General features: G+C 37.6%; 1 protein-coding gene across 5 annotated transcripts; it reads left to right on the top strand.

Annotated features, from left to right (window-relative positions):
* Positions 1-45,111: 45,111 nt before the first annotated feature.
* On the top strand, positions 45,112-114,864 carry UBE2E3 (ubiquitin conjugating enzyme E2 E3). 5 transcript variants are annotated; one of them, XM_081142456.1, is made up of 7 exons: positions 45,216-45,563; positions 46,004-46,073; positions 46,615-46,833; positions 48,630-48,680; positions 109,070-109,202; positions 112,312-112,459; positions 114,230-114,864. In XM_081142456.1, the coding sequence occupies exons 3-7, from the start codon at positions 46,640-46,642 to the stop codon at positions 114,325-114,327; spliced, it is 624 nt and encodes a 207-aa protein (XP_080998582.1). In that variant the 5' UTR covers positions 45,216-45,563; positions 46,004-46,073; positions 46,615-46,639; the 3' UTR covers positions 114,328-114,864. The 5 variants fall into 5 exon arrangements, with proteins under 5 accessions (XP_080998580.1, XP_080998583.1, XP_080998582.1 ...); XM_081142454.1 differs by lacking the exon at positions 46,004-46,073 and having other exon boundaries at positions 45,112-45,563; XM_081142455.1 differs by lacking the exons at positions 45,216-45,563; positions 46,004-46,073 and adding an exon at positions 45,686-45,976.
* The last annotated feature ends 29,315 nt before the right edge of the window (positions 114,865-144,179 follow it).

Below are 144,179 nucleotides of genomic sequence, written 5' to 3'. Positions count from 1 at the left end.
CTAAGGACCTATTTTGGAGAAATTGGAATTTCCTTCTAACTTCTGCAATAGTCAGGGTTTCAACCAGACATTGCTTTCTCTCTCATTACACTGTTCCTCCTTTCCTTTCTAAGTTTCCTTTTCATAAGCTGCTTCTTCTAAATCATCAGTCAGCCTTTATTCCACATGAATTTCACTGATTGGCAATTTAGAAATGATTATTATTGTGCTATTATAATTATTTTTCCCAATCTGATAATATATAGCTTCCTAGATATTTTTATTATTCTTCTGATGGTTATTATTATTGTTGTGATTATTAGTAATCTGTTACTAATTAATATTTAAAAGCAGGCATATTTACATACAGTATACTAATTACAGACAAAAAAGGACATATTAATGAGTGTGATATAGAGAGTGACCTAGGTAATTATATCAGGAAAAATGTTTTTATTTTTTAATAATCTAGGTGGGAGTATAGCATTTCAATAGGCAGTCTAATGTAATATTGAATAATTTTGGAAAATTCAGGATAGTACACTAGGAAGAGCATTGGTTTATTAATCTGTAGATCTGCGTTTTAAACCTTCTTCTTCTCTTAGTGTCTATAGTCTTCTATAGTGGTCATTTATTATTTTGTACCTAAACTACATTCATCATACTACAGTTTAAGCCTGTGCCATGATATTCTTTAACCAGTGGAAATAATCTCTACTTTTATCTATAGTTTTTAAGCTATATTAGGTTAAAATTATCCCTCGTGTGTCTTATCACTAACTTTTAATTTATCTTAGCAAAAAGCTTTTACATTTTATAATACAGGGCTCTTTTACAGACAGAAAGCCAAACTAAATATTATCTCCACCCTCAGGGAAATTTCAATCTAGCTGGGGAAATTAAACAAATAATAATAACCCAAAGTTGGTTACTAACTGAACTTAATCCAAGTTCTTTAGGGTTGGTTGTACAGTGTATACTTCAAAGTTTAGTGTAAACTTCATGTTCATTTAAATACATGAATATAAAGATGATCTGCCTTCAATGCTCCAGACCCTGTTAACCACCTGTCTTGATTCAGTTGATTTGGCTGAAGCCCAACATAGAGTGAGTGTTGTGAATCTAAGTGCTTTCCTCTGAACAACAGTGATGATAGATATTATTATGTATATTTTACAAATAAAGAAATTAGGACTCAGAGGAGTTAAGTGCTTTACCCAAGTGCCACAGCTATGATTCCTCTTGAGTCTAAGTCTTAATGATCATCTTCCCAAGGTATCACTAATGTCAGAATCATTGGTCTTTTAGTAAATCCTGCAACCAACCTCCCAGATACATCCATAGGAACAGTAGGAACTGATCTGTGCAAAATTTATGGAGACTATTGCCTTTTCTACATTCATAATCAAGGCATGTCTAGATGAAATGAGAATTGATATCAACTAATAGTCACTGTCTATAATATTGTGTTGTGAAGGATTTGGAACACTTGTTTGAGATCAATAGAAAAAAGGCCATAATTAGTTGTTGATGTTACTATGAGCATAGAAAGGAGTAGTTATATCCAGTTCATGTATTTCTTCATCCCTAATCATCTGTAGAGTAGCACAGTTTATACATTTTATCTACAATATAATTTTGCTGATTTATGGTTACCTTATTTTTTCCTATAGCCCATGCTATAAACTACCATGACTCTGTTTTGCCCTCCCTTATCACACAACATACTAATTTTACTATCCTTGCTTGTAACTACTTCAAACAGTTCCTTTATAATCATTAGAAGAAGGACCTTAACCTATTTATTATCTTTATGGAGAGACCATACTTTGTCACTTTGAATAATTAGATATCATATGGACATAAAGAATCAAAGTTAACATATAGGTATGAAAAGTAATTTATAGTCACAAAGAATTGAATTATGGTTACCATAGTAACCTTAACTGTAAATGTTAAGGCTTTCTAAGGTAGAAAACTCAACCATAACAATGCAGAAACAGGGATTTTTTATGCTTAATAAGCTAGAGATATTATATATCATAATTGTGTGCAATAAATTACTTCTGCAGAGTAAAGAAACCTCTAAGATGGTAAATCAGCAATTTTTAAGGGTTGACTAAATTCTTTAAAATGTCCTGAGGGCAGAAAATAATATTCCTTCTACTGCAAAGTGTCTGTTGAAATCTGTGTAACAAGAGAAGTAAAAATAAACATTTGGACATATAATAGTCTTGAAAATAAAGACAAATTTCTAATAAAATCATAGAACCCGAGAATTGGTAAAGACCTTAGAGATCAGCCCAAAGCACAAATATGTTGTATAGATTCCCTAATAGATTGCAGCAGCCTTGGCTAAAACCTCCAATAGAGATTTTATTTTCTCACCAAAGAAAAAAAATCTGTTGTTGTACAGACTGAGGTGTTATTATAAAGTTGTTTCTGTGAGCCAACAATCTGCCTTCTTTCTGCTTTCACCCACTGATTCCTGCTCTGCTCTCTGGAATGATACAGAGTGAAAATAGTCCTTATAACAACATTTGAAAGACCTTTAGATATTAGAAGACAGCTATTAAGGTTTTTCACTAGTCTGATTCCTAAGGTTAACCTATTTCATTCAGTTCTTTCAACTCTTCCTATAGATAATTTCCCGACACTTCCAGCATCTTCTGGTCACAGATTGTAGGTGCCTTTCTTGACTTAAGGGGGAATGGGTGCTGAATTGAGCAAAATAACCTTTTCATGTATCAGTTACATTCCAGGCATTGGACTAATGTGGTCTGATTATCTGAGACTGAAGAGATCTATTCTTGCCATAATATCCTTATTAGCCATGTGGTCAACTAAACAATGTAGATTGTTTCACATGAACTGCTGCCCAACTGCTTTTCCCTACTATTTTGAACTTACATATTTGCATTTCCAAGTCTAGGTAGCAGCCCTTTAGTCCTGCTAAATGTCATCTTGTTGTTTTAGTCTGATATTTTTGCCTGGAAATATATATTTTGGCAGGATTGGGAAATAAAGCTTTGGATCTCAAAGCTATTTTTTCCAAGCTTTCTAAATCTAATAATTATGTCTCCTAGTTCCATTGATGAAAGTGTTGATCAGGATAGATTCCAGAAGGGATCCCTCTGGTCTTCCATGTTTGACCTCATTCCAGATTGAAACAGACATACTGATGATACCATTATCTTGTATTTTTATGTCTAGGGATGCTTTATAAAGCCTTTTAAAACTATGATCTTTTAAAAACTAACAGCCACCTTTAAGATTGACAACATGAGTTATATCTTTGTTTTACAGATAGGGATATTTGCAAGGCCACACAGCTACCAAATGGCAAAGCTGGGACTAGAAACAGCCTAATTCTTTCCCTTCAGTACTATTACAGCTTCCAGTGGGATCCATGCTTACCCTGAGAAGAAAACAGACTCTGTCACTACCAACACGGCTGTCATTGAGATCCAGACAGCATCAGGAAGACAGGAAGATCCTCAATATCTCTTAACCTAACATGCATTCTATCCATGATAAATAAAGCTAAACACTTAAAAGTAATACAGCCATTACTGTTAAATAAGCTTTGAATATATATGGACTATTATTCTGCCTACTTTACCAGTTTAGCTATTAGGATATTATTAGAGGTAGTTCTTTCTTCTATAATCATTATATGCCAGTCTTAACATTTCAAACCTACCAATCTAGTAACTCTGTTAAAATATGACCAATATTTAGAAATGTTTTATCCTAAAAAAAGTCATGGGAAATCTTGTATTTTTTTCTAAATATCATTTATATAATAATTTGTTCTACCATTTCACAATGGATACATTTTTACTTTTTTGAAATGTGGATATTATCTTTCAAGTTCCAGGAACCTTGGCAAGACTCTGTGATTTTCTGGGAACATTGCTAATAGGAGATCTTAGATAACTGATGAAAGCTTCTATGTCATCCTGAAATGACACTTCATCTGCTTCTGGAGACTCAAACTCAGTTGTAGTTATCAGAAGTTTCATATTACCATCTTACATATCTTGGTCTATAATTGATTTTGTAATGTATTGAGTTTCAATTTTTATTTGGAAACCATGCCGTTTTGCAGCAAATATGGAAGCAAACAGGTTTTGGATATTGTCTGTGACATCTAGAAGCCTGAAATAATTTGCCTCTGATAATGTATCCAATTCTTTCTGCTTATTATTGTTCCTGCTCTAAACATGGCTTAAAATTCATATGGGGTGTTTTTGGTAACTTTTTTCAAATGTTCTATTTATTCTGATTATTAATGTTTTTAATGTTATTTCTAGATGTTTGTGCTACTCTTTTGAATGAGTCCTATTTTTTAGTCTCCTCAATTTTAACAATTTTAACATCTCTTTAAAGAAGAGATGTTAATTAGAAAGTTTCTGCAGATGAGATGATACTGTATATAGAAAACCCTAAAGATCCCACCAAAAATCTACTAGAACTGATAAGCGAATTCAGTAAAGTAGCAGGATACAAAATACATACCCAGAAATCAGTTGCATTTTTATACACCAAAAATGAACTATCAGAAAGGGAAACTAAGAAAACAATTTTATTTACAATTGCATTAAAAAATAAAATACCTAAGAATAAATTTAATGAAGAATGTAAAAGACCTGTACTCAGAAAACTACAAGACACTGAAGAAAGAAATTGAAGAAGATACAGATAAGTGGAAGCATATACCATTTTCATGGATAGGAAGAATTAACATCATTAAAATGTCCATACTTCCCAAAGCAATCTATAGATTCAATGCAATTCCTATCAAGGTACCAATGGCATATTTCACAGAACTAGAATAAATATTCCAAAACTTTATGTGGAACCACAAAAGACCCCAATAGCCACAGCAACCTTGAGAAAGAAAGAACAAAGTTGGAGGAATCAAACTACTTTATATCAAGCTACACTACTGGCATAAAAATAAGACCTGGTTGGGGGAAGGGAGTCAAATGCGGGGAGGAGGGGGTTCAGCAGGGGGAAAATAGGGGACATCTGTGATACCTTAAACAATAAAGATTTTTTTAAAAGTCAGAGAAAGACAGATACCATATGACCTCACTTATATGTGGAATGTAATGAACAAAATAAACTGCACTCGAGCTTTTTACAGCAAATATATATAAAAAAAAATAGGCATATAGATCAATGGGAAAAATAGAGAGCCCAGAAATAAACCCATACCTTCATTGTCAATTAATATTTGGTAAAAGAAAGAAGAAGGAGAAGGAGAAGGAGAAGAAGGAGAAGGAGAAGAAAGAAGAAGAAGAAGAAGAAGAAGAAGAAGAAGAAGAAGAAGAAGAAGAAGAAGAAGAAGAAGAAGAAAAGAAAGAAGGAAAGAAGGAAAGAAAGAAGGAAAGAAGGAAAGAAAGAAGGAAAGAAAGAAAGGAAGAAAGAAAGAAAGAAAGAAAGAAAGAAAGAAAGAAAGAAAGAAAGAAAGAAAGAAAGAAAGAAAGAAAGAAAGAAAGAAAGAAAGAAAGAAAGAAAGAAAGAAAGAAAGAAAGAAAGAAAGAAAGAAAGAAAGAAAGAAAGAAAGAAAGAAAGAAAGGAAAGAAAGAAAGGAAGGAAAGGAAGGAAAGGAAGGAAAGGAAGGAAGGAAGAAAGGAAGAAAGGAAGAAAGGAAGAAAGGAAGAAAGGAAGGAAGAAAGGAAGAAAGGAAGAAAGGAAGAAAGGAAGAAAGGAAGAAAGGAAGAAAGAAAGAAAGAAAGAAAGAAAGAAAGAAAGAAAGAAAGAAAGAAAGAAAGAAAGAAAGAAAGAAAGAAGAAAGAAGAGAGAGAGAGAAAGAAAGAAGAGAGAGAGAGAGAGAGAGAGAGAGAGAGAGAGAGAGAGAGAGAGAGAGAGAGAGAAAGAAAGAAAGAAAGAAAGAAAGAAAGAAAGAAAGAAAGAAAGAAAGAAAGAAAGAAAGAAAGAACATACAATGGGACAAAGATATTCCATTCAATAAATGGCATTGGGAAAATTAGACAAATATGTGCAAAAAAATGAAACTAGACCACCTTATAATACCATATACAAGAAGAAATTCAAAATGAGATAAAGACTTAAATGTAAGTAGTGAAACCATAAAAATCCTAGAAGAAACACAGGCAGTAAAACCTTGGACATTTCTCTTAGCAATATTTTTTCTAATATATCACCTTGGGCAAGGCAAACAAAAAAAGTAAACAAATGGGACTACATCAAACTATAAAGGATTTGCACAGCAAAGGAAACCATCAACAAAATGAAAAGACAACCCACTGAAGAGGAGAACATATTCACCAAGGATACACCTGATAAAGGCTTAATAATCAAAATTTATAAGAAACTTATAAAACTCAACACCAAAACCACAATCCAATTAGGAAATGGACAAAGGACTTGAATAGACATTTCTCCAAAGAGGACATACAGATGGCCAATAGACATGAAAAGATTCTCAACATCACTAATCATTACAGAAATGCAAATTAAAACCACAATAAGCTATCACCTCACACCTGTCAGAATGGCTGCCACCAATACATCAACAAGTGTTGGTGAGGGTGTGGAGCAAAGGGAACCCTTGTGCACTGTTGGTGGGAATTCAGACTGGTGCAGCCACTGTGGAAAACAGTACGGAGTTACCTCAAAAAATTCAAAATGGAGCTGCCTTATGACCCAGTGATTCCACTTCTGGGAATATCTCTGAAGAAACCCAGAACACTAATTTGAAAGAATATATTCACCTCTATATTCACTGCAGTTTTATTTACAATAGCCAAGATTTGGAAGCAGTCCAAGTGCCCATCAGTAGAGGAGTGGATAAAAACAACAACTGTGGTACAATTACACAGTGGGATACTGCTTGGCCTTAAAAAAGAAAAAATCTTACCTTTTGTGACAGCATGGGTGGACCTGGAGATTATTATGCTAAGTGAAACAAGCCAGTCAGAGAAAGACAAGTACCATATAATTTCACTTATATGTCGAATCTAGTGAACAAAATAAACTAACAAACAAAATAGAAACAGCTGTCAGAGGGGAAGGAGTGGAGGCTGGGTGAAAAAGGTGAAGAGATTAAGAAAAAAACTACAACTGGTAGACACAAACAACAGTATGGTGATTACCAGAGAGAAAGGGCGGTGAGTGGAGGTAGAAGAGGGTAAAAGGGGGATAAATGGTGATGGAAGGAGACTTGACAGGCTGGTGAACCCACAATATTATATATAGATTTATACACCTGAAGCCTAAATCATTTTATTAATCAATGTCACCCCAATAAATTCAATAAATTTTTTTTAAAAAAGAAAGCTCCTTATACAAGAATACTGATTTCTTACTAATGTCTCCTTGTTTTCTTTGTGTTTAAGATATTTCATTTTCAACGCCATTTACAAACCTCCAACCATCAAAAAATGTTTTCAAAATAAGAAAAAGAAAGCCATGACATCTCTTACCTACTATATATATATACCATATATTATTGTAAAGTCCTTATGTAAGAAGAGTACCTGTCTTTTTGCTTAAATTTTTGAAATCTGTTTTCCTATTTTGTTACTTTTATGGTCTCTGAGTTACTGGCAAGTACAAATTAGCAGTACTATTGCCAAGGAAACCTTCGTACTACAGGTAAACTGTTGTGACAAATGAGTTTGACCACATGCTTTCCTCTTTGGTTTAAGCAGAAAAATTCTGGGGAAATATTCCTCCCGATCCACACAGATGTCCTATTGATAAATCTTTGGCAGCACCAAACAAGATGGGAAAGGTCTTTGTAAAAGGAAACCGTCATTCGGTAGTTTGATTACTACTTTTTCTGGCATGCCAATACCTTAGAATTGTTATTCCACAATGTGATAGAAAATGTAAGATGTGTATGAAAATTATTAAATTCCCTAAAATTGCACACTTGATATCTTCAGGAATTGGTATTTTATATTTATTAAGGCCTAGCAGATTTGTCTTACCAGAAACCCTGACCTGCAGAAATGAGTCCGATCCTTGTGGATTAGCTACCACGGGAGCTAATCAGTAACAAGGATGCCAACTGGAGACAAGGTTGCCAACATAAAGGGCTGCTTCCATCAAAGTCGCTTGGGAACCTTGACAGTTGGTAGACAAAAAGAAACCGCAACCTTGATGAGCAAAAATATTCATTTTGTTATAGTCATACCTTTTGTGCACACAGTATAGCAATGCCAGACCTGTAGGTTAGAATATTCTCTTTCCATTTATTTCATCATCCAGGCTCTTTCCAAAAGGTGTTTTAGAATATGAAGGAAAACAACTAGAAAATGTGAAGAGAAGCAACATGGTAGGGCTTCATAAAATCTCTTTGTTATTTCCCTTATTCCAGAATTAATAACATGCCAGAATTGTATATTCCCAACTCACCTGGAGTGATAGAAAAAACTAGAACATTAGCCAAGATTTTTCCTCCAGTTGAGCCCATAAAATACCTTTACACATGCTCTCTGATTGATCCTTACAACAGCCCTGTAAGGTAGATGTGCCTGTTCCAATTGTACAGATAAGAAAGCTGAGGTTCTTAGAATGTCAATGACTTGCCTCAAGAGAAAAAGCTGGGCAGTGACAATACCAGGATATCACAGATCTCCTCCATTTCAAGTGGAGTGTTCTTTTCACTACATTACAACTGTGAGGAAATTTATGGGTTCTTTAAAAATTCTATTAGAATTCAAAGGAGAGCCAGAGGCACAGGCTAATTGCAGTATAGGCCTGGAATAGTGATGTTAGCTGAGGACAGAGCTAAACAGCAAGGCCTCAAATAGGAAGAAATGGAAAAACTGTTTGTTATACAGGGCTAGGTGATACCTATCCAACGATAAGAAGGGCAGTGGCCCCAGCCGAATGCAGAAGCATGCTGCATGGGGTCTAGGCGGTCCGCCAGTGCCCGTGAGTCTGAGCTGAAATCCAGAGAGGCCAAGAGAAAGGCAAGCCTACCCCGCAGGCGCCCACTGGGCTTCTTTGGAGAAATGTTAGCAAGTGTGTGCCCTGATAAAGGGAAATCTATTTATAGATGAAAACATGTAACTAATGAGGATACTAAATGAGACTTGAAGAAAATTGACTTACTGATTGAGGCAATTATTACAAACTAATTGACTGGTGTGTACTAATATAGCAATTTTACTAATATACAATGAGGTCGAGTTTCCCTCGCTACCCCATCAATTACCTTTATTCTTTTGTAAACCATTAACCCCCAAGCAGTTTTTGTTTTATTTTATGTTTATTGGTTTCAGATTTATATGTTTAAATAAAAATTAATACTTGATGCATAAAAAGTTGTAAGAACCTATGAAGAAATTAAGTTTTTACCTTATTTCTTATCCCACTACCAGAAATTTTAAAAAATTTTGTGATTTGGTATGTAATCTTTCATATTTTTTAAAAATTTCCTATTTGAATATACATCTACTTATGTATAATGTTTAAAATAAACCATACCAACTTTTCACTAACTTGCCTTTCTAAATATAATGTATATTAGACCCTCTTCCATAGCAGTGCAATAAAGATGCCTTATTTTTAATAGCTGTTTGTATAGTATTCCATTCCACAGATACACTTTTTTAAAAATATATATATCTTTATTGATTTCAGAGAGAGGAAGGGACAGGGAGAGAGAGAGAGAAATATCAATGATGAGAGAGTCATTGATCGAGCCTGTAACCGGGGCATGTGCCCTGACTGGGAATCAAGCCCCAATCGCCTGGATCCTAGGTCGATGCTCAACCGCTGAGCCACGCCCGGCCAGGCCACAGATACACGTTAACTGACTCCCCTGGTAAATGCTAAATTATTTTTAATTTTTTTATTATTTAAAATGTTGCTCAAAAAGCAAAGAAAACCATGCTCTACAATTCTAACGTGCAGATGTGTGTCTCTAAATACCGTTCTCCACTAAATGGAGCTGGGGCTCCTTAGGAAAATGGTTGATTCTGGGGCTGGGACAGGGACAGTGAGCCTCAGCCATTTTTTGGACCAGAAAGTAGAAAAGTGTTCTAAAATGTTTGGAATATGTCAGAAGGACACAGAAATGCTTAAAGTGGTCCCATTTGCCAAATCTGATCCAATTTGAGCACAAAAATAATAAAGATTAAATTTTAATGATTAAGATAATGTTAATATTACATGTTAATAAATATTAATAAAAATTATTTTATTGACTAAAATTATCCATTTGTCCAAACCTATATGTATGTATATATCTATGTATGTATGTATATTTTACATGCATATGTATGTATATTTTAAACTAAATACATAGGGAAAAAGAGATAGCCATTCCTTACAATAGAAAGCAAACAATATAAAGGAAATGATTGAATTAGGAAAGTACCACTTGGTAACCATCATATTAATAATTGATTCAGGTATGAATCAACATTGGATACTAAGATTAGTGGCTGGAAGTTTGAGGAGTAACTGAATATTTCTTTAATCTCAAAGTAAATCCTCACAGATCCTATTAATTATAAAGAGAAATATGGTATCTTTACACTAGAAAAACCTGGCAAACACCTTAACCAAGTGATCAAAGTTAACTCCACCAATGAGAAGACAAAATTGCAGCATGTGCCTCCTCGTATGTGGTGCTAAGGAAAACACACATCACTTCTATGGTATTCCTGCCAAAAGTGCATGACATGGAACTAATCATGAGAAAACATACTAATTCAAAGTGAGAAAAATTCTACAAACCACCTGACCAGTTCTCCTTCAACAGTGTCAGTGTCATGACACACAAAGAAAGACACAGCCTGCTCCAGATTAAATGAAACTAAAGAGACAAAACAATGAATACAACCCATGGATTTTCTTGCTTTAAAGACCATTGCTGGGATATTGGAAGAAATCTGAGTAAGTTCTCTAGATAAGGAAAGAGTATTAATGAATATTAATTTCTTAACTTTGATACATGAACTGAGATTATATAAAAATGTCATGAGTTTTTAGGAAATTTACAATGCAGTAGTTAGGGGTAAAGGGGAATTCTGCAACTTAGTGCAGAAAAAATGGTTGTGTGGCCCTGGCCATTTTTGCTCAGTGGTTAGAGCGTCATCCCACAGACCAAAGGGTCTTGGGTTCAATTCCCGGTCAAGGGCATGTAGCTCAGTTGCAGGCTGTATCCCCCACCCTAGTCAGGGTGCATGAGGGAGGCAACTAGTTGATGTATCTCTCTCACACTGATGTTTCTCTCTCTCTCTCTCTCCTCCCTCCCTTCGACTCTCTCTAAAAAAATCAATGGAAAAAGTATCCTCTGGTGAGGATAAATAAGAAGGGTGTGTGTGTTTGTTTAGAGAGAGAGAGAGGGAGAGAAAAAAAGGAGAAAGAAGAAAAGAAATATAATAAAATGTTAATATTTGGAAATTCCGAGTAAAAGTTATATTCTTTGGTTATTCTTGGCATTTTTCTATAAGTCTCAGATTATGCCTACAGTAAGTATTTTAAACAGTACTCTAGTGAACGTCAGTGTATATAACTATTTGTATCATTCTAGAGGTGTAACTAGGATAAATTCCAAGTGGAATTGATAAATCAAAGAATATACATATTTTAGATTTTCAAAGAAATTGACAAAATTCTTCTATTTTACTCCTGTATACCATGTGATAATCCAGAAATGGCAGGGAAGAGAGCACCTTATTTGACACCTTGGCATTAATGAACACTTGCTCTTTCCAACGCAAGTCTGATCAGTAAGCTTGCTCTTCAGGTTCGCATCCTGTGATGAGTAGGGAGGTTGAACATCTCTCCATATGTTTAATAACCATTTGGATTTCATTCTCCTTAAAGTAGCTGTTCATACACTTTGCTATTTCAGGTGCCATATTTTTCTTAATCATTTATAGGAGTTATTAATATGTTAAGAATAATAACCAATGTAATATTAATTGTGAATGTCGATTCCACTAGTTTATTTTGTCTTCGACTTTTTTCTTTTTCTTTTTTAAAATATTTTTAAAAGTATGTTTTTGTTGATTTCAGAGAGAGGAAGGGAGAGGGAGAGATAGAAACATCAATGATGAGAGAGAAACATTGATCGGCTGCCTCCTGTGCATCCCCTACTGGGGATCAAACCTGAAACCCAGGCATGTGCCCTGACCAGGAATTGAACTGTGGTCTCCTGGTTCACAGGTCAGTGCTCAACCACTGAGCCACGCTGGCCGGGTGTCTTCAACTTTTTAATAGTTTCATAATTTTATGTAGTCAAATCAATCTTATTCATAGGGATTCAAGATTTCACATCATGTTTATAAAATCTTTTGTATTCCCAAGAATATAAAAATGTTGTTGTTTTTTCTGGAACTTTTAATGTTTTATTATTTAATATATAAGTCCCTCAAAGCTTTTTTTCTTTCTAGATAATTATTTAAATCCACTTTGGTGGATAATAAACTGCGTCTATATAAAACTTTTTAAAAAGTTTTTTATTGATAGAAGGGAAATGAATAATAATCTATAAACCAAATGCTCCACATGTTCTTTGTTTAAAACAAATGTGTCACAGAATAGTTCAATTTCCCTAGCTTGCTAAAGTTTGTGACTGGTTTGGATCCTAAGGATATCCAAGTCCTATTCTAACATATGACAAGCTGTAGGAAAAGTGCTGTCATCCTTCCCAAATAAGCGATCTTTTCCCAGAAATGATATCTTAGAGTAAATATCTGCCTGAAGAGACTCTTGTTGTTTTCTGCTTAGACGGGGCTGGCAGGCAGTGTCAGTCCCTTTGATCCCTTGAAAGAACATGGGCCTGTGGGCTGCCATCCTCTTGAAGGATCCTGTCATTGCCTGTCAATCCATATTAAACAAGGATGGTATTTTGTAACAATTTATCTCCTTCAAGGTGATTTAGTTATTTTCTGCCGAGATTATGCTAGAGGATGTCATTACTTTTGTCCTGTCTGTCTCGTTATTTTTATTGCCAGAGAATGTTGTCGTTTACCTTCCCCGATAATCCATCTGTCTGGGAAAAGATTGTATTAATACTTTTATGCTGGATAATAGCTTCATTTTTACACTGAAGAACATAGAAATAAGATCGCTGTCCCTGTTCTTTGAAGATGCTGTCAGAAATAAAAAATAAACAACCCTAAGGAAAAAGGACTTTTAAAGTAGCAAACTGTTACGAGTAGAATATTTTAAAAAGAAAATAGCTATATAAGCATTCAATTACATGCAGATTGACATCTTTGATTCATAGCATGCTGGTAAAGAGGAAAGCTTTGACTTAGCCATTGCTAGCTAAGTAACACTGAATGCATGTTATGCACTCTTGTAGCTCACTTGCATTATATGTAAAATAGAAATAATAACAGTACTATGTCCTAGTGTTGTTGTGAAGATTTATTTAGGTAAGTCCATGGAAAATATCTGAATACTACTTGGTACATATTGGGAACTCATGAAGCATTAGCTGTATCATCATCATCACCACCATTATTATAAACAATCCTTATATATTCCAGTAATAACTTTCTAAAGTAATTAGATTTTAGAATTACGTGACATATTTAATCCTTAATAGTATTATCTATAATACACAAATGCCCTTGAACTAGATATTGACAGATATTGATGGAATCAAAAGCTTCTCATTAATTTATGAACTATTAAAACAAAGAAGTCTGTACCCCAGTTACAGAGTGAATACTTTTAATAATATAGTTTTAGTTGATTCAGACCTCTACAAAAAAATGTTTCATTTTTGTATAACAATATTTTACCATAATTGCCTTTGTAACTGAAGAAGTTTGTAATACATGCTGTATAGAAATGAAGACTTGTTTCTCATTCTTTCTGCCATTTTTTGGACCGTTCTGAAAAATGTGGCTACATGACATCTCTTTGATTCAGACCTCGGACAGCTCCAAGCACAACTAAATTTCTCCTCCAATGGCTCCTTAACTCCTCTCATATTCCCTCCTGTTCAATATCCTGTTTCAGTGCCCCCCCAACCATTCAATTTAGAAGGATTTTATGTTTACTCCTATCCTGTTAGTCTTTTTTAACATAATGTATATTTCACATTTTGGAACAAAATCCAAGTTGCCAGGAAAAAGACACCATATGATTTATTAAAAGAGTTAAATACCATAATAAGTTAAATAGAGCACAAGATATAAGATACGAAAGAAAATAAATATAAAAATGAACACTTAATGAATTATGAAACCTAAAATTGACTTCTGAGGCTAATCTCACCAATAGTTAGAATTACTGGACCTATTAATTTATTGGGGAGTGTCACAAACGTAGCATAGCCTTATTTAACATGAACCAGTAACTCCGATACCCTTGGCAACAATGGACACGTTTTGGCTGCATAAAGAGTCAGATGACTGATTCATTGGCAATTGAATTACCCTGCCCAATGTGTGCTAATTAATGGATTGCTGAGAGGAGGCTCTAATGGAGAGCAACAATTAAAATGTTGTGTGCTATTTTAAAAGTTACTGATAGATGATGGAGGCACCATGAAATACACAGATTTTAAAGGCACCTTTCAGTTTTAACAAATGCAGGCACCTCTCCCAAGATCTAGTTAGTACATTTCTCTCATCAGGAAGTTCTCTGTGTCCCTTTTCCTGGTCAGTCCGTCCCACCTAGAAAGCAACACTGTTCTGATTCCTATCACAAAAGGTTAACTTTGCTTGGACTAGAAATTCATATAGGTGGAATCATGCACTATGTACTTTTTGGACTCTGGCTTGTTTCACTTAGCATAACAATTTTTGAGACGCACCTATATTGCAGTGCACCAGTAATTTAATCCCCTTTTGCTGAATAAGAATCCTTTGTATGAATAAACCAGTTTGTTTATCCACCCTCCTACTGATGAACACACATCTGGGCAGTTTCCAGTTTTTACTACTACAAATAGAGTTGCTAGAAGCATTCTTCTACTAGGCTTCTGTTGATACACATTTTCATTTCTCTTAGATAAACATCAGGAAATATAATGCTGGGTAAATGTATCGTTTATTAGAAACTGACACCCTATTTTCCAAAGTGGCTTGCCATTTTTATTCCCACTAGCATTATGAGAATTTTCTGAAAGTTCTATATCCTTGACTGCATTTGATGATGCTGAGCAGTAAGTTCTTTGTCAGATATATATGATGAAAATATTTTCTCCCACTCTGTGATTTGACTGTTCACTTCTTAGTGGTATATGGAAGAACAGATTTTTTACTTTGATGCACTTCAATTAACAACAATTTTTTTCTTATGATTTGTGCTTTCTGTGTAATTGCAAAGAAATTTTCATTTTACCCAAGGTTGCAAAGCTATTTTATAATGAATTTTTCTAGAAGCTTTATAAATTTAGTCTTTATGTTTAAGTCCATGCACCCTCTTGAATAATTTTGTTGTATAACATGGAGTAGGTGTGTTCATTTCTCCCCCATATGGATATCCAAATGTTCCTAAACCATTGGTTGAAAAAACTTTCTTTCACCATAGAACTGTAATACTTTGATACTTTTGTATCAAATCTATTGACCACATATACATAGGTCTATTTGGGGGGCTCATTATTCTGTACCATTGATCTATTTGTCTATATTTTGACCAACACCACATTGTTTTGATTACTATACTTATATAAAGTCTTAAAATCAAGTAATGTAAGCTCTAACAACTTAAAAAAAAATTCAGTTACTGTTGATATACAATATTACATTAGTTTCAGGTATACAACCCAGTGATTAGACATTTATATAACTTAAGAAGTGATCACCCCAATAAATCTAGTAGCCACCTAACGCCATACATTGTTATTACAATATTATTGTCTATATTCCCTGTGCTGTACTTCACATGCCCATGACTATTCTGTAACTACCAAATTGTGCTTCTTAATCCCTTCACCTTTTCACCCATCCCCCCGACCTCCTCCCATCTGGCACCTGTCAAAATGAGTCTGTTTCTGTTCTGCTTGTTGGATTATTTTTGTTTTGTGGATTCCACATGTAAGTGAAATTATATGGCATTTTTCTTTCTCTGTCTGATGTATTTTAGTCAGCAGAATACCCTCTAGGTCCATCCATGTTGTTGCAGATTAAGCCCCCCAACTTTTAAGATTATTTTGGCAATTCTAGGTTCTTTAAGTCTCTCCTATAAGTTTTCAAATCAACTTGTCAATTTCTCAAAAAATCTTGCAGTTATTTTTATTAAAATTTCCTTGAATATACAGAACAAATTGGGAAGAATTTGCATCTTTAAAATATCGAGTCTTCCTATCCAAGAACATTGAAATCTCTTTATTCTGTAAGTCTGCTTTAGTTGCTCTCAGCAGTGTTTTGCAGTTTTCAGTGTAGAGGTTATGTTTATTTTTTGTTATGTTTATTTCTAAGTATTTTGTTTTTGGATGCTACTGCAAATTTCCTTCTTCAATTATAGAGAAAAATAATTGTTCTGTATATTGATTTTGGATTCTCAACATGTTAAGTACATTTACATTTAATAAGTAATAAGTATTTTTAAGATGTTCTGTATGCAATCATATTATCTGAATATAGTTTTATATTTCCTTCAAATCTTAAATCTTTTTTCCCCTCACTGCATTGTTTTGAATGTCTATCTAATAAAATGTTGAATAGTAGTGGGGATAAGTTTTAATGTTTCAAAATTGAGCAGTAGGCTTTTCATACGTGCATCCAATCAGATAGTTAAAGTTTCCAGCTATCTCTAGTTTGTTGTGAATTTTTATTATAAGTAAGTGCTAAATTTTGCCAAATATAGCATTTCTTGCCATAACTGTGTTTTGTTTTGTTTTTTTCTACTTTAACCTGTTGCAATGTAATCTGAATGACAGTCACTTTTGAACATTAAAAGATCTTGCTTTGCCCGCTGGAGTGGTTCAGTGGTTGTGTCAACCTAGGAACCAGGAGGTCATGGGTTCAATTCCCTGTCAGGGCACATCTCTGGGTTATGGGCTCAATCCCCAGTAGGGGCCATGCAGGAGGGAGCTGATCAATGACTCTCTCTCATCATTGATGTTTTTATCTCTCTCTGCCTCTCCTTTCCTCTCTCTGAAATCAATAAAAACTTATTTTTTAAAAATAGATCTTGCCTTTATGTCTAAACCCCACACGGTCATGATGTATTAGAGTTTTAATATATATTATTTAATTTGATGTGTTAATATTTTATTAATGTTTCCTGTATCTACGATTATGAGAAATATTAGTTTGTATTTTTGTAGTATTTTTATCTTTTTTTGATAATAGCATCATGCTGTTCTTATAAAATGAATTGGAAATTGTCTTTTTCTACTCTATTTTCTGAAAAAGTTTGTGTAAGTTTAATATTGTACAAACTCTTTAACAGTATAGGGTCTCCTGGCTTTTTATTTCTGTGTAACAAATTGTCCCTAAAACTTGTCAGCTTAAAAGATCTGTCTACATAAGACAACGAAATCTGTGAAGAATTTTATGAGATTTTATTTGAGCCAAACTAATGACAATGCCCAGAAGGAAGGTCTCAAGTGCTCCAGAGAATGACAGTTTTGCAGGGTCTTTTATACCTTTGGAATTAAGGAGAGAACATAAGGAAGATTACCTGAAGGTGGGAGAAAGCAGGTGGGGATTAGATTACAAGGTAGTTAACAAGATTTTGTGCTCTCTTGAGGGTGGTTTCCATTCTTAGGGGTCTGAAAGGGGGACATTTCAAAGATGTGTTAACCTAGATGCACAAAAACAATGGACAAGGCTCGCTTAAAGCAAAGATAACCTTTTATTAGGAAAGTTATAGGCCTGGGGCGTGACTACCTACATGGACTACCTGCTTGTATGACCTGCCCACTTAGGAATTTATATCAGATCACCCTGTGATGTCACTTTTGGTAAGATCTATTACAGTGCCCCTTTCTTGTCCACAGAACAAACATTTATTATCTCACCATTTCTGTGGGTCAGGAATCAGGGAACAGTTTTACTCTTTCTATCTCAGACTCTCCATCAAGATTTCAGTCAAGCTGTCAGCCTAGGCTACAGTTATCTCAAGACTCAGCTGGAGGAGAATCCGCCCCAAGGTCATTTATTCAGTGTTGGGCAGGCCTCAGTATCTTGCTGGTAATTGACTGAAAACCCCAGTTCCTCCCCTTGTGGGTTTTTCCATAGGCTGCCTAACTATCCTCACAGCACAGCAGCTGATGATTGTTAGAAAGATGATAGGTAGATAGATAGATGATAGAGATAGATAGATAGATAGATGATAGATAGATATAGATATAGATAGATAGATAGATAGATAGATGATAGATAGATAGATAGATAGATAGATAGATAGATAGATAGATAGAGATAGATAGATAGATAGATAGATGATAGATAGATAGATAGATAGATGATAGATAGATAGATAGATGATAGATAGATAGATGATAGATAGATAGATAGATAGATAGATAGATAGATAGATAGATAGATAGATAGATAGATAGATAGATAGATAGATAGATGATAGATAGATGATAGATAGATGATAGATGATAGATAGATAGATAGATAGATAGATAGATAGATAGATAGATAGATAGATATAGATAGATGATGATAGATAGATAGATAGATGATAGATGATAGATAGATTAGATAGATAGATAGATAGATAGATATAGATAGATGATGATAGATAGATAGATAGATGATAGATGATAGATAGATATAGATAGATAGATAGATAGATAGATAGATAGATAGATAGATAGATAGATAGATATAGATAGATGATGATAGATAGATAGATAGATGATAGATGATAGATAGATATAGATGATAGATAGATAGATAGATAGATAGATAGATAGATAGATAGATAGATAGATAGATAGATAGATGATAGATAATAGATAGATAGATAGATAGATGATAGATAGATAGATAGATAGATAGATAGATAGATAGATAGATAGATAGATAGATAGATAGATAGATAGATGATAGATAGATAGATAGAGATAGATGATAGATAGATAGATATAGATGATAGATAGATGATTGATAGATAATAGATAGATGATAGAGAGATAAATAGATATAGATAGATGATAGATAAATGATAGATAGATTAGATAAATAAGTAGATAGATAGCCTATGTTGCTTTTATAACTGAATCTCAGAAGCAAAATGCCATTAATGACTGTTGTATTCTAGTGGCCACATAGGCCAACTCTAATAAAACATGAGAGGTGACCACACAAAGGTACAAATACCAGTCTGCTTAATATACAATCATTAACAGTGGAAAAAGAAAGTATTCATCCCACTAATATCTAGTAGGAGTTTTATGTTCCTTTCTGGCACTAACCAAGATGCATTGACAAGCTGGAGTAGGTAGGCAAGATAATAGTCAACAAACATTACTGAGTATTTCTCAAATGCCAAATGGAGAATGACAGTCACAAATGGCTGAAAATCTTGACAATTAGCATACTGTTTGACCTGATGATCCTACCTTTAAGGATTTATCTGAGAAAATACCTGGAGGAGTATGCAAAGGGTTATGTGCAGAATCTTCACATGGTTGTTTAGCAAAGAAAAATATGCACAGAACTTACTTATAAGTAAAGTAAGTTCTATTAAATAAAATTGGTATTGTGCGGCTATCAAAATTAGTTTCAAAAAGAATATTCATTGACATGGAAAAGATTTTATCATTAGCTTTAAGTAAAAACAAGTGATAAAATAGAGTTTCTATGGAATGATCCCACTGTATGAAATATATGTGTGTTAGAAAAATCAAGATATCAAGATATTGTTGTGCAAAATATTAATACGTAGAGTAGACATGTTGTTTTAGCTTACCTGGGATCTATTTTTCCTTCTCCTAATAATAAGACCCAGATTTTCCAATTATCCCTTTCTTATCCTCTGTGCAATGGTTGGGTAGAATTACATAAACCCAAGCTCACTGAAGGAGTTGGCTGTGACCTAATCTCTACCAATCACAGTATTCCCAGCCAGACACAATTACTGATTTAGGGATGGGATTAAGAATCTTATGCCCTGGACTTGTGTTTGAATAAGTCTGGAGCTACAGTAGCCACATTACTACTACTTAGAAGCCAAGAGATGGAAGGAGACCCAATGAGATCACTTGAGCCTGTATCTCCAGCCCAGCCTGTGTCTTCACCTCATTCTGGCTCTAACACTGTGTATTACGTCATCGCTCCTCTCTCCATCACATGTGCCCCTTAGCTCCACTTTGCTTAGCTCCATTTCACAGCTTTGGACTGAATTAGGAAAAAAGAAATGAAGAAATGATGGAAGGAAAGGAGGGATGAATAGAAGGAGGGAAGCTTGGTTTTCATTTATTTTTTAAAAGATGGCCGTGTAAGATACAATGAAATATTAGCCATAAAAAGAACAAAATATTCCCACTTGCAATAGCATGGATGGACCTAGAGGGTATTATGCTAAGTCAAATAAGTCATTCAGAGACAGGCTAATACCATGTGATTTCACTTATATGTGGAATCTAAAGAATAATATAAACAAACAAACAAAATGGAAACTCACAGATACAGAGAACAGAGAGAATGGGGGTTGGAGGACTGGGTGGAAAAGGTAGAGACTGGGAAGTACAGAATGGTAGTTACCAAACAGTCACAGGGATGTGAAGTACAGCATAGGAAATATGGTCTCTAATATTGTAATACCTGTGCACGGTACTAGGCGGATACTGGAAATACCAGGGGGAACACTTTGTAAAGTATACGATTGTCTCACCATTATGCTGTGCACCTGAAACCAACACAAAATAATATTGAATGTAAACGGTAATTGAAAAAAAATTCCTTCAACCAACATCCAGATTCATCACCAACTCCTGTCTATTCTGCTCTCATAATAATCTTGAACTTACCCATTGTTTCTCATCTCCACCAAGTTGTCCTTTGGGCCACCGATTCCCAGCTTGCCTGGACTACTCTAATAGCCTCCGCTTGGTCAGCCAATTTTAACTCTTGCCACCTGATGGTCCATTATCTACACATCAGCCAGAGTGACCTCGTTAGAACTGAAATCAAGCGATATCACCTTCCGGATCAAAACTTTTTATTGGTTTCCCATCACTTAAGTAAAATCCAAATTTCTTACCATGGTCCACAGAGCATTTTCAGTTCGGGTTCTTGTGTCTCTTCTACCTCCTACTATATAACTGTCTCTGTCCCTCTCCTTAGTATCTAACAGACTGGTCTCCCTTTTGTTCCTCAAACAAGTCAAGCCCTTTCCCATAACTGGCCTTTGCATTATTGGTCTATTTGTCTGTAATGCCACATGGCCAAGAGTGTTTTTTCTGGCTATGCTGTTGAAAACTACATTCTCCATTTACTTGTTAACTCACCACCCTAATTTTCCTTCATAGAACTTACAATAATTATTATTATTTTTACATTTTGTTACGTATTCTATATCATTATATAATAGAATATGTCTTATATATTATATTTTTATTATAAATTTTATTATTTTTTTACCCCCATGAGAATGAAGACCTTGCCTATTACATTTATTCTGGTTCCTACAACATGTCACATAGTAAGAGTTTAATAAATATTTGTCAAATAAATGAATATGCGAGGTCTCTAAATATCGACATTTTTAAAATGGCTGTGTGAGATGTTAGGGAAATTTATGTTAGACAAATGAGAACAGGTAGAAGGGGGAAACTATGACCATTGTCTTCAAATAAGTTAAGGACCCACATATAGAAACACAAAAAGAACTATTTTGAATTAAATGGTATACGTTACAGGGAGGCATATCTGCTTCCATATAAGTAACTTAGTGTTTTAGTGTTTTAAGAGTGTGAACTGTCTAAAGGTAAAATAGGATGCCTTGTAAAGTCATGAACCTCTTGTAACTGGGAGCATTCAAGCAGAGACTAGATGGCAATCATCGGAGCACAGGAGCTCCATTCCTCCTCGAAAAGAAGGCAATACCAAATGAAACTATATAGTTAACTTGAGTAGGTAACTAACGTGGAAACTCTGGAGTTTTATTTCATCTTTTTATTTCCTAATATGAAAAATTAGTCCTTGCACAGCACACTTTTTAACATAATTTAAAAAAATGTCTGAAAAGGATATTTGGGGAAAGCTCTACTTACAATTACTTTTCTAGTAGCGAAAATAATTAGGTTCTGATTTTTTTGTAACTCAGAAAAATCAGTAGTCAATGCATCAAGTATAAACAAGCTAACAGTACACATAGTTCCCTGCTGAAAAATAGAAATATTCTGAATTACACAAGAAGAGAAATTTGCCTTGGATAGAATTTAAAACATTACCTACCATACCAAGGAAAGAAAAACATAATACTTTTATCAGCATGGAACTCAAGACTGATTTTTATGAAAATATGAGCACTACAAAGTGAAAAAACAAAAAAACTGATAAATTTCTAAACTGTCAGATTTTAGCTAATGGAGTAAAACCTCAGGTCCTTGTGGAATAAATTTTACACATGAGTGTTTATTCCTTTAAACCATAAAAGTCTCATTTTGATAGAAATCTTTTCACAAATGTATAGGCACATTTGCCACTTTCCTGCCTATTAAACAGAGACTATAAAAAATATATTTTAAAATGCCTTAATGATCTATACAATTATCGCTGTATATTCCACTTACACTGGCGTCCTCAGAGTCTACTGAAGCGTGTGTATGTGTGTGTGTGTCCCTATGTTAGCATCTCATTGATGTGTGTTTTGACTAGTAGTGTCTCCTTGTTAAAGTTTTTCAGTTTTCTTCCTTATGATCACACTCCTGTCTGTCATTCTTCAATGCTGTTAAAGCCTAACTCCAGGAGCCTTTTTCCTGATGTTAAATTTGCTGCTTTTTATCTGCTGCTGTTTTGAAAATAAATAACTTAAGCAGAATAAGAACACATAAGAAAAATTAGATCAAAACGGTGGACTGAGCACATGTGTGTACTTCATCTTTCTTTCCCAAATCCTTAGAAATAAAGGAAATAATATGCTGTATGTGTGTAATACAAGATTGTAGGGTATTTTTATAATGAATTTATCTGAAGTGTAAAATTCTTGGGAGAGAAAAAACTGGAGCATCTTGGTTCATATGTACTCTGTGCAATACTAAAGCTGGGATTGAGAATTTGTGATGCAGAGACACTCAGAATCATGTGGTTATGTGAAGGTAAGTTCCCAAAAGAAAGGGAGGCCTGGCAGACAAAAACAAAGCATGTTCAACATGCTGACACTTGCTACAAGGAGGCCTTCTGCACCATCGTCCTGGCCACCTGTCAGATTTTAACAAACTTGGATTTCAAAATGAGAAACTGTCCTTTTTCAGGTTAACTTGAACAGAATCCACATTTTCTTCAAGTCAATATGAAAACAACTTATAAGGATGGCGAACTTTTATATTTATATGTAAATTATATTAACCCCCCAAAATATACCTTAATAGTTTTGGAGCTAGAGACTCATGGCTTTCTTCAGTTCTGGAAAATTCCAATTTATCATTGCTTCAAATGTTACCTCTCCATCAGCCCCTCTATTCTCTCCCTCCAGAACTCTTGTTAGAAGGACATTAGGATCTTCACATCTATCCTCTGTATCTCCTAATTGCCTTTTCAGATTTTAGTCTCTTTTGTCTCTCTGTGCTGTGTTTTTAGGTGAATTCCTCAAACTATCTTCTCATTCCCCAATTCTTTTTTTACTGAGCCAGTGTGTGAATTATCTATTGCTGCCGAACAAATCACTTCAAAATTTAGAGGTTTGAAATAAGACCAATTTATTATCTCTCATAATTTCGTGGGTTGGCTAAGTGGTTTTCCTGCTAGTCTTGCCTGGACTCTCTCGTGTGATTCCATTCACCAGGCAGGTCAGCTACAAGGTCTAGGTTTCACTGGAGCTTTCTGAACGGACAGGTTCCAGCTGATCTCTCACTACCCAGGAGGTCACCCAGGCTTCTCTCGTGGCGACTTCAGTGTTCCCAGCAGCAAGACTGTGTAAGACTCAACACTCAAGTGTTTTCAAAGCCTCTACTTGTATCACTTTTTCTAGAGACCCATTGGCTAAAACAAGTCACATTGCCGAGGCCAGATTCAAGGGGTAGAGAAATAGACTCTACCTTTTGATGACAGGAGCTACAAACAATGTATATTTGCATGAGAGTTATGAGTTTATTCTTTTAAAACATATCTTTGAATGCATATATTATACTTATGATGTTTTAAAAATTTTGAAATATGTTATCTCACAGAGCATCTCACTGAATTTAGTCATCTCTTCCTAACCCTTTCCAATCATGAAATTCCCTTCGGTATGTATTTTCTTTTAATTTTTTATTTTATTTTCAATGACTGAGAGAATTTCAGTTCTCACATAAGATAATGGTGAGCCCCTTACATTGTATCTAACTAGGAAAAGTAAAACTTCAGAGAGGAAAATAAAAACTGAAAGTAGAAGAAAGGTGAAGAAGTAAAAAGAGGTTTTTTTTTTTAGACACCCCCCCCCGCCGTTCCCCCCCCACTTAAAGGGATGTAAAGTTTAGAAGAAAAGGGGGAAAGTCAGTGCAGACCTTAGGACTGCCTTCTTGAGACATCTGTAAGGAAAGAAGCCAAATACATGTTCTTTGTCTTGAAGTGATTATAGAAAGAGCTGAGACCATATAAAACTGAGTACTTGGGAAGAGAGTAAGAAATACCCGCTTAATGATGAGGAGTGCATTAAATACAGACGACTGTGGTTTATTCCAGTTCAAATATTCAGCTTCTTCTCTGTGCCTTACTTTGGGCAGGAAGGAGGTAAGAGGAGATGAAGAGGCCTGCCCCAGATGCAGGTTCCTGGAGCATAAGTTTAAACAACCTTGGCCACAGAAGGTCAGAGAAGCATCGATCCTTACAGGACTGAATAAAAGACTCCTGTTATCCAGATTAAAGGAAAATAAATTAATGGATATCTTTTTAAAACTGGAATCCTGTAAGTTTTCTATAAGAGTAAGAAGTAAATGTGCAATAAATATATAGTGTATATTATTACCACTTAAAGTATATAAAATATCATTGATGCTGTCCTTATGAATAAATGATGCTTTATATGAGATGACATTCAACGTATGTAACAACCTTCATACATGAAAAAGGCCTGTCTGGAAGAATGCAGGGCCCAGTGGCAGCAAGTTTCTGGAGGTGCCTCGCTGCACCTGACATTGGCCTGGGATCCATGCTGGATCGTGGAAGTTCAATAGGCCTCAGGGTGGTAACCAAGACCACTGGGTCAAGAGACTGGGACTCCGAGGGCTTGTGGCAGTGGCTATTTACAAACCATAGAGAAGTATTTCACAATTTAAAATAAAGCGCTTTCTCCCCACCCCCTCCAGCTAACCTTAACAGAAAAGAGCCAAGATCCTGTAAGAGAGTTGGTCACTGTATGAGTTAGCATCGTGCATAGCTACAAATGATAGAAAACTGTATCATAGTGGCTTAAACAGAGAGATTTTTCATGTTATGAGAAAACAAACTAGCTATGAGCAGTGTAGGGCTTGGACGTAGTGAGGCACAGCGACATCGTTAGGGACCCAGGCTCCTTCCATCTTTGTCTTCCATCATCCTAGCTGTCCTCACCACACTGCGGCCTCATGGCCGCAAGTAGTCTTTGCACTCCCACACTCCACCTCTAGGTTTCAGGAAAGAATAAGGCGGAAGAGTGAAAGAGCAGCACCTGTCTTAGGAGAGCAGAACTTCTGACACATGCCCGATAGACGGCTGCTTGCCTTTGGCCAGAAGTGAATCACATAACCTCCCCTGGATGCCAGGCCCCAACAGGAGGTCAGTATTTTTAGTGACGTTCTTTGTTGCCTTGAATAAAGTGAGGATTTGTTAGGATTGGTTGGGTAAAAGGCAGTGTATACCATGCTCATCTAAAAACTACATCAAAAATTGAACAGAATTGACTCTTCCAATGAATTCTTAACATTCATGAAAAAGTCTTAAAATAGCAAAGTACAGTTCATGTTGCTATGGGTTTTTCAATAATGTATTGTGTCACTCAGTAACTGTTGTTATATTTAAATTTCACATCTGCAAGGATGTATATAATCACAACCTCATGTTTAAGTGGAAACCGTCATATTACGTATAAGCTATTTCCAAACATGTATAACTAATCCAATTTCTAAGCCAAATTTCTTCAGCCATGCAGAAAAAATGACTCCTCACTGATGTTCACATAAAAGCTCTTAGTGAATGCAAGATTAATTGTTGTAGCATTTGAGGAGAGAAAGGGCATAATTTAAAATTATAAAAGTATTTTGGTTGAGGCAATCAAATACAAGGGAATTTTCAACTTAGAAAAACATTTTAATTTCAGATTTCCCTGCTACTTTGAGGTAGTTACATTTTGTTCTTCCTGGTTCTGCTTCTATTCTAAGGTGACCTTCAGTTTCCTTTCTGTCTTTCTCTACTTTTGTTTGACTTTTAATTTTTATTCCCCATTTCAGAACAGAATTTTTACAAGAGCAGTAAAAAGGTTTTCTCCAAATTGCCCAACATTATATATTTTTGTTCGAGAAAATGAGATCCTCATCTGTCTCTGCAGAGAGGCTTTTCATAGTTTCTAGTGTAGCAAATGCAATGGAATAAGTCATGCTCCCAGTTTAAAAACATCTCTGATGAAATAATATGTAAGTTCATTGGGGAATAACCCTGCATGTAACATATGAGCAACTGGCTTCTTTAACCTGAATCCCAGATTTGGAAGAAAAATGTTCTCAGAATAGGTTCCTTTGGTAACTGTTAATATTGCTGAATCCTCTCCTCTCAGTTTAGCAGAGAGTAGAGGGGAATCAGGCAGAGAACAGCATATTAAGATGCTTATCTCTCACATATAGCAAATATAGTGTTATAACGCCTTAATTAAAAACTGAATGGGCCCTGGCTGGGTAACTCATTTGGCTAGAGCATCATCTTGATACAACAAGGCTGTGGGTTGGGTCTTTGGTCAGGGCACATATAAAAATCACCCAGTGAATGAACAAATAAGTGGACCAAAAAATCCATGTTTCTCTCTCTCTTCATTCCTCTCTCTCTCTAAAATCAATTTAAAAAACACACAAATGGAATGGTTCTCTGAAAAATAAAAGTGAAGGGTAACAAGTCATATCTAGGATAGCTGTTAGGTCTATAGTTAAACTATGCTTACATGTAATTCAAATTAACTCAGTGTAAATAGAACAAAATACTTAATACATTGGTTTAAGTCAATTTATCCTAAAATTTATGTCACTAGTGACCAATGTGCATTGGTGACCTTCCTTTCTCAAAGCCCAGACAAATGCCTGTTTGACATTGAATAGACCCAGTGAGTCACCTACAGCTAATCAGAGATCGATTTAAACTTCGCCAATGTGTTGTCAGTTTAAAATGTCCTATCCTGCTAGTGAAGATGTAAGTTGGTTCAACTTTTTGGAAGATCATTTGGCAACAAATCAAGAGTATTAGAATTGCATAGTAATTTTACTTTGTGCTTACATCTGATCACCTCCTTTGGATAAAGTGGACTTATGTAAATAGATGTTTATCATAGCATATTTATAAAAGGAAAAATGGAAATAACCTAATTTTAGGTTATTAGGACATAACCTTATCTGTGGTTATGATTGAAGATAGAGCACAAAAAAGTAGAGCTTGAAATAGTACAACCTGAATTTAAAAAATTACTATTCATACAATAAGACCCAACACAGAAAAATTACTGAAAGTAAATTCAATCATTCAATGGTCATATCCAGGTAAACAGATTTTATCCTTCTATGAAAACCTTATATACATATCTGATCAATTACTTTGAATAAATTCCTAAGCACAGAAATGATACAGTATGAGATTTACTGTGATTTTTAAGCATTTATGTCACATTTTCCAATGACCATCCGAGAGTATTATACCAATTTATGTATATTTATTGTAAGCAAGCCAATTTCTACTTATGTGTACTGAACTTACCAGGTCTTTATATTTTTCTTTATTGTCCCAATTATCTACATTAAATATGAATATTTTAATAATAATAAAAATACACATGAAAATGGCTTTGAAGCGATAGCATTAGAAATGCAGATCAAATAAGACAGAACTTCCCGTCCCTCGGCAATGACTGTTGGGAGCCCCATACAGCAACCTCAAACAGCAACCTCAAATATCTGCCTACCTTCCTTTCTTTAACTAAGTGATAGATGTTTCTACTTAAGTGTCTCATGATCAATCTTACGTTAAAAGTGCCAAGAGGGGGACACCAAACCTGGTTGCTGCTGTCCCCGTTCTAGCAGCGGTACCCTCCTTCTCCCACTCTCGAAAACTCTGAGCTATCTTTAACTCTCCTCTGCTTATCACATCCAGTTTCCAAGTCATAAACATTGCTGAATCTCTTCTCTGTCCTTTATTTTCCGTTCCCAAAGCTCCTACCCCAGCACAGTTTTCCATTCCTCATTCATGGAACAAATGCCCACTGAGCACCTGCTCTGCACCGGCATTCACACTATAGCAATGATGTTGGGGCAGACGCTGTTCCTCCCCTTGCGGAACGCATGGCCTGGCAGGGCAGACAGACAGTAAATGAAAATGCTGCCATGAATCCTACAACCGCAACTGTGGGGATGCTTCACAGAAGGACTACGATTGCAAGCGCGTGTAACCAGAGAGGGAGATCTAGCTGGAGAGCCCAAGTGAAGATTTCTTGAGGAAGTGCCACTGGCCTTGGCCTCTGAAGTGGTGGCATTAGCAGGGTGCAATCTAGGCATGAAGAACAGTGTGTCAAAGACACTGGGGAGGAAAGGACCCGGGGCATTCAGAATACAGGAGCCTGCCCAGCCCCCAGCAAAGCCTGTTTGGACGGAGAACAAAGAGGGGAGGAGAGCGATTTGCCCTGAGGCCCGCAAGGCAGGGCGTACAGATCATGCAGCCCTGCAGGCAACGCAGCCCTGAAACAGCCTAAAATTACTCTCTGCCTCCAGGTTATAGCCCCTTTCATTATGATCGCCCAGGACAACTAGGTACATCTTTCCTAAAGATCTGCTGGAACACATCAGGTTCCTGACAGAAGAAAGCAGAGGGGGAAAAAGTCACTTAGCTCACCACTGCCTACAGGCTCAAGTAGACTCACTGGGCTTTGGTAGGGGTTGAATTGGGTCTCCCCCAAAGTTCGTATATTGAAGTCTCCACCTCTAGTATCTCAGAATGTAACCTTATTTGGAAACAGGGGCATTGCAGATGCAATAGTTCAGATGAGGTCATTCTGGAGTTGGATGGGCTACTAATCCCATAGGACAAGTGTCCTTAGAAGAAAAGGGGAAATTTGGGCACAGACATATGCCCGGGGAGAATGCTGTTTGAAGACTGGAGTTATGCTGACCCAAGCCACGGAACTAGCAGAAGCTGGAGAGAGCCTAGAGCAGAGCCTTTGCTAGCACCTTGACCTCAGATCTCTGGACTCCATGTGAGGTAGTTAATTTCTGTTGTTCAAGCCACTCGATTTGTGATGCTTTGTTACAGCAGCCCAGCAAATGAATAAGGCCTTGTAACCTTAATTTTTCATTTGATATAAACTAAACTGTCGCCCCTAGTCACATAAGAGAACTACCACCCTTCCTGTTTTTCTTATCTCCTGACTCAAATGTTCTCCACTTCTCTCTGCTTATCTACATCACTTTTCCTTTTAAAACCCTGTCTAGTTTGGCTCATTTGGTTGGAGCGTCATCCTGTGCACCAAAGGTCAAGGGTTTGTATTCCTGATCAGGGGACATACCCAGGTTGTGGGTTCGATCCCTGGTTGGCAACTGATTAATGTTTCTCCCTCTCTTCCTCTCTCTCTCAAATCAATTAAAAAAAAAAAAAATACCATGCATGGGAACCCCCTGCTCTTTTGAAGCCTTATATGCTTGTTGTTAATGTCTCCCCTAAATAATTTTGGAACATGGTGAAGCAAAATAAATGGAAGAAAGACTGTGGCGCCTAGTTGAGCTATTCTTAAAAACAAAACCACCCAGAAGCCCCAATGAGAAAAACAAATAAAAGTGAGATTGCTCTGCATAAACCTTGGGTGAACGGCCTGGAGCTGGATCTGTTCTGTCTACGCCATCCACCAGGCAGCCCCCTTTGAAGCACCTGTGAAATCCTGTGGTGCCCAGAACTAAATCTGAAACCACTGATTTGGAGCCTCTGTCCGTTTCCAGGCACATAAGAAGATATTTGTTTTATTGATGAGGAACTGACACAGAGACAGATCCTCCTATACCCATGTTCTTCCTTGGTGGTTAGTTAGGCATTAGGTGGGTCCGAGTCACTCAGATACTGTTTACTGAACCTCAGCAGCCATGGCTGGGACAGGATTGGGGTTGCCAGCTTGTTCCTCACGTTATTTTTCCCGACAGTACAACTGATCCTCCAATTGTCTGATAACGATTCAGTAGAAGGGGAGAAGAGGCCCTCAGAGCTCTCTTAAATTACACTTTTATATGCTTGAGCACCAGCGATGCCAGGAACGCACTGCCGAAACGTGGGGTGCCCGGGCATCTGTTGAGAGCTGCTCGGCACGCTGTTCTGCACTAGCAGTCTGTGTCATTTTTGCACCGGGAGTTTCAGAGAATGTTACAAAATGAATGTGTAATATTCACAAGTAATTTATACTTTTCTACCTCAGAGAGGGGCTTTCTGCAAAGGATATTGTACACAAGGAATGGGTTATTAATCAAAACTGCTAAGTTGTGTTATGACCCTCTTTTCTTTCGTGGTCATGGCCTTCTAGGATTTAGACATCCTAGACTATGTCACAGCTTTAACGAGTAATTTAATAGGTTCTTTAAAAAAATAAATTTTCTACTTAAATTAAAACAAATATAATGGCTATGCAATATGTGTATAAACTAAGCATATGTGGTAGGCTGAATAATGGTCCCCAAATGTATCCTATTTCTAATCCTTGAAACCTGTGAATGTTACTAATATGGCAAAAGAGACTTTGGAGATTTGTTTAAAGTAAGGATCTTGCAGTGGGAGGATTATCCTGGATATCTGGGTGGGCACTCAAATACAATCACAAATATCCTTATGAGAGGTGGGCAGGGGGAAATTTGACATGAAAGAAAGGCCGGATGACCGCTTGAGCAGAGATTTGGAGATGCAGTACTGTTGCCTTAGAAGGAGAAAGGGGTCAGGGGGTGCAGCTCTAGAAACTGGAAAAGCCAAGGAGACAGATTCTCCCCCTGTCCTAGAGCCTCTGGAGGGGGAATGGCCCTGCCAACACCTTGTATTCAGCCCAGTGAAACTGACTTCAGACTTCTGACCTCCAGAAATATAAAAGAATAAATGTTTGTGGTTTTAAGATACCAAATTTGTAGTAATTTGTCACAGCAGCCATAAGAAAGTAATACAAGTTCTGGCTCCATGGCAAGAAAAGGTGGGAACGTCATCAAAAAAGAATCACAGCAAAAGTAATCATATAAGATGTCTAACTCCGCACCTGTGACAATTCTGAATTAAGAATTTATGATCTAAGGATTTGTTGTTGTTGTTGTTTTTATCCCAATGCTCTCTTTTTAGGGCCTTCTAAATCCACACACTAAAATTAACAAAATGCTCCTAATACAGAGGTTCCAAATGTTTGTTCATAAAATAGTGCTGTACAGAATATTTTTATTGGTCCTTAGATGAGTGAGGAAAATACAGTGTAATGAGTTTTTTCTAAATTAGATTTATTTAAACATTTTCTCTTATATACTATGTTCCCTTTGTAAAGCTATATAATAATATGCTGATGTTATAATTTTAAGCAGCAACTTTAAAATAAAGTGGCAAAATTAAAAACTGGCAATTGGCCCTAACATTTTTAAAACTTTTACTGGTCTATTAAATTCAACAGTCTAGTGATGATTTACCTAATGCACACAATCAATCATAAAAATTTTTCTACCTTATCAACTATATTAGTTACTTATTGCTGATATAGCAAATTCCCACAAACTTAGTGACTTACAACAACAAAAATGTGTTATCTTGCTGTTCTGTAGGTTAGAAATCTGACCTAGCTCTCACTCTCATCTAGGTGTTAGGGGTCTATGTGCCCTTCTGGAGAGCCTAGGGGAGACAATGCCTCCTTGCCTTTTCCTTTGCCTTGCTTCTAGAGGCCTCCTGCATTCCTAGGCTTCTAGCTCTTTCCTCCATCACCAACAGCTTCTCACACCACATCGCATTACTGCAACCTCTTATTTCATTTCAGCTCCTTTTCTGACTCTTTTCTTCAGTCTTTCACTTTTAATGATCCTTGTCACCCACCTGGGTAATTCAGGATAATCATTTTAAGATCATTTTATAAACTGCCTTAATTCATCTGCAATTTTAATTTCCCTTTGCCATGCAACCTTACATATTCATAGGTTCCAGGGATTGGGACATGGCATGGACATCTATATTTGGCGGAGGGCATTCTGCCTACCACATTAATAAACTTAGGCTAAACAGCAACTGAGACAGAAGAATTAAGGTGGTTTAATTTTCATTATTTCCTTAGGATGAATTAGGAGCATTGAAATGGCTGGATAGATTCACACTGTAGAAGTTTTTGAAGGATATTGTCAAGCGGCTTTGCAAAAACCATTGCAAATTATTATGTTAAATTAAAGATTAAATTCTAAGATGCATTAGAATTTTATGTGCCATTAAGAAAGAAAAATCACTGCCAATTAAACTATGACACTATTTTTCATCACTTAGAATTTTTATTTTACAGTTATTTAAATAATTTTCTTAATCTTAGTTGGCCTTACATTTTTATCATGCATCACAACAGTGTGAAGAACTATGGCCAAGTTTATGGAGTCACAGGCAATGCCAACTACCTCAGAAGTACTGCTTGGCTGAGAGTGATTTAAGATATTATCGATCGGATGGTACATTTTGATCTCAGAGACACTAAAATGTGCATGTTAGAATCAATGAAATGCAATATATAGAATGGGGGACCCTCAGAATAAGATGATTTAACATTCCTGATTCCCATTTTTCAGCAGTAACTGAGATGGTCTGTGGTGGGAGGTGACTTCAGCTTTGCTGAGGCAAACATTGCACGTTTCCCATCTGTTCATAAAACGGGTACCTCAGTTAGTGAATGAGCATGTGGGTTATGCGCTGAACTCACACGGCCATGAGTACACCTGTGCAGCAGCTAACATTCTCCTTGCTGCTCTTTGCCTGAATTTAAGAATATACAGATTTCCTGCAACCCTCTTGAATGCCAAGTCTGTGGTGGGCAATTATTAAAAAAAACCACAGCATATATAACCCAGTGTGGAAAATAGGCTTTCGAAAAACCATCTTGAATAATTTAAAAATAACTACCATTTATTCAGGAGTTACTATGTGCCAGGAACTATGCTAAAGGCTCTGTCAACATTTCCACATTTAGTCTCCCACAACTAACAACATTGCACAGAAGATATAAATATGTTCCTTTTAAAGAGGAAAAAAGTAAGTCCTGGGCTAGGTAAATATGTTCTAGGAGACATGGCTAGGAGGGGCATAGCTAAGTTTTGAACCCTGGTTTGTTTGAATCGAATCACTGTATATACCATAATGCCTTCTATATCAATTATATTAATTTTATCTATGCAAATAAATCACTGCCTCCAGCTTACTGAAATTACATTAAAGTTAGGGGTAATTTTTCTGCCTCTTCTATAATTCATCTTTCCTTCTTTTTTTTTTTTTAATATACCTTTATTGATTTCAGAGAGAGGAAAAGAGAGGGAGAGAGAGAGTTAGAAACATCAATGATGAGAGAGTCATTGATCGAGCCCGCAACCCGGGCATGTGCCCTGACCAAGAATTGAACCCCGGTCGCCTGGATCCCAGGTTGACGCTCAACGGCTGAGTCATGCCCGGCTGGGCAATAATTCACCTTTCTTACTAGATAATGCTTATAAGATATCTGAGGAAAACATACTTTATGAAAACGAACAAAGTTCAGGGAGTAAAAGTGCAAAATACAGATTTATAATTTTTCCCTACATTGAGAACGGCTAAAATCCACTTCTCAAGGGCATCCCTGCTACCTCCAAATACCACTTAAAACTTATTCATTGTGCATCATGACTATGCAATAATATGTATATTATATAGTTTTAGAATATTTTTACTAAGTATTGAATCAAAACCACTTCTCTAAAAAAATAACTCTACTAATTAAAAAATAATGATTATATATTGAAACATAGGGGCAACTTATGTCCCTGGTATATTTCAATGATGAGTAGATAAACACTTCTATAATCTGGAAATTTACCCTCTCATATAATAGATGGAACTGAAGTTATGATTTTCAACGAAATCAAGGGGAAAAATAGCCAGAATATTTCTTTCTGCACATCATTGGTCTATGGCAATTTGAACAATCATGGACATTTACAATTTTTGTTGTTGTTTTGTTTTGTTAACCCTCACCTGAGGATATTTCTTCCATTGATTTCTAGAGAAAGTACAAGGGAGGGAGGGATGGAGGGAGGGGAGAGAGAGAGAGAAACATCGACGTGAGAGAGACACATCAATTGGTTGCCTCTTGAATCGATGGGGGCCAGGGATGAACCTGCAACCCAGGTACGTGCCCTTGATTGGAAATCGAACTCTCAACCCTTTGGTGGCAAGGCTGGTGCTCTAACTGATGAGACACACTGGCCAGGGTGATATTTACTCTTTAATTTAGTAATCAGACACTTTTTTCCTATTGTTTCTCCTCATCACTGATATTCAGGATCCTTACCACTAAGTAGCTCTCAACCTTGACTGTGTGTTGGACTCACCAGGGGGAGATTTAAAAACCACTACTGTCTGGGGCTCACCCTCACAGCTTATGATTTAGTTAATCGGGAGTGTGACCTGTGTATCTGGATTTTTAACAGTTCCCCACTCATCAGATGATTCAAATGTGCAGCTCAAGTTGAGAACCACTAATATAAAGGGTTAGGTAATAGAAAACACACCTGTGAGTTTGAGAAAGAAGGCTAATTCTAATAGCTTAACAGTGATACTTTTGAATTAGCTGCAGATTTCAATGTATATGTTATATGTGTTCCTAACACCATAGATAATGGAGACTTAGCTATGTTACTAAATACTCTAGGCACTTCATGAACCAAGAAGTATAACCAGATCATTATCTATTGTAACTCTGATCCTAAAATTATCTTATTTGTTTCTGGAATTCTGTAACAAATTTGTGTTTGGATCATAGCACCAGAAAATTCAATAGTACTACTGTCTTGGAGGAGGGGAGTTGGAGTGTCTAATAATAAAGTTTAAAGTTTATAACTTACCATCTTGGGCAGTAATCCTGGCCAAGTTTCTTAAAAGACAATTTGACACACTAATAAAACTTCTGCCAAAATAATCTTTTACAGAGCCAAAGTAACCTTAGGTATGATAAACTGGCCCCACTGCATGAATTCACGAAACAAACAGTTGTAACAGGTTATCTGTACTTCTGATATTGCTGTTTTCTCTAAAAACACAGAGAGAAGAAAGCAAGATTTTGTAGAGCAAGTGGTAGCGATGCAGCTAGGCTCCAAATAATAATAGTTTCTATTCATACAAAACTTTATAACTTTTTTAAAGCTTCACAATAAAGTTCTTTATTTGGTTTCTATGGCCATTTAAAGTCACCTCACTTTTTGCTAATGTTCTTTCTTAAATAAATGTTTTTACAACTCAAGCAGTGTAGTAATAAGGTAATTTAAAAGAAAATTCATGATTGGTTTGTTTGAGAAGCTATCATGATGCTTTCAAGAAGGATAAGGTTAGTCACTATGATGTTTATATCTGGCCCTACTGCTGTTTCTAATTAGCATATTACCTCTGGTTCAGACTCTACATCATGATACATCAATACTCCACTTTACACAGCTCCTTAGCGTTATGTCTTGTAAATAGACAATTGGCAACTGCAATAGCAAACACTCCTTAAGAGGAAAATATGACCTCTTAAGAGGAAAGTGTCATCTACTGGGACTTGATGTCAGCCAATGAATATTCATTCAAATAAACATCTGTTACTTCCACAAGCCACTGCAGTAAATCAGTTTTAAAAAGCTATACAGAGATGAATATCACATCACCTTCCCTCACCCCAAATCAATTTCTTTACAATGTGATCCCTTTTGTTTGAGCTGTCCATCACACATGCATACTAAAACACATTGTAGCAACTGGGCTTTGGCAATACGATGTGCTCCCGATGTCAGGCCCTGATACGGGTTTTACTTATTGCATATTTACAGCACCTAAATTATGTGTTTTATCAACTTTTGTGGTTGTAAATGCTGCAGTGTTGTTCCTTATTTTCAGTCTTTAACAAACAAATGCTTGTTTTTGTAGCAAACAGACTGTGCACACACACACACATATATCTATTTGCGTTGTTTTACTAATTAGACTAAGCATACTCAGATTAACTCATTAATCCATACACTGCACCAGACTAAGCACAAATTGCCTGTTGGTGCTGAGAATTTACTCTAGACAACTCCTGTAAATGACTCCCTATTATTTTTATATACCAACATAGTTAAATGCATAAATGTAATGTATCAGTGTTCTAAGGTTCTTTTTAGGAACCCAGAAATTTCGGCATTCTATAAACTATTCGGCAAAAATGAACTCTTGCTCTTTTATAAAGAGCCTAATCAATGTTAAAATGCTCTTAAATGTACATTTAGAAACATTTTTAAAATGTAAAAGAAAATGTTGAATTTCAACATGAAATGCTTTGTGTTTAAGGTCTGACCGTTTCTTTTTAATATTGAAGTGATGGAGTACCAAGATTTATTTTCATAATCCCTTAGTTTTTAAGGGTTAGTCCACTTTTGGAGATTTTTCTTCTATTAAGAGTCACTGACCTGCATGTACCACACTAATAAGGAAGAAGTTTGAAATAACTTCAGCTATTTTCTTTCCATGGAAGTGCAGAGAGAGATGATGTATACATTTGATTTAATAAACACAATAATTTAAAATGTAGGTCAACATGATAACAGGCTAAAAGGGATAGCAGAGAACAGGGACAAAGGAAGAGAATGGCATAAAGAAGGGGAGAGATTGGCAGGAGAAAAATCGCCCCAAAGGACCAGAAATCTTTTCTGATTTTTTACAGGCATTTTCTTACATATCTTTTTCTCGTTGGACAGTCTCCGTCAAGTTCACCATCCAAAAATTGTCCAAAAGCAACCCCTTTGGGATGCCTAAAACCTCAGCACCCCCTTTTTCTTCACTGGCTATCAACATCCCCAGCCTGCCTCAGCGGTCCCAGTTCTTTCCCTTCTGACTGTGGGCCCCCAAATGTCATTCGTTCCTTCTCCCTTCCATCTCCCCACTTGGGATGCTGCTTGTTTATTTAGAAGGGGCCTAGCATAGCGGTCCAGAGCTCGGGTTTCCCACCAGAGCCATCATTTACTAGTCGTGTGACCTTGGGCAGCTTGCTCTAGCTTTCTGTGCCTCAGTTTTCTCATCTGTAACATTAATATATAATAACAGGACCTGCCTCATTGCGGCTATTTTACTACCATATAAATATATGGTAGTATATATAAAACTTGCTACAATGCAAAAAATAATTCAAACACTGCTTTTTTAAGCATAGCATTATCTCAAGATAGAACTTGTTTTTCCACCTGCTCGACCAGTGCCTCCTTCTTTAGAGCCTGTTCTGTGTGTGTGTGTGTGTGCGTGTGTATGTATGTGTGTGCGCCTTTTGAAGAATATGCGATCTACGTTCAAAAATACAGTTTTCCCATTTGTTGAATAGGTACTCAATGTTTGTTGAGCAAGCATGTAAATACCTCTTTTAATCCTCTGGCTTCTCCTGTAATGTATCTGAAGGCAGTAAAATCTAGGTCTAAGGGGCTGCTTATTCCATGAAGAATAGGTGAATGAAAATCGGCCATTGTTTTTCAGGCAGGAAAATCCTATTCTTGGACCTGAAGTCCACCCTCTTAATCCATCCTTCTAGATGATAACCGCTTTAGAGCAGAGATGGTTTCATATCTCATTTGGCACACATACACCGCCCCCACACACACACAATTAAACTTAGGAAATGCAACAATTTGCATATCTGAGATTTTATTTAATCATGTAACAAATACATTTTATTTGGCACACATCTTCTAGCACTGTGCTTTGTCATTTAAAATGTATTTGTGCCCAGCCAGGCGTGGCTCAGCGGTTGAGTGTCGACCTGGGATCCAGGCGATCAGGGTTCGATGCCCGGTCAGGGCACATGCCCGGTTGTGGGCTTGATCAATGACTCTCTCATCATTGATGTTTCTGTCTCTCTCTCTCTCCCTCTCCTTCTCTCCCTCTCCTTTCCTCTCTCTGAAATCAATAGAGATATATCTAAAAAATAAAAATAAAATGTATTTGTTACATGATTAAATAAAATCTCAGATATGCAAATAGTTGCATTTCCTAAGTTCAATTGTGTGTGTGTGGCGGGGGCGGTGTATGTGGCAAAAATGGCCATAGGTAAGTTGTAGACTTAACATTTTTTTTCTAGGGATAAAGAAAAAAATTAAGTTTAGAATTAATTAGGAAGTAGATCGACATTCAAAATTTTCAAGGCCAAATGGAATTTTAACAGTTAATCAACTTTTGTGGATACATATGGCCTTAAGTCATGCTTAAAAAATGGCATAAGTCCTGCCATTGAGCAATGTTAGTGTTTAAAAAGCACTACTAGCCACTTTAGCTAATTCATTTTGTTCAACAGCACTTATTAATACAATAGCATAAATCACAGAGATTCCAGAATTGGAAAGAACCTCCAAATTGTTTCAGTTAGCTGATGAGGAAACTGAAGAATGAAGCAATATCATTAGAACTAGAACCCAGGATGCCAGGTTTCTGGGTCAATGACCATGATGTTCTGAGAAAGAGCTAGAGAGAGTGGGACCAAATATGTTAAGTGTTATTTTTCCATCAGCCGATCTCATAGGAAAAGATTTCAACCATGAGGTGCAACTGATGGTAAAAATGATAGTTATAATACTCACCATTTTATATTCATATATATTCCATTGAGTGAATGGACCATAATTTATTAAAGCCTTTATGTTAGACAGTTTGAGTGGCTTCCATTTCTATGTAGTATAAATTACATTGGGATAAACATTGTCAGGCATATGGCATTTTTTAATATTTTGTATTATTTCCTTAGGAAAGATTCCCAGAAGTAGAATTACTAGGTTAAAGGGTATGAACATTTTTATGACTCTTGAAACACATTGCCAAATTGCTTTCCAGAAAAAGCTTATAGCAATCTTAACAATTTACATTGCCACCAGCAATATTACATAAGTGCCCTTCTCATAATATTCTCACAGGTATTTGGCATTATACAAGTTTTATTTTTTTTCATACAGTTTTTCTTTCTCAGTCCGCACCTGAGGATATTTTTCCCCATTGTTTTTCAGAGAGAGTGGAAGGAAAGACAGAGAGAGAGAGAAAGAGAGAGGGAGAGAGAAACATTGACATGAGAGAGACATATTAGTTGGTTGCCTCCCACATGTGCCCCAAAGGGGGCCAGGGATCGAACTTGCAACCAAGGTATGTACCTTTGGCTGGAACCAAACCTGGGACCCTTCCGTCCTCAGGCCAATGCTCTAACCACTGAGCAAAACTGGCTAGAGTTTCATATAGTTTTTAGACTTACAATTTATGTACAAGAATGTAGAAACTTATTTTAATATACATTTCTTAGATTTAAAAGCTGTATATAGTTTACTAACCCCAAATTTCTAACATCTCCTTTAACTGTCTAGGATGATTTGATATTTTTATAAGTCTATACAGAATTATGTGATATATATATTAACCCTTTTTAGAGTACAAACTGTTTTGTCTATTTTGTTGTATTAACTTGGTGCGTGTAGAGGTATGTGTATCAGGAAGCATAGTGAGGATTCAATTTTTTGTACCTGGTCAAATACATGTTTTCTTCTGTGATTTTTTTTTTCTGTTGGTTTTTAGAGTATCATATCACAACTCATCTCTGTCTACATTAAGTACTCAAATTAGTCTAATTTTTCTAAGGAGTGACTTTTTAAAAACTTAGCTTTTGAATTCATCTGAAATTTATATTGATGTATGATGTAAGGCATGGTTTTAAGCAAATTTTTTCTGTGTTGGTAACTAGTTACCTCAATATCATTAATTGAATAGTCCTTCGTTTTTCTGTGTTTTAGGTAAAGTCTCATGTGTTATATATAAAGTCATCTAATTCTTGGTTATTTCTTTTGCAGTGATCTACCTGTCCTTGAGCCTGAGCTTATTGTTTTAGTTGACGTAGTGTCCTCTCACATGGTTTTTAAAGGATTTTAAAAATGGTCTTGTCTATTTTTCCTTACTTCAACCTTAAAATTTTTCACAAATCCTAAAACAGTTTGCTTGAATTTTCATTATGTCTTTTAATTTATTAAATAATTTAAAAACATTAAACAGTATTTATCTTCACCAAATGTACACATTTGCATTTATTCACATCTTTTTTCTTTATTATAAAAGTAGCATTTGCTTATTAAAAAAATCAGAAAAGAACTGAATATAGAAAGAATTAAAATGCTTATTTACAGTTGCTCTAAAACGTAGGTATAGTTGATATTTTAGAGTATGTTCCTTTCAGATATTTTTGTTTTGTTAAGATATGGTGCATATTCACTTGACAAACATTTGTTGAACACTTACTTTGTGCCAGATACCTTGCTAGGCAATGAATCAGGCTCTGACTTTCTTGATAGAAAAATCCTGCCCTTGTTAACATTTTATCATAATTCATTTGTATATTTTTGCATAGTCCTCATTTGTATTAATAACAGCAAATTTCATTCTATGGGTGAATCAATTTATGTAATAATTTTCTTATAGTTGGAGATTTCCAATTTTTAATTTTTTTTCCACATTTAGGATGTTTCTGTAAGATACACTTTTTGAAATGGACAAATTTGGTTAAAGGGTATGAATACATTTAAGGCTCCTGATACAAGCTTCCAAACTGCTTTTCAAAAGGCTTGTATCAATTTTCACTGCCGTTGGAAATAGACAAAGGGATTTTTTTTTTTTTTACCTACTTTCCAGCAATGCTTAAAATCACTAGAACTTGTTTTTATTGTTTTGATAGGTATCTCACTTTAATTTTCCTTTTGATAACTAGTAAGATTGAGTTTTCTTTAACAAAGGTTAAATAAATGTACTTCTTTTAATATTTTTGTGTATGCCTTTTGCCTTATTAAGGTGCTTATGTTTTCATTTAATGCGTATGAGCTCTTCATGGAATAAAGATGTGAACCCTGTTTGATATTTACCCTCCCTTAGACTTATCTCTAAGGAGAGAAGCAGGAAATGATCAGAGTTTTGTGCCCTGGAGTCCTTGAAGTCAAACGGAGGCTTACACACCTCTCCATTTCCAGGGCCCAGCCCAGGGGCTGGCAGGTAGCAGGTGTCCCATACGTGATGGAGGAGCGCAGTGATGTCAAGCAGTGCATTGGACTCTGGGGGTCCTGAGACACTGACACTAACAATGGCTAGTGTGGCTTCTTGAATTAAACCTTGAATTGGGCCAAGAAATGACTTCCTAGTAAACCTATCCCGTTTTCATGGGTAGAAAGAGAAAATTTTATAGCCAGAGCACAGAAGGATTCAAGCAACTGAGTAGTATCTGAAACAGCCTGAAAAAGAAAGGGGTAAAATGAAGAGATATTGAGAAAAGTTACTGAGTGAAGGAAACAAGCAAAAACACTCTGAAATCAACACAACAAATTAATAAGCATTTATTCTACATCCATTATGTGTGAGTTATGTTGCTGGCCACGGTGGGTGATTAAAAAGATCTGTAGCCTCACTGTACCTTATATAATCACTCAATTTGGAAGCTTTTTAGGTAACTCAAATGATATATTCCTGCAGAATTCTTGGTTATACACATACATACTTATGTACATAAAGACCACTGAGACCCATTGAAGGCTCAGGAAAAGCATCTCCCAAACTAGGGAGGTCTAGAGGATTCTGGAACCTTCCTTGTCTACCCTTATGACAGGTGCCTTTTGGTCACATTTGGGGGAAAACGGGAGAGGAGGTAATTGTGGCAGTATCTATTGCAATTAGATTTAGCATCTTTCCCTTTACCTCTGAGACTCTCAGAGCTGTGAGTGAGAAGCTGGCAGGACCCATACCAATAAGAAAAATAGGAGACTGAGAGGGAACAATCTTCTTGTGGTAGCTTGTGTGGTACTGCTTTGTGGTATTATTTGAAGGAGTCATATGGGAAATTTTTTATTACATACTTTATGGAATAATTTGCATTAGGTCAAATTTGTATACTCTCAGGAGTGCTTATAAAACATGATCCTGCCCAGCCGGAGTTGCTCAGTTGGTTGACAGTCGTTCTGTGCACCTAAAGGTTGTGGGTTCGATTCCCGATTAGGGCACATGTGGAAGGCAGCTGATGGCTGTTTCTCTCTCTGTCCCTTTCTGTCTCTAAGCATGTCCCTGGGAGGGGATTAAAAAACAACAACAAAAAAACCCAACATGATCCCTAATTTCAAGGGTAGACATGGCAAAAACAAGGAAGAGAAAATTATTACAAAACAGGGTGTCCTGTAAGGAAGAACTTCATGTTAGAAACAATTCATAACTTACAAGTTGCTTCTGGTCAAGATGGTGATATCCTGTTACCTTAGAGCAAGCTGTGAGCTGGAAAGAATCACTTGGATGACCCCTTTAGTCAGGTGAATAAAGGTAGCTGAGCACCTAATCTTGTGGGGGTAGGCCACTACTCCCCCTAACCTTATGGAGTCATTTATTCTCTTTATGGTGACTTTAACAATATGGTAAGTGCTGCTGAATACCTATTATGTCCCAGGTACTTTGCCAAGAGCATTATCTATATTATCACCTATTGATCCCTCTGGCCCAGTTCATTGTTAGTTCTTTTGACCCACACCCCATGACCCCAAGCTGAATTAATAATTCCATTACTAATTATTAATTGGTAATTAATAATGCTCCACTCATTCTGTTCACTGCTTTAATACAGCACTTCTCATTCTGTAGCCTACATTTCTGGCTGTCCCACTACCCAGTGAGCTTGGAGGGAGCAGCACTCACATCCCACTCCAATTTCCCAGCATTTGGTCGTTCCTAAGTATTCTGTTGAGTGAATGTTGAGTAGTTCCATGATTCTTCAAACTCATTGAAGAATCATGGAACTTTTGAGCAAGAGAGGAATTAGAACCTCTGCTACAATCTTCTTTTACATATGTGAAAAATTAAGTTGGAACAAGTAACTTCCATGAGGTCACATTAACTTGGTAGAATGAGATTAGTGTCCAGTTTCACAGCTTTTCAGCTCAATACAGTTTCTTCGGAAGAAGAGGCTATCAAAACACAGCTAATTTCTATTTCCCAATCTCCTGGCCCCGCCCAAATCCTATCAGCAATTGGCTTTTGGGCCTTCAGGCTATTTCTGTGATATTAAATTTCCTGAAAGAGCCCGCTTTTATATATAGCTTTTCTCTCACAGTTCTCCATTCCAAAGTCCAAACTCAAAATTGGTTGGTTTTGGCTGTAGCATCAGTGTAAAAGCTGTGTGTGTGTGGGGGGGGGGGGGGGAGAGGGGCATTCTGTCTATATTCTCACCAACAAGCTCCTTCCACGAGCTCACTGAGCTCAGCCAAATCAAATGCTTGTGAACACACACCACGCTCTTCCTTCACCGTTCGTTCTGACGGCAGTAGCCTTCCTCCTTATCAACCTGGTGAGCTTGAAGAAACTGCTGCTTTTTTGGACTGGGAGCTTCTAGCAGAGTGGAGACCTGGCTTTAGCGACACGCTGATTGAATGAGTGAATTTTGCGTGTCTAGCACCTGGCAGCACAGCCCTTAAGAAAGTTCACTGAATGACTTTGTCTTTGGAAAATTACAGAAATGTAACTTACTCTTCAAAATTGTAAGCAACCCTCTACCAAAAATGTTGTTTGGAGGAAAAATAAGTAAATATGTTGGCTCGCTGTCCTTTTTTTCTTTAACTCCGGCTCATCTGCTAGGACTGCCATTGTCACTCCCTCTGTGAACTCCACATTCTCCCAGCACCTCTGCCCCTGGACACTTGTGGGAGAGGAATCCACAAATTCCTTTGGGGCTCCATCCCTGGAGCAAGTTCTCAGGAGCTGGAGAAGTCTGGGCTGCAAACAGGAAGTTTTTGTACTTCTGACCAGTACGCGCCTGGGGCAAACGGCGGCCAACCTGTGCGGACAGTCTGACCAAGTGTCAGTGGGCTTCTCATTCCCGAGCTGGCAAATAGCGCGCACGTCTGCACGGCCCCGCAGCAAGCGGTCGGGTCGGAAGCCCCCACCTCCTCTCCCTCACGCTAAACAATCTTGAACGGGACATGTGCAAAATTGTTTTGGCATTTTAAGTTTTCAAAGCACCCGAAGGGATGTCCCCTTTTGACAGGCTGAGCGCCAAAGAGGAGCAGAGGTAGGTCCCATCATGCAGAATCCCTTTTCTCCTCCCTCGGTGCCCAGGACGTCCTCTTGCCCCTTCGGCGCACATGCGGGGCAGGAGGCCGCTTTCCTCCACCTGCGCCGGCCTCTGCAAGGACACCTATCCGTCTCCAGCCTCCCAGGGCAACTGGAGGCTCCCGGGCGCGCTCAGGGCCCCTGCCCACGGGTGCGGGCCTGGGTCCGCGCCGGCCCTCCGCAGGCAGAGGGCACGGGGCAATCCTGGGGATGACCTCGGCTCGCCGCCCGGGAGGCGCCCGGCCCCAGCCTGCGGGGCGGGTAGTCCAATGGGCAGCCTCGCTCTGGAGGCGGGCTCAGGCCGGAAGCCACCCCGCGGCACGGCGGCCCCGCGAGACGGCGCCCGCGTCCCCGCCCTCTCAGGCACTGGCTCCGCGGCCAAGGGCGGCAGGGGCCAGCCCGCAGGGTCCCCGCCGCGCTCTTTGTCCTGGCCGCGCGGGCGGACGCGTGCACCCCCCCGCCCCGAGTGAAGGCAGGCGCGGAGAGCGCGCGCGGGAGCGCGCGGGACCAGCTCGCGCCCGCCGAGCGCCGGCGGCGCGCGCCCCTCCGCCAGGCGAGCAGCGAGCACGCGCGCCGCCGCCGCGCCCGCCCCTCCCCCGCGCTCGCCGCGGAACTTGCTGACTGCGCGGCCGGGAGGAGCCGAGCCGGGCGGCGGCGGCGGGAGGCCACAGCGCGCGGGGGTCTCCCGCGTCCTCTCCGCCTCGCCGGGAGCTCGCGCCCTCGCCCAGCCGAGCTCCCCCCCTCCCTTTCCGAAGGCGCTGGGCGGCGCCACCCTCCGGCCGGAGCCCGGCACTGCACAACCCCCTCCGACTTTCAATGTTCCACACTCCCCGGCCAGAGCCTCCTCGGCTTCTTTTTTTCCCTCCCCCCCCTTTCCCCCCCCCCAGCTGCCTCCATTTCCTTAAGGAAGGGTTTTTTTCTCTCTCCCTCCCCCACACCGTAGCGGCGCGCGAGCGGGCCGGGCGGACGGCGGAGGTAAGGCGGCGGGGCCGGGGGGCCGCGTGGGGGGCGGCCGGGGCGGCGGCGGCGGCGGCGGTGGGGGAGGGGGCGGGGGCGGGCAGCTTTGTTCGCGCCGGGCGCCCGCACCGCCGGTGCCCGCGAGCCGCGGCGGGGCCGCGGGGCCGCTCGCATCACTTGGCGCCCGGCGCGGCGAGCGCTGCCCGCGGCCCCCGCGCGGCCCTCCCCACAAAGGGCCGCGGAGCTGCGTGGCCGCCGCCGCCGGCCGCTGCTCGCCTCCGCGGGCGCGGAAATTTGTTGCACTTCTTGGGGCTTTGTTTGTTTGTTTGTTTTTCCTCTGATTTTTTTTTTTCGTTATTTCGTACAAAATGTCGGTCCGTGATGTAAAAATTGAGCGAGGAACCTGGATGGCACTGGGAGCTTTGCAGAAGGTGCAGTTTGGATTCTGCTTTTCCCAGGGTGGCAGCTCGGCTCGGTCTTGGCCGGATGAATCTTCGCTGCTGGCCGTGGAAACGGCTGGAGCAGCTTGTTAGTTGATTTTTAAATTCCTAAGTGTTGTATTTAAAGGCTTACATGCACAGGGGAGGAATCGCCACCTTAAATAAGCATATGGGCGATTAGCAGGGTATGTTTTCCTCTCGGAAAGGGAATTTGGTAGCTTTGACCAGTGTCAGTGTGTAAATATTTAGACGTTATTAGTGACTTTTTAACATTTTTCAGCGAGATCTGTTATTTACAGTGTGTCATATGTTATTAATGCTCGTTGCCTAAGTTCCCTGGCAAATCTGTTTCATGCCTTCTGAGAAAGTAGACAATTGATAGATTGTCCAAGGGATGGAAAAAAATGTGAGTGGGTTTTCTAACTTGAGTCGGGTAAATCCCTGAACGCTGGCGTTGTGAGAGACACTTCACCTCCCCTGGAACCCTGCTGGACGTGTGATAAGTGGGAACACTTTTAAAGCGTTCTCATTACAATACGACTTGAGGTGACTATTAAGAGAAGAAAATGCTCTTGGCTTATTTCTTAAGACTTAACATTTCCTTTCTTTCCCCCCTTTCTTTTTAAAAGTTTTCCAAGTCCTAACTTCATCAAGATGTCCAGTGATAGGCAAAGGTCCGATGATGAGAGCCCCAGCACCAGCAGTGGTAGTTCAGATGCAGACCAGCGAGACCCAGCCGCTCCAGAGCCTGAAGAACAAGAAGAAAGAAAACCTTCTGCCACCCAGCAGAAGAAAAACACCAAACTCTCTAGCAAAACCACTGCTAAGTTATCCACTAGTGCTAAAAGGTAATGTGTAAGAGGAAGATGAAGCGCCTTGTCAGATTGTCTTCCAAATGGTTGGACACTTTTGTTGGTTTTCCATCAGTTGCAGTAGTTCAAAAATATTTACTCGGTGGTCAGTTTTATTTGTACTTGAATGAGTTGTCATTCTTTAGGTGGTATATAAGCCACCTCTCTAGAATTATACTTTTAAGCAAACTTGTTCTGTACTTTGCTAACTTCAGTCAGTGTCCTTGAGTAGAGATTGGACTGACATTCTGACAGATTGTTTAAGAAGTTGGCAAGGAAAATTTGGTGAACCCAAATTAGCTGGTACATTGAGGATGTTCCTTTTTATGACTCATAGTCTTCCTTCTTCATGGAAATGGACACTTCTACAGATCAGCAGTGCCTCTCTTCATGAAACTTAATGATGAGAAACAATCATGTTTGCCAGAAATTTGTAAATTCAAGGCCTCAGCTATATTTGAAAGCAGATTTAAAAGCTGTGCTTCAAATCTGCTTTCCTTTTTCCAAACATAACTTTAAGTTATGCATCCCAGATATTACTTTTTGTAGTTAAATTATGGTTATGCCTCCGAATTCGTGTGAGGGCATATAAAACTGGTAAGTGCCATTTACAGTGTTAGGCGGCACTTGGTGATTGAAAACTTTCATTGTCCATGTGCCTTTTCGCTCTAAAACTTGTGGATATGCTTGACACTTTAATACTCAACAGCAGGACAAACATATTTTGTTGGGTATAAGTGAAAGATCATTTGTTTCCTGTTGATTTTTATTAGCTGTGATGGTGAAAATAATGTTCTGTCGAGTGGGACTCCATCAGTGGTAGTAGTGGAATATCCATGAATTGTAGTAATTATACATCAGATGTAGTATTAGTGTTGACATTTTGTTGATTTTTATTGATCACAATCAGAGGAAAAAGGAAATATAAAAACGGATCAAATATTGGCTTTTTGTAGTGATTCAGAAGTACTCTTATTTTTCTATGGTTTTTCATGTCTTGTATCAATAATTGGTAATAACTTGAGTATATTTTATTATATAACAGCAGTCTTCGGAATAATTTACAGTTTTTGCCAATTTGTTGTAATCTTAATGAGGACATTTTAAACATCTTAAGTTTTGAAAGCATTTTAAATCTGAATAAAATCAGTAACTGCTTTTCCCCCACCCCTTTACTCAAAGCTATATATCTTCTTATCTCCTTTCTCCCCAAATTTATTAAATTTAAGTGCTGTACTTAAGATCAGGGAAAGCAGATAAGGTTAAATAATGCCAGAGTCCTTTGGAAGTTTTTCCCTGGTAGATACATTCGTAAATTTTAAACTTCTTTTTTTACAGATAAAATGTTGTCAAAACTATTAATGTGTCAGAGCAGTAGCTTGTTAATTCTTAACATTGGGAAAAGTGACCCGAAGTCATTGTCAAATATTCTAATGCTTTCCCTCCTCCCTGTTTGTCTCATTTGCATATAAGCTTGAAAAGAGAATTTCTTTGGTAAAAAGTGTTTTAAAATAGATTTTATATCCTTTACTGAGTGCTCGTGGAGGGCTATTTCTCAAAACAGGTGTAAATGTCTTACTTGTTTACAGTAGCAAGTGAGAAAAAAAGCTGCAAAGTTTCTGTTAAGGGATTTGGGTTATGCCTCTGAGAACAAAGAGGAAGCAGCCATGTTAGCATTACTGAAGGCAGAGCCAGCCTTGCACTTAGCTGCGTGGTGGTAGAGGGCAGTGTGACTCCCGGCGGCTCTGGAGACCATCTCCAACCCTTTTTGTCTGTTCTCGCTTCACTAACAGAATTCAGAAGGAGCTAGCTGAAATAACCCTCGACCCTCCTCCTAACTGCAGGTAAGAAACAGATTTTATTGATTTCATTTCAAATTGGGGGGGGGGGAATCTCAGGAGACTGATGTATCGTCTTTGGATGTGTGTGCTGCTGAAGAGGCTACATTTGCTTCTTTTCAGCTTTTGTCAGTCAGTGGATTAAACAAACCTTTTTTTAGGGTGAATTAAATAAATTTGGGAGGAAAAAAATACTTTTTTGGCATGTGTTACACCTTTTGGGCTTTTGAATGTACTGATTTTATGCTTTCTACTGAGATTGGTGCGAACGGTGCTGATTTTTTTCTGTGGTAATGTTGCTGTAGAGTGTGTTTATTCAGAAGTGTATTGCAGAAACTTCTAAAATTTTGCTAAGCTTTGAAGTTACTGCTTGTGCGGAATCTGACCTTCCAAATGTAGAAATCCCTGAATGTGTTAGAAAATGTAAATGCAGTATATAGGAGTATGGTTGTTTCTGTTTGATTTATTAACTTGCCTTAAGGACAAATTTTATGTGCTAAGCTCATGGTTTTAGTTTTTTTCTAGACAATGTATTGTTGGAATTATTTACATTGTAATCAAATGTCCTAATTACTTGGAAAAATTCTTAGTAATTTAGGTACTTTAAATACGTTTATGAGAACCAGTAGATGAATTGGAAGTTGTGGGAAGAATTTACTTCAGTGACACTCATGTAGAATAATTTAAGATTCTTGGTACATTAAAATAACTGGTTGATAATTTTTTCCCTGAAACAGTTTTTTTAATTCTGCTTAGTGCTCTGTTTTTCAACAGTGACTTTATGGTTTCCAAAATTCATCAAACTTAAAAAAGTCTTGTAGATAGCTTGCATAGAGATATGGGCTCAAAAATTAGAGTGGCTGCTAGAAATAAGGCAGCGTTCGGTTTGATGTGAAAATTTTCTTGTCTTACCTACATTTTTGCTGCAAGTTGTGTTCACTTGTGATGAAGAGACCTGTCTCTGAAGTCTGTTTGATATAATAGTGTAAAATCCAATTGCTTCCTACCATATGTGTTGAACAGATCCTCAGATAAGGCAGTCTCATCCTGATTTGTCCAGTGAATTAATTTTGCTCATATTTGTAATCAGCCATTTCAGTTCCAAAGAGAAACGTGAATGCAAACTAATTTTAAACATAGTGGTTTGTCAAATCTGAAAGTTATGACCTGCGCTGTCCATGATGTAGCCATTAGCCACTTGCGGCTGTTGACTACTTCAGTTTAGACCAAAGTGAGATATGCTGTAAATGTGAAATACACATTGGACTTTGAAAACTTAGTACAAAGAAAAGAATGTAGACTAATCTTACTTATTTTAAAAAAATTGTTACTACATATTAAAATGATAATATTTTGGATATATTGGGTTATAAAAAATATGCTTTAAATTTAATTTTACTTTTTTTTACCATTTTAATGTGGTTATTAGAAAATTTAAAATTACATATGTGGCTTGTGTTATATTTCTATTGGACAGCATTGCTTTAGAGAATAAATAAATCTGAGTATTTTCAGGCTTCTAAATGGTGTCAAATCTGTAGCCATTTAGGAGGGGGTCAAGTTAAATTTGCTCTTTGAAGAATCACTTAACTTGCAGAGTATATTTTGGTATTTCCTATTATAAAAGGTGTAAAGAGCTATCAGTTCAAAACTTTTGAATGTTTTAAATTTGCATGTAAGGTCAAACATTTTTAAAGGTTTCTGTTTATTTTCTGCAAATGACCCAAACTAGTGTACATGAATAAACCTAGAGAGCCCAGTAGACCTGTGTTGAATGCCTTTAGAGCAGTAACATAGCATTGCAGTTGCTGAAGAAATACGCTATACAGTTTAACCCAGGAATGGTTCCACAAGGTCACTGAGAATTATTTTAGAGGAAGTAGAATCTTTCTAGGAGATAGAAAGTTAGCTTGTTTTTATTTTTCTCTTTGTATACCAGATTTCATGTTAGTCCATGAACGCTTCGCATTTAATGATTAGACTAGTGAAGTAGCAGACAGTGTGAACAGTAGCATGGAATACACCTTTGCTTTCCCTTGTCACAGCTTACATTTACCATCAACTATTGCAATTGACATCTTTCAGTTCTTTAGTTCTGTATGCATTTCTTTGTGATGGCATGAGTGATTAAAGAAGAAACAGACAGAAAATAAGAGTCTTAAGTAAGGGACTGGGAGAATTTGTTTCTTACTAATTTGGGGACAGTTCTTCTCTCATATGCCTGACGTGTAAATATCCCGATACTTTTGTGTGTTTTATTATGTCTTCAGATTCTTTTGGGTGGAATATCTAGTTCTTGTCCTTGGAATATTGAGTGTTTAGTGGAGGCACTTTAGGATTTTTGACAGCTGAGTCCGAATTTGTATTGTATTTTTGCTCATGTCAGGTATGTGACAGATGCTGCTGTTCTTGTAATTCACAGGTGAATCAGTGAGAATTTTAGCTTTATGGTGATTATACAGTTTAAATTTCTTAACTTATGTTATTAAACATGGGTTTCTATATTAATAAATTCTAGAATATGTGAATTCATATTGATTGAAATCAATGAAACCTAATTCTTTTGGCTTGTGTAGTTAATTAGTCATAATTCCATTATGGTTTTGAATATGATTTTTACCAGCTTGTCAAAGTATGTGACAGATTTTATTGTTCCTCAGGGAAGAAATGAAAGTATATCTGTGTACATTTAGGAAAATGTTGAATGAAATACAGGAAAACTCAGCAAAATCAGTTATTCAGACTAGATTAAGATTTCTCTTAAATTGCTTTCTCTGTTTAATTAATAAAATATTCTTTAGTTATTATGTGGCTATGTCTAACAGTGTATGCACTCAGGGTGATCTTAGGATAGACTTAATTGTTGAATTATGTGTGTGGCTTTAAACTTGTTTGAACATATTTTGATAGTATTGATATTTATTTTCCTGATAGTATAAAAGTTTGATAAAATGTTATTTCCAGTGATTTGATGACATTTCAGTTTTTAGGTATTGGAGTGCCTTAGGCCAGAGCATCCCCAACATAATATTTTGTGGCCTCAGTTTATGCTCTTTACGTACTATAATCTAGATTAGGGTATAAAATAGTTAATGAGAATGAAGGGAAATTGTGTTATGGGTATTTCTTTATGTTTTTAGAGAAAGTTAATGACTAGAATTGTTGAGTGAGGTGCTTTTCAGACATTTATTTTCCACCCGTTTCCCAAAGTGTATTCTTGTCTTCTCAGTTACTGCTTGTACAAATGACAAAAGTATAGAAAGATGCTGGATTTTTAGCTCAACCTCTAATTTTTCCCATATATGAGAAAGTACAAATATACTTTCTTAAAATATTCTTTAATATGTTCAGATTGAATTTATGTTAAAGTAGGTATTCAGGAACATTTGTAAATAGTTTTTGGATGTGGGAAAGGTTTATTGGAAGGAGGTGTTACAGTATCAGGTCATAGTATTAATATGTTTACAGTGCAGAACCTGAAAGCAGGTACTATAATAACTTGCAAATTTTGCCAACTTCCTTCTTTTTAAAAATGATTAATAAAAGGAGCAATTAAGTTCTAAACCAGAAGTTGGCAACCCTAGATTTAGTCCTAAGCCTCTACCTGTGGATGGACTCCACCTCTTTTTGAGGATTATTACCGCTTTTCAGCATTTTCTAGGGTATACTAGATCTTAAAGAGTGATCTTCAGACAAGCAACATCTGCATCGTAAGTGAGATTGTTAGAATCTTGCCTCCCCATTGCAGAAGTACTGAATCAGAATTTGAATTTGAGCAGGATTCCCAGGTGAATTGTATGTATTATTAAGGTTTGAAAAGCACTGGACTGTCTGGGTTCATATCCCTGCTCTGGCACTTATTAGCTGTGTTTCCTTAGATAACTTATCGAATAGTTCTGTCTTTCAGTTTCCTTGGTTGTAAAATGGAGATTAAAATGATATTCCCTTTATAGGTTTGTTGTGAGGATCAGGTGAGTTAATATGTTTTAGTTTTGTAACAGTTATAAATTGGGTCAATAAAGTGGTCGCAGCAAGATTAAAGTAGGAGAGACAGTTCTGCGGCTTGCCCTCACTCTTGCTTGCATTTTCTCCAAGTACATCAGCATCCTACTTTAGAAATAATTTCAGTTTACCAGTTCAGCACCTATTTATTAAGAACATATCAAGCAGTTATTTGATGTTAGTAAAAGCAGTTGCTTGGAACTTCAGTAAAAAAGAGAATGTAAAAATATTGGGTAAAGATAAACAAATAGTATATCATACTCTTTAAAGGAATATGGATAAGGTTAATGATTCTTAGTTCAGTAGAGAATGCTTTTACTGTCAAGGAAATTATAATGGAAAATTTTAAAATAAGGGTGATGGTTGTTTTTCCTTTTAAATATTTCATTATAAGAATTAGTAGTTTTACTGAGAATGAGATTATATCAGTATTTGTAAAATTTAGATTCTGAATTGATGTAGTTTACTAGTTGCCTAAACATAGTATTCTTTCCTTGTCTTTGACCTAAGGAGGGATTTGGGAGCTTTTTCTAATTGGGGGATGAAGGCACATCATGATCAAAATAGCATGAAGTATTTATATAGCTTTGTTTCTTGCTTATATAGTACTATAGAGATTATAAACCCTCCCACAGATATAGATTCTTTTTCTCTTTTACTTATATACATTTAACTGTTGGTATTGTTTATATTAGTGTGAGCTATATTAATGCACTCTATTTTATAAAGCAAAATTGTATCTCATGAATCATCCATTCCTTTTATTTTCAACTCTTCAGAAAAAAATCCTGGACTTGCCTTTTTATAAAAATTAAATTGTACCTGTAATTGGAAGCTTGATTTGTAAAATAGATAAATATAGAACTACTCTCAGTGAAGGTATTTTCCATCGTACTCTACTGTGGTCATCTACCAATGGATAGTTCTTATTATTTTAATACTAATCAACTAAATTTTGGCATTAGCATAGACCTCAGAAATCAAGTGGATTTTTCTTGGCACTTGGACACTACTGATAATTTTAAATATTTTATTTTTCAGTAAGCTAATAGTTTGCTTCAACACAGTTGTAAATACATAATATGCTATATTAATGCTGCATACTATAATTATGTACTTGTTTGTCTGCCTTCTGCAAGAGTTAGCGTTCCTTTGAAAGCGGGAATTCTTATATATTTTTGTATCTCTTGCTTCACAGTGCTTTTTGCATGTAAAGATTTGTTAATAAGTAAATTGAAGTCTGTCAAATTGACAGGAATAAAAATTTCAGGCAAAATAATGACTTCAGGGTGGAGAAAATCTATTAAATATCCCATATATTTTTTACTTTTTTCATAATTGTAATTTTTAATGTTATTCAAAAGTATTTAGCTACCTTTTTTAATAAAAGAAAATTGAAAATCACAGTAAGCCTAATTATTTCCCTCATATATGCCAGTGACAGAAGGATTCAGTACTGTTGTGACTAAAAACTTTTTCCAGAAGAATGATATGATTGAAAACTGTTCTTCTCCCTCAAAAGCCCATATTTTTATTAGGGATCTACTGAGTTTAATGAAGATAATGTAATTAGAAAGTAGATGGAAACCGTGTGTGCATTTTCAAAAGTTAATATGGGTACTTTGCAGCTACATGCAAGATTCCCAAATTGTGTTCCTTTCTATAGGAAACCAATTGGTACCTCATTCCCTCCTTGAATGAGTGCTATAACAACAGATGGATATGTTTACTCATAAGAAACCCAACAAATCGTTCTTGCTTACATAGTGCAAGAATGCGAATGGAGAACTTGATCTGCCATTCTCATCTTCCCTACAAAATTGAGATTAAAAACAGGCAATAAACCTATTTGTAGACCTAGAGAAGTAGAAAATGTTTCTTATCTCTTCCCATACTGCTTTTGACAGGAAAGTATATTTGACATTTTGTTACAATTTAGAAGAAACATCTTTAAACTTCTAATGTTTCTTTTGCCTCTAGGTGAGTGGTTCTCTACTGGGGGCCATTTTTGCCTCCCTACTTGTGCCACGCCCAACCCATCCACAGTTGGCAATGCCTTAGAGACTTTTTTTGCTTTTCATAACTGGAGAAAGAAGGGGGGCTGTTACTGACCTTTAGTGTGTAGAGGTTAGGGATGCTAAGTACCCTGTAGTGCCTAGGACAATCTCTGACAACAAAGAATTATCTGGACTAAAATATTGGTAGCGCTGAGGTTGAGAAATCCTGCTATAGGTATTTATTCAGTTACCTTGCCTTTTGAATTTTGGCCTAGTTTGCTTTTTGCCATTTTCCTATTTTCTTAGTGATTCCTGCTTAATATATTTTCCTACACCTTCCTCAGAACTGGTGTCCTGACCTCCCACTACTCTTGTGCTATAGTTTATATTATATTATCTAATATATGTGTATGGTATTTTGTTGTGTGAACTCACAGAAGTGGCTATTTTGAGTAACTGCTAAATTATGGTCTATTGGGGCCAGAAATGCTTGCAGCAATATTTTTACTTTTTTTATGTTTTCTGCTAGTTAATTATACCCCGACATGACCTAACTTTAGGCTGGTTGTGTCTGTGTTCTACTAGGAATATTGAAGTACCATCAAGGAGAATTACCATTAGAAAATCCTCAAAATTCAGTTTTACATTTCACATGGTTTTCAAATTTTTATCATTAAGACAATACAGAGATTATTTGTTTCTGTTACTGTTATAAGTTCACAGTTCTTTATTTCAAACCCTTGGGGTCAGATGTGTTTCAGAATGCAGAAGTTTTCAGGTTTTAGAAAGGGAATATGCTGTGCTTTTTGTTTTTTATGTAACACCCCCAGTGGGATCTGGGGCAGCACTCCATGATCAAACATACTCATATTTCCACACCAAAAATGTATGAGCATCCATAGTAAGTGGAATAAATAGAGACTGCAAGTAGTTTCAGGTTAGTTCATGTTTGGCGTTACTGCCAGATTATTTTGCTCCAAACTGATTTTTAAAAAGCCTTTGATTTTTTTCAGAGCTTTTTGGGATTCCAGAATTGTGCATTAGCAGTTATGGTCCTGTACTACTTTTATTACAATGATAAATGACTACAGCTATTTTACTCATGGTGAAAGGGAGTTTTAAAGTCTTGCTGTGCTTTCTTTTCTTTTACCTGTTCCTGATAGCTGTTTTCAGTTTCTCAGTTCTTACTTTTGGATCATTGCTTCTTCTTGTTGTTGTACAATTTGTATGCTTAACTAGAAAAATATGTAGACTCTTTGATTTTAGAATTTTTTCCCCCTTTGAGGTAATATAAGTATCAGTTTCTTTTTAAGTTATTCTGTGTATATTGGATTACTTTTCCACTTCGCTATCAAATATTGTCTTTTAATCATTCCATTTTTTCTAGATATGCAGAAAGGAAGGTATCCTTTAATACTTAAACACAGGACTTGCCACTTTTATGTGTGCATTTTGTCTTGACAGCATTTGAGGCAATGTGGCTGTAAAAGGGTACACTAAATTTTGTTAGCTTTATTGCATTAACAAACTTAGAAGGCTTATAACATAAACATAAAACTTTATTTTTTTTTGCTCATATGAAGTCCACTGTAAGTCCAGGAACTCTTCTGGGTAGCTTGCATGTGTTGACCTGGATCTTTGCTGCTTGCATCTTACAGCTCTGCCATTTGGAACATGTGTCCAGGCAAGCGAGCTGGAGGGTCATGTGCCAGCTTTTAAAGTGCTTTGGTCTGGAAGTAAGACAAGAATTAATCACATGGCCTCAACTGCAAGGTGGCTGGAAAATGTGGGGGAGCATATGGGGATTCATGAGAAATCAATTTCTCTGCCACAAAGGATATATACTTCCATGAATAGATGACTTTCACTGTCACTGCAGAAGTGGAAAGAGGAAATAATTGAGCACCAGCCGGACACTGTACTGGATTCCATAGTATAGTACCTGTTAATAAACTATCTTAATTTCCAAAACAACCCTGTGAAATAAGTATCATTCTTGTTTAGATTTCAAAACTGAATCTGAGAGTTGTTGAGAAAATTGCCAAATGTCACATATATATACAGCAGATCATGAAAGTAAGCACGTTTGCTTTTGTGCAGTGCTGCTTGAGAGATGTGGTAAAAGGATTCAGAGTTCATAATGGGTCTGGAGGTGCATGCTTAGTGTAAACAAGTGTATCTCATTTGTTTGCTTATAGTCTCTTGAAGGATCCAAAATACTGTTTTTGTGGGGGTTTTAGAACTTGGCAAGTATGGTGAGTTGGAGAAAAGGGAGCTTCCTTCTTTGTCTGCAAAGGGGGGTGCGAGGCTCTTTCTCTTCTTTTTTAAAAACTATTTAGAAGCATTTTCTTTTCAGGGAGCATGCGCCAACTTGCTATCTTTCCTGCCCTATTCTTTTCCTGTAGAAGAAGGTAAGGGATTGCATATGGTCATCATGGAAAAGGCAAATCTTTCTTCTTTGCCTTGTGGTTCTTTGTGTATGGCTTTCCTCTGGACTAAAGAATAACTTTAAATTTACGTCTACTTTTTTCTCTTGGGTATTGTGAAACAGTCCATGTTTATGAATTGCTTTGAAGTTGGGAAAAAATCTTCAGGTAAGAATTTTTAGCTTTATGGAGAAAAGCCCCAAATCACATAGGATTTTGCGAGAATTTTAGTACTGATTTCTTAGCAACATGTACACTTACTATTTTTTAATACTGGTACTACATCTGATTTTTCACAGAAATTTGGCATTATATTACATCCCTCTTAATTTTGTCTTGTTTTACAGAGTTTCTTTAAGTAGTGTTTTTCCTGTACATAAGTTATTCCTAGATATTAATATGGGGATTTGCTTTTTTTTTTTTAAGAGTCTTTTTGAAAGAGGAGCTAGTTCACTTAGCATAATGTTTTTCTGGGTGACCTGCTATGCTTATATGGTTCATTTTAGATTGATGAAAGTAACGAGTTTTACAAATCACTCTGTGCCTCACATGTTGTCTAAATGCAATATAAAGTTAAATGTTAAAGTTTTGAAGTTTTTCTCTCTGTTAACATTTCATGAGTTTTAAAAGGGTGTATAGTTAAATAGCATAAGCTTGTTTTTAATGCCTGTTTTGGATGGTCCGCAGAAAGTGATTAACCTTAAGAATAAAAGCCATAGGGTCAGATTTCTAGGATCATTTAAATTTTTAAAAATGCCAGTTCCCTCAGTTTGGTCCTTGGTGTGTATAATAATTGTTTTAATTTTATGGTTATTTGCAACAAACAAAACCTTGAAAGGAATTGCAGTAGTGCTGTGCTCATTCATTGTCCCAGGTTTAGATTGCCTGTTTTGGAGGGATTTGGATCATTTATGCCATACCAAAGTTTCTTTGCTGCTTCACTGTCCCAGAGCAAATATACTTTGTCATTCTGTTTAACTTCTTGCTTGTCTGGGGAAAAATAAAGACATCTCTAGCCTGAAATTGCTTTTGGGAGTATAGCTCCACATGTTTTGGTCTGAATGAAAGGCCTAGGGAAACATGAATTTTGTTACCTTTTTATTTTATTTTCCTTTACTTATAAATCATCATGATGATCCTCCCGTTACATCCATGCGTCTCACTTTTTATAAACACCATTCATTCCCTTTCTGAGGGTGGTTATTTGTAGTTCGTTTTGCCATTTACAATCTTATAGGTCCTTTACAAATGGATCATTTTTTCACATTAAATTTTAGTAGGTCAAGAATCCATTTATTCAGGGTCCCCTTAGAGAATCGATCGTAGAAGATTGTGACTACATATTTTTTATTGCTTCCTATTGCTTTCTGTAGTCTTCTCAATTTAAACAGAAGCAACAACAAAATATAGAGGGCACCATAAAGCCTTGGCTTTATGATTTTTTGTTTCACACTTGTTTCTAAGGGTATTGGTAATATTTGTTGGACTTGTGATGTATATGCTTGTAGTAATTTATCTGCTGTGATAATGAGGAACTGGGAAATCTTGCCTTTTGAAGGGTTCAGACACAAACTTAGATGTGTGTGATCTATGTGGAATTCACTGGCAGTTGTAACTAGTGTACCTTTAGATTTTCTTTATTTTATTTACACCAGTGTCTGTTTAAAAATTTAAAAGACATTGCTATTGTATTCTCCCAGATGCTTAATATCCCTATATCCATTAGAGGACTGTGCCAAGTATTCATTTTGTTTTTAAACCCTAAAATAAATATGTTGCAAACGATCTCTTTTCCCTCCTGCTGAGGTTTCTTAATTTTTGAAAATTAACTTTTTATTATGGAGAACTTGAAACATACAAAAGTAAACAAACTTATGTGATGAATCCCCATGTAGCCTTCACCCATTTTGAATAGTTATCAACCCTTGACCAACCTTGTTTCATCTAGAACCCCCTCCATTTCACCCTCCATATTATAATGAAACAAATCTCAGACGTCATTTCATCTGCGTTTTTAAGAATATATTTCAGTGTGCATTTTCAAAAGATAAGGACTTCATTTAACTTAACCAAAATGTCATTAACCCATCTAAAATTTTATCAGAGTTCCTTGGTCAGTCACTGTTCAGATTTATGTGTTTCATGGATGTCCTAGACCAAGGGTGAGGGACCTTTTTTCTGCCAGGGGCCTTATTTTTCCCTCAAAATTTACATTATAGTTATCATTCATTTAATATAAATTTATGTTGTTATGGAAAAAGCTCCTAGATTTATTGAATTTCAAGTCCTGCTTGCAGTTACCTTAGCAGGGCCAGATCAAATGATTTCCATGGGCTGGACGTTTCCCACCCCGTCCTAGACAATACTCCCACCTCCAACTTATTTTAATTAGTTTCCAAATAAAGTAGACACATTGTGATTGGCTGATATGTCTTTTATATCTTTTTTTTTTTTTTTTGCAATTTACTTAATGAACAAACCGGGCTGAGTTTCTCAGAGGCTGGATTTTGCTTATTGAATTATTATAGCTAGTTTAATATCTTTCTTTGTGTTCAGTGTTTCCTGTAAATTTGGGAGTTAGGTCAGGAGGCTTGATCAAGCCTGGCCGGTGTGGCTCAGTTGGTTGAGCTTTGTCTCATGCACCAAAAGGTTAGTAGTTTGATTCCCCATCAGGGCAGGTTCCTGGGTTTGGGCTCCATTCTCAGTAGGGGGCATGCAGGAGGCAGCCAATCAGTGTTTCTCTTACCAATGTTTCTCTCTCTCTCTCTCATTCCTTTCCTCTCTCAAATCAATAAAAACATTTTTAAAAAAAGAGGCTTGATCAAAGTCAGGTGTGATACTATTATTATTATTATTATTATTGTTATTTGACAAAACTGCTTCAAAGGTGGCAGTGTGCTTTCTGTCAGGAGACACATAAGATCTGGTTGTCTTTGTGATGCTGGCAACCATTGGAATATACCTCTGAAGAGAATGTACCCACAGCTATTTGGTTACTCAGTTGTGTAAGTTACATAGTGAAGGTAGAACAAGTGCTTAATTTTTCCCCTTTTTACCAATTTTATTTTTAATTTTTCACAATAATAAGTTGGTTTTCCATTATCCTTTTCAGAATCATTGTGAACTCATATTTGCTGTTTCAGTTCACTGCAGAACTTTAGTATAGTGCCATTATAATCCTTACAGACCTTTTTAAAGTAAACTTCAACTTTAATTGCTTTGCCTTAGGAAACTTTGGATGTATAAAAATTGCATGGGCATATTTGGTGCTAAAATAATGCAAATAGATGCATTGAAATGAACATTTGCCCTAGGTATTATTTTGAAAATTGAATACTTATTGAGGCTACTGTTTTAAAAATAAATGACATTCTCCTAGCCACCTCTTCTTCATTTGTCAAGGGCTAATTAATATCTTAGGATTAGAATAACTGAAATATCTTCATTAGAATTATAGTTCTGTTTTTAAGTTTTGAAATAAAATAGATTAAGGTGGAATGCAAAAGCCTTTATCAGAGTTGAATTAGTTTATCACAAAAATACAGCTTAACCTTCTTTGTCTACTTACACTATTTCTCATCAGGGCTTTCCTTGGCATTTTGGGCTGGGTTGTGTTTAGCCTTGAAAAACATTGAGTATCCATGGACCGTGCTGCTTAAATGCTAGTGGGGCCCTTCCCAGTATTGTGGCCACCAGAAATCACCCCACTTTCATTTCCAAATGTCTTGGTGGAGGAAGGGTTATTACTTTTAGTTGCAAATTACTCGTCCAGATTCCAGTTGTAATGAGAACAAATCATGATGATGTAATAATAATATTTTTGTATAGTGTTGCTTCAAGTAATGTATAATAATTTCTGCTATAGTGTTGCTTCCAGTAATGTATAATAGATTTCTTATGTAAAGTCTGTCTTGACAAATATGTATGATTTTACTGCATACGTAATTGTCTTCTATGCAAAAAATGGTATTTTATTCTTCTAGCAATTAACTCTTTACACCTCCCCCAAACTGAAATCTCATACTAAATATGAACTTTATGCATGAGCTTAACATACACATATATACATACTCTTGCAAATATGTATCTTTGTATATTCCTTTGATCTTTTCATTATTAGTGAATTTGACTTTATTTATAGGAAAACCAGTGTTCTTAACAGGAATTTTCTGCTAGCCTGTTGCCTCAAACTGAACTTTTTTTTTACTTTTGCCTCCAGCCTCTCCCTCCCTTCTTTCCTTCCTTCCTTTCTTAAATCCTCACCCAAGGATATGTTTATGAATTTGAGAGAGAGAGAGAGGAGTGAGAGAAACATCAGTCGGTTGCTTCCCGTATGCTCCCGAACTGGGGATGGAACCCACAACCTAGGTATGTGCCCTGACTGGGAATCGAACCTGCAACCTTTTTGGTATATGGGACGGCGCTCCAACCAGTTGAGCCGGGGCCAGCCTCTTTCTAATTGTTAACCTCTTCCTGTTTCTGAGAAATTTATTATTAAACCCTTTAATTCTGTTATCTTTTCTCTTCTTAGCTTCTGGCTTCCCATTTATCTTTAGTTTATTGAGCCGTATATATAGCCACTTCTCTACTTTTCTGTCTTGTATTTCTTTCATCTTTTTAATTTAATTTTTCTCTTCTATTTTATTTTATTAATGCCATTTGGTAATCTAGGTGTTAATATTTTCTTCACGACTTAATTTTTTTCTGCACCTGTTTCCTAACTTACCTTTATTTCTATCTTCCATTACCTATAAAAGCCCTGTGCTCTAGCAAAAGTGGTTTGTTTTCCACTCCCCAGGCATAACATGGATTTCTAGGCTCTGCATTTTTGTTTACCATCTCTCGTTATCTAGAGTGGCTGTCATCCTCCAGATAGTAGTGATCCTTTAAGGCCTAAAAACTTGTATCACTCTTTTGAGAGACTCACGTATTTCTTTCCAGCTGGACTAGGCACCAGAACTGGATAGGATCTTATGCTTCTTTATATTTTCAGCTCTTAGTATAATGCTCTCGCACTACATTTTAGAATAATTTTAATGAATTTATTAGTTGAAAGCAATTCTAAAACTAGCCAAATTCTCAAAGTGTGGAGTGCCACAGGAACCCTGCTTTGACCATACATCCTGGTTTATATCTACTGTCTTGGTGTAATTATTAATAGCATTTCCTTTCACTTTCAGAAGTGCCCCAGTTTGTATGATAAATTATAGGGTCACCTTATCCTGATGCTATATATGGGCAGTATTGGTTCAGCTTGGTGAATCAAGAGATTTTTTGTAATCAACAATTATCCAAAGCAGAGATTCTGATTTAGTTAGTCTGAGGGTGGCCTGAGAGTACATTTTATGAAGCATCTCTCTAGGATTCAAGTACTAGCAGCCTTCCAATCATTTTTTGAGAAATAGTACTCTGAGGCTTAAGGTCTTCGTTGAGATTTGGAGAGTGGAGAAGGGGCAGGGGAGATAATGAAATAGCATTTATTCTCTGTGAAGCTAGAGAACAGTTAAAGTCATGTTTCTTACTTGGTTGTAATGGCTTGTTATTTCTTAAACACCCCCTACTTTGATTGCCTGTCATAATAGAAGAGTATTGGTAAAAGTGTGTGGGAGGAGTCTACTAAACATTAAGGCTGTGTGCACACATGTGTGCATAGCTGATGAGTTAATGAGGGCATGAAATTTGAGTGCAAACAGCTGAAAATAAAAGTAAATCAGAACTAAATATGTTACAACTTTGGAGGATGATGGTGTGAGCTAAAAGCTCCAGAGATCCCAAATCCCTAATCTCACTAATACATGGTTTTATTTATAAAAAGAGGAAAATTTAAAAAACACACAAACTAACAGCTGTCTCTTCAGATAATCAACAGAGGATGGTTCATTTGAAAATATAAATTAGAGTTATAAAATAACTTTAAAAATTTGTACTTTTGTTAAATAATTTCTAGACTTTCAGGTACGATGCTATGAATGCGTAGGGGAACAAGAAGTAGAAATATAACAAAAGAGATGACTCAGAGAAGTGGTCGGTTAGTGGAGCACCAGATAAGTAGGTTTGCTCAAGCATAATGGAAAGAATAGGGAGAAAAGAAAAAACTTAGAGATTAGGCCTGAAGTGGCATCAGACCTCTCAGAACTGAAGGTCAGGACCCTGACATGGAAGGGCAATAGGAAATCTCTGTAGGGTACTGTGAAAGGAGTTGGGCTTTAGAAATAACAGATTAGCCTGTAACTTGAGTTGTGGTTAGAGACTTGGATAATGAATTGACAAATGGATAGTTGGGGAAAATGGTCTGGATGCAGTTCTCCTTTCTAATCTGTTAATACATTATTTTCAAATATGGGTGAGGAGATTTTACAATTTATTTTTTTAATCCTCTAAGATAATACTGTCTTCACTATTAAATATTTGGTAGTAAAAAATGTAATGTCTGTCCATGTCTTAGTGTTTTAATAATGGAAGTTTGTACAAGGAAGTTGTACTTTTCTAGCTCTTGCACATGGGGATTCAAGGGCTGGAATATCACAAGCAGCAGGCAATACGGTATCCTGGAAACCCAGTTCGCGTTAGCTGGAAGTTCATGGCCTTCTACACCTAGCTGGCAAATGAAATTCTAGGAATTAGGTTGACTTTAAGGTTGGCCTACTAATCATCTCTTGGAATGGATTTGTTTCAGTGGTTGCTGTTTTAATAAAAATGTGTATCACTTGTTGGCTGTGTGATAAAAGCACTAATATATTAGAAACAACGTAATGTCTATTTTCAGTTATAATCTGTATTACATATTAAAGTTTATTTAGTAGCCTCATTGAAAGTTAAAAAGAGATACGTGAAAGTAATTTAAATATATTTTTATTAGCTCAGATATCTAAATTTATTATTTTTAACAAACAATATAAAATTATTAATGAGCTATTTTACCTTTTTTTGGTACAAGATCTTTGAAATCTGGTGTATATTTTACACTTAACAACATGTTTCAACATGCTAAGCGCAGCCACTTTGTAAGTACTTAATAGCCACAGGTGGCTATCAGCTACTGTGTTAGACAAGCCTGGATTTAGAATATTTGCCCTGTCCTTTTACCTCTCATAGATCAACTTGTCTTTTATTCTCTTACCTCTTTTTATTGTGCATAGATTTCAAGAAGTGGGGCACACCCTCGTTTATAAAACGAAGATTAATAATAATCCTTCTTGGCTAGTGGTGATTAGATGCGAAAGGTCTGAAAGAGAGCTTCAATACCCAGTACAGAGATGCAGGCTGTTTTCCAAAGGATTTTGTTTTGAAACACATTATCTCTTGCCCATGATTCTTCATTATTGGTATCTTATGGTGGCACATGCATACTTTTTGTTTGAGAGGAAGTCTCTGTTTTTCCCCCGGAGTGGACAGTGTATTTTGAACATCACTTTTCACTTTTGTGACAGGAAGTATGTTCAGCTTAAGTGAGATTCCTAGGTGGAGGAGTTTATTTAGTAAGGAGCTTATATTGGACTTAAATATGTTTTCATTGGTTTTCTAAGCTGAAATATTTTTTGTTAAGAGTTTAGTTTTTATATTAACACCTTTTAAGCAAATGTGAGCTAATGTATTTGTAAATTGTATTATCTTGTTATAAATAATCTCTCCATTACCAGTAATGTTTCGGACATCCTCTAATGAGCAAATGTGGTGTTCTCTCTCTGGACTTCTATAGAAGTACAGTGGTACCTCGGTTTTCGAATGTAATACGTTCCGGAAGACCATCTGAGTTCTGAAACGTTCGAAAACCGAGGGATCAACAGCTGACAGCTAGGCCTCAGGATCTTGCCCTCAGCGGAAGCTGTGTGGCATATTCGACTTCTGAAGCTTGTTCGAAAACTGAAGCATTTCGTTCTGGGTTTACGGCGTTCATAACCCGAAATGTACGTCAACGGAGATGTTCGAAAACCGAGGTACCACTGTACTTTGTAAATAACTTTAATGAAAATTATTTATGTCTTTAAGAACGTACTTGCAGGAGGAATAACCTTTCAAGATGTAAAATTAACTTAATCTAATAATAGTTGGACTTCATTTGATGTAAACTTTCAGTAAGGTATGGTTAATTCCCTGTCTTTTGGATTGTGATTTTTATTTACTACTGTAATTCCATGAGTCAGTTTGCTGTTTTTGAACACTAAATTTGATTATTAAAATGCTTCATGGAACAAATTTTATCTGTTTGCACATAGTACACAGTAAAAACAGACTGTGTTTTCCAAGACTTTTAGTCTTGTATGTTTTGATTGTCATTTACCCTTTTTGTGTGTTGACTTATGACAAGTGTCACTTAATTGCAGCTATGCATGCCCGTTTAAAACAACAGCTATTACCAACTATGCTAGGTACTTTACTAGGTAATTTATGTGTGTTACTTATTTCTCAGTTCTCTCAAGCAGAAACTTATTTCTTTAGAAATGAGAAGAATAAGTCTTTGAGAGATTATGTAACTAGTCTAAAAACAAACTAATGATGGAAACAAGATTCAAACTCAAGTCTGTCTGATCCCAAAGATCTTGCTGTTCATCATACTGCCTTATAGATGTTCTGGTGGCAGGAGGTGTGACTTTTTGTGTGAGAATGTGTATGCGGAGTGGGGGTGAAGCAATAGGGATAATCAGTTTAGCACAGTACTCTGTGGCAAAGAATATACTTTAATTTGTTTGTATTGTATGCATATGCTTAGGGCTTATTTCTTTTTAAAGAGGCCTAGGCATCATAGTCTGTTATACTGTGAAAAAAAAGTAATATATATTATATTGTAAGCGACAACCAAGGTTGCTGTTACTTCTTTAACTTTTGCCAAATGTAGTTTTGAAGGCTGGTGTTTTATAAATCTTAGGGTAGACTATATTTTATAAGGAAAATGTTTTGAAAGAATTTAAAAGCTAAGAGTTTATATTTGCATGTACTTGTGTACTGGCTTAGTCTGTCACCCAAACTCAGCACTGTGTATTTGTGGGTGTTATTTTTAAAATTTGATTTTGAATGCCTGTATCAGGACTCATTTGGTTGTAGTAGTAGAAAACTCAAACCAAACTGGCTTAAGGAAAACATGAATTTGTTGGCATAACTAAATAATGGTACAACTGAATAAGTTGTTTCACATAACCAAAAAGTTCAAGGTAGAGTTGGCCATAGGCGTGTCATCAACATGTGACTTCTCCATCTACTAACTCTGCTCTCTCTTGGTTGACTTCATTATTAGAGAGGCTTTCTAGGTGTGGTCATAAGGTAACTGCTAGTATCTCCCAACTACATCCTTTAGGTTCAGATACAGTATGAAATAATATAAAAGTCTTCAGTATTTTCATCAGAATTCTAATTGTATCCCATTAACTCTAATTTGGTTCACCCTTGAGTGAGTGACAATGAGTGAGCGGAGTGGGAGTAGAATGTTATGTACATGTGGCTCGTGCCTAGGTGATTGCTCTATCTTTCAGACTTGGGTATCATTAACTCCACTGGAAGCATGTAGGTATGAGAAGGGCTGCAAATGTGAAATGGGTTACCACAAGTCAAGTGAATGGAACTCAGTAACAAAATCAGTAAGCATCTCTCTTGGGTGGCAGGCACTCTCCATAGTCCTGATTGTTCCCAGTATGTTGGCTTACCTAACTAATTTACATTTACCTGCTTGGCACTTTAGAGCATTTGTGTTTGATTCCCCTGGTTTATAGCTTCCTGTTACAGGACTATTGAAGAATTTGTTATGGGTATATAAATGTATATTTTTCTCAACTCCATTGAACAGATCTATTTTTATAACATTAATCTTTTGGATATCTGTGTCTTAAATATTTTTATGAATATGAAATTACATTTATTTGAGTTGTAGAATGGCAAAGATGTTTACAGAGGGTTGGGTTAATTGTTTTTTTGCATGATTTTACCAAAACAGGTTTACAGGCATACCTTGTTTGTGTGTTGTTTTGTTAGTTTGTTTTTGTTTTTTCAAATTTTATTGTTGGAAGTATTACAGGTGTCCCATTTTTCCCCGCCAATTGACCCTCTCCACCTCGCTCTCATACCCCCTCCCCAGGCCTTCATCCCATCATTGTCTGTGTCCATGGGTTATGCATGTATGCATATAACTTCTTTGGCTAATCTCTTCCCACCCTCCACCCCCCTTCCCTCTTCCCTCTGAAATATGATCATCTGTTACATGTGTCAATGTCTCTGGATCTATGTAGTTCATCAGATTCTTTTGTTCATTAGCTTCTTGTTAAAGAAGACCCTTCAACATTTCCTGTAGTGCTGATGAACTCCTTTAGCTTTTCCTTGTCTGAGAAGCTCTTTATCTGACCTTCAATTCTAAATGATAGCTTTGCTGGGTAGAGTAATCTTGGCTGTAGTTCCATGTTTTTCATCACTTTGAATATTTCTTGCCACTCCCTTCTGACCTGCAAAGTTTCTGTTGAGAAATCAACTGACAGTCCTATGGGTGCTCCCTTGTATGTAATTAACTGCTTTTCTCTTGCTGCTTTTAAGATTCTCTCTTTGTCTTTAACCTTTGGCATTTTAATTATGATGTATCTTGCTGTGGGCCTCTTTGGGTTCCTCTTGTTTGGCACCCTCTGTGCTTCCTGGACTTGTAAGTCTATTTCTTTCCCCAGGTAGGGGAAGTTTTCTGTAATTATTTTTTCAAATAGGTTTTCAATTTCTTGCTCTCTTTCCTCTCCTTCTGGCACCCCAATAATATGAATGTTGGGCCTCTGAAGTTGTCCCAGAGGCTCCTATGCTGTCTTCATATTTCTGGATTCTTTTTTCTCTTCTGGTTGGGTGTTTTTTGTTTCTTCATGTTCCAAATTGCTGACTTGATTCTCAGCGTCCTCTACTCTACTGTTGATTCCCTGTAAATTATTCTTCAATTCAGTTCGTGTAGCCTTCATTTCAAATTGGTACTTTATTATGTCATTGATAATCTCAGTTATTTTCATCATACTCTTACTAATATCCTTGAGCATCCTTATAGCCATTATTCTGAACTTTGTAGCTGTTAGCTTGCTTGGATCTATTTCATTTATTTCCTTTTTTGGAGATTTCTTCTGTTCTTTCCTTTGTGACATGTTTCTTTGCCTCCACATTTTGGCTGCTTCCTGGTGTTTGTTTCTATGTATTAGGTACTATGTCTTCTGGAATTTGAAGAGTGGCTTTGTGTAGTAGGTGTCCTGTTGGGTCCAGTGGCTCAGCCTCCCCAGCCACCTGAGCTGGGCTTTCTAGGTGCTCCCCTGTGTGGTCTGTGTGCACTGTCCTGTTGTAGTTGAGCCTTGGTTGCTGTTGGAGTTACTGGGAGGAATTGAACCCCAGCCCAATCAGCTGTGAAGACCAGCTGCAGCTGCTGTGCTGGAGACACCCCTATGGAGCAGGATTTACTTCAGTGGAGCTTTGGTGTTCACCAAGTGCGCCCCTTGAGTGTCACTCGTGGATGTGGTAGGGTTGTAGTCCAGCATGGTCGGGTCTGACCACCAGGTGCACTGTCTCTGAGGCCTCCTGGGAGGTGTGAAGTCAGCCTCTGTCAGTACTTTGCCCAGGGCCACCCAGCATGAGCTACGCAGCAAACCGTAGTTGGCTGCTACTTGTGCTGGGCTTGGCGTTGTCCAGGAGAGGCCAAGCTGTGAGCCAATGCAGCTGCTGCTAGTGCCAGGCCTGGGGCCACTTATCAAGCCGTATGGGGCCCGCTGCTGCTTGTTTGAGAGATTATAGGAAAGGCCTAAGCATGAGGCTCGAGAGGCCACTTGCACAGAAAAGCCACTGGAAATGGCCTGGATGAGCTGCAGGTGGGGAGGGGTGGGGCCTCCGGGAATCACAGGGCGGGGCCAAAGGTGTGAGTCAGGTGCTGGCGATTCAAATATGGTGCCTGCCTGCCGGCTGTGTGCAGGGGGGGCTTGCCAAAGGAGTGATGGCCTCTGCCAGCTCTTCTGCCTGAGAGGAAGCCGCTCCTCCACCTCTCGCCCGACTTCAGACAGGTTAGTTCCTCCCCGAGTGTCCCAGGTCCTTTCAGGCTGGTGTCGGCGCTGGGCTCAGAGGGAGCATGTCTGAGTGAGTCCGTGCCGGGCCCTTTAGGAGGAGCTGCTGGGGCTCCCACAGCCTCAGAGACCCTCAGCGACAGTCCCTGCTGGTTTCACAGCCCGGAGTTGTGGGGACGTCTCTTCCCTGCCCTGGAGCCCTGGGCTGGGGGCCTGCTGTGGGGCTGGGACCCCTCACTCCTCTGGGAAACCCCCACTGCCGAGATTCCCTCCCGGGTTTAACCCGAGGCACCGGGTGTGGGCCTGCAGCCGTGTCTCTGCAATTCAGCCCCAATCCACCTGTGTCTCCGCCCCTCCTACGGGTCTCGATGCTCCCTTAGTTCCCTGGTTGTAGGGCTTCTGTGCAGCCAGATTTCAGGAGGCTCTGAGTGATGGTGGTTCTGTGTTTTAGTTGTAATTTTGATGTGGTTGCGGGAGGTGGTGGGTGCAGCTGTTACCTACGCTGCCATCTGGTTTCTCCCCTTGTTTATTGCTCTTTGCTTTATTGTGCTTCACAAGTATTTTTTCATCAACATGGAGGCAAGAGCCTCTAGTAGCAAAAAGATACAACTTGCTGAAGCTCAGGTGATAGAATTTTTTTAGCAATAGAGTATTTTTAAATTAAGGTATGGACATTTTTTTAAGCATAATGCTATTGTACACTTGATAGACTACAGTATAATATAAACTTTTATATGCTTCGGAAAACCAAAAAATTTCTGTAACTTTATTGGGATACTCTATTTGTGGTGGACTGGAATGGAACCCTTAATATCTCGAAGGTATTTCTGTACCTTTTGGTTAAACCTTAGCTAGATGTCTTGAATTGTTTTTTGCTTGTATGTATGGTTACAACTAAACCAAGATACTGATCTAACTCCCAGTGGTTGGGCTGAGGGTTGTTAGGTGGCTGCCATGGCTGGAAGGGAGAGGGTCCAACCCTAGTCCTTCTGTAGGAACAGAATGAGGAGGCATTTCTAAAGTCCCTTACTCTGAGAGCAAGCCAGAACAGGATGGGTGGAGAGGCACAAGTTTGTGGCATTATTTGGGATTTGTGTCAACAGGATAAAATTAACAGTGTGGAGCTGGAATTGAGCACGACTTAGGCAGAAAAATCTCCTCCAACAAGATTCTCTTGCATTGGCATTGCATTCAAAACTTAAGGTTTGCTCTCTGTGGTATGTCTTCACTTGTTTTAGAGGCTCACCTCTCTGTCCTGTGCCTATTTTACGCTGTCCATGTTTGTGATTTCAGATTTTGTCAGCTTCCACTCTTTGCCTTTTCAGATTCCATGAAGGCTAAAATTTGGGGGTATAGAGTTGCCAGATAAAATACAGGATACCTAATTAAATCTGAACTTGTTAATACGTCCCAAATATACCTGGGATATACTTACACTAAATTTCCTTGTTTATCTGAAATTCAAATTTAACTGGGTGTCCAGTGTTTTTCCTTTAATTAAATTTTTAATTTTGAGATAATTATAGATTTATGTGCAGTTATAAGAAATAATTCAGAGAGGTCATCCTGTATTTTTATTTGCTAAATCTGGCAACCCTCACTGGGTCTTTTCATGATAAATAAACCCAGCCTCAAAACACCTGTGTTTTGCAAATAATAAAGATTAGTTAGAAACACTTTGGGAACCTTCTCATACTTCAGATAAGACTGATTTTTGAAAGAAGAATCTTTGAGGTAAGGTACTGCTAGTATGTAAACACTTTGTAAATTTCAGAACAAAATTACTTTAAAAGCCACGCAGAATTTAGAATACTTAATAATTTAATCTCCTTTCTAGCAAGATACTACACTGGAAATGTTATGAAACAATGGACTAACTTAGTTTGAGGCATCTCTGAGCAGGTAATATTTTAGCTAGATAGTCTCAGATCTCTCTTATCCTCAGTCCTTCAAAGTCATCCCAACTCTCTTGACCCAGATTTGAAAGAGGGTTATATAATCCTGTTTTTTCCAGCAGTTTGTGGTGATGTCATAACTGTGGAATTACAATTTGGATAAATCAGAGCCTATATGCCCACCACCCCTGTGAATAAGATGGAAAAAAGAAAAGAAGTGACCCTTTAGGTTTTCACAGTTCTTCAGTCAAATTGAAACAGCTTGCTTGCTAATTCTGTTCCTTCATCTGCACTGTAGTTGGTATGGCATGGGGAGAAACATGGCCATCGTGTTTCCCACACAGCTAGTCAATCCCAGTTGTTGCTCTCCATTGGTAAACAAACCTTATAATACTTTTGTTTTGTAAACAGAATAGACTGAACTGGGGGAAAGGAGAGGCAATTAAATAAAACTGTGAACTAAGTAAAAATTGATTATCTCTTTTTTCCTTTATGCTTAGGAAATACCTGGGCAAATAGCTGTAGAACATGGTTGTTTTCTAATGAGACAGAAATTGGAGTTCACAGTGATTAGTCCATTGGATCTTCCATTGGATCAGCTTTGGTCTCCAGCTTTACCTCTGGAGGAGCACAGCATGCACATGTTCTTTGTGCCACTGCTCACTGAGAGGCAGGATGGTGAATGTAGAGCAGGTGGTGCTGCTGCATGGCTCTGTCTACTTGTGTTGCCCAAAAGAACTCTCTACAGTGGTAGAAAGGTCTGATATCTGCCGTATGCAGGAAATGAGCACTTCAGATGTGACTAGTTCGAATGAGGAACTGAATTTGTAATTTAATTTTACTATTTAATATTTTAATAGGCACATGTGGCTACTGGCTACCCTATTGAATGGAATTTTGAACCTTTATTCGAGCTTCTAGAGGATCGAAAGTTTGTGCTTGTTCCACAAGTATACACTGAAAGTAAAACCAAACAAATGCAGTATTTTATATTCTGAATAGTCTTTAGTCTGGCTTTTTACTTGGCTCTTGAGAAGTGTCAAGATTTAATCAGTTTAAACTTTGGCCTTAGTGGTACATTACTCCATGTGACATTATGGGGTCTCTACAGTATAGACAATTATTATTGCTATGCCAGTTAGGCAGCTATATTTTGTATAAGGGTTTTGTTTTTCTTTTGTAATCCTCATCCGAGGATATTTTTTTAATTGATTTTAGAGAGAAGGGAAAGGAGAGAGAGAAGCATCAGTGAGAGAGAGAAATATTGATATGAGAAACAGCATTCGGTTGCCTCCTGTCTGTGCCCTGATCGGGGATTGAACCCGTAACCTTTTGGTGTATGGAATGATGCTCCAACCACCTGAGCCACGCAGCCGGGCAGGGTTTTGTTTTTCTACATGAGGTTTGGCTGGACACTTTGCAAATAATTCTGCTAATATTTATTGAACAGTTTCTTTGTGACAGGCATTATTTCAAGTCTCATAGCAGCCTTATGAATATTATTCTCACTTTGAGATAAGAAAACTGAGGCACAGAGAGATGAAGTAAATGCTTAGGATCACACAGTTGGTAACAGGTGGAACCAAAATTTGAAGTCAGGCAGATTGACTCCGAAGTTTATGCTCTTAAGAGGGTAGACTGCACTGTTTTTGTAAGTTGTTAAAGTTGCCGTCACATTTTGTTTGCATGCATAGAAGCTGACTACTGGTGGAAAAAGCAGTTAGTTCCTGAGATACGTACTGCAGCCCTGATTGTATAAGGAAAAATTTCTCAGTTCTAAGCCATTTATGGCAGTGCTGGGGGCAGGCAACTCAAGAAGGTTCTAGCAGAGCAAGAGACTGGGCCTGGCTGTGACAGTCTCTAGGGGTGAGGATAGTGGAGGGGGAAGGGATTCCTCCATGGCTTCGTTTTGTGAAAAGGGCATAATTAAAGTGGGCCGAAGAACACTGGGCATGCTTCAGCTTCTTATAAGCAAACGTTAAATAGTTACTGAGAGAGAGTGGTGTGATTGAGAGCTGAATTTGAAATAACGATTTGATAGATTATGACCATGCTTCTTCCCTGTAGTCTTTGAAAAAGTCATTCAATCTCACATCACACTCTTGAACAAGTGGGAGTTAGAGGCACTGCTACCAACCCCCAGTCAAAAATCTGTATATAACTTTTGACTTCCCCAAAACTTAATAGCCTACTGTTGATCGGAAGCCTTACCGATAACAAACAGCTGATTAACACATTTTGTATGTTATATGCATTATATACTGTATTTTTACAATAAAGTAAGCTGGAGAAAAGAAAATGTTATTAAGGAAAATATAAGGAAGGGAAAATACGTATACAGTACTGTATACTGTATATATCAGTACCATAAGTTTATATTGTTTATTTATTTAACAAGACGAATAGTCTAACGGTATCTACATCAATATTGGCTTATATGATACAAAACACTGTTATATGTATTACTAACGCTAGCCATCAAAAATGAAAAAATAATGTGAAAAATAAATTCATGTTTATTTACAGGTATAACAATTCATGCATCAATAACGAAGAAACAGCAATATGATTGCTTTATGGTAGCCTAGTGTAATCTATATGATTGCTTCATGGTAGCCTAGCCTGTACACTAGTGAATGAATCCTTGTAAAATGTTTATGGCATGTAGCATCACAGTCATATTCATAATACAGTATTGGAAACATTGTTAAATTTAAAATGATGCACAGTTTCTCCACATGGTAGAGGTAGGGGGTGGGGGAGGGAAGAAGGGGCAGAGAGGCACATATGGTAAGGTAATGTGATTCTTTGAAAACAAAGTTATAAAACAGTAAAAAAGCTAACACATGATTTTTGTATTAAATATCACTCACCTGCATAAGGATAGGCTATCCACTTCCATACAAGTCTTGCACATTAATACTTAGGCAGTGATGATGGTGCTGAAGACACAAAAACATCTAGTACATACCTTGCCTTATAGTGACTAGATTTGCACATTTACACAACAGATAAGTTTATTAACTGTACAGCATGATAATTACTGCTCATTAAGTGGAAGTGGATCACCATAAAGGTCTTCATCCGTGATGTCTTCCTGTTGAGTAGGCGGAGGAGGAAGAGGAGGGTCTGGTCTTCCTGTCTCAGAGGTGGCAGAGGCGGGGGTGGTGGGAGGAGAGGCAGGCACACTCAGTGTAACTTTATGGAGCCACATCATTTCTGTCTGACATTTTTGCTTTTTCATTTCTCTAAAAAATGTTTCTGTGCTGTAAAAATCCTTCCTATGCAATTAACTTTAGTTCAGTCTCTATATCATAGAAAGGTCCATGTTGTAAAAGAAGTTGAAAGCAGTCTTGAATCATTGGAACCATTCTGCCAGATTAGTTAATGTTAGTTTGTTTTTTGGCACTGCTTTTTCTACACCTTCTTCCTCATCACTTGGCACCGATTCGGAAGCATTCATCTCCATCAAGTCATCTTCTGTTAATTCCTCTGGTGTGGTATCTGTCAGCTCTTGACTTTCTCCAAGATCCATATCTTGAAACCCTTTACCCCCCACCTTTTTTGCAATATCCACAATTCCATGATTTCCTAGATTGGCACCCTGTCATAAATCCTGTGAAGTCATTCACCACATCTGGACACAGTTTTCTCCATCCGGAATTTATTGTATTGGGCTTGTTAGTTTTCACGGCTTTTTCTGTAACAACAATAGCACCTTTGGTGGTGTAATCCTTCCAGACTCTCATGATGTTCTCTATATCCAGGTTCTCTTCCATAGTGTTGACAGTCCTTTCCATAGGGCACGATGTGTTAAATGTCCTAATGGCTCCCTCATGTAGAGGCTGACTTAGAGACGTTGTACTTGGGGGATAGTAGAACACTTCCGTACCTTTGGTGTTGAACTCCTGGAGTTCTGCGTGGGCAGGGTCATTGTCCAGTATCAAAAGAACTTTAAAGGGCAGTCTCTTAATGGCTAAGTACTTCTGACTTCAGGGTCAAAGCATCGATGGAACCAGTATGGAAAAAGGGTTCTCATTGTCCAGGCCTTCTTGTTGTCATAAAACCAAAAGGCTGGCAGGTGTCGTTTCTCTTTTTCCTTCAAGGTTCTGGGATTAGCAGCTTTGTGGATAAGGGCAGTCCTGATCATCCTGCATTCACACAAAGCAGTAGAGTTAGCCTCTTCCTCTTGCCTTAAATTCTGGTGCTTCTCTTCCTTACTAATAGATGTCCTTTATGGCATTTTTTTTTTCCTTCCCCAGAATAGGGCACTTTCATCTGCATTAAAAACCTGTTGAGGCAGATATCCTTTCTCCTCAGTGATTTTCTTAATAGCGCCTGGGAACTCATCTGCTGCCTCTTGGTTGGCAGAAGCTGCTTCTGCTGTTATCTTGATATTTTTAAAAGCCAAACCTCTTTCTAAAATTATCAAACCATCCTTTGCTGGCATTAAATTCTCCAGCTTTAGATCCTTCACCTTCCTTTTGCTTTAATTTGTAATACAATAACTTTGATTTTTCTCGAATCATATTAGAGCTTATAGTCAGGCCTTTCTTATAGCTATCCTGCACACACATAAAAGCTGCGTTTTCAGTACAAGATAAAAAGGTATTTCGTAAAAAGTGCAAGATTTTTATTCCTGCTAGTGTAGCTGCAGCAATGGCTTCAGGAATTTCCTTCTCTTTCTTTTTTTACAATGGTTCTTAGGTTGGATTAATTTATTTTGAAATGGTGGGCAACCACAGCAGCAGACCTCAATCTACTGTACATATTAAACAGTCCAGCTTTTTCTTGTAATGTCATGACTGTTCCTCTGCTTCTTGGAAGTGCTTCCAGCATCACTAGTGACACTTCATATGGATCCCATGGTGTTATTCAGGGTTTACGGTATTGCACTAAACATGATGAGAAAATAGACAAGAGCCGCAAGAGATCACTTTTTACTGAGATGTGTAATGCACTGGGGAGATGAACTGCTCACTGGGAGATGATTAGCATCACATGGCAGTTTAAGCAGATACTCAAACACTTGAGCACCCCACAATAGCAACAGGAGGTAGCAACAAAATTATTACAGTAGTATAGTATGTGCTACAGTTAATTTTATGTAGTTATGACCTAATACTGCATCTTTACATTTTACATTTCTTTCCTCTGCAAATGGCGCCATGCATGATCTGTGAGTGTTGTGTGTATAAGTTTTGATAAATTTTAACCTTTTGTAATAGATTTGTATATATTTTATAGTAGTGAATGATAAAATTGACTAGTATCTATGTTATATTTTATGCATTCATAATATACCTTTTTCTTAATTTTTTCAATATTCCAAGGCTACACAGTTCATATGTGAAGTTTTTTTTCAAATTGTCATGCATCTTCAAGAAAGAATGTCCTATCTAATCCTTGATGTTCCTCAATAATTGTTAATTTAATGCTAGTGTGATGTTTTTCCTAGGCATGGAATATTTTTGATGTTGAGAGATTGGGCACATTACAAAACAACTGAAAAGTAAATTATCTTTTTCACTATCTATAAATCCCAATTATTAAACTGTCATATTGCTTTTGTTTATTGTAGTGTATATGCCTGCTTGCAGTCAGTGAACAATTATAATTTTCTTTTTTTCAGTATTTACTTATTTTTTGTTAATCTTCACCGGAGGATATTTTTTTCCCCATTGTTTTTTTTCTTTTCTTTTAGAGAGTCGAAGGGAGGGGTGGGGAAGAGAGAGAGAGAAAACATCAACGCGAGAGTGCGACATTGGTTGCCTCTCACATGTGTCCTGACCCAGCCAGCGCCAGGGATTGAACCTGCAACACAGGTTTGTGCCCTTGACCAGGAATCGAACCTACAACCCTTTGGTGCATGGGCTGACTCTCTAACCATTGAACAACACAGCCAGGCCTTTTTTTCTTTCATTAAAGTTCACTGAAATTTTCTTCTGGCTCCTATAGATGCTAACACTAATTACACTAGGAAATGTAAGAAGCACCGTTTAAGATTTATTGATACCAAGAATTGTAAGGTGGTATTAATGAAGCATATTGGTACTTAGCTATTCTATAAATGCTTTTTTAATCATAAAAAGTACAATCTATTATTATTTTTCTTTTATTATGTTTCTTCATAAACTATTCCAGTTTTTTAATACACTTTTTACCCTTCATTAATTGTCCTCTAATGTATTTGTATCTTGATATCGTAAATGCTGTTTCTATTTTCTGTTCTATTCTAGCCAGTGGTTATAATAAGAATTCAGTCACATCCTTTTTTTTTTTTTTTTTTTTTTAACCTTTTCTGGATCATCATAGTGTTTAACCAACGGGAAACAGTAAGGTGAAAGTCTACCAAAGTATTACTTCTGGTATAGTACTGGTGTAATAATTAGAAAATATGTATTTGTGGTGAGCTGTACTCTTTTGTATTTTATTTTTATTATTTTTTTTAACTTCTCTTTATTGTTGATAGTATTACAGATGTCCCCATTTTTTCCCCCCATTGATCCCCTCCACTCCACATCCACCCCACTCCCAGGCCTTCCCCATACCAGTGTCTGTGTCCATGGGTTATGCTTATAAACATGTAAGTTCTTTGATTAGTCTCTCCCCACCCCCTCCCCCACCCCCACCTTCCCTATGAGATCCTTTAGTCTGTTCCCTGCTTCTGTCTCTGGATCCATTTTGTTCATCAGTTTATTTTGTTTATTACATTCCACATATGAGTGAGATCATGTGGTACTTGTCTTTCTCTGACTGGCTTATTTCTCTAAGCATAATACTCTCCAGCTCCCTCCATGCTGTCCCAAAGGATAAGTGATCTTTTTTATACCTGCATAGTATTCTATGGTGTAAATGTACCACAGCTTTTTTTATCCACTCATCTACTGATGTGCACTTGAGAAGAATGCATATTCTGCAGCTTTGGGGTGGAGTGTTCTGTAAATGTCTGTTAAATCCATCTGATCCAGGATGTCATTTAGGGTCACTGTTTCCTTGTTGATTTTTTGTATGGAAGACCTATCCAGTGAAGTCAGTGGGGTGTTGGAAAGTCCCCTAGTATGACTCTCTTGCTGTCGATCTCTTCCTTAAAGTCCTCTAGAAATTTTTTTTCTAAATTTAGGCGCTCATATGTTCAGTGCATATATGTTTATCAGAGTTATATCCTCTTGTTGGATCAATCCCTTTAGTATTATGTAGTGACTTTCTTGTCTCTCATTATGGTCTTCATTTTGAAGTCTATTTTGTCTGATATGAGTATTGCTACCCTAGCCTTTTTTTTTTTTTCATTTCCATTTGCATGGAAAATTTTTTTCCATCCCTTCACTCTCATCCTGTGTCAGTCTTTTGTTCTGAGGTGGGTTTCTTGTAGACAGCATATATTTGAGTCACATTTTCTTATCCATTCAGCCACCCTATGTCTTTTTATTGGAGCATTTTAATCCATTTACATTTAAGGTTATTATTGATACTTATGTATTGCCATTTTAATTTTTTATGTCTGTGTTTCTCTTTCTCTCTATTTCTACTTCTAATTACGGCAGCTCCTTTAACATTTCTTGCAATGCTTATTTGGTGGTGATAAACTCCTTTAGCCTTTTTTTGTCTGGGGAGCTCTTTATTTCACCATCTATCTTGAATGATAGTCTTGCTGGAGAGAGTAGTCTTGGTTTCAGATCCTTGTTTTGCATTACCTTGAAGACCTCATGCCATTCCCTTCTGGCCTGTAGAGTTGCTGATGAGAAGTCAGCTGACTGTATGGGAGCTCCATTATAGGTAACAGCTTGCTTTTCTCTAGCTGCCTTTACAATTCTCTCTTTGTCTTGAATTTTTGGCATTTTAAGTATGATGTGTCTGGGTGTGGACCTCTTTAGATTCTTCTTCCTTGGGGACTCTCTGTGCCTCCTGAACTTGTGTGCCTTTTTCCTTCATCAGGTTAGGGAAGTTTTCTGCCATTATTTCTTCAAACAGGTTCTCTAACCCTTGCTTACTTTCGACCTCCTCTGGCACTCCTATAATGCGAATATTGTTACGTTTCATGTTGTGCCACAGCGCCCTTAAACTGTCCTGGTTTTTAATTGTTTTTTCTTTTTGGATCTCTGATTGAGTGATTTTTTTCTACCCTGTCTTCTAATTTGCTGATCCAGTCCTCAGCTTCCTCTAATCTGCTGTTTATTCTTTCCAATGCATTCTTTATTTCTGCTATTTCATTCTTAATTTCCTTCATAGTTTCCATATCTTTTTTCATGCTGTTGAGTATCCTTACAATCAGCATTCCAAACTCTATATCTGATAGATTACTAATCTCCATTTCATTTAGTTCTTTTTCTGGAGTCTTCTCTTGTTCTTTCATTTGGGACTTGTTTTGTTGTCTCCCCATTTTGGCTGCCTGTTTGGGTTTGTTTCTATGTATTAGGTAGATCTACTAGGACTCTGAGTCTTTTTGGAGGGTCTCTGGTGCAAACCAATGTTAGACGCAGTTTGTGACTGGCCTTGAGCACTCTGTTTGGAGCTGTCATCAACCCTCCGCTTGAGGTCTCCTCTGCTGGGGCTGGGTGCAGTTGGATAGGACCAAGATGCACAGCAAAGTCTGCCTTTCCAAGGCCGGGGTCCAGAAGCAGATCATGCAAAGACTCAAAGCACTCTGAGGTCTGCCTCTGCCTCCAGGCTGATTAATCTGATTCTCTTAATAAGCCTCAGGCTGTAGGAACCCCATAGAGTGGAGCAGCTGGTTGTTATCAGTCTCTTAGCTGGCTTCAGGCTGTAGAAACTCCTCTGGGTAGGGCAAGAGGCTTTCCAGCAGGGTGGGGCTATTGCTTCCTCTCCCAGGCATAAGTAGCAAATTGTCTGCATGAGAAAGATGTCCTCTGCAGTATGGGGGAATGACTCGGCACAGGAATCCAGAGGGGCGTTGCCTGACCTCACTCTCCACACAGACTCTCCCACAACCCCAGACTCTCCCCGCACAGCTCCAGTCCACTCTGCCCTCCCTCTGCTGGAGCCCAAGGTGAGTGGCTGCACAGGAAACTTTGTGCGTTGGCCCTTTAAGAGGGTGCCTGCATTTCCAGCCGCTTTTCCCTGCCAGACAGAAACCCTGCTGCTTTTCACAGCCAGATGTTATGTGGGCACCTTTCTCAATTTTCGTGCTCTTAGCTGGGAAGCGCAGCCTGGGGTGTAGGCCCCAGAGCCCTCAGTGGGAACCCCCACAGCTGAGATCTCCCTCGACCCTCAGCTGCTGCCTGTGGGAGCCCAGCCAGCCCCCTCGCGTCCGCGCTTCCTACCCGTCTCTGTGTGGTCTCCACTTTTCCTCCTTGGTTACGAGGGTCCTCTAGCTCGTCTTCAGTTGCAGTTGATTATTCAGGATGGTTTTTCTGTATTTTAGTTGTAATTCCAGTTTGGTCCCGGAAGAGAGTCAGTGTAGCTTCCACTCAGCCTGCTGCCATCTTTAATCTCCCTGTTCTTTTGTATTGTAATTGTGTTTTCTACGTAGATCTCATTTTCCTTCAGTGAAATCAGTAGAAGGCTTGATTTCAGATGTGTTTGAATTGGCTATTAACATGTAATTGTCCTACTGTTTCTTGGTTGCCCTGTCCTTTATAATATTGAAGTGTTGTTTTTGAGATGGTTGCTTTTATTTGATTTCTTTTTAAAATAAGAGTAGTGGTTGGTATTTTTAACAGTAGAAGAAGTTAAAGGGATATTTGTGTTTCTAGGTTTGCCTATCTGCCCTAATATTTGTGTGGTGTAAGGGAGATTATCTACAGAAACTACGCAGGGTTGTTTTTTTTATATATATTTAATTTATTTTTTTAAGTTTATCATTATTGTTGAGAATATTACAGATGTCCCCTTTTTTATCCCCATTGGTCCCTTGTCTGTGTCCATGGGTTATGCTTACAAGCATATTAAGTCCTTTGATCTCTCCCCATCCACTCCCCCCTCCTCGCCTTCCCTCTGAGATCCCTCAGTCTGTTCCAAGCTTCTATGTCTCTGGATCCACTTTGTTTATCAGTTTATTTTGTTTACTATATTCCACATATAAGTGTGATCATGTGGTATTTGTCTTTCTCTGACTGGCTTATTTCAGGTGGCATAATACTTTCTAATTCCCTCCATGTTGTTCCAAAGGATACAAGATCCTTCCTCTTTACAGCTGCATAGTATTCCATGGTGTGAATGTGCCCCAGCTTGGGCTGTTTCCAGATCTTAGCTATTGTAAATTGCGCTGCTATGAACACAGGGGTGTGTAAGTTCTTTGTGATTGGTGTTTTGGGTTCCTTAGGATATATTCCTAGCAGTGGGATCACTGGGTCAAATGGCAGGTCAATTTTTAATCTTTTGAGGAAACTCCATACTGCTTTCCATAGTGGCTGCACCAGTCTGCATTCCCACCAGCAGTGTACCAGGGTGCCCCTTTCTCTACACCCTCGCCAGCAAATGTAGTTCGTTGATTTGTTGATGGAGCCATTCTGACAGGTGTGAAGTGATACCTCATTGTGGTTTTAATTTGCATCTCTCTGATGATTATCGATGTTGAGCATTTTCTCATATGTCTCTTAGCCATTTGTATGTCCTCTTTGGAGAAGTATCTATTTAGGTCCTTTCCCCATTTTCTAATTGGATTGTTTGTCTTCCTTTTGTTAAGTTGTATAAGTTCCTTATAGATTTTAGATATTAACCCTTTATCCGATGTGTGGTTGGCAAATATGTTCTCCCATAAACTGGGCTCCTTTTTTGTTTTGTTGATGGTTTCTTTTGCTGTGCAGAAGCAAAAGAAGATTTATTTTGGTATGCAGGTTTTTAATACTGTCAGATTGAAAATTATCCTATGTGGAGGTGTAAAAATTCTAGTAGGATTGTCACTGTTTTAGTTGGTAATTGTTTTATGGCTGCCAAAAATGGATTGAGTAGTTACATATGAACTTTGTCTCACAGTTAGATATAAGGGAAAACAGAAGCTAGTAGAACTTTTTCTCAGTATCATATTATACTTTCCCTTCTTCCTGTGTTTGGATAAACTGTTTTTAGTGAGACTTTAGAGTAACTAAAACTACATTTGTCTGATAAAACCAATTTAGGGGAAAAATCCGTTTGGTAAAAAGTATGTTCTAGAATATTGAAGATATGTACCTCCTGCGGGTAGTTCTTTGTTACACCTTCTTCCTTTTTTTCTTTTGGAATTTTACTCCTACATGGATGTGCTTATTGAGAGTACTCAGGTTTGTCTCACACTTTTATTTGTGCTTTGATTACCTCTGCAAAAATGAACCTACTGATTTCTTTCTTAGTGAGTGCCCTGCGTTAAAACTTCCTACTAAAAACTTAATCAGCTTTAACTGCACATCATACAACAGGCAGGTCCCTTTTGGACTTAATCTATTGTAAGTCCCTTACTTTGTTAGTAAAATCAAGGATGGATTTAGTGAGGACCGCAGGGTCTTGACTCATTTTTGATCAAAGCTGAAACAGAAGTCTCTCTCTAGGCTCCAGTCCAGTGTTCTTTTCAGTGCTCCTCAAACAAAATTTTCTTTTTGAAAGATAACCTAGTGGCTGCAAAGGAACCATGATACAGAAGCGTCATTTCTAACTGTATTAGTTGCCAGGTAATGTTCTTCCATTCTTCAGCTTTCATCTTTTTAAAAAAAAATGTTTTGTATTGATTTCAGAGAGAGGAAGGGAGAGAGAGAGAGAGGAAATCGTCAATGATGACAAGAGTCATTGATCAGCTGCCTCCTGCACACCCCCTGCTGGTGATCAAGCCCTCACAACCCAGGCATGTGCCCTCAACCCAGGCATGTGCCCTGACTGGGAATCAGGCCAAGATCTCCTGGATCATAGGTCGATGCTCAGCTGCTGAGCCATGCCGACTGGGCTTCAGCTTTCATCTTAATGCCAACATTGTGTGAGCTATAACAGTTTAATCACTGAGATCCTCTGGCAACTAGTGTTATAAAAATTGGATCATAGCATTATTTATTGTTTTCATTTTAGGTTTTTTTGTTGTTTTTTTTTTAAATAACAGTTTATTTAAAAAGTCACAGAGGTAGAAAAGGTGAGCCAGCTGGGCTGTGTGGGCTCAGGAAATAAGTTACAGATGCAAAAAAAGGGGCCCTTGGCCCTGGCCTATGTGGCTCAGTTGGTTGAAGGTCATTCTGTGTACCAAAAGTTTGCTGGTTCAATTCCTGGTCAGGGCACATCTCCAGGTTCTGGGCTCGATCCCCAAAAGGAGGCTTGCAGGAGGTGGCCGATTGATGTTTCTCACATCCATATTCTCTCCCTTTCCTTTATTCTCTCTCTTCAAAATCAAATAAAGTGTGTGTGTGTGTGTGTGTGTGTGTGTTTTAAAAAAAGGCCCTTGGAGCTTAGGAGAGAGAAAGGCAAAGGTAATGCCTGGAGGAAAGACCGGAGAAGGCACAGGCGCAGATGTGCTTCAGAGGGGGACACACCCATTTTAGCTTTTGAAATGAATGAACCATATTTTCTCGTTTTAACTGCTTTTAGTAAGAACAAATTATAAAGATCGACTGTAACTTTCTTCCCCAATTATTTAATTTTACATTATAGACAATGATTTTATTTGCTTTAAAATGCTCTGAGTGAGGTTTATTAGGCAAAGTGGACTCCATAGAATGCATAATTTTTTCTGTCACTTTAGTGTTTTCTGAACTAAACTATCATTTTATGTGGAAGGGTAGTGCTATTTTCTCCACTGCAAGGCAGAGGACTCGGTTACTAGATGGGAAGGGGAAATTATTATCTTCTTTTGAGAAAAAGCAAGCTACAGATTTGTTTTGCCCTTGCCAACAATGGCATTTTGGAAGAGTGTATCTATCTATTCCTTTCTAGTGTAACAATGCTGATTAGGTCAGCAGCACTGACTAGATTATTCTTAGCGCATCTGTTACATTTAATATTGTATATTAAAATTTTCAAACATAATTCAGGAAAATATTTTGTTTTATTCATTTGATAGAGGGTCAGAGTGTTTGTTCGTTGAAATTGACATTTGAATCAGAATTGTCTTAGGATTTACATTATTTCCTAGGTAGTTTGCTGTATATTTTAGGTATTTTAACAGCTCTTCAAAAACCAGCATGGTCAAGGGGTGTTGTGTGTCTGCATACAGGCGTGCACATGGACATGCACTCTCATGGATTCATGTCTGTGTGTTTATAATTGATTTTAAAACATTTATTTGAATACTACATGTTGTCAGATAAGCACACAGAGGTTTAACATTTACTGGTATAAAGTAATCTCTTAATGTCTGAAGCCAGTTTAGAAGATCTGACTAGTAAAATAAGTACATTATATTTTTTTGTACACTAATGGTTTGATACATAGACGCACATATTTAAATATATATTTGTTTGTAATTAACATCTACTTTTTGAAGTAAGATAGTAAGCCATTTGATGGCATCACACATCAGACTAAAGTTTTACCATTATAGTACATATGTAGTCATGAATTTAGGGATATTGATAAATATCAACATTTCTCCTACTGAATATTTCTGGAGTCCCTTCTACGTGTTAGACATTACTTGGTGTTGATAATGTAACAGTGAATAAATCAGGCTTATTCTCTGCCCATATACTCCTTCCTTTTCAGTCAGGAAAACATATATTAATTTTTTAAAATTGCAAATATGTTAAGTGTAAAAAAGGAAAGATACTAAGTGTTATGATAGTGTACCATAGGGGTTGTGTTATTATCTATTGGTATGTAATAAACTATCCCACAAGCTAGTGGCTAAATAGCAAACATTATTATCTCATACTTTCTGTGCGTCAAGAATTTGAGAGAGCAGTAACTGAGTGTTTCTGATTCAAGATCGTCCGTGAAGTTGCAGTGACGGCATCAGCAGGCTATAGTTATCTGCAGACTTGATTAGATTGGAGAATCCATTTTCAAAATGTCTCACTCACACAGCTGTTGGCAGGAGGTCTCAGTTCCTCACTGGCTGTTGGCAGGAGGCCTTAGTTCCTCACCATATAAGGCCTCAATAGGCTACTTAAATGTCCTCATAACGTAGCAGCTAACTGCCTCCAGAATAAGCAGTGAGAAATAGAGAATGTGGAGGGGGAACATGGCTTCTCCCTCTGGTCTAGGCTTCCTTAAAACGTGATAGCTGGGCCCTGGCTGGTGTGGTTCAGTGGTTAGAGCGTTGGTCCACTTAACGAAGGGTCGCAGGTTTGATTTCCGGTCATGGGCACGTACCTGGATTACACATTCAATCCCCAGCCCTGGCTGGGGTGCATGCAGGAGGCAACCAATCGATGTGTCTCTCTCATGATGTTTCTCTCTCCCCCTCCCTCCGTTCCACTCTTTCTAAAAATAAATGAAAAAAAATGTCCTCGGCTGGGGATTAACAAAAAACCCCCAAAAGCATGAGAGCTGGGTTTTAAGGGCAAACATTCTCAGAGAGAGAAAGAACTAGAAGGGGCTAGATGGAAGCTGCATTGCCTTTTCTGACCTACCATGGAAGTCATACAGCATCACTTCTGTTACATTCTGTCCATGAAGGTTATCTCAGGGTCCCACCCAAATTCAAGAGAGGAGAAAGAGACCATGCCTCTTAATGGGGAATGGCAAGTTCTGGGAAAGCATTTGGAACACAAGTATTGATGTCATTTTTGTAAAATATCTGTTGCAGAAGGGAGAACAAGAAGGGATGCTGGCAGATTAGTTAGCATGCTTGTAGTAGTCCAGGAAGGAGATGATGTGCCGGGGGGGATGGAAAGAAGCAGATATGTGTAAGAGATATGCCACAAGATGGACAGAGTCTAGTGATTGAAAAAATGTGGATGTGAAGGAGATGGGATGTTAGGGATGACCCCCTGTTTATGACATGAGCAATCAAGTGGATGTGCCATATTCTGGGATAGGAAATCCTGGAGAGAGACCAGAGTGCGGATGGAAGTTTTGTTTTTATTTTTGTTTTCACTGGTTGTGGTTGTGGTGGGGTGAGGGTGAGTTAGGGGAAAGACTCGCTGAGTTCACTTAAATTGAGTTCGAGTTACATGAAGGACACGCATTGTAAACGGAATGTTGTTAGTCTAGCTCACAGAAGCCACCTGGGCTGGAAATAATTATTTGAGAGTGTTAGATGTATAGATGGCAATAGGTAGGTATGGTTAAAGTTCCTGTAGTTGAATGCAGACTGAGAATGTAAAAAGAGAAATAAAAGCTCTAAAGAATGTCATCTTTTAATGATTGACTCGAGGATGCCATGTCAGCAAATAAGACTGAGAAGTACTGGCCTGAGAGGTAGGAAGAAATCAAGAAGGATGTATGTCAAGGAAACCTAAGGAAGATGGTGTTTTGTGGGTGTAACAAAGTCATGCCAGTTGAGGATTAAATAATGGTTAGTGGAGTTGGTCTCTTGGAGGTGACTTTAACAAAATTGTTTTTGAAGAGGAGTGGAGGTGAAAACAAGTTGGAGTGCTGTGAAAAGTGAGTGGGGAGGGAAGGAATGGAGATGCCCCATGAAGCAGCTTAGTTTGGTCAAGTTGGGCAGGAGAAGGGACTAGGAAAATGAAGTAAAGAGATTTTTTTTTTTTAAATTTTAAATTTATCTTTACTGATTTCAGAGAGAGAGAAACATCAATGATGGGAGAGTTGTTATTGATCGGCTGCCTCCTGCACACCCTGGACTGGGGATCGAGCCCGCAACCTGGGCATGTGCCCTGACCGGGAATCGAATCGCGATCTCCTGGATCCTAGGTTGATGCTCAGCTGCTGAGCCACGCCTGGCGGGCAAGAGATTTTTTTTAATTAAAAATTTCCCCCCTTTTTAAAATGGAAGGGGCTTGACACCTCTAAATGTTTACTTAAGGATCAAGAGAGAAAGAAAGGACAGAACTCTCTCTCTGTACTGTCAATTTTGTGTGAAAGCCAGAGCATTCGGAAGGATATTTGAAAATTAAAAGAAGGTGTTTATGGCCCAGTATATTAACCCACTCCTGCATAGGCCATTTTAAAAATGCAGAGTTTTACTTAGCTTTACTTTCTCATGTAGCTTATATGTGTTCTTCCCAAACCAGATTGGTCACTTGCAGTTTTTTGGTTTTAATAAACTAGAACATTTGTCAAGAACTGCAGTATTTATTGAGACAAAGCAGGGGTAGATAGTACTTGATGGATTTTTACAATAAAGGTGAACAAAAGTAAAGGATTTTCCTTTTTAAAAAACCAAGTGGTGAAGTAAATGATAAGGTATAATCTCGAGGAAACAAACTAATGGCAGTGTTAAAAGACAATGTCAGCATTCTTGGGAAAATGAACAATTTTCCATTAAATGATAAAGGCAAGACTATTTTTACTTTGAACTTATCATTTCGACAGATAAGAATAGGTTAAAAACAAGCTAATAGGCAAAGAAGTCCCCAAGAAATAATAGACATTTAAAAAATTGACATGCCCTGGCCGGTTTGGCTCAGAGGTTAGAGCGTCAGCCCATGGACTGAAGGGTCCCGGGTTCGATTCCAGCCAAGGGCACGTACCTCGGTTGCAGGCTCAATTCCTGGCCCCGCATGTGGGAGGCAGCCAATTGATGTGTCTCTGTCACATTGATGTTTCTCTCTCCCTCCCTCACTTCCGCTCTCTCTGAAAAGCAATGTAAAAAATGTCCTTGGGTGAAGATTAAAAGAAAAAAAAAAAAGATGCAACAAATTTCATCAAAACTGAATGGTAACAAAAAATTGGGGAGTGCTTAAGAGAATGTAAAGATGTCCAGAATAAGTGGAATAAGTAAAGGATCACTTGGTCTTTGTCCCATATACTGGAGATGAGACTCAAAAAGATTAAGTTATTAGCTCAGTAGTTCATAGCTGACTCTACTGGAAGAGCCCAAACTATAAGTCAGGTCCTCGTCTCTGTTGAGAATGTTATGTGGTACCATGGAGCATGTTAGAGCTATAAAAATGAGACTGGAGTAATTACCAGTGAAGATTTTTAAAAAAGCCTTTGGAATAAATGGTAGTGAGCAATGTAATGAGTTTGGTGTTAGGGGAATTGAATTTTAATCCTAAATCTGCTGCCAATTTAGCCGTGCAAACCTGGACATGACATACCTTTACCATCTTTATACCTTTTTGTCTTTATCAATACAATAATGGAGTTGGAGCCAGAGCTAAAAAAAAAAAACATACACCAACCCTCACATTTATTGAGCACCAACTATGTTACAGACATAGTGTCATTTTCTTAATACTTTCTCTTTTAGTCCTTATAGCACTCTTTGAGCCCCAGGTAGCTTGGTAAGATTACCTGGCTAGTAAGTGAGGAAGGTAGAGTTCCAACTCAAGTCTGTCGACTTCAAAAGTGGTGCTTTTTACATAGCATCCGTAGACCAAAACTTAATTCTTTTTGTACTATTTTAACAGCCATTACCCTATCAATGTGTCAATACTACTGTAATTTACTAGATATTTTCCTTTAAATCTATATTCATATTTTACCTAAATATGAGAAGGAAACTGCTTGATAAATAAAAACAAAACTAAACAAACTGGTGCGAAAGACTGAAAACAACAAGGAACTCTACCTTTCTCTCTGAAAAAAGAAAAAGAATATATGAAAGGTAGGAAGAACCAAGGGCCCAGAGAGAAAGAAATCTCTGGGTTAGAAGCTAGAGCCTGAACAGTTCAGAGAAGAGGGTTTGGGACTAGCAGTTTGAATCCTATCTGAGAACTGTATCACAGACAAGAACATGGGGAATGGAGTAAGGAGTTCCTGGATCTGATTTAAAGGAGAGAGCTGGGGGTGGGATACATAGTTGGGCCAGGAATAGAACCTGGGTTATAGGAGGGTCTGGAACTGAGGGTGGAACTCTCCCCTAGAGAGGGGAGGAGGGTAGAACCTGAAGAAAGGACATAGGGTTTGGGAAATCTTGAAGAAGCATAGGACTGGAGTTCAGATTAAAGCAGGACAGTGGCCAGGGCACTCCAGACATGGAAGGAGTGTGCAGGTAAAGGCTGAGACCCAAGAGGGGCCACTGACACAGGTAAGGGTAGGGCCGGTAAGAGGGGCTCAGAAATGAAAGCTTAGAGGTGGGTGCACCTGAGGTTGCAATTCTGGAGACTGACTTGGGGGCATAGGAGGAAGAACCAAGTATAATTCACTCCTGTTTAAGCCAACAGTTTTTCTCCTTAGATTGGACTGTTAGTGCAACAATTCTGGGCAATTTTCTCCAAGGGAAGACAGTTTTTGCTTACAGTCTAAAATCATCTCTTGCACATCACCTCTTTCAGTAAATGTGACTGCTTCTAGATTTGATTTATCTGTCCCTTCTAGACCTGGGTTCTCCCTTGATCTGTTTTGTGTAGAAGTACTTACTCTTTAGTGTCATATGTTGCTTATTTAAAAACAATGTTAAATAAAAGGTGTTGAATCTTTCTACTTATATATTGCTTAGAATACTCCTTTAGCTTGGTTTGTCTTTCAGTTGCCAAATAAAAAGGGGACTTTGATACCCGGGAGATAGAGCAGTTGACCTGAGGGGTGCGGCCTGCTGCTGCAGGTTTTCTTGGTTACAGAATCCCATCCCTCATGGTGTCAACCATGTCTTTCAAATCCTCTCAGCTTGGTTGACTTTTTTTTCCATTTTCTTTCAATAGCATCTTTACTTCTTGTTTTTCTCTTTCTACTTAGAAAATCAACCTAGTTAATTGTGTTTTAATTTTTACCAAGTGGCACATAATGAGATTGCTGTGGTTACTGTGCTTTGTCTTCATTCATGCCTGTTGGACTTGGATTGCTTTACTCTTGGTACTTTATTGGCTATCTCTTCTAAAATGAATATTATTGAAAAAGATTATATTAGTACTTAATGCTAGTAAAATCTAAAGCACACTATTTATATTTAAAGATTCAAACCTTCTTGGAGGAATGTATTCTGGTGATGCACATACATGCATAAATACACAAATAGACACACGCACACACACACAAGCTCATGTATTTATACATCTGGTTAATATTTTCATCTATATGCATATATATAGTTATTTGATCTATAGGAACACATAGTCTGTGTGCTGTATATCTGTAGGTGGTATATGTACATATATATACACACCTATATAATATACATATATATACCTATAAACACATAAACACACCCATATATATGTATATGTGTGTATGTGTATATATATACCTTTAAACATATATACACACACACTTTAGTGTAGATGATCCATTTATTATTAGTTTTTGTGCCAAAGGACCCAGGGAAGTGTAGATAGTTAAAACTGTGTGCTGTTCTTATTTGCTGACACCTCTGCATTTTGTTTCAATTTCTAATGTTTATTTTTTCACTAGGCCATTTGATCAGGTTCTGAAGAGCTTGAAGTAATTTTAATTGCAGGAATTAGGACTTTTTCATATTCTGGTTTTCCATTCTCACATTCTTCATTTTTGATTTGAAACAATGGTAATATCTCAATGAATGGCCATAGTGCAGTAGTACAACATATAATTTTTTTTTTCAGTATCTGGAGGATCTAGAAAAGTTCATGCCTCTTGTATAGGGGAGAATTATTTTCCTGATAAACAATAATCTGGGCTAGGAGCAGGAGAGATCTAGGTTCTCTGGTCTCAGACTTTTGTAAAACGAGGAAGTTGGAAACACTAAAACTCTAAAGTTCCCCTGCAGCTCTGAAATTTATGAGGATATGGGTCTGTGAAACTCTTTAGTTAAATCATTGGAGCATGATCAACCAATACTCAAAATTTACATCACTCAGAAGTATATTAATTTTGCATTAATCTCCTTTTGGCCCCTACAGTATAAACTTTTAAACTTTCAAAATACAGTGTGCAGGGGCATTTTTAACTTACTTTAGGTTGTAACTTTGAAAAGCACAGCCTGAATTTTATTTTGCATTTTGAAAGAATAATAGCAACTACAGAACTGAAGAGTTGGGAGCTTCATTGGTAATTACATTAAATTTTATTTTCATTGGAGAGCACACTGTATCAGTGATATATATAGTTTTTAAATTTGTTTTACTGTTAGGTTCTTTTTTTTTTTTTTTTTAAGATTCATGAATTAGTTTCTTTGGATTGCATAACAAACTACCAGAAACTGTGTGGCTTTGAATATAAATTGATTGTCTCACTGTCCTGGAGGCTGTAAGTTCTCAAAAGCAAGGTGTGGGCAGGACCATCTTCCTTCTGAAACCTGTAGGGGAGAATCTTTCCTTACCCTCTTCTAGCTTCTGGTGTTTGCAGGCAGTCTTTGGCATTTCTTGGTTTGTAGATGGCATCATTCCAGACTCTGCCTCTATTGTCACATGGCCATCTTCTCCCTGAGTTCTCTGTGGCTCTTCTTCTTACAAAGATAGAAGCCTTGTTGGATTAAGTGTGACTCATCTTGCCCTAGCCAGTTTGGTTCAGAGGTTAGAGTGTCAGCCCACAGACTGAAGGGTCTCGGGTTCGATTCCCAGTCAAGGGCATGTTGAATAGTTATTTGATAGGATATTTAACCTTTTCAATGAGATTGTCTTGGAAATAACATTAATTTTTCTAACTGTCCATTTCAGGAAGATTTATCAAGATGATTGGAAAAATAAGTTAAGTCAGTTCTCATTTGCAGTGTTTATGTTCTGTAACGCTGCCATAGACACTGAATTAGGGATTACTGAAGCATTGCTCTTGACGGAAATGCAGGGTTAGGTTTCTGTGAGCCTCTGGTTATATTTTCCTCAACAGATCAGTACATAACCTGGTTTATATTTGTTTAAAAGACACCTTTAATATACATTGTTAATTCATTAACATTGAACCTATGGCATTATAGCTCATGCCTCAACAAAGCGTATGTTATCTAACATTTGTCTCATAAAGCACATCAGAGCCTTCTTGCACTTAGGGACACTAAAAGCACTTCAGCACTGTGCCTAGGGGCCATTTGAAACAGTAAATCACCAATAAAAAGCAAAAAACTTGTTACTAAATAGACCTTGAGTACTCGTTTACAGTATGAGAGCTGAAACCAGAAGGCAGAGTTGCCTTGTTCTATGTCAGCTGGGACTCAAATTTTTTGCCACTTAGCACATGCCTCTAATGACTGCAAAAAGAAAGGGTTGTTGCTAGTATTGATTTGAAGTTTACAGATATATTTTGGGGAGTAGGTGAATTCACAAATACAAAATCCATGAATAAATGAGAATCACCTATATACTGAACAGTGAAAGAATGAGTTATATTAAGTTGTTAAAGTTGGATTCATATACTTTTTATCTTAATGTTTACAGTAAATAGTATATCCTCTATCTTTGTCTTCTGAGTTCTCAGATATAACCACAAAATCTCCATTATCAATATTTGAAACAAACAATGTAAATTAATTTATTGCCTTGCTCTTTTATTTGGTGATGAGGAATCATGAGTTACTGTGTGGCATCCATCAGAAAGAAGACAGAGGACCTTGGCCAGTGTGGTCAGTGTGTGGTACCCCTTTCCTAACTGACTCAGCAATAATTATCCTCTTTAAGTAACTCCACTGACAAATTCTGGGTATTTCTGGGCATAAAAATCAGGAATATCCAAACTATCTTGATATCATCATTTACCAGATGTGTGACTTTAGGTCAGTTAAGTTCTTTGTGCCTCTGTTTCTTTTGTACAATGAGGATAATAGTATCTACTTTATGATTTGAGTGTGAGAATTAAATAAACTGTACCTACAACAAACTTAAAAATAATGCCCACCACTTAAGTTAGTACTGTTGTTATCATCATCCTTAATTTAAGTAAACCCTTTTTATTCCTCCCTACCCCTTTCTATCATGGGTGATAGAGAAATTGAAAAACATGTGCTTATGATATTTCTTATATTTGTAACTTCTCTGTGTACTCATGGTTATCATAGATCTGACTAGTCACTCGCTGTCCCCCCGGCCTCCTAACATTGTAAGGAAGGAGATAAACAAGTGAATGATGGATTATGTTTAGACTTGATTAAGAAAAAGTGAGACTCCATCCTACCATCCTGTCATTTACTCACTACGTACAAAATAATTCAGAGACGTTTTCAAAAAGGAAGGAACATGTAATAAAGTATTTTGGAAACTGAATTTTAATCATCATTCAGTGAGCAAGCAATAACCAGATTAGGTCAAGTTCCAATAAACTAGAATTGTAGAACTATAAATTATACTTTGAATTTTTTCCCAGTTTCTTTTCAAACTTTACATTATATATAATGATATTGTAAAGACATAATTGTGATGTGTTGCTATACAAATATGGGCCAGTGTTACAATAATCTGTTTTCTCTCAACATTTTATTATGAAAATGTTTAAACATACAGCAAAGGTAAAAACTTTATAGTGACTCCCTGTATGCACACCAACTAGATTCTATGATTGAATAATTAATTTTTATAAAGGCAGTTTGATGTAGCAGTTTCATAAATGAAAAACTACATACTAAAAAACAAATATGTGATCTCTAGAATCTACTAAAAATGAAATAAAGGGTGCCTTTTTTTTTTTTCTACTTAGGAGATTTGCTTGAATTGTAGGAATTAAAATGTAATTTCAGAAGTAGGTTTTTCTGATGTATATCATCATACTGTTTTTTCATTCAAATCATTAATAAAAATACAATAGCAACAGCAGTGTGCTCACTTCGGCAGCACATATACTAAAATTGGAACTATACAGAGAAGATTAGCATGGCCCCTGTGCAAGGATGACACAGAAATTCGTGAAGCGTTCCATATTTTAAAAAAAAAGAAAAACAAAACTCATGATCCCATTGATAAGACAGCCAATTAAAAAAAGTATTAAAGATTTTTAGAATCCAGCATAACCATCTCCTGTGGCTTTAGTCACGTGTCAGTGGGTTCTGGGCCTAAAGTTGGAAGTATTCTCAGTTAAAAATACCAAATAGTTTTTAGCGACAACAGTGTTTTTGAGGTACAGTTTAGGTTTTAGGGTGGATCTGGGCGTTTGCCCAGAAACCAGACCACTTTGTACAGTATACTTGAATTCCTAAACTTATTCACTAGCCTAGACACTCTTCCTAAATAGACCAGAAACCCTGCTATTAATAACATATAAGACAGTGAAGTAAGTTTGCTTTCTGTAAATGTTTTTATTACCAGTATTTTATTTACAAATGTAATTTTCACAGTATCATATTAATTTTTTGTCATTGAAGTTGTTACCTGTTTTTTTCCCTGGTAGTTGATGTGAAATGTATTCAGCCTTGTTATAACCTTGATGTTTTCCTTTATTTTTTATTATGAAAACAGGTATAATTGCCTGGAATGTGTATTTAAGGGTATTCTTTTAGAATAGTAACCTAAGAAGTACCAATAATCATAGTTGTTAAATATCATATGTCATTTTTCTGGATTTAAGTAACTGTAATACTGTGTTATTGAACTTGTCTCAGAAATTATGGAAATGCGGAGTCATTATATTAAATTAATTCTGGATTTGAATCATATTATTGGCTATTAATAATCTTCTACATTCACATCTACATATATTAGCAGTAAAGAATCATTTTAGTGACAATCTAAATGTTTGACTCTGGCCCTTTGTATATGAGATTTGTTCCACCATCACTTCCACTAGATTACATTACATTGGTTGGACTGCCTATATACATCTTTTGTGTCAATTGATATGGTTATGTTTAAACCTGTGATGATAGCAGTATTGATATTGTACATATATTGTCAGTAAACTTATATTAGTTTGATATTGATTGAAATTCTTGTCCAGCTTGAGTCTATTGATCATATAATATTTTGTATAGTTTCTGTGGTTATTGTAAATATAAGGCTGCTAACCAGTTGCCCAGTCAATTTATATTTTAAGTATTTTGATTTGGTTTTACTAATAAGCCAGAAATATCTCCATGAAGCTACTTGTTTGTTAGTAAAACGATTGTGAATGAGAATTGCGTAGACTATTTGAACTTTTAATTTTATCTATTTTTCCTAATTTACACTACATTTAGGAATGATCTTAGTATATTTATTAAAAATTTATTCAGAATTTTTAAAAATGTTATCTGCAACTTTTAACATTAAAGATCATATATTTTATAAGAATGTGAATTTCAAATTCATAACAAGTGTGTATATGTATATGGATATTTACATGTGTGCATATGTCTATAAATTAAATCTTAGAATAAAAGAAGAACTGTAACAGAAATGTAAGTAAGTTTTATAGTACAATATCTGGCTTTTTGCTTTTCTGGATAAGATATTAGTAACTGCATCATGGCCAGCCAAACCTCTTTGTTGAAATGAGGGGCATGGTTAACCATAATTAAAAATGCCAAATAAATTTGAAAGTAGAACTGTTTGGCCCATTAAGTGAAAAGATCTTACCAGGAATTCCTACATGGAAAGCCATTTAAGTCTGAGATTTAACTTTAAAAAAAAAAAAAATCTTTATTGTTGAAAGTATTATAGATGTCCCCCTTTATCCCCCATTGATCCCCTCCATCCCGCATCCACCCCACCCCCAGGCCTTCCCATAGCAATGTCTGTGTTCATAGGTTATGAATATAAGCATATAAGTTCTTTGATTAATCTCTCCCCACCCACTCCCCCACTCCCACCTTCCCTCTGAGATCCCTCAGTCTGTTCCATGCTTCTCTGTCTCTGGATTTATTTTGTTCATCAGTTTATTTTGTTCATTATATTCCACATGAGTGAGATCATGTGGTACGTACCTTTCTCTTACTGGCTTATTTTGCTTAGCATAATACTCTCCAGTTCCATCCATGCTATTTCAAAGGGTAAGAGATCCTTCTTTTTTACAGCTGCTGAGATTTAACTTTTAAAAAAATAAAATTCATTTATAGGTAGACATTTTAAAAATATTATATCGTTTGGTCATTATAGGCTATAGAAATGCTATACTTTTACTTCCCCTCACCCAGATGAGATTTTAAAAATTATTCTCTTGCTACTTAAAAAATATAGATTCTATCTATATTCCTAAACAATTTATCTTTTGGTTATTTTTGAGCATTATATACTTGGTATAATGTAATTAGACTTCTGCCTTTTTGTTTTTTTAAATTTTCAGTGAGATATAATTGAAGTGTAACATTTTATTAGTTGGCAGGCATATAAAAGTGATTCTATATATGTATATATTGTGAAATAATCACAATAAGTTTACCTAACATCCATAACCACATATAGTTAAAACATTTTTTCTTCTGATGAGAACTTTTAAGATTTACTCTTCTAGCATATTTCAAATATAAAATACAGTACTGTTAACTGTAGTCATTATGCTACATCCCAGGACTTACTTCTTTTATAACTGAAAATCTGTACATATTGACAAACTTTACCCATTTAGCCCATTCCCTTCCCCCCACCTTTGGCAGCCATCAGTCTGTTCTCAGTATCTAAGTTTTTTTCTTTGCTTGTTTGAAGATCCCACATGAAAGTGAGATCATAAGGTATTAGCTTTTCTCTATTTGACTTAATTAACTTTACTTAACTATAACGCCCTCAAGATTTATTCATGTTGCCACAGATGGCAAGATTTCTTTTTATGGCTGAATAATATTCGTGTGTGTGTGTGTGTGTGTCTACACATTTTCTTTATCCATTCATCCCAGTGAACACTCAGTTTGCTTCAGTGCCTTGGCTATTGTAAATAATGCTGCAATGAATGTAGGGGTTCATGTATCGTTTTGAGTTAGTGTTTTTGTTTCCTTTGGATACATACCCAGAAGTGGAATTGCTAGATCAATATAGTAGTTCTATATTTATCTTTTTGAGAAACCTATATGCTGTTTTCCATGGTGGCTGTACCAATTTACATTCCCACAAATGGTGCCACAAGGGTTCTCTCTCTTCTCCACATCTTCACCAACACTTTTGTCTATTTGATGATATCAGTTCTAATCAGTGTAAGGTGATTATCTCATTGCAGTTTTGATTTGCATTTCCCTCATGTTGAGTACCTTTTCATGTACCTTTTGGCCATGTGTATGTCTTTGGAAAAATGTCTATTCAGATCTTCTGCCTATTTTTTGAATCAATTTTTTTTTCTTCTTTTGCTATTGAGTTATATGAGTTCTTTATGTACTTTGGATATTAACCTCCTCAGATATATGATTTGTAAATATTTTCTCCCATTCTATAAATTGCCTTTTCATTTTGCTAATCTTTTTTTTTTTTTTTTTTGTGCCAGTGGTTTTTAGTTTGATGTAGTCTCACTTGTTCATTTTTGCTTTTTTGCCTTTACTTTTGGTGATTGATATCAAGGAGCTTACCCACCTATGTTTTCTTCTTAGAAGTTTTATTGTTTCAGGTCTTAACATTCAAGTCTTTAATCCATTTGGAGTTGATTTTTTTTTTTTGGTATGGTGTAAGGTAGTGGTTCAGTTTCATTCTCTGCATCTAGCTGCCCAGTTTTTCCAGTATTATTTATTGAATAGACTTTTTCTGCGTAATTCTTGGCTCCTTGGTCATAAATTTTAATTGACCATATGTGTGTGGGTTTATTTTCTGGGCTGTCTATTCTGTTCTATTCCTTTTATATCTGTTTTTATACTGTTTTGATTATTATAGCTTTGTGTTAAAGTTTGAAATCAGGGAGTGTGATATCTGGATTTGTTCTTCTCAGGATAGCTTTGGATTATTAGGGGGTCTGTTGGGGTTCCATACAGTTTTTAGGATTCCTTTTCTGTGAAAAATGTCACTGGAATTTTTAAAGGGATTTCATTGTATTTGTATATTGTTTGGGGTGGTAGTATGGACATTTAACAATATTAATTCTTGCAATCCATGAGCATAGGATATCTTTCTATTGTATCTTCAGTTTTTTTCATCAGTGTCTAATGGTTAAAAGTGTACAGATTTTTCACCTCCTTAGTTACATTTATTCCTAAATATTTTATTCTTCTGATTGTGATTATGAATGGAATTATTTTCTTAATTTATCTTTCTGATAGTTTGTTCTTATCATCTAAAAATCATTTTCTGCAGTGGGAAAGCTGTATCAGGGAGGTATTCCATTAGCAAAACCTGAAAACCAAAAACTTATAATCACCTTTCTGAGGTTTTTATCTTCTGAAGAAGCAGAAGCTTCTATAGAAGTGCGACGTGAAACAGATTCTATGCCCAGCTTTTCCTTGGGAGATGTCTCTGACAAAATGAACTTTTATATGGAAGTAATATCTTATGAAAACTAAAGTGAACATTCTTTCAAAGGAAAAGAAAAATAGAACATGGGCGTATTCATCTGGTAGCAATTGTATAAAATAGCACATATTCAAGATTAAGTTTTAATTGGTGACATTTATTTCTCTGGAGAGTCAGCTTCTGCTATCTGATAAAGTGTGTATTATTTAATATATTGGGACTGCAAAAAATCATTTGGCTGACTTATTAAAATGGTCCCTATCAAAGGGAACCTTCATAGTGTAGATAATGTGGATAATGACGTTTCAAAAAATCTTAGAGTGCATCATTCAGTGATTTTTAGTATGTTCTTTGTATCTTGGCACTCGCTCATTTGCATGGATTTCTATATTGTTAATGCTCTAAATATTTTTAACCTAGTATTTTTTTTCTTTATGAATAAGAAAAATTTACAGTCTGTGAAAAAATAAAAACAAGTTTTAATTGTATCACCATAACTTTACATGCAAAGAAAATGAGATGGAAAAAATATCATTTTTAAATGTGCTTTCTTATTCCCAACAGTGATTCAGAATTACAAAAATTTGTGGGCAAGTGTTTGATATAATTTTAGAATTATCAAACACTATCTAAAAAATCCTGGAGCTAGAATGTTGCAGTATTATCTTATGCCCCACTCAGATTTCAGTCTGTACGGTGAATTATATTTCATTTCATTTCTATTTTTCTTGAAGTCTCGGAAGAGGTACTGAGGACAGTATGTGGCTTTCGGCAGGTGAAAAGGTTTGACTACTAGGAAAAGTGAGGATCTGAACTCAAACACAATGTCATTGTCATGGAAATTTTCTAAAGTTAATATATTTAAAGGATATGTAATAACATCTTCAGGAAAGAATTGGTTTGTCACTTGCAATTTGTGAAAGGTAGAGAAAGGGAAAAGGCAGTACACTAGTATTTTAGATATTTCTAGGTAGGCATATTCAATATAGATAGCAAAATCCTCTTTGGAAAATCTACACAATATATATAATATACAAATCAATCACTATTTAAATCACTTCAGTATTTTAGGGTTAGCATTCATATTTTTAATTTGTGTATATTATAGCAGAAGAACTGTTTTGTTTCAGTAATTGTATTCATTCTCTTTAAGGATAATACCAGTTTCAAAAGTGAAAAGTGAAACATACAAGTAAAAAATGTCTTAGATACCTGTCTTATGATTTGTATGATGCAAGGATATATATTGAGATGTATGTGTGGAGATAGGGAGATATAGCTACATAAGAGTATACAGGGTGGGGCAAAAGTAGTTTTACAGTTCATGTGGAAAATAATACAACAATTAATAATAATACAAGAATAAACTCCATGTTTCACATACAAATGTAAACCTACTTTTTCCCCACTCTGAATAAGGATGGAGACATAATAATATATATAAAATCTTTCTAAATAGTGTATTATATATATATAATACCCATTTTCCTGAGGTATTCTTTTGTTCAAGGCAGAATTTCTTACAACTACTAATTTTTTTACAAGCAAGAATTATTATTTTATTGATTTTTAAAAATGTGTTCCTAAATTGTATGAGTTAATTTTTAAATTATTATTTTTTTTAATATTGATTTCATAGAGAGGAAAGGAGAGGAAGAGAGAGAGAGAAAAACATCAGTGATGAGAGAGTCATTGATCGGCTGCCTCCTGCACGCCCCTGACTGGGGATTGAGCCTGCAACCCGGGCATGTGCCAACCGGGAATCGAACCCCGATCGCCTGGATCCTACGTCAGTGCTCAACCGCTGAGCCATGCCCTGCTGGGCTAAATTATTATTGTTAATATGTCTTACTCTATATGTTCTCAGGGTTCTTGCAGTGGGGCATGGGGGCAGGGGGAGGGTCACATAGTATTAGGCAATATAAACTTAATATTGAATTCTTTTGATCTCAGTAGTCAGCTATCTTAGGGTTCAGTATTTATTCTATGTGATACTGAATTGTATTGGTCTATATTAAAGTAAGCTTCCAGTACGGTAGGCAATATCAGTGCAGTACATTCTTCAAACAGCACAGACATAATCCTCATTTTCTTGAGTGGTATCTTTGAAATACCAAATTTTTAATTGAAGTGGGCAGGATATAGAGGGGTTGGATCATAGCTGGTACCATTTTGGACATTCTTATTTTTGAAACTGAAGAACAAAGTTGGGGGATTCTCACTACCTGATTCTAAGACATACAATTTAAAGCCTCAGTAATCAGGGTAGTGTGGTATTGGCATAAGGATACACATATAGATCAGTGAAACAGAATAGATAGTCCCAAAATAGATCCATACCATAAATGGTCAATGGATTTTTTGGCAAATCTGCCAAGGTAATTCAATAGGGAAATGATTTCAACAAATGGTGCTAGAATAATTGAAGATCCATATGCAAAAAAACAAGCCTCAATCTTTGCTGAACATCATATATAAAAATTAACTAAAAGCGGGTCGTAGAAATAAATGTGGAAGCTAAAGCAATAAAACTCCATGAATAAAACATATGAGAAAGTTTACATGACCTTGGATTATGCAAAGATTTTTTTTTTTAAGGACACAAAAAGCTTGAAATAAAAGAGAAAAAATAGGTAAATTGGACTTCATCAAAACAGATTACTGAGAAAAGCTACAGACACAGAAAATATTTGCAAAACCTTTATATGATAAAAGACCGCCAGTTTTCATTCCTCCTCCCTCTGAGTCTAGCCCAGTTTTTCACATATGTTCTGCATACAGATTAACCAAATGGAGATAAAATGCACCCTTGTCTGACACCTTTGCCTATAGGAAACCATTCTGTCATTCATATTCTGTCCTGATGGTGGCTTCCTGTCCACAATACAGGTTACACATCATGACAGTCCAGTGCTGAGGAGAGCCCATTTCTTTCAGAAAAACCCAGAGCTTATCATGATGCACACAGTCAAAGGCTTTACTATAGTCATAAAATTAGACTAACCATCTGTTTTTTTGACTTTCCTAAAAATTGATACACTTAAACTGGCTTGGGAAAAACTCTTTTTTTCTTTACCTGGAAAATGGAGGGTTGGCTTATATTCAGCATGCATAGAGCTTTCTGTTATACCCAGTTAAGCAGAACTGTCTCTCGTTCTGCACACGTTGCACTGTATTGCATTGAACCATTTTCATATTTGTAAATTCAGTTAGGTGGCATCTTACCCCTTTTATCCTTACTACAGTCTATAGTGCCTGGCTTCTGATGTACATAAAATAAATTGGTGGATAGGTCAAAAAAATTTTTATGCAGAATCAATCTTTTGCCATGATGTCTTTTATTATGTTTAACATTTATTCAGCAAGCGTTTATTAAGTGTTATGTGAAAAGCATTATACTAGCTGCTTTGGGACATATAAAAATGCTGTAACATCTAAACAGGGTTAGAATAAAATATAATCTCTATGTAGTGTAAAGTGTAATATAAAAGAGGAGGGTGGGTAACCACTAGAGCTTTCAGTTGGATAGTAGGTTAAAAATACCAGAAAATCTGTTTAGTCTGATGACAAAGGAATTCTCTTTTCAGCAGCTATAATAGTCAAAAGAATCATAGTTTAAATATCATTTAACAACATAGTTTCTGGAATTTTTATAAAATTATTCTCCTTACTGTCGTATTGTTAGGCTGATCAAAGGAGTTGGACTGTGCGGTAAATGAAATAATCTTTATCTTAGAAGAGCAGAGGACTTGAACTTCCATTAGTAGTCTCTTAGAGCTGCCTTCTGAGGCTTCGGCACATTTCCTTTCCTCTAAAGAAGTACAGTGGAGAGTTATGCCTCAAAGATTCACTGGTATGTTTTTCCTTCTTAAAGTAGAGTTTAGGACTCATATAGAGTATGAAGGCACTTGAGACAGAGCCCTTTACCTCTCCTTATAGGGGCATTGAACAGGAAATAGAAGCTTAGTAATATCTTTTATATAGAAGATCATTATAACTCAGTACTAATTGTTACAATGGATACCAGGGTTTTCTGTGAGTGCTGTGAAACACAGTGATTCTTCATACTGTAAATTGTGATAAAGTTTTGTCAAATAGAATTATATTCGTGGCTGATGCTTTCACTTCGTGACTTGAATGATGACCAAGCCTTGGACATGAGGCAGTGTAGTCTGGAGGAGCATTGGAGTGCGAGGCACAAGACCTCATCTCCACCGTCACACAGTGGAGGGTCATCTGGGCAGAGCTTAGTGCCGTTGACTTAGTACTATAGTGGTGCCTATCGGTTAGGCCATAGAGGGCAGTCATAAATGAGAGAATATCTGTGAAGCCTTCTGCTGCATTTGCCAAAACTAAGAGATAAATATTGGTAAATTACTATTAACTAAGCCCTAGGCTTTATTCAGATTTATCACTTTTTCACTAATATCCTTTTTTTCAAGCATATTTTAAGTTTTCCAGATATTTGAAAAATAACGATTGCCTGTCTTAAGAAACAGTATATTCTGAACACCACCCATTCTCTTCTTAACTCAAGACCATTATTGTGAAAGACATTAACATTCTGTGCCTTCAGGGGTTGTTACCTATCTTATGTTTTCTGCCTTGACCTCATGGTGCTGTACTCTTCCTCTGGTTGGCCCTCCCTCAGTGTGACCTCACCAGAAAGCCAAATAGCAGTGTGTGCTAGATATGTTCAAAAAAGAGGGGGAAGCTACTTTTAGCATTAGGGAGGGCCTTCTATTTATTAATGAATTCAGATAAAGAATATTCAGAGAGGCAGGGAAGTAGGAAAAATCACAGGAGCAAACATCTGAGGAATTTTCCAAGGATTCTGAAGAATTTCGTTGGCTTTCCAATATAGTTTGCTACTTCCATTCTTGTGTTATAAGAAAGATTGCTGTAAAAAGCTTGCTGAATGAATGGATAGGGAATCTGGTGAGGAAAGAGGCTTAAAACTTAAGTTTTATGCCTGTAACATTGGAACAATAAATGAAAGTACCATTTTTTTAAATAACATTTATTTTCTGATTATAAGAGTATAATTACTCTAAAATATTTGATAAGACAAAAGCAAAAAAATACATAGTAAAAATCAACTATGATTTCATTGTAGACATAACCACTTTAAAATATGATACATATACATATTTTTTACATGCTTTGAAAACTATATAGTTTTGTGACCTCTTTACCGTACTCTATCTCTCAGCATTTCCCCATCATTAAATGATCTTCAAAATCTTTATTTTTTGTGGCTACCTCATAGTTCATTGAAAACCATAAGTGATTCAACTTTCCATTTTGTTGGACTTTTAACTTATTTTGAGTCTCATTATTGTTACTTTGCTTTGAGCCTCTTTGTAAAAAAAGTATTTATTCACATCTCTATATATTCTCTTAGGGCAGCTTTTTGGAAGTGGGTTTACTTGATCAAATGGCTTTGATACACGTGGTTAAGGAGCCTTTAAAAGGCCTCTAAAAAGTCATACTCTTCTCTCCTCCCACTAGTAGTGTGTGCTCATGACTGTCCCTCTTAAACTTTTGCAATCAAGTACTAATTTTTGGTCTTTGGAAGGGCTAGGGTTTATTTTGAAGATTATTTTGACTCTAGAGTTTGTGGTAACAGTTGACAATGGACAGACAAGTATAATGTTCAGTAAGTAGTACTTGATGATGCAGAGATACAGTTTTACAACTAAAGAGTTAGAAACTATATGTAATTTATATGAAATGATATGTTTAAGCAATATATATGTAATTAGAGAGAGAGAGAGAGTGTGTGTGTGTGTGTGTGTGTGTGTGTGTGTGGCATTATGTATAGGAAGACTGAACTTAAGGGCAAACCCAGGTAGTTAGAGATGAAAGTGGAGAAAAAAAAATCTTTTGAAGTGTTAGAGAGTATGAGTTTACATTAATGGGATGTTGTGTTTTCTGTAAGACCTTATCCTAAGGAGTATTCCGTTTCAACTTACTGTGTAGCACCTGCTTTTGTAATTTTAAGTTTTTGACCTTATTTCAATATTCCAATAATGCCAATAGAGCTCTTTAATGTCACATAGATTAATGCATTCTTGAATTTCTTAGTGAGCCTTTTGCTGTTTTATATTCTTAATTTTTTAATTTTTTTGATCCTCACCTGAGCACAGGAGAGAGGGAAGGAGGGAGGGAGCGGGGAAGAGAGGGAAGGAAGGAGAGAGAGAGACAGAGAAACAGAAACATCATTGTGAGAAAGAAACATTGATTAGTTACCTTCTGTACATGCCCCAACTAGGGATCACACCCACAACCCAGGTATGTGCCCTGACCAAAATCGAATCAGCAACCTTTTTTTGGTGTATGGGTCAATGCTCCAACCACCTGAGCCACCTGGCCAGGGCCTTACTTAAACTTTAGGATTTTAAAACAAGGTTTTACTTGATTTTAGTAACTCTACTTTGGGTTTATGCTTTTAAGTCTGCTTCTGCTTTATAAGCAGAAAGAGGGAAGGAAATGGCAAGAAAGCATAGAGCAAAGAGTAGATGTAAGTAGAAAGGAGAAGAGGCCCATGAATTGAGCCCTGAGGACGGGCAATATTGAGAGGTTAGAGAGGTAAGGAATAGCAATAGTGATTGCGAAGGAGCGCCAGGAAAGTTAGGAGGAAAACCATTCAGTTATACTAGTAAGGAAGCAGAGAAAGTATATCAAGGAGGAAGAAGTGATCACCTGTGTTAAATGTTGCTGGACCAGGCAAATAAGATGAGGATCTGAGAAATGAACATTGGGTCTAGTGATGATGTCGTTGGAGACTTTGGATGAGAGCTGTTTCAATGGAGTGAGGAGGAGTAAAAGCCTGTTAAGACATTGGGATGGAAGTTGGAAGGGGTAGAGGAATAGAGGTTTGTTTTCAATAAAGTTGGAGGAAGTGGCATTGTGGGTGTGATCTACAGAGAGGAAAAAAATAAATGACATAGGACCCAGTGTAGAATGGCTGAGAGATTGAAAACTACTGAAAAGGTGTGTAAATGACACCTATTTTGAGATTGTCAGCATTTATCACCCATTTTCTACTCAGCTGCGAAGCTTTAGTGCCAGTTCTGCTGCCAGCCTATAAAATGCTTTGTTTGAGTTAGGGTGGAATCACTCCGGCATCTAACACCTTCCCTCTCCACCTTCTACTTCCCCAAAAAAGTCCTGACTAGCAGGTGGTACCTTTGTGATAGATAAAGAAAAAGAGGCCCTTATTCCAGGTAAAGCAGCTAACAGAAGAGCTATATTTTAGTCTTCACTTTCCTTAAGCTAGATGTCCTTGGAACAGTAAAGGAAAATTTTAGGACTATAAGCTGTAGCCTTACTCAGTCTACTCCAAGACAAAGGGAGAGTCAAAATTAATATTCTGCTGTAATAAACATCTCTTTTATCCTGTGGTAAAATAGCATAATAAATGAGAAAAAAAGCAAATTTAGAAACCAAGAGTTTGGTGTGGGAAGCCCAGCTCTTCTACCAATGCAAAGGGTATTTAAGATGGATCATTTAGTTTTTGTGCCTTGGTTTCTTCAGGCGTAAAGGGAGACGTTTGGCCTCCATCAAGTCCTTTCAGTCTGAAATTCTCATTCATGAAAATATAGTGATCCACAACTTACCTTCTATCCAACCAAGTGAAGTATAACATAGTTCTGCTAAGAAACAAAAAATAGCGCTGAGGAAATTTGGTTTCTTACACAAATAATTATTTGCGGAATATCGAGATTAAATTTGATGTAGCAGCACTGAAATTATAAGAGGAAATAAAGCAAAACCAAAATACCAGTTCGTAGACTTTGTCCAAATTCTGCCAGAGTCATTTTGTAGCTGTGGGACATACAGAAAGTTATTTAACTCTCCAAACCTTAGTTTCCTCATCTAAAAATTGGAATATAATAATAGTACCTGCTTTATAGATTTGTAAGGAGAATTAAATGATTTACACACTGTGATGCTATGAACAATGCCTGGCTTGTAAGAAGGATGGACTAAACCTTAGCTAACATTATTATTATTCCTACTGCCTGACATGTAGAGTTTAGAAACATTTTAGTGAAGTAGCTATCCTATAAAAGTCTCTGACACTGTAATTTAATTTTATAATGATTATCTTGAGTCACTAAGGGAAAATTAACTGAGAAAAGGACATGCCATTGAATCAAGTTTAACTCCCCCCCCCCCCAAAATTGGTACCCCGTTTTTTATGTGTTTAGGTACAGTGAAAATTTGCTTCGGGAATATACTGATTCTCAAATGATGACAGAACGAGCCATTACTGTAATTGGTTCCACTTGCTTATGAAGTAGTACTATTTTTAAACTTACGAAGTAGTACTTTTAAAAGTATATTTTTCCTAAATAGGCCAAAATAGTAAGATTTTACTTGTTATATATAGCTCAGCCTTAAAGAGAGATTTTTGAAGCATCCTGTAAATATTTTGATTATACCACGAAGTTTTCTACACCCTTTCTGTATGAATTCTTTTTCAGAGCACATATTTGATTGTTGATAGCATTACTTACCTGATGTTTACAGTTCATTGTTTATGTTTTACAGAATTAATAAGATGTACTAGTTAAATCATCTTTAATTATACTGAATGTTGTATTGTAATTAATCATTGCTGGTTTGCACTTATTTTAAATGAAACAATACAGATAATTTCTAAACTTATGGCTACTTTATTTTTTTTTAAAAATACGTTTTTGTTGATTTCGGAGAGAGAAAGGGAGAGGGAGAGAGAGATAGAAACATTGATGATGAGAGAGTCATTGAAAGGCTGCCTGCTGCACAGCCCCCACTGGTGGTCAAGCTGGCAACCCTGGCATGTGCCCTGACCAGAAATCGAACCGTGATCTCCTAGGACCATAGGTCGATGCTCAATGGCTGAGCCACGCCCAGCTGGGCTATGGCTACTTTAAAATTCGAAACACTTTACATAATACATTAGCTTAGAAAGTCAAGGTAATTTATGATGTAAAGGTTCGAGAAAAATAGAAGCCTGTAAAGAAAATTTGAAGAGAGTTTTGAGTAGTATATTGGATGGGCCTTACCAAAAAATAATCGCAAATTTAGACTTTATTTGAATAGTCTCTCTCGTTTGTATTTTATAAATGAAACGAGCTGAGCACAATGCAATGTACCTGGGATTTAGTAGCACCTAGCAGTAAGATCTTGGTTTCTGAAACCTTCCCATTGAAAGGAACCAGGGCTCCTAAAGTGGCTGATTCCAAGTCTGGGAGCCTAGAACATCTTGTTATGCCAGAAAATAAGGAAGTGCTCAGTGAAACTGATGGCTGCCTATCACCAGGAGATGGGAACATTTTTCTTTCTTTTTTTAAAAAATATATCTTTATTGATTTCAGAGGGAGGAAGGGGAGGGAGGAAGAGAGAGAGAGAGAAACCTGCATGCTGCTGACTGGGGATTGAGCCCGTAACCTGGGCATGTGCCCTGACCGGGAATCAAACCTCAATTTCCTGGATCTTAGATCGATGCTCAACCACTGAGCCACGCCCGGCCAAGCAGGAACATTTTGAAGAGGCTCCCACTGGCCAAATCTGGGATAATTTGGAAATTATCCCACATATCATTAGGAAAAAAATAGGAATCTGTTAAACCTCACAAGTAATATATGGGAGAACAAAGGGCTCAAGAGCCCGAGGAAAGCTGGATTTGGAAAGTCACAGTTTTATCACCATCATATAGTTCACTTCAGCCAAGACTCACAAGTGGATTTTTAAAAAATATTTTCATTGATTTTTAGAGAGAGACAATGGGAGAGGGAGAGAGAGAAACATCCATGTAATAGCGAAGCAGCAATTGGCTGCCTCCTACACTCCCTCCACCGGGGATCAAGCCTGCAACCCAGGCATGTGCCCAGACTGGGAATTCGAACTGACAACCCTTCATAGAATGACGCCTAACTAACTGAGCCACTTTGGCCAGGGCTCACAAATGAGTCTTAAATCTAGGGGAGAAATGTTGATGAACAGCAGGGTATTTGCATGGTCTTAAAGTATCTGTCCAAAGGTTGCCTCTTGGTTGTAGGGAAAAGGTATTAAACAGTAGGAAAATTAGACATCATTTGATCTTGGTAATGAAAATTAACATCACCCAGTTAGGGACAGGTTGAATACCATGTGCCTCTGGATGTGATACTCTGAGAAGAACACATCACTTATGTACTATCCTGGCCATAAATGCACCACCTGCATCTAATCCTGAGGAAACATCAGACAAGTTCAAAATGATGAGCATTCTATTAAAAAAATATTTTTCAAAAATGTTAATGTTACAGAAGTCAAAGAAAGGCTGAAAGGCTTTATTAAAGAAGACTAAAGGTGCAGGACATAGATTCGCCTAAGACTGGGTCCTGCATCTGGAGAAAATTAGAAGTGTTTTTCCTTCTTTTTTTAAAGGCATTATTGGGTCAATTGACAACATTATTTTGATCTTAGGTTAAAGTATTGTATTGATATTATATTTACTGAATTGTAGCTGTATTGTGATTGTATTATTGAAGGTTATTTTAGGAAATGCATGCTGAAGTATTTATGGGGAAAGGGCTGTGATGTGTTCAACTTACTCTCAAATGTGTCAGAAAAAAGCACTTTGCATATATGTGGGGGGGGTGTATACATAAATATGTACATATACATAGAAAGAGAAGAGAAGGAGGAGTGATAAAGCAAATGAGGCAGAATGCTGACAGAAAAAGATCTGGGTAAAGTTATATGGATGTTTTTTGTTGTAATTTTTCTCTAAGTTTGAAATATTTCCAAGTAAGTTTATACAAATGCATGCACTCATTGGGACTCATCTCTTATTACTCTAGTTGCTAATTTACCTTTAATATTTAATTGGTTTAAGCTATTAACATTCATTGCTTACAGACCTACACATTGATTTTTAATTTCTTTTAAATAGTGCTGGGCCTAAAGGAGATAACATTTATGAATGGAGATCGACTATACTTGGTCCACCAGGTTCTGTATATGAAGGTGGTGTGTTTTTTCTGGATATCACATTTTCATCCGATTATCCATTTAAGCCACCAAAGGTAAGAACCTAGAAGTACATTCTTTAATATTTATCCTTCCCCTCCTAAATCAGTTTATTTTAGAGGTTAAATGTGTATTGATGTAACCATTTTAACTTCATTGTTTTTCATGGATTGGTACGGAAACTCTCAAGTACTAAGAACTTTAAAACTGTGAAAGTAATTGATTAATGCCTTTTACAAATAACTTCTTAATCAGCAGAGCGTTTGTTGATTATAAATAAAAGTATATCACTCTGCACATCAGAAAAGCAGACAGAGTTTTTATTTTTGATATGAAGGAAAATATCCTATGAACCTTAGACGCATACTGGGATTAAAAAGTAAGCCTGTTTGACAGCTTCTAGAAATAAGGGTTAAATAACTTGAATTTTGTGCTAAATACCTTATCTTTATAGGTGAGCAAAAACTAGAAAACTATGGCAAAGAAGAGGGAAGCTAAGACTATTTAGTAAACTTACTTTGTCCTCTTTGTAGGTAGCATGTAGTAATGGGAACGGAGGTGGCTGGGTGACCTAATGCCTCCTTGTTGTCTCTGAATATGAGTTAGATGATAAGAGAGAAGGGTTGAGTTGTGCCGTGTAATGACTGGCAGTTATTTTTCAAGTCTTAAATATAACCGTTACATAAATTGATTTCTCCTCTGACTTCTCATTATAAAATGGCCAGGCCAGTGGGTAAAAACCACCAATATTAAGCCTGAGCATAATTATTCTTTAGTTACAGAGATTTCTGACATGTTAGGGAAAAGTGTGTTATCAAGCCCTTAACTATGATGAAATGCTTTTCCTTTAACATAGTTCCTTCTGTTTCCAATACTATGTCAAATATATGCAGCAATTTAATGCCTGCAAAAAAAGAAGAAAAAAAACCCAGACAGTATATTATCTAATCGGGTAACAACATTTCCACCTAGTGGTATTTACCTCAAATTGCAGATAACAAGGTTCCCTAGCACCTAGAGGTATTGGCTCTTGAATATAACTGTCAGGTTTTTTAGTACTTTATTCTTTGGTCCCATCACAATTTAAGGTATTTAAATGATTGTCTTAATGCTTCCTGGTATATAGAGTACGTCTTGCTAGATCATTCAAATAAAGGGATAAAACCCTCATGTTAATAATAACACACATTGTATTCACATTAAAAATGACATGTTAAATGGCAGTATATCACTAACTGTTCAATTTGCGTTCAGTGGTTTTCTGTATTATAGAAAATAAATAAAACTTTAGCAAAATAGCTCATGATGTATAAGTAGCGATATTTGTGTTTACTTGCCTCATTTTTTATATTGGAAAAGTGATTTTAACACGATAGCAAAATTAGCAGAAAAAAATTTGCAAGGTCTGTATTTTACAAAGTAATCTTTTTATGGGAGGGAAAATTTGTTTAAAAAAAAACTTCTTAGCATCTTTAATGAAAAGTAGAAATTGACTAAAATAAGGGTTTCAAACTATAGTTTTCTATATATGATTTATCATAATTGTTTTGGTTAATATGTGTTTTCTTAATTTAGCACAATATTTCTGCTGGTCTAATTTTAATTTTCTAGCCCTTTGATGTTGATTAATTCCTTTTGCCTAAGGTATAATATACAGTATTATGAAGCATTGTGCAGATCTATAGTTGGGCAAGTGAAAAAGAAATGAGACTTCTGCTGTTATCTTAGTGTTGGGTACAGTTATTTCTCTACAGTACTGCTTCTTTTTGAAGTTCAGATAAGGTGTTGAAGAACAATAAAAATTTAATTTTCTTTTGTTCACTCATTGTTAAAGCTAAACAGATTCAAAATACTAATTGTATTGTGTTTGTAAACCTTACATACAGTTAGCTGTCAATAATATGAACATGCATTATTCCTGTATTCTATAGAAGAGCTGTCTGATAGAAATACAGTGCAAGCTACACATGTATTTTAAATTTTCCAGTAGCTACATTAAAAGAATAGAAACAGTGAATTAATTTTAATAATATATTTTATTTAACCCAGTATATCCAAAATATTGTCATTGCAACATGAAACCAGTGTAAGAGTATTATTAACGGGATATTGTACATTCTCTTTTTGGTATTGAGTCTTTGAAATCTGATGTGTATTTTATACTTTTAGCCCTTTTCAATTCAACTAGCCACATTTTAAGAGCTCTGTGTAACTGGTACGTATTGTATTAGAGCAGTTCTAGAGGAGCATGGTCTCCTCTCCCCTCGCCCCTGCAAGACCAGTGCTTTCTTGCCCGTCGCCAGTGTTTTTTTTGTTTTTAATTTTGTATCCTTATCAGAAATACTTTTGAGGACTTAATATTTTCTTCCCACACTCCACTTGGGAAACAACAGTACACTGCTAGTTCTAAGAGATCAGAAACTGTCTTTTTCTCTCTCTATAACTTCAAATTAAGATTAACCATTGTGATTGTTTTGGAACTTGACAGTGTTTGTTCCTCTAATCCTCTTTTTCACACATCTCGGGTATGTTTCCTTTTTTCAGTAGCTTAATACCTTGCTTGTTTTATTTTACTTCATTGTCTTAACAAGATCGTAAGCCAGTTATGGAAATAAAAGGCTAGGAAATAGGCTGGTGATTTAACCAACCTTCCTCTAAATTCTTCAATATTTTCTGACACATGGCAAGAAATTAGTTGAGTTGATACTGATCTTTTCTACTGACAAACTAATGTAACTTCCATTTTATGTTTAAAAAATTCTTTACCAATTCCTCTTACCTTTGGCATCAAAACATTTCTGTTCTCCCTCACTTTCTGTCTTTAAACGGGTGTCATGTGCACACAATAATATGTATATGGTGCGTGCACAGACATACATAGAATTACTGTATCCTTCATTTTGATTAATCAAATCAACACTTACTTTGGCTTAAAATCAGTATAGTTCTTGCTATACTGGGTAAAAACCAGGAAATTTCTTTTAACCAAGTTAAAACCATTTGATTTTGTTACCACTTAAACCTAGTGTTCTATTGGCTCTTTAGTTAAATTATTTGCTTTTTAGTATCATCTGTGATGTGCTACCCTTCATTTTTGCCAGCGAGGGTTTTAATTGGTAGGAAAGCATTTCATTTTCTCCCTGTTTTTAATGTGACTGCCCTTAGGTTACTTTCCGCACCAGAATCTATCACTGCAACATCAACAGTCAGGGAGTCATCTGTCTGGACATCCTTAAAGACAACTGGAGTCCTGCTTTGACTATTTCAAAGGTTTTGCTGTCGATTTGTTCTCTTTTGACAGACTGCAACCCCGGTAAGCAGATTTTTATTACCACATACAATGAGGCTATAGAAACCAGTGCATTTTCTTGGGTAGCTTAAGTGTAGATTTGGAAAGTAAGTGCTATTGGTGGAAAGATCAGCATAAAACATTTTGCAAGGAAATTATCAATGCCGTTTCAATTAGAATAGACCAAAAGTTTCACAATAACTTTCTTCAGTTTGTTAATGGAATGCTACCCTATATTATCGTCTCCCTATCATTGACGGACTCTTTTCTGAAGCACGTACCTGTACAAACCACTTTGATAGTGGTGGAGCAGTGTCTCTGACTCCAGAGCCTCCTTTTTTTATGCTGCCACATGCTTTAAAGCAACCGCTTAGTAATAAAGAGCTGCTTGTTTTCTCTTCCTTTTTGGATTATAGTTAATTGTATTAGATGTAGTAATAGTGAAGGATATTAAAAAATTAACAGCTGATGAGATTGTTGGGCTAGATTGTGATTAGATATACTTAGAGGTAAAGTCGTTAGTGTATAATTTATAACATAAAGAAATGCATAACTGCTACGCGTGATCTTTAACATGGGTAGCTGAATTGAAAAAGTGATGTTTAAGCCAGGGATTTTGCATGTTATCTTACTGAGAGGTTACTTTTTAAGAGTCTCATGCTCTACCGACTGAGCTAGCCGGGCGCGGTGGTGAGGTTACTTCTTAAAAGACGTAGACTTACTTTTTCTAAACATTTGATTAATCACCAAAGGCTGTTACTATTATCTTTGGCCCAGCATATACCCAAGATAGACAGACAGACAGATATTGTAACATCATTTATTACAGCAAAAGATTGAAAACAACCATTAATAGAGGATGTACCTGTTAAAAAGAATGAGGCAGCTCTTTATGAACTGATAGGGAAAGCTCTCTAAGGTATATTAAGTAAAAAAGCAAGGCACTGAAAAAGATACAGATGTATAACAAGGTATTCTACATGCTTGTATATGTGTATATCTCTGGATAGAAGTGCTGTAAACAGGTAACAATCATTTGCCGGGGGAAAAACTCCTGAGTAATGGAGGTTTATATCTCAGATTCAATTTTCAGTTCAGAATTCTATTTAAAACAAAATGGTAAGTTTTAAAATGGAGATAAAGATAGTTAGAGTCACATTATTGCATAGAGTGAAGGAGACATTTTATTCTGAATAGCATTGAATTATTAGATCTGAGTTTTTATTTAAAAATTAAAATTTTTAATAGTCATAAGAAGGCAGAAATAAATTATCTAGCACAATTTCATCATCATCATCATCATCATTATTATTGTTAATCCTCGCCCCAGGATATTTTTTTCCATTGATTTTTAAGAGGGAGGAAGGGAGAGAGGGAGGGAGAGACACTGACATGTGAAAGACACATGAATTGGTTGCTTCCTGTGCACATGCCCGATCTGGGGCTAGGAATCGAACCTGCAACTCAGGTACATGCCTTTGACCTGGAATCAAGCCTGCAGCCCTTCTGTGTGTGGGCTGACGCTCTAATCACTGAGCAATACTGGCCAGGGCATCACACTTTTATTATTGAATAAAATGCCAAGAGTAAAAAACAGTTTTTGTGTATTAAAGGCATACATCTTTTATAAAAATCATATTTATTGACTCAGCACTCATTTTTAGTTATAGGACCTTGAACTAAATTGAATATTAATATTAAGATGCTGCTAAAATCAGCATTTCAGTTTAATAGAATGTTAAAACTGTACCTTTCGAACATATAATATTTTTTATTATTCTTTTCACTTTCCAGCGGATCCTCTGGTTGGAAGCATAGCCACTCAGTATTTGACCAACAGAGCAGAACATGACAGGATAGCCAGACAGTGGACCAAGAGATACGCGACATAATTCACAAAATTTGTATGCAGTGTGAAGGAGCAGAAGGCATCTTCTCACTGTGCTGCAAATCTTTATAGCCTTTACAATACGGACTTCTGTGTATATGTTATACTGATTCTACTCTCTGCTTTTATCCTTTGGAGACTGGGAGACTCCCCAAAAAGGTAAATGCTATCAAGAGTAGAACTTTGTAGCTGTAGATTAGTTATGTTTAAAATGCCTACTTGCAAGTCTTGCTTCTTTGGGATATCAAAATGTATTTTGTGATGTACTAAGGATACTGGTCCTGAAGTCTACCAAATATTATAGTGCATTTTAGCCTAATTCATTATCTGTATGAAGTTATAAAAGTAGCTGTAGATGACTAGGAATTATGTCATTTGTATTAAACCCAGATCTATTTCTGAGTATGTGGTTAATGCTGTTGTGAAAAATGTTTTACCTTTTACCTTTGTCAGTTTGTAATGAGAGGATTTCCTTTTACCCTTTGTAGCTCAGAGAGCACCTGATGTATCATCTCAAACACAATAAACATGCTCCTGAAGGCATAGTTTCCTGTCGTAATATTTTAAGTCAGTCTTGTTAGAAGGTGTGTCTGAGATGATTGTTGATGAAATAAAATTGCGGATATGAAGAGGACTGCTAAAGACTAGTACAAATAAATGAATTATTAAATACAAAACATTGGAAATCTTAGTTTTTTTTCCTTTCAATCCTAATGAGAAAATATAATGAGCTTAATTAAATATGGAAAACTGAATTTTAAAGCCATTGGTCTCAAAAACATAAAGCTCTACTTTGCTAATACGATATTTGAGATAGAAATAATATGAAATCCTGGCTCACTCAGCAATCTGATACTGTTTTATGGAACATTTTGTTTCCAAATTGGTGATTTCTGTCCACCATTGGGCAGTATTGCTAAATAACTACAATCTGGTCACTGTTCTATGTCTTGGTGCTTTTTTTTTTTTCTTTTTTCTTTTTTAATAGTTTGCTTCTAATCTTGGTCTTGAATTTTTATGGTGTGTGATGTGTATTACCATTTTCATTGTGGCACTGGTCCAGTAGATGTAGCCAGAGGCAGAATTGAACACAGACCCTTTCTGCCTAAAGGTCAATGAGAACTCTGGATTAGTCTACAGATGTGGCTTCATTTCTCAATTGAAAAATATCAAATTTTAAGGGTTTCATGGGTTATATAAATTTCTTTTTTCTGGTTATAATTAGTGACTGTGAGATTTTTTTAAAGGAGTTAGAATTGCTTTGTGATTTTCAGGTATGGTAAACTGTAAATGTGCTGCTTTTCCCCTATGGCTGGGATAATCATTGAGGTAGCTCTCCGGTTATATAACCAAGGTTGTGGAATATGGCACAGATGTCATCTCCAGTCCTAAATATGGAAATAGAACACCATCTTAAAATTTATAGAGTGGCATTATTAGCATAAAATGCATTGCTTCAGATAATAAAGTAAAACAATTATAGTTTCATATCCCCTCACTAAGAATAATGGTCTCCCGTTGACTTGGGTATCAATAGAAGTCTTAAATCAGGGTAAAAATAAAATTACTTATATGTCTACTTTTCACTTAACCTCCTTCCCCTTAAAATCTCCCCATATTACAGAGGAGCGCCAAGCAAAAAGGTAGTGTTTTGAAGAACTCAAGCTAGGCCTGTGGAAACCTCTGGCTTTGACTCTTGTAAGTGGTGACCAGTAATCTGTAACTGAGTTCAAGTCAATGTGATGAGGGTGGGGGTCTTTCCTGTAAGCTGCTAGGCTTTCCATGTAGGTCAGTAGAAAGTATTTTTCCTCACTTTCAATATTTTGTACATTCTACACCCTGGAGTAATAAACTTCTCTCTTGTGCTAAAGAAGCTTTCATCATACTGAATGTTAGGATGTTTGGGGATGCCATCATTGGCTTCCTTCATTTGCTATCAGCCTAATGACTACTACCAACGTGCTTACTTTGTGGGCTGTGTCCTCTACTCACCTGCGACAGAGTGGAGGGAATTGATTTCTTGAAAGTGTGTGTGGCTCTTGCACAAACTACCTTTGTAGCCTTGAATAAGATACTTGAACTTCTTCGAATTTCAGTTTATTCATATACGAAACAAAATAGTTGAATTTCATTATTTCCATATTCTCTGTTAGCCCTCAAACTCCTCAGGTAATTTTAACCTTAAAAATGTGTTCTGCTTGTTCTGCTTTCTCTTTCAGGGAACAGGGTACAGTTCCAAATGGACTGACATGAAAACCAATCATCATTTGGTTTTCTACTAGGTTCCCTTAAAATTCTGAAATTTTTTTTCATCTTCTGTATTTTCGAAAACTATAGATCTGCTTCCCAGTTACAAAGGTATTCATCCATGTATACTATATAAATAAGGGCTCTTTTTCCTTGAAACTTTGCTTTATATATAAATGGTAATATTTCAAAACTCAGACTTTTTCTCATCTGTTAAGAGCAAATTTTACAAGTTAAAGTCCAACTTTGTAAATACTCAAGAATGGTCACAGCACCATGCACCATGCACCCCTTGAGCCTGGAGTGTTCTATTTGTGACCATTTGTGATCATGTGCCCTCAGAGGAGTTGTGTGGTGCACCACTACATGCCAGGAACCACTTAGTTTTGGAAGGGCCCTAGCTCATTTAATGTCCCCTAAAGAGCTTTAGGAGAGGAGACACAATCCTCATTTGACAGCGAAACTGTTGCATGAATAGATTAAATAACTTGTCCCATGTTACAGAGCCAATGTGATGTGCAGGTACAGCCAGCCCCCATTCTTTACAACTAGGCTAAGAGTTTTTGTTATAACATCATCGTTAATATTGAATATGTATATCTGTTATAGCAGATATACATAGATTAATTGCTAACTTCTGAAAATTATTCAGTAAGATAAGGTACAGTTTTGTATTTTAGTAAATCTTTATTTTAATAGTCTATTTTAAAAGTCTCAAATGGAACCTTCCAAAATAAGACCTTATTGATAGTTTCCAATAAATACAAGCTATGTTTATTTAGCTTCTGCCTTCAACATTTGTCATAGAAATACTTTTAACATCACTGATTTCCTTTTTTTTAATTTTGAAAAAGAGAAATGATGTTATTTTAAATTTATTCAACTGTATATCACATAACATCAGGAAATTGAGCATTTGTTGACTACTTTTTTCAAAATAACAAGATGTGTTAGTTACATAGACATTGCTTTTCCCCCCCCCTAGGAAATCTTAAGTATCACAGGGATAAAACTGTGAGTTGACCCATGTATATGCTACTCTTTCTAATAACTTTGAGGTGTTGTGTACTTGAAGTCAGTCCACTGACTTGTCCAAGGGTATATATTTTTGTTGTTGTTGTTAATCCTCACTGGAGGATATTTTTTCCGTTGATTTTTAGAGAGAATGGAAGGGAGGGAGAGAGAAACATCAATGTGAGAGAGACACATTGATTGGTTGCCTCCCGCACATGCTCCTGCTGGGGCTGGGGATTGAACCTGCATCACAGGTACATGCCTTTGACCAGGAATTGAACTTGGGACGGTTTGATGCATGAGCCGATGCTTTACCCCCTGAGCCGCACTGGCCAGGGCCAAGTGTATATCCTGATAACAGTATAAGAATGACTATATTGTAAAATTTAAGTCAGTTTCAGTCACATGACTTCAGAGGTTAACCTGCATTATAATCATGTTAATGTAATACATTAACACATTTTCAGTTGACCTTTTTATTGTGTTCTTTGGAAATAATTATGGCATAATATGAAACTGATTACTTTTATAAAACTATTGCAAATTATTTTAAAAGGCTGAGCTGATTCTACAGTATTATCTACTTATATTTTCATTAGTGTTCCTTATTTTAGATAAATAGAATATATAAACGAATCCATTTGTTTCATGTCTAAATAAAGTTTTTTCAAGTAATACCCAAATAAAAAATAATTCATAATTACATTTTAGTAGATAGGCATTTGAAACATCAATTTTTTGTAACTTGTTTGTCAGCTTTTGGGCTGGTGAAGTTCTTCAATGATTTAAATGTATACTAGAATGTTTACTAGAACGTTTCTACAGTGGACTGATAGTCCTTTCAAAATGGTTATAAAGTGAACTTTTGGAACTGGTTTATAAACTGCATTGCCAAGAGTGTTAGGTTGTGTTCAGGCCTTGTCAGACAGAACCAACCTTGTTAATTAGAAATGAGGAGTATCCTCTACAGCCAGGGCTGAGGAACACCCTAAAGTCATTTGGTCTGGCCCTGACAAGGCAACTGCAGGTGGGGCTCGAAACTCAATAAAACTAGGAGCTTTTCTCATAGCTAATTTTTAAGTTAATAATTTTGGGTGGCCTGCAAATGATTTATAAATATCCAAGTGGCCCTTGGCAGAAAAAAGGTTCCCACCCCTACCGGCGGTAGATGCATAGTATCACACCTAGGCTCACTTTCCTCTTTTTCTACCTGATTGTTAAATTCATAAGCACTTGTCTGAAGGGATATCCTGGATTTCTAACAGTATCTTTCTTGTTTTAGTTTGCCCTCAACTTCTTGGGGTTCTAGTAGCTCATGTGACTAGAAGCCCAAGATGATATTTAAATGATGATATTCTATCAGTAAGACCAAACATAAGAAGCTAAGTTTGAACATTTAAAAAAAAAAAAAAAAAGTAACAGATTACTCAAATTCAGGTACAAGGACAGTGTAAACATTTTTTAGTAGTAGTGCCATTATTTAATTATATGAGAAAGAGTGATTTGACTGCTATTAAGCAGCAGAGCTCTGGGCACTAGCCCTGGGTGTGTTTAAACCTTCCCCATTTCTGTTGAAATTCAGTGAGACTAAAGTCCCATTTATGCAGATCTACCCAACACAGAACATTAAAAGCTTTTTCCCCCAAATCCTTCAACCCCTAAAGTTGATATCTCAAGTCCTACTCCTTTGATGAAACCTTTCCATTTTACTATCCTGTGCCTTTAGTCTGTCAGTTGGTCTGTTTCTCTCAGAAATAATAAGAAATTCAAGCATGTACGTATTTCTAAGTATGAACTACAAGCCAGGTTTCCTCCTGTGCAGGAATTCTTTTTCCTTTATCTGTTTTTTTTTTCCCCCTCTTGGAGAGGCTGTGTGATTACGCTATTGTAACCCCGTAACTGACCTCCATTGTGAGTGCATCCTACAAATTTAAGTGTTTGCTAATTGAAGGTCCTTTCAGGCACTACAATATGTACAGAGAACAAACACATTGTCACATCCTTAATTTATAATTCCTTGTCCAGATTTTTACCTCTTCTTAGCAGACAGCACATCTTTGCTAATGTGTATCCATTTTCTGTTGAATGAGAATTGAACAGATGTCCCTGCTGATTTCACTATGAAAATATTAGTTTAATGATTTCCTAAGTTTTACCCAATCTACATGATATTAAGCATACTTAATACTATTGGATGCTTTTAAAATAATTACTTTCTGTCCTTCAAACTACTCTTAGTATCCACTGTCTCTGGCATGCATTTTGGCATTTTATTAAATTTAATTTAATACCTTATACATATTTCTGGACAGTGAGCTTTTGGAAGATAATCTCTATCTTTCCTTGTCTCTCTCAGCGCAGTGTCTAACGTGATACATGGCTGCTGAATGAATGAACATTATGTCATGGGCGTAAGTCTGCATCAGGTATTCAGAGACCATGTGAAGCATGTCAGTCATGTCTTTAATTCCCCATCATACTGATTCAGTGCTTCCTATGCGGTTAGTGCTGGGTACATTCCTGTTAACTTGAAATAGAAGTAGCAATGCGTTATTCCCATCTTTAATGTTGACTTGTTTAAAATGGAGAGTGATTTAATTTGGTGATTTTAAAAGTCCTTATATACCAAAATGCTTTCTGCCCCACAAAATTTCCTTAATTTCCCATTATTGTTGTTGTCTTCTTGATCACTTGTTGTCTTGAGACTGGTTGTCTCCTGCAGATGCCCTGCCCTTGGCCAGGGGATTGAACCTGCAACCGAGGTACATGCCCTTGACCGGAAATCGAACACACGACCCTTAGGTCTGCGGCGGATGCTCTAACCACTGAGCAAGACCGGCCTGGGTAGAGTTTTGTGCTTTTTAAGATGGAAAATATTACAGTGTGTTTGTGTGTTGACGTGAAAGATAGGGTAAGGGAACGATGTAGGGCAGAGAGGCAACGTCCTGGAGAAAATCGTCTGCTACACCATTTGCTGAGGGTGTTTCCAAAGTTCTCTGCACTTTCTTTGGACATTTGTTTCTCTCCCTGACTAGACTAGGAACTCTGGGAAACATCGTATCCAGCACCAGCACTTAAAGCAGTGCTGGCCTTTACCAGATTCTTGAATTCTCCTAGGTAGGCGAGGGGGTGGGATCTGGCACGTAAGTACAGTGGTTGGCCTTTGCTGGGGACTAAGACATCTCATCCCATCCATAGGTAACCAGAACAGGCAAAGGACAGGGGATATGCTGTCATAGAAGCTCTCCTGTTGCTTCTACTCCAAGAAAAGGAAGTGGTTATTGGCTGGAAATGAGGGAGGGGGCGCCCGAGCTCCCGTGTCTGTGTGGCTCCTCTGTGCCCAGTGCAGTAGTCATTTATTGTTGAGAGAATAAATGAGTGAGTGAGTGAATTGTCTGTCTAGATGGACCTTTGGCTTCATAATTACATGTTAATAATGAACAAGTAGTTAAAATTCCCATAGAATCTGGAATGTCTTTTTCATCAAGTGTGGTTAGCAGTTGGTTTGAATCTTAAGCACCTTAATATTTTCTTTTCTTCAAGTGATTGCTTTTCCTTTTGTCATTGAAGAATTACCTCGACACCAAATTTAACTAGAGAAATTAAAATATTTATTGAAAGCTATTTTTTTCTTGAAATGCTGGGAAGAGAAGAAACTGATGTTTCCCAAATTGTTCATCACAGTCTAGTCAGGAAAAGAGATATCAGGTGAATACAGAGAGCTTCGAAAACACCGCAGTAGATGGTGTGGCAGGTGACTTCTCCTAGTTGGATAGAGGAGAATGGCTTCTCGGAATCCTTGCCCCTTCAGATGATTCTAGAAAATTGAGCTTTCTTTACCCCAGGTCTGCTTTGTGGATTTGGTGGTCAGAGGACAGTGACACCAATTCCTGATACCTACCAACTTCTCCCCCTAGTCCCATGGGAAGACTCTCCTGGTTCCAGGCCTTCTGTTCTCTGGGCTGCACTTTTCTCAAGAAGTAGGGAATTTGAAGGGCAGGTTTCATTTCCAGAGAACCCATGGGCCAGTGACCTCGTGACCAGGGCTCACGTCTTCCATTGTGCTTTCATCTCCCTGATACTGTCTTGACTTCCTGCTTCCCAAGGTTCATAATAAGAAATGAGGCCGATCTTACCTTCTTTCTCTGAAAATCGAGTCAGAGACAAATGCAGAATCATAACTGGCTCAACCACTTTTGCTTAGAGTCCAGAATTAACAAACATTTAGAAGTTAACTTTTTTCCCCTGGTTGAGTCTTGCTGAACAGTACCTTTCCTGTGATGCCCATTTACACAACTATACTTACTATCTGAACATAAAGAAACAGGGTATGGCTCTTTGTTCCATAAGTTAACAGTATTCTTTAGCATATCTCACTTATACACAGGCTCACAGTTGCCGACGACTTCCCTTATTTCTGAACCACATTATGTTTTGATTACGTTCTCTCCTTTCCAGGCCTAGTCTTATTCAGCCCCTTGGGTATCTCTCATCTGCGGGAGCCTTTTAAGTTAACTTCTTGTTGGTACCGAGGACTCCCATCTATTCACATTCCTGTCACAACCCTCCCAGAGTAAGCTCCCCATCAGGATACTCCTTGCTCGGAGGACTGCGGGGTTGCCCGTTGTTCACAGAGTGAAGTCCAAACTCCCCAGAAGCCCAGCTTTCGCTCATGACATCAGTGTGCCCATGGTGCAGTTATTTCAGTGGCAGCCTCAGATGTGCTTGTTTAGTGAAATGCCTGTCATTCCTACCAATGGCCACAGTTCCATCTTTCACTTAAAAATATTTTCTCAGCGAAATGGCAAGAGTGACTCGCTGAGAACACTTCCTAAATCCTCTGACTCTTCTTCAAGGCTTTCTGCTTGTAGAACTACAACTCTTTGATGCTCTGACATTTTTATCATTTTTTTTACCACCAGCAGTTCAAAGTATTGATGCATGTGACCTTGTGGCTGGCCTGCTAAGTGTCAAACATCAGAAAATGGATTGCTTGAGATACTTTGCCGGGCGCACCAGTATTTTACATCTGAATTGATGTGCTTGGTGCTTTGAGACAGATGGTACCTTGCTTCGGTGCCTGAGAGCAATTGGTGGTGCTGACATTGAGCCTTCCACGCCATCCAGAATAATTCAGTGGCGAATGGGCAACTTTGATGGTTCTTTTTGGATTTGAATATTTGGAAGTGTTTTAGCTTACATATTAAATATATATCTGCCTTCATAAATGACATTACAGGCAAGTACTGTGTATCAGCTTGGCATATGGCACCACTTGTTTTTCTTTTCATTGTGGTGATATGTTTCTAGTAAGATTAACAAGTATTTGGCCATGTTTAAACATGGGCGCAAAACTTTCCAGTTACCTGTTAGCTAGGCTCGTGTAAGATCCAAAGGGAGGCTTTCACATACTCCTGAAGTGAGTTTAAAGCGGCAGAGGCCTTTGACTCTCATGTAGGTCATCTCTCTTAGTTTCTTTTTTTTAAATCCTCACCCAAGGGTATTTTTTCCATTGCTTTTCAGAAAGAGAGTGGAAGAGAGAGAGAGACGGCGCCTGGTTGCCTCCGTACGTGCCCTGACCCGGGCCTGGGCTCGAGTCCGCCGCGGAGGTGCGTGCTTGTGGCTGAAAGGGAACCTGCGGCGCCTCCGGCCACGGGCGAGGCTCTAACCACTGAGCAAACTCGGGTAGGGCTCTCCTTAGTTTGTATTCCCCGCTTAACACCTCTTCTCGGGCGCCTTGCTCAGGCAGCGTTTCCTCATTCAGGGCCTGCCTGGAAGACTGCGAGGGAGAGCAGCTCTGAAGCCCTGGGTTTTGTTACATACAGTGAGAAATGGTTTTGTAGCCCTTGTCTTGCAGCTTGTTGGAGCCTAGAGGTGCATTTGTTCTCTTCATGTATTTTCAAAGTAGACTTTATGTAACTCTGTGATGATTATTTGGGGAACACCGAGTGTTAAATACCATAGGATGCCAAGTCCCACATAACACTCCAGGGGGACCTCCGAAGTGTAACAGCCAGGCACCCCGTTCTGTATTGGTTGTGGGTCATGTTGATGGAGGATTATTGATTTGGGGGACCATGGTACTGTAATGGGGAGAAAATGCCCTGCCCATTTAAGATTTGGGGAAAGGTTTACACCTTCGAGCTTGGGTTAAAAATATTGTATTGCCTGTTCTCATAATGCTGGACGGATAAAGACAGTAATAAAAAGTTTCCTCAGATTCTGTAAGCCGGATTTGTCTCTCTTTTGCCTACATTCCCTGGGAAGCCAAGATCACAGGCTGGTGGCTTCTGGTATTGGGGCTATTCGTGTTGATTGTACAATGTTTAGTATAAATTCTTTTTCTGACAGACATACTGCGCACAGGTACTCTGACCACATGTGTAGATTCATTTGATATAACATACCCATGGACTGGTCTCTTAATAGTTGCCTCTTTAGCATCTACATCTTGGAGCATGTGCAGCAGACTTGGCTCCTGTTTACTACAAAGTGGCAAACCCTGGAAGAATGGCCTTGGACCAGCGCTTTAGGGAGACATAGGCACATAACACCAAAATGGAGGCTTCTCTGAAAATCACTGGAATCTGCTTATTTTAACACAGTAGGGATAGTTACCTTAGCTGCAAAGTCAGGGTCCTGCCTAGGAATCCTTAAAATTACCATTTCCAAAACAAAACATATCATCGAATAAAATATATGTTACACATATATGAAAATGAATTACTAAGGGTTGTATCCTGACATTTGGACACTTCATCTTGAAAGAAATGAATATGGAGATCACAACATTTAGATTTTAGTTGTATTACTTAAAGATATTAGAGGTCATTGATTAATCACAGTAGTTTGTGAGTAAAACACTAATTGTTTCAATTCTGACTTCTGGGTCTTTAGAATACTGAACTCTAGAGCCAAGAAAGTTTAATTAACCACCAGCCTGTAACAGAGTAAGGTTTCAAATTTCCCATTTATGGTCTTCCTCTGTAAGTAGGAATATATATATATTTACTTCTCTGGGCCTCATTTTCTCAATTATGTAATGAACAAAAAATGATGAACAACATTGCAGAAATGTAGTGACAAGAGAAAACCTTTATTGGTAAAACACTGGGCAGTGTAAAGTATCTGGAAAGACTTTTTCAGGCAGTAAAACAATCCAGTTGCCAGTTGTAGGGATAATTATATGTTTGCGAGCCCCACGAAGCTTCGCTATTAGAATTTTGTTTTTGCTTGTGCTAATAGGCTGTGTCGCATTTTTGTTGTTTGTTTTTGTCTCTGGGCTCTGAAGATTGAAGTTTACTGTTAATTGCCAAGAAGGACATAAGTATATTTCTTATTTATGAAATTAATTCAAGGGATGTAATGAAAAACCTAATAAACTTCCTTCACATTTCCCTTTCCTTATCTCCCCTCCCCTCCCTTTCCCCCACCCTTGCCAGCATTCACTGTATAAAGAAAAGAGCGGGTGAACACTTATTTACATACTTGCCCCTTTAAACTCTGAATCAGAGAGAGGGTTTATGGGATCTCCCACAGCTACACTAAACAGCTCTTCCCCATCACCCCATCCACTCATAACTTTTGATTTAATGTCTTGAAAATTGGCCAGTAATTTAAATTGAACAAGCAAAACCAAGTATACAAGGAAGCATACCTTTTAAAAAATTATTTGTATGTTCTGTTGATATTTTGCATAAAGAGCACAAGGTGCTTTCACTCCTGCCTGCCCCACTGGGACTGTGGAGTCCTTTTGGGGCGTGTGGTATGCCATAGCGCACCATAAATCTCCACTAGGTGTCAGTGTGTTACTAAGTGAAGCCAGCTCCCCATGCTTTCCAGACCTGTTCTTGAAACACTGTCTTGGAAAGGTGAACTAATCATTTAAACCAGAGTGATACAGAGAAGTTTCAGTGTATAGGTTAGTAATGTCAAATTTGTCATGAGTATTAATAAAAATGAAATCTTTTATTTAAAAAACTCATTCCTTTCACCTGAGGATTTCGAAATGCTTTACTTGTATTCTGGTTCTTATCATAATAGTCCCAAAGAGAGAGAATGCAAACATTCATTTTACATTTTACAGTAGAGCAACCTGAAGTGCAAGGGGACAAAGTGGCCCAAGATCACACAGTTGACGTGATGGGCTCAGGCTGGTATTTCCTCAATCGCAGAACCTATTCTCCCTGAGTAGTTCTGCTTCTCCTTTGAGTGCGCAGTGTATTTAGATGCAGAGTCCCTTCATCTGTCATTTCTGTCAACTACCTTGCCTAAAAAACAAGCTCAAGAAGAGAGGAATAATACCTAAGAATGATTGACGTGATCAGTTCAGTGAGTATGGTGATGTTTAAGATGGAATTTTAAGATTTTGTGAAGATTGCACAAAGACAATGTGCTAAATAACCAAGATGAAACAACTATATTTTACATACACTATTTTGGAGATGGTGAGCTCAGACCAATGTGAACCTCACCTTAGTTCATGTGCTCAAATGGAGAAGGAAAGAGAGGCAGCTGTAATTTTGTCTGGAAGGTGGAAGCTATTGGGCGTTTGGGGATTATGGGGCATATTGTATATTGTAGGTTTTACACTGTATTCCTTTATTAAAGAGACTACATATAATCCTGTATATTAGGATTTAAATAGCGATTTTCCCAAAATTGAGTAAATACCTAGGTTACAACTATAAAATTATGATTGTGGATAAAGATAATACACAGAAAAGATGCTAGGGTGGTGGGACTATGGGTAAATTTAATTTTTCCCTTTATATGGTAATATTTTTATAATAAGAAAAAATGGTTTCTCCTTGTAAAAATTTGCCACAATCTCAACTTTAGAAAGCCTTGTTTTATATCAATGAGGTACATTGTAAACTCTTGAAATTCAGGGTTTGTTTACTTCAAATGTTTTGGTTCTATCATAGAAAGGTTAAAGTGGCAGGAGTACAGGATCATATTTTCAAATGTTACTGTGAATTTTTAGTGAAAATAATGATTGCCTAAATCCCAGCAGGCTGTTTGCTGTAGCACATTGTCGATGTAAAGTAAATATTGATGAAGTGTTTAATAAATGTAGCTCTCTTTAATTTGTGTTTTATATTTTCAGTGGTGCAAGATTAAAAGAGTTGCCAGTTAAGGTCTAGAGAGTTTTAAAATTAAAAAATGTTATAGCTATTGATTTTGCATGCTTGGACCTATGTTTTGATTCAAAACTGTAAATAAATCATTCATGGATTAATTGAGGTATAAAGTAACATTTCACATATGAGAGAAAACTTGTACTTTTATGATATGTCTCATTTCAAGAAATAACAGTGTAGCCACCAATGAATTATGTATAAAACTTCATGGACAATAGTAAAACACTACTGATCAATGATTATCAGTCGAGAAGTTGGGCACGTGTATCAGAGTTGCCTAGAAAACTTAAAACATATATGTCCCCCTTGCCACCATCCCCATCCTATAATTGCAGTATTTGGAAACCTGGATTTCCAGATTTGTCAATGGGGTAGGTGGATGGAGGAGGCAAGAGAGTGAAATTTCCGGGCTTTTCAGGGTGCCGTAAGTCCTGGTGCATATTACACCTTCAAAGTCACTCCCGTCCCCAGGTGTACACTCAGCGTAAGTTAATTCTTGGACTCCTGGAGCCACAAAATGCTAGTAGCTTAAAAAACCTTGAGTATTGGCTTGCAGTCGTCTAAATCATTAGAGTTGACACAAATCTAGGTGTTCGGTTAGTGGAGATGATTAGACTCTCATCTGGAGGTGAGGTCTTTGTTCAATCAATTGAACAAATGTAAATATAAAGGAAAGGAGTCCAGGCAGAAGACCAAGAGCACTCAGCCTACCTCATGTCTGATTTGTAGGGTATCAAAAACTATAGCTCCCACTAAACCTTTATTTTCTCTACCAGTTTTCTCTACTGTGCATAGAATCCCAGCAGTAGGGATTCATTCTTTGGCTTAAAATATATGCATCTCCAAGAATCTTTTTAATACTGATACTACAGGAATCAGTAACAGTTTATTCAGTGATTATACACTAAAGCTCATTAGCCCTGAAAAATCAGTCCCCACCTCCCCACACCTGGCTGAAGCACGCTGCTGGGTAAATGGGAATTTTGAGGAGAGTGAAAAGAAGCCGAGAGATCTCTAGCTCCTGCCTGAGAGGCCAGGCAGGACGGGCAGGGGTTGATTGCCCAAGGGAGACCCTCCAGCAGAACGGAGACCAATTTCCAACTAAAATTCAGATTCTGGCTCTGTGGGGCTAGGGGGGAGATGCTGCATTTCTGACAAGGCTTCAGGTGATGTCCATGTTGCTGTGTGGAGGAATTTAGCCTCCTTCACTTGTACGTCTATAACAAGTCTTAAACTCAGCACATAGCGGTCCATGAGGCCAGTTCTTGCACTCGAGTGAGACTAAGAATCGCCGGGGAACTTGCTAAAACAGATACCTGGCCCCCGTCTCAGAGACTCTGATACAGTAGGTGGGGACCGTGAGTGTAGACGGCATCTCCAAGTCGCGTCCACAACCCTGCGCCTGACGTGCCAACGCGTTGCTGAGTTCCAAGTTGTGGACGCTGCCTGACATGCTGCAAAGGTGAGCCCACATCCTCACTTTTTGCTAAAATTATATATATATAAATTCAGATCTCGCCATTCAAGCTCTCTCGATCTCATCTTTCTTGTCTTTGTAAATTTAGCCACACACAGGAAGATGAAGATTCTTGTATTGATGGTTTGCATACTCATTTATCAGGAGCATAGAGAGTAGAAATTCCGCAGGCATGGGACCTCAAAATCATTTAGATCCTAGTTTTCTGGTCATGGTGGCTTGAATTACTTGAAATCCACAACTTAGGGATATTCTGCAGGTGTTAAGAATGCTACTGTTTTTAAATGTTGCAGGCTTTTCTTGGCAAATTTCTTTCAAACTTTGATAGAAATATTTTAAGAACTTGGAAATACTTTTTTAAAAAGTTTAAGAATTCAACACATTGAAAATGATCCATAGGCAACTGGAAGAAACTTCTTAAAGTTCTTATTTCCTTAGATTAATGCTTATTCTATTGTTAAGTTAAAGGGTAAGGACTGGGCTAAATATAAAAGTATTTTTACTTAAAATAAGTTAACTTGAAAGAAATTTCTGTTTTAATTATTATTGTAACAGCTTAAAATACCCAACTGTTACTCAAATGTTTGTTTTCAACTAGCTGTTTCCATTTTTATCAGTTCTTTTCTTCAGTATCTTTGAATGTGCTGTTATCATCATTATTATGAGAAAATAGGGTTATAGCTCCTTGACCTTCACATAGCAGTATTTGATAACAGTTACTTCAGTTTAAGGGTTATCAAAATACAATTTGTCTCAAAGATTAAATATGCTAAATATTATGTTTAAAAATGTGTCTTAAACATGTTGGGCATGGAGATTATATTTTTTCATTTTTTAATCAGTTTTAATACTCCTCTCAGTACACTATAGCCGTCCTGTTTGCGCTCTAGTGTGCTGTGGTTTGTAAAATTTCTCTTGGTGCGCTTGCATTTTAGAACAGTAGCTTCCCTCACCGGGGCTTTTCGAGAGAACTGATAAATCATAAAGTCCCCGTGCCACAGCTGGGTAGCCTGAGTGGAAAGAGCTAAGAAACCGTGTTTTATAATGACATAGCCAGTGCACAATAGGAAGCGACAATAATCAGCACTGCTTGTGAGAGGCCGGTCTGCTGAGCAGGGCTGGTGGGAACGGAGCTGCCCAAGGCGCCCTGCTGCTCTGCACACCCACAGAAACCCCGAGGGCATCAGCTGCGGTGGATGGCGTCTAGGTGACTTCCAAGACTAACACTCTAGTTGCATGCTATCCTGTCACTGTAAAAGATTTACAAATGGGAGACCTCCCCCCGCCCCCAAGCCCACTTCGTTACCGGCTCTCATATGACCTGGCTGCTGCCTCGGCAGAAATGACCAGCCTGTCGCCAGGGTGTTGTCCCACGTGCGTCTATTTGCCTGTATTCCTCCCCCGCCTGCGCCCCTGAAGCACAAACGCAGGGACCGCGCCGGCGGGCCAGCGTAGTGGCAGCTCAGGAAATACTATTAATCATTGCTATTAAAGACTACTCGATGCTCGTAGCTTACAAGTAGTATTTCCTGGGCCATCAGCCCGGGGGACCTCAGAGTGTGTATTGTTAGTTACTTTGTGCTTTTGACCCTCAAATTTCTCTGCATTTCAAATAAAGGAGAGGCCACGGCTGGGAAGCCTCTCAGCTGCCCTGTTCCTTCGCTGGACTGTGGCTGCTCTGTCCTCCTCTGGCTGACTTGCCAGCACAGGCCGAGAACCCACTGGCCGTGGCCACTGCCCCACTGCCCCACCGCCCCCACCGTCCCCGCGGCCCCCACCTCTTGCGGGCCTCCCCGAGTTCGTGAAGCTCAGTGCTCTCCCGGGCCCAGGGCCGCGGCAGCCCGTCCGTGGCGGGGGACTGCTGTAAGTGGTGTTCGTCTCGCCCGAGACTAACAACAGGCTCCTTGGAAACGGAGCCGTCGGTTTCCTACCCTCGGTGTCTGACCTGCTGGCTGACACGGTTTTGTGCCCTTAATAAGTTCTTGTGGAGAAGCCTATTTGAGGGTTATTTTCTGCTCCTGTGCTGCCTGAGGCTTTGGTGTCGTTTCTTCTGGTGAAGTTGAGCCCCCCGGAGCCCGTTATTAAAGGGGCCAGCAGCTAGCACGCTGTCCGCGATGCTCGGAGCTGCTCCAGGAGCCGTTTGACACCCCTTAACCCGGCCCGGGCACCCTCTCTCCTCTTCCAGGGGGGCGCGCGCTCATGCACCCGGGGGGTCCTCCTCGTGTGTGCCAGGCCCCCGCCCAGCCAGCCACCTGCCTCCCACGCCCTGGCATCATTTCTAGTGGGAGAGGGGAAGGGGATTTGGGGCTGTGAAAATGTGACATTAAGGATATACACAGAAGCAAATGTTCGCATCAAATTTATTTCTACGTTTAGGATTACTTGGAGTTGTAGATGTAAAATGTTTTAAGATTTTTATGAGTTTAAAATAAAAAGATGTTATCTGGGTCTTTCATTCATATCATCTTGGACCATCTGACAATTTTTATTTCTTTTTGTTTAAATAGGACAACTTTGTTTTAGACCCTAAGAACATTATTGGCTTTTCTGTACCCCATTTTTCTTTGAGGTAGCACCTCCCCTTCCTCTAATTTCTCTACTCTTATGGGATATTCTTTACAGTGTCATCCACTTTTCTGGATTATTTAAATCTTTATGCTCAGTGGGAAGAATGATTTGATAGCTCCTTAGGAAGCTTTAACAAGATTTTGTTTTTTCAACTTATGATAGGAAGAGAAACTTTGATATTAGTTAAAACTGCCAACATTATATAGTAAAATAGGCATAGTAAAGTGTGGCAGTGAACGTGGGCTTTCTACTCTATGCTAGCTGTTTAACCTTGGGTAAATTACTTAACCTCTCTGTGGTTTAAATTTCTTATCTACAAATGTATATAGCAGTAGTACTTACTCATAGGGTTGCTGCAAGGACCAAATAAGATAGGGTTGTAACTCGGCAATAGCCTGGAACGTGTCAGGTGCTCCATCAATGTCAGGTATTATGTTTTTGGATGGACACGATATCAAACGGCTCCTTTTTAGCCTCTATTTTCAGAAAGGGAACCCAATTTCCTAAACAATCTGATTAGCCTAGTTCTTTTTCTAGCTCTAATCTCATGATTGCCTGAACCCGCTCCATTCCTCGTTGGGAGCTTATTTATTTCTTTGGCATAAGCATTTCCAACCATAGATGAACTTTTTAAAAAATGCCACCAAGGATGGAATAATAAAGCATAGGTAACTTGTGTCACGGAAAAGCCACCTTGTTGTGATGTTGCAGAAGAATCAATGCCTCTGTCCGAATCCCTGAACACGTAGGAGTAACCTCATGGAGCTACCCGTATGTGGCAAATGTTTGAATAAATCTCGTCATTAAGTCCTAAATGTGTTTGACGCTGTTGAGGGCAGATCTCCTGAAAAATTTAGGATGGCCCAACCCTTGGGGCTCACGCAGGCTGCTTTGCTTTCCCGGCCAGTTCTAAGCTCAGCGCTGCTGGGCTGACTCTCTGCCCTCTGTGGTTGACAGCGAAGCCTTCAAAACTTGGTTGTAGGAACTGACAAAGGCAAGAGTAAGGCAAGAGGGTTCTTCCTGGTTTTTGTTCATCTCTTTATATTTTAAGTAGTTGTACTTTTGAATATCCAGGTCTGTTGTTTATAGCAGATATATTGGTGTCTGAAAATCACTTATTTAACAAACATTTATTGGTTTCCTAGCACCTAGAAACTTCCAGAAAGTATTTGGAAGATCCAAGGGGAGGAGGTAGGGTAGCCAGGCTTCAAGCTAAGTCACTTGAAATGATCTTCACTCTTAAATGCATCATTCAGTTTTTCCTACTTTTAGGAAATTTTTTTCTCTCTGAAAACATCTTTTGATTTTTCTAGGCCTCTACATTTCTAATTAGTATAGATGCTCTTTGATTCTTGCTTCCCTTTGTTAAAACACACTCGTAGCAAACTTCTTTTAGTCAAATTGAAACAATGGCTTTATTTTATCTGGCCTAAGATTCCTGTGAAAGGGGGATTCATTTTTCTTTCCTGAGGGGTAAGCTGCTGGGGGTGGGCTGGTGGTGGGCATTGTTTTGCACAGATGGCCTTAGGCGCCTCAGGAGAGGGCAGGGGTGCATTGATTATATACATTAAGTATGGCACCATCTTCAGGACTCCACTCAGGACGTGTATTAAAAGGTCACTCTTGAATTCCTATGTCAGGGATCCAGATGAGGAAGGAACTCGACTATAGGAAGTAATCAAGGTGTATAGTGTAAAGGCCTGCAGAGTAGATGGCAGTTGGGTTTGGTTTTAAGGAGCAAAATTGATAGACTTGATGACTAATTGGATAAGAAACATAAAGAAGGGGGTGGATTTTAAAAAATAACCCTGAACCTTCTAGTTTGGATGACTTGCTACACAGTCATACTATCAATCAAGAGAAGAAGTATTCATCAATAAAACAACAAATGTCAAGCGCTGGCGAGGGTGCGGAGAAAAGGGAGCCCTCATGCACTGCTGGTGGGAATGCAGACTGGGGCAGCCACTATGGAAAGCAGTATGGAATTACCTCAAAAAATTAAAAATGGAGCTGCCGTTTGACCCAGTGATTCCACTTTGGGGATTATATCTAAAAAAATCTGAAACACTAAATCAGAAGAATATATGCACCCCTATGTTCATAGCAGTGTTATTTACAATAGCCAAGATCTGGAAGCAGCCCAAGTGCCCATCCCTAGATGCGTAGATAAGAAGGCTGTGGGACAGTTACGCGATGGAATACTCCTGGGCCATAGCAAAGAAAAAATCTTACCCTTTGTGACAGCCTGGGTGGACCAGGAGAGCATTATGCGAAGTGAAATAAGTCAGAGAGAGACAAGTACCATATGGTTTTACTTCTATGTGGGACCTAATGAACAAAATGAACTAACAATGAACTAATAGACTCATAGATAGGCAGCAGGCTAACAGTTGTCAGGTGGGGGTGGGGGTGCTGGGTGCTGGGGTGGAGGGATTGAACAAAAAATGAAAGAAAGAGAAAAACAATTGGACACACAACAGGGTGGTGACTGGCAGAGGGTGGGAGGAGGTGGAGTAGGGTGAAGGGGGGATAAATGGTGATGGACGGAGACTTGACTTGGGGTGGTGAACACACAGTACAGCGTACAGATGATGTGTTGTGGAATTGTGCACCTAAAACCTATATAGTTTTCTTAATCAGTATCACCCCAATAAATTCAATAAAAAGCGGGGAAAAAGGAAAGGATATTACTAAGGAAGGGAGTACAAGAGTAAGAAAGGGTGAGAACTCCCTACTACTGTGCCTTGTCATCTCCATATGGGATTTCTTTGATTTCTTAAACCTCAATACAGAAGAATTTATTCAGACTAAGTAATTTGCCCAAGATTGCAAAGCTAAACTGGCAGAAGCAGGATTCAAACTCAAGACCCTGTGACTGAAAAGCCAGTGTCCTTTTGTTATGCCATAGCAAATAGGAACATAAGCCACACTCTCAGTGAGGATGCTGCGTATGCTGCTAGGAGTGCACTGCAATTCTAAAAGTGATCCCATATATTGAAATACCAAAACAATTAATTGTTGTAAGGACCCAGTGTTTGCAACAGCCTGTCCACTCATACTTTCTCAATTTGCATCAAATGCTATTTAATTAAAGAGAAACTTATCCACACATTGAATCACCAAAAATATAGCACTGAAGTATTTTGCTGTTTTGATAATTATAAATTTGCACAGGCCTTGAAACTAAATATCAAATGTTCTTGTCCTGATCTGATTGTCAGTCATATGACCTTGTTATATTGAACCTTCCATAGCAGAAATTTTCACATTAGAAACGCTTACCTAGTGCAACATGCTATTTCAGACATGATTCACTGCCTCAAAGCCCAGATTGGCTCAGGTCCTGAACAATATTGGGGGGTGATTCATCACCATTCTTTCCATTTCTCATTATAGAGATCATAGGACCTGTATTGTCCAAGATCCAAAGTAGTGTTTCTTAAAATATGGTTCCATAACTCATGATCTGGGTTGATAGTTAATATATGGGTGCTTGAGCCCCTCTCCAAATGTACTCTTAATAGATTATCACAAAGTGATCCAAGAGTCTGCATTTCAATAAATGTATAATATGATTTTCATATACACTAATGTTTGAAGCAACTGATCAAGATGTATGTACACAGGTCACCACTGCAATACAGTATCCTTGACAGTAGAGGCATTTGTTCCAGGTGACAGGCAGGAACAGACCTTTGGGAATATTCTTTCTACCATCATTGATTGCTCATTTTTCTTCTAGATATTGTGAGATACATGGGGGCACAAAAATAAAAATAGTCATTTTTATTTGCTTATGATCATTGCTGCAGTCAAGATACTTATATCAACAGCCTTCTTAAAAGATGCCTTTTGCTGGTTAAAAGTTTATGTGCTTTGTGAGAGGGGTATTTCATATTCTACAAAACACTGGTGCTCAATTTTCATGGCATTATTATTATTTTTTAATTTTGTATTTGTAATCTGCAGTGATTTTTGTTGGATTTAGCCGAGAATATTTTTCTCCCAAGTAAGGCACTAGTATAGTGCTGTGCAGAGCTACCCGAACACAATGCTCAGTCAATAAACTAGAAGCAAATATATGTCCCATAAGGAGCACAGCATGTCATACATTCTGATGTCTTGGACAGCATCATATGAAGCCAAAAATGACCAAGGAAAAGCAAAGCATATTGTATCTGTGGATAGCTCCATGGCTCTAAAATTCTATTATTTTTACATTTATAGAGCGAGCAATAAAATAATTTGATGCACCTATCCATGTTAAAGGTGTGAGATGTTGATTGAAGACCCTTAGCCAAAAAGATGTTGTGCCCAGAAAACTATACTTAGTACTAATAAGGAATCTTTTTCAAGAGATACTTCACTGAGCATTTGATAAATATGCACAGTAGATCTGCTCTACTCACTGCCGGAGCCTGACTCCTACCCTCCCAAAGTAACATGTTTTGTAGCTGATGTTCATAATGAAGATTAATTTAGGAGTATTAGCCAAAGCATTATGACAAAGAATTAGCATAAAATCTCAAATGAGAACCAGATTTTATGTTGTTATGAATGATTCTGCTTAAAACATTTAGCTGAAAAGCTGAAAAACAAAGACAACTTCCTTGTCATTTGCCTCTACAACATTAAACAATGACACACTCTGATGTTTCAGGTTACTTTTACAGAATTTATCAGCCCCTCCCCTGAAGTGGTCTAGGGGCTAAGGTACATGCATATGAAAAGATAAAGATTAATCATCAAATTAATGACACACTAAGTCCTAAGGAGGGATGACTCCTGGCTGGAGTTATCAGGAAGGCTTGGTGAAAGAAGAGGCTGTGGAGGTGAATCTTGTGTAGAGATTAACCAGGGAGCAGAAGGTGAGAAAAGACAGTGGCAATACCTCTGATGATGATGAAAAGGTGCCTTTGATAGATGATGTGCTGAGAAATAGTTGTAGGAGGACACTAGCATTGAGAAGGAGTGAGAAATAAAGTTGGTTGTAAAAGGAAATCTGTTGAAAACCACTAGATCCCTTCAGACTATGGGGTACACATGCACCTTCTGCCACAGAATCTTCAACTTATATGCTCTTGATGTTACTGGACTAAAGGGGTCCATTGGCCTGAGTGCATCAAAGCCCAATAAAACAGGAACAGGAGCTTGCAGACAAAAAAGTAAGGGTTTATTTTTAGGAAGTGGCCCACACCCAGAGTCACAGGGGAGCTAATACTAAAAGACCTGGCTTCCCTGATGAATTCCAGGGGATGGATTATATAGGGGGAAAATCAGTAATCATGGTGACTAAGGGAGTTAGGGTCGAGGTCAGGGTCCTGGTCTCTGCTGACTGGTTGGCACTAGGGTAGGGGGTAGCTGATCATTGCATCTGGCCCTGATGTCAGCCATGGTATTGCTTTGTCTGGTTTCACCGCTTTTCTGGGCATGGAGCTGAAATACAATTGAGGCCTAGATGCTATTTTTAGCTTGATTAAAACTCTCTTTGTGGTCAACAGACCCAAGGCTTTGTTCCTAAGATTATTTGATGTGGACCAGAACCTTGTCCTGAGGGCTTGATAATTAAGGGACTGAACATGCAAGGGTGAAGGAGGCAGGTGAGTCGGTGCTGGACGAGGCCAGTTTGAATCAAAAGGAAAGAAGAAAAGATCATATTGAAGAAATGAAGCCTGCGCCATTACACTGAAAACAAAAGTGCCGAGGTAGAGAGGAAAGCCCCTGTTTGCATCCATGAGATTAGTCACCTCACACTAAAGTTCGATGGGCGATGGCGGAAATAGGCCTTTCCATTACAGCAGAGCAAAGACCTTAAAGCGGCCTCGGGCGTTTCTTCTGCGGCCGCTCCACCGCCCAGGGGATTCCCGATTCCTCTCACCTCCTCCCAGGTTTGTTTCTAGTCTGCTGGCTTCTCCTCCCACCCTCTCTCTGACCTTTACTCTTTTTTGTCCCTTTTTATCCAGATGTGAAAGAACAAATGAACAAGAAATCCCTCCCTTTATCTCATGCAGGGCGGCTCTGCAAGCCTCTGATTTCTTGATTCCTGTTAGCACCCTGCGGGCACCGAGTTGGGAAGGAGCACACGAGCAGGACATTTTCCTGAACAAAGACAGCTCCCTCCCGAAGAGACATTCTGGGGCCAGCTATTAAAGTCCTTATTAAAAATTAATCTTATTACTGACAGCTGTCAGAGCGGAGGGGAGTGGGGGGACTGGATGGAAGAAGGTGAAGTTGGCCAGCGAGCATAGGTGCTCGACCCGCAGGCACGGACGACGGTGCGGCGCTGGCCAGAGGGGAGGGGTGGAGGCGGGCAAAGGGAGGGGAAACGCGGGCATCTGTAATAGCGTCAGCAATAAAAATAAAGTTAAAAATATTAACCTTATTGCACATACAATGACAAACTAGGAATATAACTAAAAAGATTTCCTCTAGTTCCGCCTCCTCACTCGTTCCTGTAGCTCAACTCTCTGCCTCACTAACTTGGACAATCCACCTACATTCTTTTTCTAAATGGCAGTCATTTTATTTCTGGGTGATTAGGCTTCCCTCCCTCCCTCCCCTCTCTCCCTCATCTCCTCCCCCTCTCTCCCACTCCCCTCTCTCCCTGTCTCCCCCGTGATGAGGAGACACGTGAAACTCCCTCTGCCAGGAAGAGTCACTTAAGACCTCATGTTCTTTAAACTGCTCCCTGGAAGCAACTAATATTCATGACTTCCTGTCCCACATGATTTGGTTTTTACATTTACATATGTCCTCTTATTTAATTATTCCCATAACCATGTGAGGGAGGTATAATTACCCTCATTTTTATAGATATGGGAACACAAGATTAGAGAAATGAAACAACCTGTCCAAGACAATTCAGCAAAATCAAAACAGAATAAGAATTTGAAAACAACTCTCTCTTTAGGGATTTGGAAGTAAGTTAGTTTGATGCCTTACTACTTTCTACTATTGCAGCTTCTCTCCCAAATGTCTCTTTAGTCTTCTTTCTTGAGTGAAAGAAGAATTGAAGCTGTGTTGATGTGAACATAACCACCAGCATGGCATCTCTTAAATTGCTATTAAAATTTAAATCCTTGAATAAACATGCCTCATATTAATGATCCTTTTTATGCATTTCTCTGTACTGCAGTCACTCAAAACCCTAACCAGTTTAGCTTCGCTTTTCTATTTTTTGTCTAAAGACTCTTTAGAGCATGTCCCATATGACTTAGTTCAGACTCATTCCTCTCAGCCTTCCAAGTCCATTAAATAAACTCAACTTTCAATCAGTGCTCCATGACCTGCTCCTACCTTCGGAGGTACCAGGTGTTTCCAGTTCCAGGGCCTTCTTCCATGGGCAAAAAATAGGCAAATAAAATAGAATTTACTTCTCCTCTTAAGTTTTCTTGATTATGTTTGATGGTTGATGCAAAAATAATAACACTGTGGTTCTAAATGTATGTAGAGGAAATATTTAAGACAATTCTAAACAGATGAAGGTAAAGGAATGTGAAGGGAGGTAATGTTTCTATACTTCACTTAAATTGGTAAAAGGTTGGACTGGTAGTAGACTGTGATAGTTATGTATATAATGTAATAGCTAAAGCATCCATTAAGATGATACACAAAGATATACACTCAAAAACATGGTAGATGAATCAAAATACAATTCTAAAAAATGTTGAAGCCACTCATATGAAGGCAGGAAATGGAAAACAGAAACAAAAAAACAGAACCAACCAAACAAGAAAGAAAAGGCGGATGCATCCCTTAACACATCAATAATTACACTAAATATGAAGTTATAAATACATTAACTAAAAGACAAAAATTGGCAAAGTAGATTAAAAAACATGGCCCACTATTTACTGTTTATAAGAAACTCACTTAAAATGTAATGATACAGGCAGGTTGAAAGTAAAAGAATGGAAAAATATATATTGTGCTAACATTATTCAAGGAAAGCAGGGGTGGCTATACTAATATTGGATAAATAGACTTTAGGTCAAAGACAATGACTGTATACAGAGACGGATGTTATAAAATGATAAAAATGTTAATCCACCCAAAGGACATGGTAGTCCTAAATACCTATGCACCAAACAATAGAGACACAAGACACGCAAAGCAAAAGCTGACAGAACTAAAAGGAGAAATAGACAAATGCACTCCACAATTGTAGCTGGAGACTACCCCCTCTGGAGGTAATTTTTCCAAGTTCTTGTCTATCATTCCAGAGAGATTCTATACATATAAAAGAAAACATACGTTTTTATACAAGTAGTAGTAATATGCAAAACACACTGCTCTCCATGTTTTCCCCTCCACTTAACTAGAGATTGTTCCACAGCAAGACAAAGACCTATTTCTTTCTTTATGCATGTGCCATAATTTATGTAACTAGCTCTACTGATCAACAGTGAAACTATTACAAATATAATTTTGTATTTAAATCAGTTCATACACATAGGTAAATATCTGTAGGTTCTATGGTGTAGAATAAATCCCTAGAAACCCACTTTAAAAAAAAAAATTATGTCAACTAAAGAATTTTTATGTACTTGGTAATTGCACAAAACAATATGGTTTTAAATAATGTTTTAATTTCAAATGATAACATTCTATGAATTCTATGAGGAAGTCAATATTAAGACCTGGAAATTATATGTGTACTTGTTTCCGTTTGTCTTAAAAAACTTTCTTCTTTTTCTGTTCTTCTTTTTATATTGTCATCTGTTTTTCTTTCCCTTCTCTCTTACTTCCCTTCTTCTTTCTCTTTTTTTCTCCATCTTTCTCCTTTCCATTTTAAACATCACAACAGCTACTATTTGTTTTCTAATAATGGGCCGATTGAGGGCTGTGTAACCACTAGGTGGTGGTACGAGAACATAGGGAGAAATATTTTCGTAAACAGAGGAGGAATTAGTTTTGATTTCCTGCTCAGTTTTTAAATTGCTATACACTTGGGCCCTTAAATGCCTCCTGAGGGATGTCATTGTGATCGCTGTTTAGCAGTTGAGCCGACATAAAATTGATGTTGAGCTTTACAACAGCTGTTATAGACCACTTATGTTGACGTTGAGACTTTTAAAAATGCTCATTGCTTGAAAATGTTAACTCTTCCATAGGAGTCTGTTTTCTGAGTGATTTGAAGGCTTTGCTTATATTTCTGACTGATTTACAGATCTTACAATGTTACAGTTGAGACTACTTAGAATTTGTAATCCTGCTTTATTTAGCTGACTGAATTTCCAGCGAAGAAACGACAGTTTCCTAGCTAATTTCTATGGCAACGACAAAAGGCGTCTGCTGACTGGAGTTTTACCCTACTGACTGCAATTTCATGTTTTATTCCACCTTACATCATTGGTCTTCATGTAAATGAGTAAAATATATATTTTTAAATAACTTTGGAATGTGATGTAAAAGCATTTTCTGTGTGTGGGTTAGCTTAATTAATTTTTGAGAGTCTACCTTGTCCCTTTAAATATTCAGAATCTGTGCTTAGAAATTTTGGATTGGTTAATTCTTCTTAAATCACACACAAAAGAAGAAATCCAACATACCTATGGAAAGATCTTTGCTTACATTAGAATTGCATGATCATTTGCATTTGCTCTCTGCTGAAATTCTGTATAACATTTTTCACTACAAGAGTGCGGTCACAGTTACCCTGTGAAACACTCTGCTCAAAGCCAACACATGCACTCTTTCATCCTATGTAGTGTCCCTGTCGGATTCGACAAAGTGGCTAATATAGTGGTTCTGCTTTGTCACAGCATGTTCATGTCAACTGGCAAATCCACATCTTCCTCAGAAGTAACCTTACAGCAAAGCACCACTGGCTTGCTTTGATGAGTCAGTTATTTTTGGACAAGTGTTGAGGCGAATCACCTCATTTCCACGTATTGATAGTTCTGCGTATCATTTTTGCTAGTGCTCACCATGTTAGCAAATGAAGCAGCAAACATTTTAGCTAACAGTTTCTTTGTTTTTTATAGTTTTTATTGATTTTATTTTTTTAGAGACAGAGGAAGGGAGAAGAGAGAAACATGGATGTGAGAGTGTAATTTTGATGGGCTGCCTACTGCACGCCCCCAACAGGGGGTTGAGCCTGCAACGGGGCCTGTGCCCTGAGCAGAATCCAACTGGTGACCTTTTGGTGCAGGGGACAAGGCCCAGCCAACTGAGCCACACAAGCCAGGCCTAGCTAACAGGTTTTGATGATAAAGTGCTTTATCATTCAATATGTGTAGTCTTGATAATAAATTCTATGACTGGTATCCAGTAGTGGTCTATTATAACATCACACCTGAAGCTTCATTTAAGTCACTGGGTGTTTAACTAAAAGGAAAAATGGTTGCTTTGTACCTGTTTACACATAAGCGGGGGGGGGGAAATCACAGAGTTCAATTCAACGGAAGAGCACTCATTTAAAAGATACCTCCCTTAGATGATGAAACTATTACAATACTGTTCCAGGAAATAAAATCAACTGCCGCCGATTCCTTGGTTTTATTAGGAAAGATAGCTCATTTTGTGATCCGCAATGTTTAAATCAATTGAACGATAGTGAAATCTCTCCCCTGAAATGGCTGTTACACAGCTTGCAACCTTTTGTTCAAGAGATTAAGTTTGCATCTCCTCCCATTATCTCCTTGTAATTGGAAAACTTTCATTTTGACAGAGAAAATGTGCCAGTATCCCTGTGAGCTTTGCCACAAGCCAATGCAGAATGCCATCTGGAGGATGCTTGCCCAGGCCGCGCAACAGCCTCCTGTCGGGCTGTATCTGGAACTTCGCAACAGAACAACTAATAGCATCTTAAGCTCCATTTGTCTAGCTCGCTAGTGCTCTTGGCAGAGGTCATAACCAGCAGTGGTTTCGTTGATTTGCTGCATCAAATGTAATTAGCTTAAAGCACTCACTGACAGAGGCTCTGGGAACGGCATAAAAGCCTGGGGCTTGCATTTGCCCGTTGTGTCAAATTTAAGTTTAGATCAACAAAGACATACTAATTTCATCACTGGAACAATAGAACTTAATAATTTTTGAAGGCGCTTATTTGGGATTTTCTTTCCTTTGGACCTCATTCATAATTGTTTTATTTTATTTTTTAGTCACTGGCTTCCAGTGAAGTGGTTGATGCTTCCCGCTAGGAAAGAGCGTGTCATGCATCCGTACGTCTGAACCTCACCTTTGAGTACCTTTGTGGAAAATGATGAGACTTTTTATCAGGTTACAACAAAAAACTTTGAACTCTGCCAGTTTCATACTCGCAAGAGTCGAGGTAACATTATTACTGACCCTTTAACCTTTGCTTACTGGAAAACTCCGCAGTGCCAGAAGCCTGTTATAAATGAGTCAGTTTCAGGGACTGAGTAAGAAGGAGAAACCATTACTTGGGGTTAAGTTTAGGGCAAAGCTGGGCCCAGAGTACAAGATAGACTTTAGCTATTATAAACAGCCATGAAGAAGCTACAAAAAAGAATTCCTGCTTACTGCAGAGAAGGAAGAGTTCAGCAGAAATAAGGTTTAACAGTTTTCTGAATAAATGTTGTAAAACAAGTCAGCAGGTGTGTGTACAGAGAGGGAGAGCATGGCCTTGGGCTCAGCAGGGTGGCAGCGCTTCCCTGGATGGCTGTGCTGATGATCTGGATGAAGCTTTGTTTTATTTCCCAATTGATTTTTAGAGAGAGTGGAAGGGAGGGGGGAAAGAGAGAGAGAAACATCCATGTGAGAGAGACACATTGATTGGTTGCCTCCACCACATGCCTTGATCGGGGCTGGGGCTTGAACTGCAACCAAGGTAACGTGCCCTTGACTGGAAATCAAATCAGAGACGCTTCAGTGCCAGGGCAGATGCTCTAACCACTGAGCAATACTGACCAGGGCCTGAATGAGGCTCTTTAAAGACCTAGTGAAGGACTTAAGTATATGTCACATGTAAAGTAATAATGATATGTAAAATGCACTCTTTATGACTTCTAAATTTCCACTGGTCCTCAAACACATCTCTAGTACTCGAGCTTGCAAAGAGATCACTCTGAAATTTCCAGGGGATGGCAGTGAATTCTGTGGACTTTGTGTCTCACTGTGGAAGCTGCCTTGGTTTGAGTGTTGCAGGTACACCGCTTTTGATAAAAGCAATATGCATATGTGAGAATGAGGTTAAGTAAGTGTTTATTTGAGGATTTAATATCGTACACACTCTAGGAGTAAAGCAATTATCATGCTGTTAATTTCATATTCATGTACCTCTTATTTATTTGTTGTTTACCTCTCTGCATAATGAAAATGCCATGGAAATCTGCTTCTTCTGGCTTTCTAATTTAAATGAAACTAAATGTTATGTATAATTTCAAGTTACAGATTGCTAACTTGATTCTATTTTAAATAATCTTTGTATGAGAAGTTTCTATGTACTTGCAGAATCCTTTTAAGCTGAATAACGCATAATTGGCTAAGTAATTATAGAATAGGTAGTTAATAGAGTAAAACATGAGTCTTAAGCATTATAGGTGTATTTTCAACCATATAGTTATCTGCACTTTTATATATATGTGTTTTAAATATATATGTATACACATACATATATCTATATATACACTTACACACATAGATATACCCTATATTTTTAAGAATCAGCATCTTAACTATTTTTCTGGCAGATATAATATAATCAGAACATAATAGCACATTGCCCCTACTGATAAATTATTTGTATCTGGCTTACTTGTAATCTGGTGTTAGAGTCAATGTTTGGTGAAGTGATTCAGAGAGATTTAGGGCACCGGAGTTCTCATCTACTTACATGACATGATGCTATTTAAGAATTAGTCATTGGCAGAGTTCTAAACTAGTTCATCTTCTGGGGATGTAATTAAAGAAAATGAAAAAGAAAGAAAGAAATCCATATCTAATGTATGTGAAGTTCCTCTCTAGCCTGGGAATCCACCCAAGTTACATGCCCCAAATTCCACTCCCTGACCCTTCCTTGCTCTTCTGGAGAGAACCAGAGCAGTGTGCCATCCAAGTTCTAAATATTGTATTTATTCAACAAGTGTAACTGTGTGTCTACTACATGCATAGATAAGGCCCCTACCCAGGGTGGCTGCAGCCTGATTAAGAAGATAACACACAGATATGAAATACTAAATAACACTGCAAGTCAGTATACATTTAAATACTCCAAAGGCAGAAATTGCTGAGGAAATTCACTTCTGAAAACCCTTAATGCAGTCTGCAAAGTTCGGTATGTGCCAGTTGTTCAATTTCCATTGTTATTTACAAAAGTGAAGCTTTGAATTAAGAAAAAAATGCACCATCTGCCTACCACTGTAATAATGCTTGGTTTTATTCCCAAGCATGTCAACCACTGGCGTGGCATTTTAACTAACTGGAGCACTTTTCTCATTAGAG

Source organism: Miniopterus schreibersii (assembly GCF_964146895.1).
Source record: "Miniopterus schreibersii genome assembly, chromosome: 7".
Taxonomy (NCBI): domain Eukaryota; kingdom Metazoa; phylum Chordata; class Mammalia; order Chiroptera; family Miniopteridae; genus Miniopterus; species Miniopterus schreibersii.
The sequence above is the reverse complement of the archived record's forward strand: the minus strand, read 5'-3'. Positions and strand labels throughout refer to the sequence as shown.

Excerpts from the sequence above, each read along its gene's own strand:
- UBE2E3 (XM_081142454.1), top strand. The coding sequence starts at position 46,640 with ATGTCCAGTGATAGGCAAAGGTCCGATGATGAGAGCCCCAGCACCAGC. Across the intron at positions 46,834-48,629 it reads TTATCCACTAGTGCTAAAAG|AATTCAGAAGGAGCTAGCTG; the intron begins GTAATGTGTAAG and ends CTTCACTAACAG. Across the intron at positions 48,681-109,069 it reads GACCCTCCTCCTAACTGCAG|TGCTGGGCCTAAAGGAGATA; the intron begins GTAAGAAACAGA and ends TCTTTTAAATAG.